Source organism: Desmodus rotundus, chromosome 11, assembly GCF_022682495.2.
Source record: "Desmodus rotundus isolate HL8 chromosome 11, HLdesRot8A.1, whole genome shotgun sequence".
Classification (NCBI taxonomy): Eukaryota; Metazoa; Chordata; class Mammalia; order Chiroptera; family Phyllostomidae; genus Desmodus; species Desmodus rotundus.
In genome coordinates, this window is record NC_071397.1 from 58,407,443 (window position 1) to 58,544,470 (window position 137,028).

General features: G+C 36.0%; 1 protein-coding gene across 1 annotated transcript; it reads left to right on the plus strand.

Moving 5' to 3' along the window:
- Positions 1-19,361: 19,361 nt before the first annotated feature.
- Positions 19,362-118,034, plus strand: LIN28B (lin-28 homolog B). Its single transcript, XM_053913570.1, has 4 exons — positions 19,362-19,470; positions 20,335-20,522; positions 70,665-70,849; positions 117,602-118,034. Exons 1-4 carry the CDS (start codon positions 19,362-19,364, stop codon positions 117,969-117,971), a joined length of 852 nt encoding a protein of 283 aa, XP_053769545.1. The 3' UTR covers positions 117,972-118,034.
- The last annotated feature ends 18,994 nt before the right edge of the window (positions 118,035-137,028 follow it).

The window sequence follows — 137,028 nt, forward strand, 5'->3', positions numbered from 1 at the left end:
AAATGACTGAGCGAATAGAGCAACAAGTGTGTATCAAATTGTGCGTGAAGCTTGAACATTCATTCCTCCATGGAAACTATTTGGATGATTCAGAAGGGCATAGCTATGGGACTGGTGATTGGCAGCTTCAACAGAACAATGCACCTGCTCATGCATCATGTCTCATGCTGAGTTTTTTGGCAAGACATCAAATTACCCAGGTGACTCAGTCCCCCTGCAGCCCAGATGTGGCACCCTGTGACTTCTGGTTTTTCCCCAAACTAAAATCACCTTTGAAAGGGAAGAGATTTCAGACTGTCAATGAGATTCATGAAAATCCAATGGGGCACCTGATGGCAACTGGGAGAACTGTGTGAGACCTCAAGGTGCCTACTTTAAAGGAAACTGAGGAGTCATTGTCCTATGTACTATGTTTCTTGTATCTTGTATCTTCTTCAATAAATGTTTCTATTTTTCATATTCCATGGCTGGATACCTTCTGGACAGACCTTGTACTTTGGTCAAAAAAGGGTGGGAGATAAATAACACACTGCATGCTATATTTTCCAAATGTCTTGTTAATTACTTGCTTGAAAAAATAATCAGGGTACATTCTCATGCACTAATTAAAAAACAAAATTTCTTTCTCACATACTGTGTGCCCAGCACTGTTATGGGCACTGGAGGCACTGAGAAGAATAAGATAGATCCTCTTCTTTCAGAGAGTAATTATCAGATATAATCTTAAGGGTAAATTATCACCATGGTCCCAGGTAGAAAGATACATTTTTAGAAAGAAATTGCTAAGAGCCATATATAAATGATAAATTCATTTGCCTTTAACTTTCTCTTGTGGCTTTTCATCTACTTTTAATCATGCCAATTTTATTCTTTAATAAGTGCTTAGTCTATCAAAGTTCATTCTCTCCCCGGCCTGGCACCTAATATAAAATAATACAGTAAGTATTACAATGCCCCATTTTTCATTTTTGTGACAGCAGCATGATGCCACGATGATAATTAGTTTGAAATCAAAAGGAAAAATGACCTCTTGATTATTTGGGATACCAACTCTAGATTATATTTTAATCTGTCTTAATTATTTTGTTTATAATACACATGACTCTAAACAGGTATTATATCAATATATCATAAGTCTTATAAAGCACCTGACATAGTTATTAAAAAAACACAAATTTCACTCTGTAAGAGCATTGATTATAAACTCCACTCGTAAATAAAAAATTACTATAATGCTTTTAAGTCAAAGCATATCATATTTCAGGTGGTGATATATAATTAATTGCTGTTTTTCATTTCTTGTGATCAATGTCTGCATCCTTTTCCATTAAATTATATATGGTACCATAACATAAAGTATGTAGCATTTTAACAAATCAATTGCAATTGATTGATACAATGGTTATAACTTAGAATTTCATGTGAAAGAATTCTCTGTACTACTCAATGAGTAATATAAGAAATACTTGACATACTTACCAATGAAAAGGCATCTTTAAAGCCAGTCACATCCTACACAGGCTCAATGGAAAGTCGGGCAATCATCTATAAATGGGACAAAGGTAGCCAATGTGGAAAGTTCTTATGGGGTCACAGTGGGATTTTGCTTCTGGTAAGTTTGGCTGCACTCATCTCACCCCCAGACCAGAAGTATTTTTTCCTAGACCATGGTTATCCCTGACAGATGAACTGGTTCCCTAATCTAATCCAGGAATTGGAAGGGAGAATAGGGTCATCATTACACATTAATGGTTTAGAGATTTGTCTTTTAGTAATAAATTATCCAGCTAACTGTCCTTCATTAGTAATGTTCAAAGTTTTCCACTTTTAATTTGTTGTTATACCATATATGACATATACGTATATTAAATAAACATATTTATTTTGAATATAACTGGCTTTTATTTTGCTGAAATATTCAATCCCTTAGTTCCACCAAATAGTCCATAGTTGATCAGGCCAGATCACCGATTACAAGGCTTTGTTTGATTTTGAAATAGGTCACACAATAGTTGTCCAGCACTATTTTGTTCTGAGTGAATAAAGAAAAACTTTGAGTGACAAGAATAAACCTCAGAGGAATTAGGAGAGAAGGCAGTGACATTTTGGGATGATACACCAAAACAAGAGTTAGGTATGCACTTATCACAGTATTTTTGGTCACACATATTTTGGCACTTTGAGAAGTAATGTATGTGTTCAATTTGAGGTTGAATATCTTACTGTTTAGGAAAGTACAACGTAGAATAAAGCTAATAGTAGGTTCCCCAAACTTCTGATACTATCTATGATGCTCACTGTATTCTGAGATACATTACTAATGATAACTTTGAATTGCGCAATTAGGAATTTACTATCTTGTGGTACCACCAGAGTGTTTGTTAGTTAAGGAGAAAACAAGCTGGTACCTTCTTACAGTTTCGCTACTGCCTCCCTCAAGGTGCACCCTGGGGACCGCCAAATGAGATTTTTCCAGGATCCCGTGCTGCGTGCGCGCTGCAGGACCAAGCGACAGGCCCAGACATTCGCAGCCTCGATGAGAACAGCCCCGTTCTGCGTTCTGCGCGAGAACGCGCCTTCAGGTCGGAGGAAGGCAGCGCGCGTCCCCGAGAGCTGGCGGGGAAAGCTCTGCTACAGCCGTGCGCGCCCACACGGCAGGAGAATGAATGGAAAGTTCAATCTCGCGCGCTCGGCGTGAGCAGCCAATGACGCGGCCGGGAGCGGCGGCAGGCAGGTGTGCGCGAGCCGCCGCCTGACGCAGGGCTCCAGTCGAGCAGCCCGGTGCCACCGCGGCTTCCCGAGGCCCCCAGCCGGCCTGGCCCGCTCCTCCCCATTCCCCGCCACCGCCAGGCAGCGGCAGCGGAGTGGCGGCCACGGCGGATTCCGCGTCCAGCAGCGGAGCGCCGCCCTCCCTCCCGGACCCCTCCGCGCCGGGACCCCTTGCGGGCTCACCATGTGCTGACCCTCCTGGCCCCGCCGCGCGCAGCCCGGGTCTCCGGCGCTCCCTCAGGAAGTGACAGACTTCAGGCCCCTCTCTCCGCCCGGTCCCCACGACTGAACGCCACACGCGTAGTCACACGCTGTCCCCCGCTTACACCCGGGTTGGCGACGCGACCATGAGGCCCCGGAGGTAAGCAGCGCTCCCCGCGGCCGAGCGAGTGCGGCCAGGTGTGCGCGCCGGTGCGGACGCAGCTCGCTCCCCCGTTCTGGCACGTGAGCGACGTCGTCGAGCGGAGCTCGGTGCCGAGGGGCAGGAAGGAAGGAGGAGGTGCGAGCGCCAGTGAGGGAGAAGGACAGGGCAAGCTAGGGAAGTGACATGTCCCGCAGCAAGTTGCCGTTCGGGAGCGGGACCCCCGCGTCCTTCCTTCACCGACCCTTATTTCATGTTGTCACTGAGATGAAAGCGGTCGATGTACTTCCGGGTTCACACCTTTCTCAACCTTGCTCTGCGCCGCTGGGTTCGCGCTCGTTGCAGGCGAGGTGTTGCTGGTTGCCCAGCTGCCCAGCGTCACTGCTGAGGTCTTCGCTGGGCTGCCTGATCGGGCTGTGAGCTGTAGCGCTGGGCGGGGAGGGGTGCAGGCGACTCCGGGCACAATGGGGAGGCACAGGGTCTCAGCGGCGGGGCTGCGTGGCCGGTGCGGGCGCCTCGCACAGGCGGTGCCGAGTCGCCAGGGGGCGTCCGCACCTGCCCTTCACATACTCCGCAAACAGAGCTGCTTTGTAGCCTGCAGGCATCGGAGATCGGTTTTTTTTTTTTCCTTCGGTATCGGTGATGTGAATTCATGAATTAAAATTAAGGATTTGTGGAGGACGGAGAAAAATGCACTTGGATTTAGGTTGCTTTTGAAAACAACCAAAGAAGAAATGATACATTTGCAGGAGCATTAACTACTGACTGGAACACTGGATGCGGGTGCATTACGAGGATTTATACTACAAAAACTTTTTTTCATTGCACGTTGGTAGACATTGAGTGTTTTCGAGTAACATCTTGCAGTATGTATATAATGTCCTCATTGCGGAAATTTCTTAAATGTAAGTAATAGTAAGTCCGCCATTTTGAATTGGTTCATGTAACACAGACTGAAATCTTAGGTTCCTGTGTTTCCTTGAGTTCCTTTTTGTTCTTTTTGTAAATTTGTTTTCGTCCATAGGTTTTTCAGGTTATCAGGTATTGTTACTGTTCCTAGAACTAAATTATCCAGTGATGATTTGTATACCTACAATTGCTAGTGCAAGGGAAAAATAAATTATACTCTTGTTTATTGTTTTTATTTCTTGGTCACAAATACTGCAGAAGTTAAAAGTACACATAACTAATATTAGAAAATGGAAAACATTTTACATTTGTAATGTAAATGTTTACAAAACATTGTTGGCAAAGTGTGACATTAACTGGTTTTTACCCTGATTAAAAAATTCTCGTGTCATTTTTGTGTAGATTATTACTGTATTTAGCCAGGTGGTAATACAAATGCATCCTTTGGTAAAGCAAATTTTTAAGTTCAACAATCACTTAAAAACATCACAATTTAATTTTATAAAGATTTCAGGCAAACTGACATTTAAAATTGAATTCTTGGAAATTTGAAAATATAAATCTGTTATGAATGACACGTTTTTCGTGTGAATCTGTTATTTGACATATTTTTTTTCTGCTATGGTTTTGTACAGTTTGATACAGGAGTCATAAATTAACAACAGAATATGTAATAATCAGTATTCAGTTTTGAATTATAATTAGAGCCTTGGCCATATGGGGCAATTCTTGCTTCCCACACTCTTTATCTCTGAATGTACGAAATAGGACAATCCAGTGTGCCTAAATTTCCTAAAGAGCTTTAGAAATTAAACTGACACAGGCCTTTTTCTAGTACTTGGAGGGAAGGTAAAGGTACTTCAAAGAATAAAATACTTTATTTGATTTTGCCATTTTATAAATAGGATCAACTAATCATTGCTTGTTAAAAAATGTCAAATGTTAATAAGAATTTAAGGATGTGAATCAATTTGTAATGCAAACTAATTATTAGAACTATTTATATGTACTTTGCTATTAATAGATCTGGAACCAAATGATTCAAAGATAAATTCTCATCCTTATTAACTTTAGTGTCGTTTTATGTGTCTGTGCCAAACTTCTTTCAGAAACAATGAAAAATTTGTTGTGAAATTAATCAGGATTTAAATAAATCCAGGTTATAGGGGGGAAAGACTGTCAACTACACTTCTTTGTAAGTAAAGGAGGTTGAATTTTAATACGGTAGTGCTCAAAGTCAGTCCAGAATGACTTAAAGTGTGTTGCACATGTCAATTCTAAAAAACCACCAGAATTTTAGTGAATATAGTGGATTTAAGGGTGTTTTCCCATTTACTCTGAAGAAAGAGAAGATTAAACAGATCTTACCTGTCATGGTTTGATAATGATTGGTATCTGATCATGTCTCTCTTTTCAGTATTTGTAACACTGCTATCATAATTTACAAACCATGATTAAGGGAAAAATAAGTTATTAAATAAAACATGCATAACAGTTGTCAGCTGTAGCATCGATGTTTCTTTAAAATAATTGAAGTGTTATTCATGAGTATCGAATTTGTGGACTGTAAATGATCTTTAAACATTTAAGCTATAGTTAAGTTGATTAAAAAAGGGGTGCAGAGATTCATAGATGAATTAGTTTAGAAGTAATAAAGGCTATTGAGTATAAAAGGGACATTACAAATTTTTGGTCAGTTAAAGATTTTTCTTATTTGGCAATTTTTAGTAAAATCTTATTTTCTTTTAAAATTTTATAGCCCAGAAGTACCCAAGTTTTTATATTTAAATGCTTGAGAACATGTACCTGATTTTCTTGCCTTTAAAGGGACATTTTCTTTACAAATAAGTACTGTTTTCTGTGACCCACAAGGTAAGGAAGAATTTCTAGCTTTCCAAGCAGAACAATGAAAATTCTTTACATTAAAAAACTAAGATAGATTTATATGAACATATCTAGGAATATGTGAAATATAAAATGACACTGATTTGAGAAACTTGCCCACTATATACATGTATACTGATTTGGATTTATCTGACAGGGACTCTGTGAAGTCGCTGACCATAGTGCTGAAGCAAGACAGCCATATTGGTCATTGCTAAATCTGACTGAAAACCACACAGAAATTGCATAGAGGTTCAAGTAACATCCTCGCTGTAAGAAATGTACACATATATTTTATATATACCTTTTAATAAAGTCTTTTTACCCAGCTTAATTGGAATCAACCAGAAATTGTAATAGAGAAATTTTACCCTTTACTGTGTAACATTGATTTTGAATAATGTCAGTATAATCAATGAGATCAATGCTAGAGGTTTTCTCTTTCTTTGAAAGCTGCCACTTGCAAAGGAAGACAAGATTATAAAACCAATTTAAGCAACTAATGAGTTCTCAAAAAATACAATTTTAGTTGATACCGCAGTAAAGTTGTGTATGAATTTGATACTTGGAATTTTTGGTTCAAGTTTATAGTCTGGCACTATCCAAACCATCATTAAAATGTGTTATCAAAATTAAACAATTTAGAAATAAGCCATGAAACAAATTCTACTTGGAAACAATAATAACATATAAGCAAGTTTATAAATACAAAAATATAAATTTTTGCATTATAATGATCTTGAGTTCTTTGGGGAAATTTTCTATTGTTTGAACCAGGACAAACACCAAGCTGTCACTGCTTATGATATTACTGTGTTTTATATTGTGTGACTTGAACACTGATATGAAATCATTATAGAAATTACTTGAAAAGGAATCTGTAATACATTCAATTTTTCAGTAAAAAGTATTGTTTGTATTATTTTAGACATAGAATTTGATGATTTTTCTAAAAATAGAATGGGTTGATATGCAGGATCATCAAATTAAGGGTCAGAGGTGACCAACCAGGACAAAGGGCATGCAGCTCATTTTCAAGCAATCAGTTTTCAGTTTTTTCATGGCTGAACAAAAGCTTAATTATATAGAAAAAAGGACATAGTGTTGTATGACCAGTTGTAATGGTGGAAAAATACGTTTTAAATTTTCTAGATACTTTCAAATCAGTATTTCTTTTACAAACAGTGGAAATGCAAGAGCCAAAATGCTACTTATATTTTTCAGATATTTCTTTTAGGTTTTTTCAGATTCTACAAAAATATTCAACTAAAATATTCTATACTGTATAGGTATAAAACAGACATACTTCTTTGTAGATTAAAAATTTTAGAAAACCTGTAAATGTTTTATCTTTTTTGCATTAATCTCTTGGTATAATCTCTGCCAGTGAAATTCCTATTGTTTTTATTTAATATTATGTTTATTATACCATTAGATCATGGGCCATGGCATAAAGATGAGCAGCCTCTAAAACATCTCTGGATGTTTTTATTACATTAAATAGAGGTATTCAGGTTTACATAAAATCTTTTGTTTTTATTACCATACCAAGAAGCTGTGATAAAGTTTTTAGCTTAAAATTGTGGAGGGCATTAAAAATATATGTGATTAGCTTTTTAAACGGGAATTTTGCCATTATTTTGATTCTTTAATTAAAAACCACTGTTTTTCTTTAATTTTATGTGACCTTAACAGTGAATCAGCTGTGGGCCTTATTATATAAAACTGTAGTTTTATACTGTAGAAAATACAAATTATTTGCATTAATAAAACCAACTGTGCTACAACTTTCACATTCAAGTTAAAGAAGTGTGTTTACAATTAAGAATTGTTCCATACTCAGTGCCTTAATCAGTCTAGACATATGTCAATTGACTTAAATTAATATTCATTGAAGTTTATTTTCTAGGATAAGTTATTTTTACTACACTTTTTTGAAGAGAATGCTAGAGCTGCCTATATCTTATGTGAAACCAGTAAAATTTCAATTTCACAGTGGTAGAGAAAGTTACCATCTCTGTGATTTAGCAGTATTAGAAGTATTAGTCTCTAATTTAAAGTTAAGTGTTTATATAGTATAAATAATTAAAAATTAATGTATTAAAATGTAATTCATAAATATTAAAAATGCAGTATTTTTGTAAATAATATAAATTTCTTTATTCTCTCAAGAAAATCTTCAAAATATTTAACCAAGTATAAAGTTACCTGTTTTAACACTTCAGTACTTATTATTTTTCATCTGTTTAAAGTTACATGTAAATATTTATCTCTAAAAATAGTTTTTAAAAAATTGAACCCATATAAACTTGAGGGTACAGGATTTCCACTTACAAGGGGGAGACCCCAAACCCACAGAATTTATTAATAAAAACTGTGTATTTATTCTTACATGTTTAAACTTCAGTCACCTTCAAAGTATTCTCCATTTGATGCAATATGCCTGTGAAGACATTTTTTCCACCACTCAAAACAGTTTCTGAGATCGTCGATTTTAATGCCTTTTAGTGCTTCTGCCATTTTTTGTTTTACCTCTTCCACATTGGCAAAATGTTTCCCTTTGAGGATTTTTTTTCAGTGCAGGGGTGTCACTCGGGGAGAGATTGGGTGAATAGGGAAGATGAGGCATGGGGGGGTCATGCTGGTTTTGGTCAAAAACTGCTAAACACTCAGTGCAGGGTGGTCAGGTGTGCTCTAAATCATCTATCATGAAATGGGCAAACACACTGAAAGACTTTTCAAAAGAAATCACTAAAGCCAAATGCATCCTCTCACAACAACGCCAGCTGGTACACTGATACAGATGGGTTCCTAGAACACTCACCTCGTGGGGGAAGCCTGTACTACAAGGGACCTGCCCTCCAGGAGATAATTCTGGGGTTTTTTGGGTCCCCCTTCATATATCTAAAGTTACAGTAGAATGTTCAGTTGAATTGCAAAATAACTCATCCCAATTTTGCCTATGTAACATTTGATTTGTCATTTGACAAATTTGCAAAAAATAATTACAGTGAAGGATTTTTTTTAGATTTATTTATTTTAGAGAGAGGGGAAGGGAGGGAGAAAGGCAGAGAAACATCAATGTGTGATTGCTTCTTGCACATCCCCCCCCTGGGGACCTGGCCTGCAACCCAGGCATGTGCCCTGACTGGGAATCAAACTGGCAACCCTTTGGTTTGCAGGCTGGCACTCAATCTACTGATACATAGTAAATATTTTTTCAGAGGACAGTGTAAGAAAACATTCAGTATTAAAAACTTCAACATTTAATATTTACTTGATGTATGTTTGTTATATTTGTTATAGTAAATCTAAATAAGTATTGCAATTTAGGTTTCAGTCTGGTGTTTGTGTAGGATGTTTGCTGTATGACTTTAAGTAGTCATTTAAAAACTTCTCCCCAACTATTTTTCTAGTAAAGAAAAGTCACATTGCTGTCTACTTCACTTTTTAAAAAGAATATATTTATTTCAATGATAGTTGAGTCATATGGTAAATAGACCATAGTTTTTTTTATAAACCATAAAGTAAATATTTTTGTAAACTATAATGTCTTATACTTACATTATTTTAGAAAATACCAATAAGAAAAAAAATTTGTTTTCTTAAGTATTTTTTAAATGTTGAGAAATTATAGAGATGAAAATAAGTAATGAAATAATTTTCCTTTTATTTTGGCAAATATTCTTAATTGCTAAATCATTTTTTGAGAACTAAAAGTAACTTGAAAAATACAATAAAGATTAAATCAATACAAATAAAATTCTTAATGGCTTAAAAAAAGTAACTTGCATATTATTAGTTTTAGAAGGGAAAACTAACATGATGTAAATTGAATTGAAATTAAATTCTGAGTAATATCGTATGGTAGCATTGTTATTACCCAATTTTCTGGACTTAATAGCTTAATTGGCAATTTTTAAAAAGTGAACGTATAATGTGTAATAATAATTGTTTTCCTTTACATTGCATTGTTACAATAGTGGATTAACACCAATATATAAGGTACTTGAGAAGACTATTGTTGTATGTTTTAATAGGAGGAAGTACGAATTCTAAGAGTATTTGTGATGGATAGTGTTTATAAGATAGGTAATTTTGTAGCAGTAAGTACATGTATTTTAGCTAAAATTCTTGAAATCACTTTGTATGCACATATTTTATATTTGCAATAGTCAAGGACTAATTTTCTATCATATTCTCTTTTTATGAAAAGATGGTTGTTAAGGAAACATTTTTTTTAAAATATTTATTTATTTATTTTAGAGAGAGAGGGAAGGAGAGACATTGATATGTTGTTCCACTTATTTATACATTCGTTGATTGATTCTTGTGTGTTCCCTGACCAGGGATCGAACCCACATCCTGATGTATCTGATGTATCAGGATGATGCTCTAACTGACTGAGCTTCCCTGCCAGGGCTGAAGAAAATTTTGTATACAAATTCATTTATGTCATAAAAGCATTCTAGAGATGGTCAAGCCAGGTTCAGAAATTCATGAAGTCATTGGTTTGTTTAAAAACTGTGTATTAAACACTAAAGAATGCCCAGATTAAAATGATGAGCTAAATATATACAGTTCCTGGCACCACACAGCATAGAGTGAAGTTGGGAAAGAGAACATCATCTTGGGCTATTACAGTCAATTACAGTACAGTATCACATGATGGAAGCATTGCTACTCAGTGTGCAACAATAAGAAAAAGAGATCAAAGTGGAGATTTAAATGATGAACAGGGGTTTTTCTAGTGAAAGATCAGAGAAGTATATTCTAGCATATCACAGTTTTCACTAGTTTTTAATATTTACCCCAAAGTATAGTATTAAATAAATATGCCTGTGTATAAAATTACAAATAGCTGTTTTTTGATTATTCATGCATTTAAGAAATAATTTTAATTCCTTATTGTTATTTCCTTTCAAATTGTCACCTGTATTAAGAATATGAACATTTATGGGAAGGGGTGGGGGGAAAAGGCAGAAAACTGTAGTTGAACAACAATAAAAAAAAATTTTTTAAAGAATATGAACATTTAATATTGTAAATATTTTATATAGCACTTACCTACCTCATTCCTGTAACAATTGTTCAGTAAACATTGAATGGATTATAATATATTTAAACTTAATTCTTTTTTTCTTTACTAACTTTAAAAGTTAGTAAAGAAAAAAATGATATTTTTTGTTTTCAAAAAATTTTATATCATAACATCAGCAAAATATATGAGTTAATGTCTGTGAAATAATTCCATCTTTTCCTTTGAAAATGGATGATAATATTAAAACTATCAATATCAAAAAAATCTATCCTGTGAGTTTGAATAGTGAAAAATCTGAACACCCTTATTCCAATTGATTGGCTCATGGTTAGAGCTCTTAAATAGCATTGTGCCATTTGATTTTCACTTTTAAATCTACCCTTTGTAATAATTTATTATTTGAATTATTTAAATTTTTTTTTAGCAAACCTTACTGGTTTTTTCCACATCTTTAGAATATGTTGGTTTGAACTTTCTTGTAAATATAAGCAGAGAAGATTAAGCATGGGCTGTCAGCTATTAGAACAGAAAAACATGAGCTAGGGTTTTGCTGAAATTATGTGTAATACTTAAATAAAGCCTAACATAAACCAAATGTGCAAAATAAAACAATATAGTCTTACTGTAAAGGAAAGCTCTATTTGATAAGCTTTAATAATGAGTTTTGGTAGCATTAGGATCTGTCATCATCTTCTGTCTTTTGGTGGTCAACACAGGATAACTGGAGGATTGAATGTACAGAGTTTCACATACCCTTTGTTCACATTCTTCCTCTAGTCTTTTCAAACGTTACTCAATGGGATTGTCATCCTTTATAAGAAGAATCTTGGGTCAACATTCATTAGAACTCTGCACTTGGAAAACCATCTGTTTAGTTTTGAGAAGAAAATTAGATTGCAACCTAAAGAATTTGTACATAATGGCTTATTTTGTGTGAGTTGATATAGTAGATATAGCATGTAAAACTTAGTTAAGGAACAAAGGTAAACTTCGGTGGTAATAGGTGACTGGATGCGTGTTCAAACAAATTATTTTTCAACCCTTAATAACTCTTACCTAAGGATAAAAATGATAATTCAGTGGCCATCAGGAGTTTCTCTTCCAATTGCTATACTTCAGTACTGGGTGACCTCTTTATTACAAGTTTTATTGTGGTGTGACATCTGCCAGCAGATCTATTAGAAAAGTCAGTGCTTACTCATGTTGTAAACAAGAACTGTATTTCCTTTTAAAAATCTGGGTTAATGCATAATAAGTACCTTTAATTAAATATACTTAATGGTTAAATGAATTACCATTAAATTTTCTTTTTTGCAAAGAGTATATGAATGTAACAGAGAGCTCTAATATCAATGGTGTAAATACCACAATTAGATTCTCATGATTTATCTTTTAAAATATATTTGAAGAGAATAGTCAAGTAAGTTCATCAAGAAGCACAATACTGTGGGTTAGGTTGATTCTTAACTGTGTTTTTAAAATAGGATGGAATTCTTGAATTACAGTGTAATAACTTTTTAAATTTAATTTCATTGTTCATGAAATCAGAATCTTTGACTACATCTTAATGGTCTTGTTTAAAAGGTTTTTTTAAATCAGTGTTTTTTAATAGGAATGAAAGGCAAGTTTATGGCAATTGGTTATCTAATTTTGCTAGGTGGGTCTTAAATTTGACTTCACAGAGTCAAAACCTAGGCATTTTATTGCTTTCTAATGATTCACTAAGCTGAAGAAGAGGTAATTAAATAGGCTATTAATGTAGTACTAACTTGAACTTTCTGGTTCTAGGTTCTTCAGAAGATGATGAGGTCATTCAACCAGGTTTCATCAGCCCCAGGTTAGTCTTTTTTTAAAATTAAATATTTTATTTATGAACGTTTGAAAAGATCACTAGAGGTGTATGAGGAAACTTGACAACCTTCAGGAAGTTATTTTGGCAAGATGGGTACCATATCCTATTGGATTCCAGATCATTCTGTCTATAAACTGATGCTCCCACCGGAATACATAGATGAAATCTTCTAATTAACTCCTTTTCCTCCTGATTTTAGCTGTATTGGGTTTTATGATTCTTTTTTCTATAACTCAGGCAAAATTGATAGTAGATATTTACATGTTTATGTAGCTGAATGAAGAGTATTTGTAGCTTGTTCATTTTTGAAACACCCATAGCAAAATAGGCACTCACAAATATAGGTTGAATTAATTTAAAAATAGAGACTTGGTGCTATTTTCAAAAATAATCTATCATAACATGAATAGCACAATGTATTAGACATTTTTTCAGAGAATTAGGGAATTTTGCTAATTTAAGGAAGCTCCATTTATTTGGATTTTCATGAACTTGTATCATGTTTGTTCATTATACTGCAAAAATGAGTCATTTGAACTTTTAACATTTTAAACCTAGACTTTTTTTGTATATGTATTTTCATTTATGTAGATGTACTATAAAACCTAGATTTTAAAAAATATTTCCTTAAGTTAGTGACATTCACTTAAAACTTACAACAGTATTTTTGGTAACAATTTTATTTGATAATGTAATAGTGAGGCTTATACTTTGATGAATTTAATACTTTGGCTCTACTCTTGACTGATACTACTATGAAAACATTTAAAAGATGTGATATGACAAGGTTTATGACCATTAAATACAAGTAAAAAGATGTTATTCTGTCATTAAGCTTATCAAATTTAGGATTGTAGGTAGCAAGATGAAAATAATAGGGATCAAAAAGTTGAATGAGGAAACTGTTGATAGGCATTGCCATTTGACAAACACTTCCCTTTTTTCTAGAGTGAGTCCTTTGACATGAAGATGATGCTCTAATGAGTATCATGAAAAAGAAGATACTGAAAAGATGCTACAATATTTTAATTTACTAACTAGTTTCTGATTACTGTTAGATTGTGGGTTTTTTCTGGGGACAAACTGGAGACAGTCCAGATACCTTTTTCTTTTCTGTTGGGAAATAATGTTAACACCAATGTGTTAAGTGACTGCAATAAAGTTTCATGTTTGTGTTTCCTTGTGATTAAAAAGGGGTTGTTCCACTTTCACCAAAAAGAAAGGTTATTTCCAGGGATTACATTTAAAGCTGAAATACTTGAGCTTCAACTGGTCCAGTCTCCTCCTTTGCAGATGAGGTTACTGTGCCCTGGAGAAGCTTAGTGGTTAATAAGGTCAGCAAGTGGGGACTAGAACTCTGGCTTCTAGTTTCTAGCTGGATGCTCTTTCTCCACAGATTTGCTTCTCACACAGGCATCTTTAAAGCCTGAAGATTTCTTTCCACTTCCCTCATCTTTTACTCCCCCACTGTTCCTTTCCTTTCCATTTTCCATCCACCTGTCCCCTTCTCCCAAATAAACCCAAATTGAAAATACTAGAATAAATACATCTGAAACAGCCCATACTCTTATTTCATTTTGATGAGATTAAGTTATTAAGATTTCTTTTGATGAGATTAAGTTATAAAGAACCAGCTATTATTGCTTTGGAGGGGAATTACATGTTTACATTATATAGTATCATTTCTATAGATTTAATATTTACTACAAAAAGATCTTCAAATTATGAAGCATACATGTTTGACTCATGCAGGTGAAAAATACTCATTTTTCAAATAAAATGAAGTTTTGTGCAATTCGGGGTGAAGTAATGTAGTGCTTGTTACAAAATGATTTTTCTAACCCATTTCTGTTTTGATTAAAGTCATTTAAGGAAGTATTTGTTGAACACAGTTCAGAAGATATTTGGGAATTATAATACAAATTTTTATTTTTCCTTTTCATTGGGGGAGTATGGCAATAAAACAGGATTTTTTGTTACTTCAGTTTTTTTAAAGAAACTTTCTACAAAATGGTGCCCCTAAAACAATGTCTTTCTTCTGATTTAATTTTTGTTGCTCTAAATACTTTGCTGAAACATAACTGATCCAAATGAAGGAAATGTTTGCAAATCTTTGTTATTTTTTAAGTATGAAAGCAATTTGGAAAATCTAAAGTATATGCTAATCAGTTCTTGTATTTTCATAATTTAATTAAACCTGGGAAATGTGTTAAGAAGGTATTTAAGGAAAAAATTTAAAGAGATTTACAAACGGTGTAAAGATTTTCAAATTGGAACAACTGAGTTAAGCCAAAGCATTTTGTTTCCAGATAAGGAAATTAAATGAGAACGGAATTTTGCTTTTTTAAAACAAAAACAAAATGCCCCCGTATTCTCCAGTGCCTTTATTATAAGACCAAGGCACCCAGCAGAGTACTCCTTTCATGAGATTCCGTATTGTAAGAATTTCAAGAAAGTTATTTGCCAAGTAGTTTGCTGAAACCGCAGTGGGAGGGATCGGGAACAGTTTGCTCGAGGTGCCGCTTTGGGGTTGGAAACCTTATTCGGCGAGGCCAAAGTGGGCTCCCTAAAATCGTCTCCAGCCGCCCCCCAGCCCACCCCCTTCCCGGAGGAGAGCTTTTTCTGACCCTCCGAAGGCGCACAGCGATGTTTTCGTGGCTGCCCTAGAGTGCCGGCGCCAGCAGTCTGAAGACCTCTCCATTTTAGGCGAGGCCTGGTGGGGGGAAGGGGGTAGTGGTCATTTTTTCCAGGTTCTCCCAATTCCTTCCCCCTTGACTTCACTTATCTTAGATTTCTAAGACTCTGACATCTCACAGATAGAGATCAAATTATAAACGGTGTGTCTGGAAATGCAGTAAAAGTAGTAGACCGCGCCAAGTGTTGTCTTCCGTAGTGGTGAAGGAAAGGGTTTTTTCCTTTGTTTGGTTTTCTGGGGTGGGAGTGGTAGGGAGGACAAATGTAAAAATCCATTAATTGGTGAGAATTCATTAGCCGCCTTAGGAATGGCTCCACTTCTAGAGAGGAGGTGGTGATGTGCTGAATAAGGGAAAGGTGACTGGAGAAGGGAGAGGAAGTGCCGGGCGGGAGGTGGAGGGAAAGGGGCGATCCGCTGGCTGGGGGTCTCGGCGACCCTGGGGCTCGGACTGCGCGTGAAATTACAGGGTTGAGAAGGCAGCGCTGGGGCTGCAGATCCCGGCCTCATTTGCCGGGAGGAGAGCCCGGGTGGAGTCGCTCACCGCAGTGGCACAGCCCCTCCTCCTCGTTTTAAGAAGAACCAAAGCATTGTTTCTGCTTTGATAGAAGTTACTCATTGGTTATAGAAGAACAAGGACGGTGGGCTCTGGCATCTCTTTTGGTTCCTTGCATTGTACTGTTGGAATTAAAAACAAAATCGGCCGAGTACGTGCACTATGCTTCTTTCCATGGAGAAACCTCAGACTGTGATAACCAGTGGGCATGTATGATCGGTTATTTCCTTGATTTTTACCCCTAGTGCGTTAACGATCTTTGTAGCTACTTGAACTCATTTTATAGATATTTTGAAAGAACTATGATAAATCAACCTACTGAAATATTTGGCTTTCACAAGTATAAAACATGCGTTTTGAGTCAAACACAGGTCTTTCTGGCACTAAAAACAAGTAGGAAATGAGAAAAAAATTAAAACCAGGAGACTTCGGGAAGGTGACAAATTGGACAGCATTCTAGGAGATTCACAGGGCCATTTTATGTAAAAGAAGCATTCTCTGAGCTTAAATTGATTATGTTCAGTTTTGTAAAAGGGTTTTAGACTCAAAAGGTGGGAATTGGAGGACAGAAAAGATGAATATATGTAAAAGACAGTGTCGTATCCCTGAAATGGTGATATTTTGCTTCTCATGTCTCCTTCCCTCACTTTTCCCCTCAATTTTCTTCCCTCCTGTTCCCTCTCTTCCCTTCTCTCTCCAGTTCTTTAACCTCCCCTCAGGTATGTAAATGCAGTTGCCTTAAATTCTTTGTGAATGAATGTTAGAGGATTTCTCAGAGTTCCCTGTTGGAAAAAGCCCTCTACACAACTTGAAAGGCTGATGTCCCCCTCAGGAAATGAATGAGTCGATAACCTCTGACACCAGTGACCAGTCCAGTGAACCTTACCTTAATTCCACTAATACTGGAGGCCCCCAATCAGGCAAGACTGAATCTCATAACCATACCATTTTATGCGGTTCAGTTATGGCATTTCACAGTTTTAATCTGTGTTACAGGTTTGAATTTCATAAAACTTAACAATAAGGATTCAGAATCCATCTACATATTGTTTCTGATTTTATTAAACTATTTTGTAATTAAAACAAACTTACAATATCATTCACTATAAATGTGTGTCATTGACAAAACTAAACTGCTGGTCTGTGGATTTTATGACAACTAGTTTTACATAAATAATAGCTTTCTCCCTCAATTTACATGAATACTTTCCTAGATTATTTTCCTGTTAACGATGTTGAGGTTTAAAGTAATTCTTTCATTTAAAATATTTTAAGAAGCCACATAACTTATTTTAGTATTTTTAATTTTGTATTATGTGAAAAGTTTAAGATGAAATGCCATTGTTAAAGTTACTTCATTATAGGTCATTGTAACCAATTGATTTCCATTAAAATAATGCCTAGTAAATGTTTTGTTAGCAAGTAATTTTTTTTGAGAGATTTGTGGTACTCTTTCAAAATCATTTTGATTTTCATAGTTTTTCTTTTCTTTCTACCATGCTTATTCCCTCCAAAGTAAATGAGAAAACTTTGCCCCCTTTCCTGAGAAACAATGAAATAGACAAAAAAATTTGTAAATTCATCAATCTTGTTTGAAGCTTCTTACCACAAACTGCTGAAAATAGCATATATTTATCTACATCCATTTATTTCAGATCTGAACCAAGTAGTATAATTTATATTTAGTTTATATATACTAAACTAAAGGGGGGGTATACATAGGGGCTGTATGTGGATATTCAAAAGCTCCTGGATTCAGGATCCCTACATTTTAGTTTGTGTGTTAGTGTTAGGGGTGTTAAGAGTTAGTGTGGACCTGTTTGGAGACACCAGAGGAGATTGCGGGTTTGGTGGGGGAGGGTCAACTCAACTCGGTAGCTGTGCCTAAGGGAAGTGGTATCTGTACAGTTTCCCAGTAAACTGCTTGTTTAAGAAAATGGGGGTGGGGTGGGGGAAAGAGTGGTGGTGCGTTTAAATGTTTCAAAAACTGGTGATTTTTTTTTAAAGGAAATAAGGCATTTCTAGTTGATCTATAATATTTAGTGTAGTATTCGATGAGGGTGGTAATATTGGTGTCTCTATCTAGTAGTCTGCAATCATTTGAACCGATCTAAAAGGTAAAGGGAAAGTGTTTTAAAACAAGGTGGGCCAGGGACAGCGGTAGGAGCCTAATCTGTTATTCAATTTTCGTTTATTCTACTCTTCTACCCACTGGTAGTTGACTTTTGAAATGTAAGGGTCCTGTCAATATTATATAAATTTTCCTTTTTTCCTCCCACTTGCCTCTCTTTCTTCACCCCTCCCCCCACCAGCGTCTGCTTTTTTCTCCCCCACCTCTTTCTCTGGCTCTGCAGCCGCCTCTGCTGGCGGCTCCTCTTCACCTCCCCTGCCCGGCGTACCCCTCCCCCTCCCTGCCTTACGTTGTCTTGCTCTTGGGGAACAATCGCCACTGATTGAGGTTCACTCTATGTTAGGCTGGCAAACTGGGCTGTTATTTAGGAAGTCATTAATCACATCTCCTCCCCCGGAAAAGAGGTGGTGGAGAAACCTGTGAAGTACAATTTCTTACCAACCTCTTCCAAAATGTCCCGAAATTATAATCCTAAACACAATTTGACTACATGAAGGTGGTAGAGATTTTTTCCAGTAGGATTTATTTTAAATTTGAAAAATTTTAGGGTAGAATCAGGTAATTGTGGGTTTTTGTCTTATTGTAGGTGTATATTATCCTTATCTAAACTTTCATGGGGATTTAATTAGGTTTAATTAGATCTTTTGTAAGTGATATATTTTCCTCTTAAAACTGAATAAATATGAAATTTGAGTCCAAAGCAGGTTTACTACTATCGAGGAGCTGAATTCTTATGGGGAAAAAGGCATAACCTCAGTTGCTTTATTTAATGGCTTTTTCCCCTAAATGAGATTATTTGGACAACCTTGTGTATGAAGCACGCGTGTGCACATATATGACTGTGCCGTTTTTCTAAACGATTCACAAGGACCCTCCATTGTGTTTAAGTAAAAGCACAAAGTCAGCATTCTGATTTATCGTAAAGAAGCGTCCCAAATTGTCTTTAAGATAACATGTTTGAGTTTTTCGTGTTCATTCATAAATTATTTTGATGTCAGCATAGATGAAATGGCGATTGGTTATCTCTTCCTCTTGCCGGCCCCTTAAGGATCCGAGGTGAAATTAGTAGCAAGAAAGCATGTAATTGACAAAGTCACGTGTGCTCAGGGAGCCAGAAACTGGAGAGAGAAGAGAAAAAAATCAAAAGAGGGAAAGCACATTAGACCATGCGAGCTAAATTTGTGATCGCACAAAATCAAGATGTTAGATTGATGCAGAAGATCACTCCGTTGCAAAGGGAAAGTTTTCATCTCACGAGTTTGGAGCAGAGAGCCCGTGGGGCAACATGGCCGAAGGTTAATTTTCTTTTCTATTGTTTTACTGTGATTTTCTCTCTTCCTTTCTCTTCCCCCTCCCCCTCTCCCACCCTTCTTTGCCGGTCCCCCCCTTCCCGGTTTTACCCCAATACTGGGCATTACCCCCACCCCCCATCGCGCAAGGGGGCTTTCGGCAACCTATTGTTACAGATCTCCAAAAATGTTTTGTACCGCCCACACTGATTCACAACTTGAAAAGCTTTCAGGGGGCTATTGTTTGAATTGTTTGAGTGTGATTAAGCGCAGTTTCAGTTAGTGAGCCCAAGAAAACTTTTATACACCTGCCCCCTCCCCCATCTCAACTTTAATCTAAAGTTAGGGGGGAGGGGAATGCACAGTGCAGATAACCCTGGGCTCTCTGCGGCGTGTGCGTTAAAGTAGTTGTAACCTTCTTCGCGATTTCTTTCCTCCTCGTGCCTGCCGGAGAGAAGAGTTTGGAGGGGAAATTGTCTTTGTAAATGGGATCAGTGTTAAATCAGCAACATGCAAGTAAAGTATCATTCTGTACTGTAATGTGCGAGTGAAAATATGAAGTTAAATGAAAAATTGCACGTGTGTACAGAACCGTGGAAGTGGATGTGATCCGTAGAACAGTGTGGCACCCCCTCCCCCCTCCCCTTTTAACCCTTTCCATTTTAAATATTTTCTGTAGAAGAAAAGAAGGACTCAACCATTTAATCGCGTTTAAGTATTTCCTTCTCTCCCGACTTCCCCACCCCCACTCCCTAGGCTCTCAAGCAGTTTTTTACCCCCTCTTTCCATGAACTGTATGGCAAATACAGACTAACTGACTTTTTTTTTTTTTTTGTCCTGTTCTACTCAGGCGGGGCAAGCAAAGGTGGTGGAGAAGAGCCTGGGAAGCTGCCGGAGCAGGCAGAGGAGGAATCCCAGGTTTTGCACGGAACTGGCCACTGTAAGTGGTTCAATGTGCGAATGGGATTTGGATTCATCTCCATGATAAACCGAGAGGGAAGCCCCTTGGATATTCCAGTCGATGTATTCGTACACCAAGTAAGCCAAACTTTCCACCCTCTTCACTTGTTTCCACGTGGAGGAGTTGATCAGTAGTTTTGTCAATGGCTGTACAATAATGTGTCTTTAGGTATATTGAAAGACAAATCTTATAGTCATGAGTTAATACAGTTTTTAGGGTATGTGGGTGGGCCCCTTCCTGGGTATTTTTCTTAAATAGAAAATTAAATCTTTGAAATTTTACTGCTTTGGTGCTGGTTGAGGTTATTAGCAAGTTCCCTCCCTTCATTCTGCAGCCAAATTGCAGTGGTATAGCTTCCGGTGTTATTGGTTACAATGTATTCTGTCGCTGACGCCTGGTGAATGAGTAGATAAATGAATGAAGAAACGGTGATCGTTTTAGTTTAAAAAAAACACAACACAACGGTTTGCTGTTAAATCTGTAGGTTCCCATGCTTTAGACATCTTTAGTCAGTAGCTTTCCCTGTTATTTCATCTCTGCCGGCCCGGTAGTCATTTGTAGATGTAAGTAAAAATAATTTGATTGTACAGTAAAATAATGTAGAACACTGTTGGCCTAGTATGGATTTGAAGAAATGCAAGAGTGGATGCTTAGTAATCAAACATTTTAGAAATGTGCGTCATGTAGGGCATACGTCCTAGAATACTGTCTCTTTAAGAGACTGAACTCAAAAAAACATGTGGCCAGAGGCGGCTGTAGCTTGTGTGTTTAAAATGTGCTAGTCTGCTACTTGGGGGTAAATTTCCACCATTGCTTATAGTGTGTTGTAATTTTTTAAGATGCTTAATACCAAACAAAATGTTATTGGTTCTCATTTTAAAAATTTTACACAGAAATAAATTAATACCTCATCCCCTTTCAATCCACTCCACTCTATTGCTTGATCTCTTTATAGTAAAAAAGATATTTAGAGTTTGCAAGTTTGATCTTTTCATCAAAGAAGTTAAAGAACTATAAATTCTCTGTAATTAACTCTGAGATAGAGGTAAAGGGATTTAAGAGTAAAGGGGTTTACTTTATCATGACATCTAAGTTTTATTAAAAAGAATTGAATGACTATCAGTACTGCAGGTTGACTGACATGGATACATACAGGAAATAGTCTGCATGAAAATTATGTACTATATTTGATACTGTGTTGCATGTTCCTGGTAATATTTACAACCTCCTTTTCCCCTAAGGAATATCATCTCCAAATTAACTGTATAAACAATAGAAACATATGAAACCATTCTGTTTTGATCTGTTGTCCTGTGGTGCTTGGTAGCTTCCTGACCTTGCTGTGTGGTGTGTGTTTTCCTTTCCTAAAGGCCTGGTCGTCATTATTGGCTGTTTATATGTGGAAGGATCAGCATAATCTGTGAATTGAAACAGTTTTTAAATATATAACTAGACATCCACAGACAGGCTACTGAATTTTATGCCTCCTACTTTATATTGCAAAATGAAGCCACATTTTCTGCTTTTTTTTTCCCCCTAGACTGGATGACTGAAATCATTGACAGATTCAATTCTGTCAGGCTCTGGCTTTCCCCCCTTTGAACCTTCCTTAGGTTGTTAAATTGTCCTTTACGATCTCATAAATTTGTTTTATAGATGAATGAAAAAAATAGCTCTTTTCTCCTTTGATCACACCTTGTTATAATTTTGTTTTCTATGTTTACCTTTAATATATTCAAATTTTAGACATCTTATTACTCAATGTTTAAAACCACAAGACACCAAATTTAAGCTGTTTAATGCTTATGTAGATCATTCCTATATCTACTAAATTCAGAAATTATATTACTGAAAAAGTTTTATAGATAGCAGTTTCTAGTGTACAATAATTGATTAAGACTTGCTTTAATCTTCTGTTACACATTATGTGTTTACTAAAGAACAATATTAAAATGACATGTGATAAAAATGCTCTTTAAATATGTGTATTTGTGTTCTTCCTAGATACATTCTTAGGAAGAAGTATGTAAAAAGTCAATAAAACTTAAATATTAGTGTTTTTGTGATGTAAAAAAAAACAAGTAGTGGTAATCTTTAACTTTAAAATTAGAAAGTGATATTTTAGGGGATTTTTTATGGTTACAGTATTTGTTTTTTTCAATATATCTGTCTTTTATTTTTAAGGAAAAAATCACTTAGGTATCAAATGCTTTATTTTTTTTGCTTCTTGATTTTGATACCTGAGTTTGTTATGTTGGGGCTCAAGTTAAATTACATATGAATTATATGAATGATTGTTTGAAAGGAGGCAGGAATCCTACTGATTTTAGCCAAGCAACTACAAGTAACAATCAGATGGTCATTAACAATGTGTATAGGTATCATGTGAGCATCCTTTTTGCTTATACAATCAGGTTGAAGCTCAGGACAATTTTATAAACACCTTTTAAATGTTCTTAATTATTTTTGGTACCATTTTTACTGTCAGCGTTTTTTAAAGCATACTAGGTTTTATGTATAATTATAAATTAGATTCCCCCATTATGTCTGTATACTCTTTTGTTATGAAAAATACACATGGCTATTTAGGAATTTTAAATGTTCTCTTGGACCAATATCTACCCATTATTTTAAATACATGACATAGGTGTTTTCTGAGTGTTCAGAAATGTATGTATCATTGGATTTTTTTAAGTATTGGGAAACATGTTTTTAATAGTATATAGTTGGGAAATAAAAATAAATTATTTTAGTTTTTTTAAAAACGTTAAAAAGTTTACACCAAGTCACCCAGAATGTACTTTTTCTTTTGAAAATATTAACTGCAAAGAACTGTACTTCAAAAACAGTTCAGCTGATAGAAATATATATGTATTTTTTTAAGTAGGTTTGTATATTGTTACATAAATCTATTTAAAATTTGTTGTCAATAATAAAATCAAACTTCTGGTTTCTCTAATGTCACCAGCTCATCAGAAAGAAACGCATGACTTAGGTGCTGTACTTTACCTATCCTTAGACTGTTTGGTAAATGCAGTGAGATTCTGCTCTTTGGAGATAGTGTGTGACCAGTGGTGGTTTAAAATAACAGTCTCATTTGACTTCCTAATGTTAACTTGTGATTTAAATGGTCTTATTTTTATGGACCATTGATGAATATATATGTATTCTGAAACATGTCAATACCAAAACATTGATAGTGTTCAATAATGAATATTTTATTTTTGCAAACGTAACAGAAATATAATTTGTGAATTTTGTCACAGTGCACAGTCTTTGAGGTGACCCTTAAAATATTTAATATTTGAAAATTTTGCTGATTAAGTTTGTCAGTAAGATAAATATGTAGGAATTTCCTACCTAAGAATTAAATGGGAAACAGATTTGTTTCAATTGCAGGAAGGGTATACATGGTTAATACAGATTTGTAAGTCTAGGTTAGGTTCCTACTAAGGTAATTTTATCAATTAGAATACAATTATTTGTAAGTGCTAATAATAATCCTATCAGTTTATTGTTATTAAGAAATTTTTTAAAATTGCACTCATAGTTAGATTGTAGCTAACATGTTTAAATGACCTGGAAAGATCTCTGGCAACTTTTTGAAATATTATAAGCTTTTAATAGGACTTAAATATTTGATGGTATTTTAGGTGAATTTCATGGTAATTAAATATGAAGTCTTTTCTGGAGAAGGACAATATTCCCCAATAACTACCTGTTGATATTTATTATCCTGTAAGGTTTTTTTTACATATATTTTGACATTTATTTACAGTCATTATCTCACCTCATAAGATAAAAGGGTCATTTGAAATTTATTTTGTTTAGGGGAGGAATAAAATCCATTCTTCCTACTGCCTTCTCTTAAGCTTATTTGCATAGTAATATTTCTTCACTTGTTGGGTTATATTTGGAATTCTTGGATTTTTAACATATAGTACTTTTTTCACAATTTATGTAAGAATTTATTTCAAAGACAGACTAGTTCATAATGATTGTAATTTAGCTGCTATTACTCAGTAGGCTTAAATATATTTTTACTAATTTGGTTTTGAATTCTTCATTTACCTTTATAGTATTGATGTTCTCTCTTTATGCTCTGTATTTCTAACTTGTAGTTTAATCTTTGTGGAGGCTACAAATGTCCATAGTACAAAGATTTTAATATATTTTGTATTCTTTTTTATTATTTTGCTTAGCAAATATCTCAAAGAGTAATGGAAATAGAAGAAATAAGAATAATTATTGTAACTGAGATCAATTTTAAGCATTTTATTGATAGTATAAGATGTGAAAATATTTGAAGATGACATATATATGAAAATTTTAAGTATTATGCATCAGTTGACATTCATAAAGTTCATATCAATGTTTTAATGTTAATTATACAATCTATGAAAACATTTAAAGATTTACTTCAGTATATTCATGTTTAAGGACTTAAAAGGAAATACTCATAGTATTTCATCACTAATTTATTAGCTATATCTACTTTTGTCATAGTTAGGCATGAAAACATTTTCACATGCACAATAGATGTGATTATTATTATTTAAACAAAGAGAAATCTTAGAAATTGAAAAATGTAATCATATAATAGTTAAGCTCACTTGTTAGTAAATTATGCATTTTAATATTTTGAAAATAGTTCTTAAACCTACCAAATTTTCATAATTTGCCCATTTGACCAATTTGGAAGAATCCTTAATGAAATATGTTAAATTTAATCATACTCACAGGCATTTAAATAAAAGTTTTATATACCTTTGTTTTATAAAAGATATTGGGTACTTTCTGTCTGGTTTTCAAATGCTGGTCTATGTCCCCTTTTTGTGTACTTCTAAAAAGATGTTGTTATTCTCATTCAATTTACAAGTGAAATGTGAATTGGGTGCAATTTAAGACAGCCTTCCTTCCTCCGTCTGCAGATTATTGATACAACTCTTAAATACTTTCCTCTTTTTTATTTTTCAGTATTCTTTTATTCTTATAAGATCATTCACAATAAATTAAGTCAATTCAGCATAACATCTTTAAGGTTAAAGGTGTATCTTTGACTCATTTCAGAGTTCTTGAGTTTCATAAGGAGTTAAAAACTTTTTTTACCTGCACTCAATGTGGTAGATTAAACAGTGTGTTCTTCATTGTAAATTTTGTTACTTTGGGGTAGCATGGAACCCTTATTGTATGAACGTGGTTGGATTCTTCTTATTAATTATGTAAAATTGAGGATAGTTTTATGTATTTTAACTAGGTAGTTCCTTTGATAGTGTGATTGATATAAAAGTTACTAGTTTAAAACATGCAGTATTGTATTTTTATTTCTGAACTAAGAAATAAAGTGATGTTTCTGATTAATTAAACTGGAAATTTAGACTTCATATGGAGTTAAATATGAAATAAATAAGTTATTTTATTCCTCATACCTTGAGACATTCTGAATGAATTTTAAGTGATTAGAAGTTCAGCTTGTTCAATATATAGTTGCTATAGGTTATAGCATTGTTAATGAGAAACATTAACAATGATTTTTATTTTTCTCTAAAATAATTTGATTATATTGTAACATCTAATATCAGAAAAGTTGATAACAATAACATATTCAAGAAAATAAATTGCAGAACAGTGGGGATACATTTAGAAATGATCTTTTCAGTGAGCTGTCGAACAATACATCATGATTAATCTTATCTTTTATCTAGTAACAAGTGGAAGATGGTCTGATGATTGCTCCCCCACTTCATCCCTCAATATCCAAGTAATTGACAATTTGGAAATGCCATCTAAAATAAGATTTATAGATAATTGATAGATTTAGTCATATTTATTTCTACAATCAGCTGTAAATAGGAGTAATCATACCTAACTTTTCAGGTTGTTGTAAAGAGTAAAGATGTTACACAAACTGCCTAGCAAGTATGTATTGGATAAATGAACTAAAATGGAAAATAGTCGTTGTCACAATAAAATCATGGTTATCTTCAATGGCCTATATTCATTGCAGAAAATTAATTGGTACCTTTTGTGTGCTCTCCTTAGAAATGAGGAAAATATGTTGTGTAGTGTTAATAGCTTAATTTCTATTTCGGTGAACTACAAAGCTTTTTATTATGATTGTATGGTATTTGATATTGTTTAATATATCAGAATATAAAATGAGGCTTAGAAATATTTCTGTTACATAGATATTTTTAATAGTTTGTTGTACCATGAGATTTTACCTGTGTGTTCAGGTGTACACGTCCAGTTTGTTTATTTTTCAGTGTAAGTTAAGGAAACATTGTTTTAAACAGACCTGCTGTGATAATTTAATGTCTATTGCTGAATTAATTATTAATTAATCCTAGTGATATAATATATAATGGCATAGGATCTGGTCAAATAGATCAGTATTCAAATCCTAGTTTATTACATGTCTGGAGGGGAAATAAGTTAATTTGTCAGTGTCTCAGTGTCCTATATATGAAGGGACAAAAATGTTTCCATCTTGTAAAGGGTTATTATGAGGATTAAATGTTATTATACACATAGAGCCTTCAACACAGAGCTTGGGAGATAGTAAGGGCACACTCATGTTTGTTGTACATAGTTCCTACAAAGCAGAAGTAGTGTGGTGGAGTGAGGGAAACAAAGATTGGAAATGAAGATCTGGGTTTGGCTCTGCCGCTTGCTTGGTTCCTTACTATTGGTTACTCACTTCCTTAGAATTTCACTGTGCTTATGGATAAAATCTTGTCAATCATATCTTTCCTCCCTATTTTTAAGGGTTAGGGTATGGATTAGTTGATGTAATATGCATGAAAATAACTGAAATTATAACAATCCCAGGTTTTAGTTTTAATTTAATTTTGGGCACTGTATGTTTATTAATACTTTACTCATGTAAAAAAGTCATTGTCAGGATTTTTAAAAGCTGGTAAATAAGCCCATGTCATTTATTTTACTTTTTGCCTTAGCTTTATTGAGATATAATTTACTTGAGATATATTCATAGATCTTAATATATATCTCAATATATATTATTAAGATATATACTGAGATATATTAGGATTAAATTCACAAAATTTAAGTATTCAATTAGGTGTGTTTGACAAATTGTGTAGCTATTACCATAATCATGATATAGAACATTAAATCATCCCAGAAAGTTCCCTTGTGCCCATTTGTAGTCATCTTTAAAGAGAAGAGGCTCAATTGGTATATTATAGTACTGGTTAACTGATCTGATTCCTTTGAACTTCATCTCGTTAGATATAGGCTGCAATCTAGTATCCTTTATCAAAAGCAATCCACATTTATTTTCACGCGTTTTGCTGGTTTCTCTTTAGTTACTTCTGCTTGGAAATTATCTTTACATGAGTAGTTTCTGTGTTTGTGAAAGTGAGATTAATTAGTGTGGGTTTCACTAATCGTCAGTCTTAATTTCATTTATCCTTATGGTACTTTCCATAGAGTATAAACTCACTGCTTACCTAAAGGGAGGATTTCAGTTTGTTGTTTGGTTGGTTTGGTTATTTATTTCCTCAGTAGAAGTCATGCTTACTGATTTTAGAGAGAAGGGAAAGTGGGGACAGACAGAGAGAGAGAGAGAGAGAAACACTGATCAGTTGCCTCCCATAGACATCCTAGTTGGAGACTGAACCTGTAGCCTAGGCATACACCCTCATCTGGAATCAAACCCAAGACCTTTCAGTTTACCAGGACGACTCTGACCATCTGAGCCACACCAGCCAGGGCAGATTTCATCTTATTGATCTTTATGTTTCTTTTGGGAAATATAATGACTTTCTGTCTTAAATGAGTTTTTATATAAACAGTCTTAGAGGTATAAATCAACAAGATGGCTTATTGTCATATAAAAGTATTACCTTTTTATTTATTCAACTCATTTTTATCGATCACATACTAAGTGTAAAATGTTATTTGATAAATTTCAAAGTTCTGTTCTCCAGTTTGCTATATATTTCTGTTTTGTTCCTTTTAGCAAACTTTTTAATAAAAATTTTCCAATTCTCATTCCTTTCATACAAGGTGTAAAAGTACATTTTCCCCATGTACTATTTCATTTCTTTTACAAAGCCTAATTATATAACCTCTACACATTTAATTTGGGGATAACTATGAACTTTAAAAATGTTAGTTTTTAAATTTTGAGCTAAATATAGTGATTTCTTATCAGTCTTAATATAGTTTTTGGATTTTGTGCACAGAAACTATCATTACCAGTGCTTAGAATCATATCATCTTATTGTGTTATTAGTAAAATACTTAATTTTACCAGCTGCTTTAACCTTTTGTTATGAGTCCACTTTTAAAAATCAACCTACTTATATGTATTACTTTTGTCAATCTTAAAGTTGGCCTCTATTTCAAAATCTTGTAAGTTTAATTTGATAATAAATTTAAGATTTTTGTTCAGTTTCATTGTGCTGTATTATATAAAGACTATGTAAAATTTAAAATTAAGTTTATTTTGGCCATGTTTGTTCATGATCATTTCTTTCCTTAAGCTTTGCAAGCAATTCCCTAGGTCATTACTGATATGTTCTCAGATATTAGAATGCCTAAATTATTTTAACAGTTTTTCATTCAAATGAATTATTTTTATCCTTAGTTCAGTATGTAATAGAAGGCTGATAACACTCACTATATGTATCTCTTAAATGCTTCATATATATATCTTCTAAAGCTTAGAATGAATTCTGCCTACTTTTTTCTGAAAGTTTGATTTTAATAATACATCATTTTCCTTATAATATGGAGACACTTGTGCTTGGAAACTAATTCCATTTTTCAACAACTCCTCTAAATAGATTAAATGATATTAGAGACACACACCTAACACTATTCAATATATTATATTTAAAAAGATAAATGAACAAATCTTTCTTAACTTTTACCAAGAAAAATAGCTTCCCTTTTTAGGATTGGTTAAACTGTGAACCAGAAATTTAATCTCATAGTATTGACCTCATTTTTTTTTTTAGCTCTCCAATTAAAATTTTTAGTTCAATACTAAATCTAAGGACAGTTGGATTTGCATGTTTGTCCCTTTCACTGTTTCTTCCCCCATGCCATTGAAGATATTTGAATGGTGAGGAATTTGCGCCCTTTGGCTCAGGTTGCAGACCCACTTGATCAAGCCAGAGAAGCTGAGGTCAGATCTATTCATTGCTTATCTTTTCCTTGGGCCACTTGTAAATCCTGCCTTTCTGCTCTGAAAAAACAAAAAAACAAAAAAAACCTCTTTATATTAGGTTCATAATAAAGCATGGAGTATAAAAAAATGGTTGGTACTTGATTCTGACTCCACATGTGTTAATTTCACTATTTTTAGAAGTTTGTCATTGTATTGCAGCTTATTTGATATGTACAATTTTATTTCAATGTGTGTTATTGCATAAGATACTGTAAAAGAATCCTGTTGGTAATGAAAATATCTCAGATTGATATTTTACTTCTTTGAGATGTAGTGATTAAGTACATTGAATTAGTTGATGTGATTCAGGTCTATAAAAAAACCACAAAGTATTTTGTTTTGATATGCTTAATTTCCAACATTTATGCTGACACTAAAAACTTGTCTGAATCAGTTACAGCACAAGTTTACGAACCGTATCAATAATGGTATAAAGAGTTTAAATATAAACCCAGGTTTAAACAAACAGAAAACACTTTGTTCTTATCGCAGCATCCTTTAAAAGTATACAGCTCCAGCTCTGGTTCAGGACCTCAGGACCACCCATCACCCTGGTCATTGGATACTATTTATTCAAGAAGCTTGTGAAGTGTCTGTGTGCCAGTGGGGGGATGGTGTGTGTATCTGTGTAGGATATCATAGTTAGGTGATTTTACCCCAACAAAAGCAACAACATTGCTCGTAAACTGAATTATGTCCCAGTAGCATTTCTAGTTCTAAAACCTAACTTCAATTAAATACTTGTTATTTTTTGTAAGTACTGGTTGCAGTTTTCACATTTTTGATGCTTTCAGAAGACTAAAGTGGGCCCCCATTAAGATTAACCTCAATCCATTACAGCTTTTGGCTTGCAGGCCCCACCCATTGGCCTTGGATAGCTAATACCGAGCTTTTGTTTCTTCCTGTGGAAAGGAAAGAAAACTGTTCTTTCTCTTTCATTGTGTAAGTCATGTGACTTCCCTTTTAGTTACAGATAGTGCTGAAGTGAATCTCAAAATGAATAAGCTATCAAAGTTTTAGGTTTATATGAAATATTTATTGAAATCTGCCTTTTAATTCATGCTTTTTATGCATTAAAATATTTGTTTTGAACCACTGTACCTTATTTTTCATCCATACTGTTGTTTTTATATGAAGCCAACAAATGTTTACTTAAATAGGTTTTTAAAATAATACTGATCTTTTTATCTACATGATGAGAGTTTCTGAGTGTACTTATTTTTCTATCAGTTATCTTTTAGCATCATTTGAGGTTTCTGAACCACAGCTTATTTCTCAGAACTCAGTATACTAAGAAAGTAGGGGTAGTGGTTGGGATGATTTTAGCAAGGAAAAATTGCTGGTAGGGAGAAAAGAAAAACGTTTTATAAAACTGCATGCAAATATAAGAAGGAATTAATTGAATATATATATTTTTTGCTTTTTGTGTCAACTCTCTATAATAAGCAGTATAGCTAGCTACTAGGGAAAAAATGCTCTCCAGCTCTTAGAATATTTACATCAGACTAATATTTTGTTATGATATTAGATACCATGAGGATAAATGATATTTAATCCTAATTTGGTGATGTAAACATAATATAATTTACTATTAAGTATTTAATCTTTAAACTTATACTTTTTGTTAGCTATTTTTCCAAATATGTGGATTCTCTTTTAATGAACAGTATAGCTGTCCCCATATAATAAGTAAAATATTTGAAACAACAGTAGTTTTAAAAGACGTATCTTCTCAATGATTTTTCTGTGTTTTTTGGAGGCACATTTTCATGCAAGGAAGTACTTTTAAAAGACTTATAAGAATAATACTACTTTCAAATTTAGTATGCATTTTTTTTAGGGGAGAGCGTCAACACAGTATGCATTTTTATTTAAAATACTGCATTTCAATAAAATGTTCCAGATGATTGGTACATAAAAAAAGCTTTGTTCCTTATATTTTCATAGTCTGACAGATCTTAAAGGGCAATGATATTTAATCCTATGATTTTGCTTGTATCAATCCAAAATGACTTGGTTAATTCAATTTGTAAATATAAAAATATTTGTTGAGATATATAGAAAAGCTACTTAAGTTTTTACTAATAACAGTGGGTTATCGACTTTTCAATAATTAGGATCTGGTAATGAAACTTGTAATGTGCTGGTCCATGATTTCATTAACATTAAAATTTATAGTGAGTGATTTATTTTACATGTGCTTTACAGTTGAACATATCACCTTCAGTTTAATGAATTAATTAAGTATTTAATTAACATTTTATTTAATGTTTATTTTGTAACTAAAATTTTGCTTTGGGAAAGGTTTAGGATACAAAACCTTTGAAATATGTGACACTCCATTTACCATTTGGATAGCAAGGTATTTAGTAATGACAATTATTGTTGAAATAATCCATGTAGTATCTTAGTGTTATTCTGAGTTTAAAATAAAAAGATTAAGAACATAAACCTAATTTTTATAAATTGGTACCAGGTGTTTTTGTGTACCACATCATTTTTCCTCTAACAAAATTTGATAATAAAACATGAAAAATTGAGAGTTTTTTCTTTTATAACTTTTCTTAATGCAAGAGATTTCTTTAATTTGTATGCATAAAAGTAGTTTTCAAAATGAATTTATATGGCTTTAAATGTCTTCACATTTAGTCAAACATACAAGCCTCATTTGTGGGAGTAACACCATTTGGGATATTGCTACTTGCTTTTGTGTGATTTATTTGTACATATATAGTTGAAGAATGGTTTGTTTTCTGGGTTTTCTTTCTCCTAAAATAAACTTCATAAAAATGGGAGATAAATTTTCAAGCCATAGAAGTAATGAAAGGGACAAGTAAATATGGACATTTGTTTCAGTATGTATTCTTTAATTTCAGGTTGGATTTTTTTTTAAGGTATCATGATATTAAAACAATTAACCAATAATGTTTGGGCAATTGTCTTATTGGGTACTGACCACACTGCTCACTATTAATCCATTAGTATGTCTGAAGATAGCTGGAATTGCCAATGAGATTCGATGTTCAACATATATTCCACTACCCAAATTTACAGAATTCAAACAATTTTTGGAAATATCTCAGAAGACAAGGGATAATGTTGTCTGTGTGAGAGCTTAATAGAATGGAGTTAATTATTCCAATTTATATTTTTTCACTTTTTAACTGTAAATTGAAAAAAATTGTCCAAGTTATTAAAACATTAAGTTGTCCCCAAATTATTCCATGCCCTAACATTATCATTTGATCTGCCACCAGGAATCATTAGGAACCCTAAGTGGTCTCTCTGTTGAGTCTCCTTCCCCCTTTCTTTCCCCCTCCCCCACTCCCATTCGGAAGGAAGCCTGAGGCCCTAGCTTCAGAGATGCAGGGAAAAAGCAATCATTCAGCAGAAAGTGTCTGTCTTCAGCAGAAGTGAGTCATCCCTTAAGAGAAGAATGTAGTTGAGAAGAGGTTAATATACATGAAGATATTAGAGTTTTTCAAATTCTTAATTGGTTTAGAATATTTTTGTAAACCTGGATATTGTTGTCATTATGAAAAAAGAAATCTATTTTGTTTAGGTGTCAGCAAAGTCAAATCCAGTCCTTCACTCTTCTCTCTTAACTTAGCTTTGGTTAAATCTTTTATACTTTTTCTAAAGGCTGTTGTCGGTGATTTTTCTAATACTGAAGAACAGTGTGTTCTGAACAAAAGTAATGGGACAGTTAGGCAGTTTTAACATTTCTAAGCAATGATTGATTTTTGTAGTACTTACCTAAATTTCCAAAGAAAGTATATATGAAATATTTTACTCTACATCATTTGTCAGTTTTATAAAGATAATCTTTTTGTGTCTAACATTTTTGCATAGAGGCTTTTTAAACTACAAACTGACTCATAAAATAGGCTAACAGTGAAAATAAAAGTTGATATTGTTGGGTCCAGAAATGTTTTAATAATTTACTTCCTTAGAGAGACCATCACAAAATAATTTTTTTTTGTTTGTTTAGTTGGTTGGTTGGTTTCAGGGTGAGTAAGAAAATGCAGATTCCCTAGAGAGATCGTCATGAAATCATTTTTGATTGGTTGGTTGGTTAGTTTCAGGATGAGTAAGAAAATGGGGCAAACACTATAAACTGAAGGGCCCAAGTTACTTCCATTGTGCTCTATTTTTGGTAGCATTTCTTCATCTTAAAGGGCAGTCTCTTCCCTTAGCTCCACATGCATTTGTCCAAGTCTCTTATATGGTTGATCCTAATTTGAAAAACTAGGACAGAATGGTCATGGAATCTTACAATTAGCTTTAAGAGGGTTTTGGAAGTCATAACTTATATCTGAAAAATAATAATGTAAATATAACATAATTCTTATGTTTTATGGAATGAACCAAAGATATTTTGAAATGTTTAATGTTATTTAAGTAAAGGGCAAATATAAAAATGTAACAAGTATATTTAAAAGAATATAAGGACGGTAAGTCTAAGTAATCTTTTGAGAGAATAGCTTTAAAAATACAGTTAGATTGTAATCACATATATTTCTTTCTATTGGTCCAGTGCCTCACCAGATCAAGAAACATTTATATTTGTTTTGTTTTAGCTGCTTACTGATACTAGGTTGTCACTATTGCCATTCCCTGGGTAGAGACCCCAGTTTGCCACCATTTGATCCTATCTCCCAATCATCCCAAGACTCTAGTATAAACTCTCTTCTACCAAGGCTTCTGTTTTGCACTTAAATTCACTTTCAGAAATCCTTGCCATCTTTCAGAATCTAGCCCCAAATTCAGGTCCTTCATTCCCTAAAGCCTTTCCTCATTATCCTAGTTAGAATTGCTTGCTTCCTTTTTATAAGCTCCCAAACTCTTTTTAAATGGATCACTTGAGTTTTATATTCTCTGCAGTATATAGGCACATGCTTTTTGTATAATTTCTACTCAAAAACATATTTAAAACAACGATACAAGTATAACACATTTGAACATTTTTTTTCTATCTGCCATTAGATTAAAAATATGGATTATAGGGAACTAGCTGGATTTATATTGTTGAAGACAGCATTTGTGAACTCTTCTTGCTCTTGTTTATAAAACCCTAGTGTTCAACTTATATTTAGTTTCTTTTCAATATTATTATTAGGTGTTCCTTATACATTGAGTTCTATGTGATGAGGTGTGTTTGTGGGCCCAGAACACTTTTAGGCTTCTCTGGGGGTTTTTTGTTGTGTGTTTTTATAGAAGAAAAGATGTTGGCTTCTGTACTATGTTTATTACCACAGTTTACTGCTAAGTCTAAAGTAAACTGCAGTTTATTAGAAGGGAAGGGCTTATCTCTCTAATTCTCTTTTAAGGACAGAGAACATTGACATGAATGTTCAATAAATGTTTTAAGTGGCAGTATCATTAAGGATATATGAGATGGTAGTAAATGTAAATAGTAGAGACTGGCGTGACATGGACCTAGGTTTGAATCCCAGCTCCACTGTTTGAATTTTGCCACATTACCTTAGATAGCAATACTAATTTTCTAAAGTTGTCAGAATTTGAGTTAATGTATTTTTAGTGTCTAACCTAGTGCGTGAAAGGGGAATAAAGGGTATCCTTACTGTCATTTTGTTTGTTTTTTAAATTTTTTAAAAATGTAGATGTGCTGCAGTTAATATAATGCCGAGAAGAATATCTGATATAACAGTGACGGGGAAGTCTTAGCAGGTAAATGGGACCCACCACACAATATGAAACTTAATGGCGAAAAAGGTAGATATATGCATCTTAGTTAATTAACAAAAGTCAAGAGCATAATAGTTCCACGAGTATAGGATGAAGGTAATCTTTCTTGATATCGGCTTGGGTGAAAAAGGTCTGAGGTTTTTGTAGTGGACACTGGTGGTTGCATACCCAGCATTCATCTCTTCCTTCCTTCTTATCAAAACCCCAGTTCTTTTCTTCGTGTTTCCACCTCTGTCTCCCTATGTCCCTGGGAAAGATGACTCTGTCTCTAACATACAGACTTCCTACCAATCGAAGCCAGTGATTGCCAGCCTTTTTCATCTCATGGCACACAAACTAATTACTGAAATTCTTCAAAACACCAAAAACATAATATTTTTTGCCGCTCTGACAAAAAATAGGTATACTTTTAATTTATTCATACTGGACAACTATTGTTATGGTGGCTGTTTTCTTTTTTTTTTAATCTGACAATCTAAAGGAAAAGAGGTCAGTGCTCCTGACTAACTAGTCAGGTATTGCGTGTTTTAAAAATTATTGTGGCACACCAGTTGAAAATTGCTGGTCAAAGCACATGGCATTATCCGTACAACTATTATAAGTTGGCTTATTGAGTCTTGAGGTAACATTTATTTACATTTTACTGTTAACAGACTCCCTGTTCTTCTACATCTGTGATTCTTACCTTCTCTTTGCCTTTGTTTTTTTTTTTCCTTGGGTAGAACTTCCAGCAATAAGCATTCCTTTTTTATATGTCCTGATTTCCAGTTGGGAGGACCTGCCTCTTACCTTTCCCATTTCAGGCTTTTTCTACTGAATTAGGTTATTTGGTGTCATTTAGTGTCATTTCTGACTCATGGCTCTTCTCTGTCCTTCATGTACAATCAATAATTAAGTATATATATAATCTCAAAATGCCACATACGTTCCTATCATCTGTATTTGAGATCTTAATGATCAGAGGAGAGTCTTGATTGGATCCTGTAGAGTCTGTACTTAGAAGAACCAGGACCTGAAATGTAGGCAATCAGATAAAAAAGCTTTAGAATTAAAGACTGGCATATGATAATAATTTGATGTTAGGGCCTTCAAGGGGTGAGCTTCTACAGGTAGATCACCTTCTAAAAGGAATCTTGTGGCAGGCAGTCTCCATCAAGACTTAGCTCCATCAGTTTATTCAACAAATAACTATTGAACACCTAATACATGAAATACAGCAATGGGCAAAACAAAATGAATGAAAATACCTGCCCTCATGTACCAACTCCCACCGCCTTCATCTCTTTTGTCTATCTTCTGTCTCCACTGTAAAAAAAAAAAAAATGGGAACATAGATTAATAATATTCAGTGTAAAATACAACATCTTTAATTTTTTAACCTCATAGTAATATTTGAACTCTCAAAATCAATCTTTGGATAATTTGAACATAAGCATAAAAGAAGGTACTTTAATTGAGGGGAATGGGAAAAAGTAAAAATAATACTTAGAAGATGATGACTCTCAGTCTCAATCCTAGAATATTCTAAAAATTATACTTTGAGGTACATATAGTACTGTTGTTAATAAAGACAAGAAGTCATTAATGAACCACAGAATTTCTGAACCTCAGCACTTTTTAGGCCAGATAATTCTTTGCTGTGAGGGGTTGTCCTCTGCTTTTTAGAATGTGTAGCAATATTCCTGATCTCTGTCCACTAGATTCCGGCAGCACACCTCCCTATTTGTGACAACCAGAGCTATCTCCCAACGTTGCTAAATGTCCCCTTCAGGGACAAATGGCCCCATGTGAGAACCTTTAATGACTCTGGTAAGTGCTCTACCAAATATGTCATACTTTATGGTTATTATTTATAATTTTTGTTTAGACAGAGTATAGTCTAAAATGATTTTAGAGGGCCTGAACATTTGGGATAAGAAATTACCAATTAGTTCATATTTTAAGTAACAGTATGAACTGAAAGCTAAATATGAAACATCTTAACATTTTTATTTTTAGAATCTTATGTATTGTGTTATTCAGATTGTAAGTATAATACATGTTGCTTATAGGAAATTTAGACAAAGAAGACTGTAAAGACAGTAATAAAAAGTTGCCCATTACCCACCCTCCCAGAGATAACCACTGCTTACCTTTTAGAATGTTTTCTTCTTTTTATAACTTAAAAACAAAAGCTGTTTTTGAGTCATTTAATTTTTATGCTATTTGCCTAGATGTTTTTCACAAATGGGGAAAATAACTTTCAATTCACTTTCAAATTATTGCCAATTATGAATTAAAAGAGTTTTAAATTAATTGAATTATAATAGGAGAAGTAGCATTTTAGAAATTAATTTCAAAGTTGAGGAAAGAAAGTATAGAGAAACACATATATATGCACTTGAGTGACAGACTTTAAATAATGTTTGTTGAGGTGTACATTTTTTTGAAATAAGAGTAAACCTAACATTCTATGTTATTTCATATTTTAATCTCAATTTCACAAGTGTGACTATGTGACACATATTTAAAATTTAAATCCTTGGGGAAATTTTGTCATCTAGGAAACTTGGAAGAAACATAAATATACATGTTTTTATTTTCACATGCAAATACAAAAAGAATTGCTATATGTATTTTGTATAAAAATTTAGAAGGTCATTAAATCTTTAACTAGCTCTTCAGTCTTATAGGCAAATTAATATTTTTTTCTTTTAGCTGATATGGAATTCAGTTCTAACTATATAGAGGTGACGTTCACTTCTAAAATACATTATTTAAAATTCTGTGATACAGTTGTCTTAAAATCAAATGCCATGGAATATTAAAATTTGTGAGTTTATACAAGTTTTGATGAATATGTATACATAACTGAAGCATATTAAGTAGCTTGTCAGTGTCATTTACAATTAACAGAAGGTGAATTTTATTTCTTTGAGAAAGGAAGACCTTTGGCCACAGAGCAGAGGAAAAGCGTTCTGGGCAGGGAAATGATGCAGGTATTAAAAGGCAGAAATATTTGTTTGCATTTGAAAATTTTATGGGACATTAGGAGTTTCCAGGAGCCCCTTTCAACTTTAAATTCCCAAGTTGTTTTCAGAGTTACACAAATATATATAATCCTTTTTATGTCGAGCTCTTATCCTGATCTTAATTTAAGTGACATATATACTTCAGGTTCTGTCTTGCATTATAGATATTAAAAGTCTATATTAAAGGAACAATTTTCATTTAATAAGAAGAGAAACAACATTTACACTCTCTTTAAATGCCCCTATCTCAACAGTGATTAATTCATTACCTGCTCACCTAATGTTTATTAGTTGTCACCCAAGTATTTTCTGTATTCGCTGAGATTCTCCCTGCACTCAAACCCAATTAACCTTTTCATACCATGTTCACTTATACTGCTGGCCATCCTACTCACTTACTCAACACTACGAGTAGGGACAGCTCATCTCTAATCTGCTACTAATTTTATTCCTACCATACATTGAAAAGTATGCCTATTGCTATCATTTTCTGCTATATATTTCATGCTATAAGTTTTCTCTTGTCTCCTGGTTGTTTGGCCAATTCTTAATATAATACTAACAAGAACTGAGAAACCACAATAGATTCTAGAACATCTTATTTAACTAGCAAAAATGTAGCATCACAAAGGTTGCAGGACATATCCTTCAACACTATAAAGTCACCTTAGCCTTTGTTTCCTTTGTGCAGTTATTTTCCATCTTTTCTAAAACACTGCTATTTTAAAGTTTTTACTCATTTTTCTCCTCTTACCACTTTATGTGTTTTTTTCCTCCTCTTTCTCAGCTTCCACCCCTACTCCCTCTTCCTGGTGTAAAGAGTTTCTGTAGGAAATTGATAATGGATGTCTTTCTGCTTCAAAGTCTTTAACACATGGAGCTGGCTGCTAAGAGAAATTGACCAGGTTCCTGTGATCTTGTCAGTTTCTCTGATTAATCAATTTTCCTTTACTGGAGAAGCTGCTTTTAACAAAAGAAAACTAGCTTGAAATTTCAATCATTTACCCATTGCTGCCAAGCTTATATCTGTTCTTCAGTTGCTATCACTTCACCTTTTTATGACAAACTTTTAATTCTTTGCTTTCATTTACCTCATTTTGTACCAGAGAGTGAAGAGCCAATTTAATAAATTTATAGCTCCTCAATAATACCAGCTAATTCTAATACTTGTGCAATTTAATTTATAAAGCTGCTTCCTATTCAAAAGGCAAGGACTGCAAATCAAAATGAGTGCATTTCTTTCCTCATTCTTGTTAACTTTTCTATAAAAACCAAGGCAAGGCAATTACAAAGCACTTAGGAGGAAATCATGCTATCATAGAAACTAATACAATGAGATCCAGAAAGACTAGGGAGAGTTACTATATTGCTTTTTTAAAAATACGGATATATCTTTAAACATGTCATATACTATTATGCTTAGATACAAAGTAAGAATTTGTCTTTAGGTTATGGACAAGTTTGAGTAGTCAGGTTAGTCCATAATAAGGGTATAAGATTTGATGAGAAAATTTACAAAATGGCCACAATGTGTTGGAATATCCCTTAGGCATTATTACATAAAAGTGTTTGCACATTGGGATATTATATGTAGACAGGATTATCATAGGAAGGAGTTAATTTGATGACCTTAGGCTCAGTAGTGAGATTGAATGATGGCTAATGCTCCTAAGTATGTTTTGCTAACTCTAAGTATGTTAGTGCTACTCTGGTATATTAGTAAGTGTTCCTTGAGAGGAAAAAAGTCCCTTTTTAATAAGTTTGAGAAATTTGTGGTTATACAAAACTCAGTGTGTTTCTTCATTTAGTATATGACTTCTCATTGCTATACTATACTCTAGTGTGCTATCGGTCTCCATGACAGGAATATAGGATGTAGTCTTTTCCATAAAGTACTGGCTCATGGGACATAGTTCCATGGTAGCAACAAGCACTGAGAAGTTCTTACCTAATGTCCAGTGATCTGTGTATTAATCAATTTTAACTTCTTAACTCTTTAGCTCATAGTTTATGATTAAATTAAAGGTCTTTAATTTCTTTAACTTTAATTCAAACCATATTCTAAACATTTTTAGTAATATATTTTTATTTTATAAAGCCAGAGACACAAATAATCTTCAAGACATACAGAAAGGCTGGGAGCAGGGTTGTTCATCATATAAAATACCCTAACGGATGAACTAAAATCATGTGAGTATTTAGAAATGTCAACCATGCACATGGGCACCTTAAAAGGAGAGTGAAGACAACTCAAGATTGGTAAATGGTGGTGGTGGTGGTGATATAGTATAGGGAAGCTGAAATTTGCCCATGGTAGTTTCTGTGTCAGGTAAAAAAAAAAAAAGGATAAGTGATACACATTTGTCTTTTCACTAGGTGGCTTGTAGCACCTAGCCGACTTTTTCCTTTCCTTCCCTTCCCTTCCCTGCCCTGCCCTGCCCTTCCCCCTTCCTCCTTCCCCTTTTTCCCTTCCCCCCTTCCCCCTTTCCTCCCTTTCCTCTCCTCCCCCCTTTCCCCTCCCTCCTCCACTCTTTTCTCTCCTCCCCCTTCCCCCTTCCTTCTTCCTCCTTCCTCCTTCCCTCTCCTCCTCTCCCTTCTCATCTCTCCTTCCCTTTCTGTAGGGAATTTTGCTTGAAGGCAGCTACCCTAGTTACTCAGCAGGACAATATGAGCCTGGCAAATTATGGTGTCCTGGAGCATTGATTCCAGGCATTTTTTTTAATTTGTAAAATTTCTGATTTGTTGCAGGCCAAATAGATTTGTACAAATGCTTTCCTCAGTTTATATACTTGTCATGGTCCAGTAATGACTAGCCAACTGACCGGCACTGGCCCTCAGACCAACCAGCACTATTACTAGAGAAAGTATCACCACCTCTCGGGTGCTCCAAACTTGGAAATGTCTCATCACTTACAACTGTCTAGAATTCTTCCTACTGAGAACTAAACTTTTATTCTACAAGGAGAGAAAAATCATTTAAAGACATACAATCTATATCACATTATAATTCTGCTAATTTGTGGATCAGTAAACATTAAAAAAAAAAACTGGGATGATTTGGTAAATGCTTAATAACTGGCTTTCCAAAAGCAAGTGTGTTATAAATTTCACTTTTATAAAGAATGTAGATCATAATTGATAAATAATAATACATATACAATACTCTTATAAATCCCATGTAGCAAATTGATTCCCACAGATTGTATTTGTTGATTTTTTTCTGAATTCTTTAGTCTGTAGCTAGCCCGTGCTTATAATTAATGAACAAGTATAGTTCTTATGTAAATGTTAAATGATTCTTTAAATACTAAAGAGTACCGCAAAAGTAAAACAAGAAAGGCAAAGATACATGTCAGAACTTTATTGTGAGTGACTTCTGTGCTGAATTGGATAATAGATTTTGAATTCTGTAGGACTGTTTCCTCAATTTTTGTGCTATTTACAATGTAGCACCTATAGACAAGGATGCACTATTAAGTTTACCTACGTTATTAACACTTTAACCATCACTTCCCTGAGTGTTTAAGTAATCAACAAAGGAATAAATAAAGCCTTATAGCACTTGCCAATTTCCTTGGGGTAAATTCTTGCACCAGGGCCAGTTTCTTCAAGTGATCAGTGTTGTAGAGGTGAATGTGGATTTTGGGAGAAATAGACTGTGACACACCATCATGTAGTAATTCCACTGTGTAGATTCAACAGCTGTAGCCTCAAGAACATAGGTAATAGTGAAATGTAGTAAAATAATTACGAAGTAATGACTTGACTTATTTTTCTCCCATTTTTCATGTACTTTATTTCTTTGTATCATTTTATAATTTAATTTTTAATAGCTATGTTTAACAACTACCTAATGGATTATAATTATAAATCTAGAAGTCATCATATTTAGATATTAGTAGAAGTGAGGTAGAGAGCATCATAAAAAAAAGAAAATGTAGAGTGGGAAGGATCCAGGAACAGAATTTTGGAAAATACCCATAAATAAAAGAGATTCATGATACATCCACAGCTGTCTTGTAGCACTTTAAAGATACAAATATTTGGATCCACAGGAGCTTATCTTTTTAATGGGATTATGGAGCAAATGTATATGTGCTTGTACATATAAGTAAATGCATGAATATGATATGAACAGTAAAAATACTGAAACTAAAAATAGCTTGGTTTTAGGTATAGAGGCTTTTTAGATGTGTTTTGGACAAGATTAAAATAAATAAAAATATTATATAAGTATATGAGGTCTGTCCAAAAGGTATCCAGCCATGTAATATGAAAAATAGAGACACTTATTGAAGAGGATGCAAGATACAAGAAACATTGTTCATAGGACAATGATGCTTCAGTCCCCTTCAAAGCAGGCACCTTGAGACCTTATACAGTTCTCCCAATCTCCATCAGCTGCCCTGTTGTATTTTCCTGAATCTCATTGATCACCTGAAATCTTTTCCTTTTCAAAGGTGATTTTAGTTTGGGGAAAAGCCGGAAGTCACTGGACGCCAGATCTGGGCTGTAGCAGGACTGAGTCACCTGGGTGATTTGATGTTTTGCCAAAAAACTGCAGGAGACGTGATGCATGAGCAGGCATCTTGTCATGATAAAGCTGCCAATCACCAGTTGCCCATAGTTGCTGCCTTCTGAATCATCTGAATAGTTTCCAGGGATGAATGTTCAAGCTTAACAGAAAATTTGATGCAGATGGGTTGCTGTATTTGCTCAATCATTTTGAATGTATCAGCCACACACACACACACTGTCACTCAGTGTCATCTACCACCCCCACTGACTAGTACAGTGAAGTCGTCATTGTTCATGCATGTGCATTCCAGTCCACTCTCCTTGGCTGCCAGGTTACATAGACGTGTGCAAAATGTTCTTGTTATATTAACAATGGCTGGGCTTTTTCCAGACAGACCTTGTATATACTATATATAGTGTGTGTATATATAAAATACATGTATAAATAAATAAATGCCCTCAGGAACACACCTGAATCAAACAAAATTGGATTAACTAACGTGTGACCATGGGGCACAGGGCACATCATGTGGAACCTTCCACATGTCTCAGTGAGAGGGTGTTAAGAAGGCTTTATAGGATTTAGGTTTATGGTAGATGATGTAAGAGGGAGATCAAGGAAGCAGAGGTTTGCCCTGGATTGGATCCTGTCAAAAGCAGGAATAATTCTGTGATTCGGTGCCTTCACAACTCTTGTTTAGAAGGCAGAAAGAACATAGTAGTGCCAAACTGAAATTGGTAAGGAAGCAGACATATTAGCCAGAAAAGGGGAGTGTGTGATTATTTTTTGGTTTGGACAGTGTTCTTGTTTTTGTTTGTTAAGATAAAATCACGTAGTGGGACTTGTCTGATGTTGGTATTCTCTGAATTGTTTATATTCAAAATAAAATGCTATGTTATGAACACTCTGGCATAGCTCTGTGAGTGCCAAGTCTAAATAATTGTGATAAGCTAGACCCCAGCTGCAGTGGCCACCTTTGTCTTCCTCTGTCTCTAACACTGATAGGGAAGAGATTCGGCAAACATGGCAGAAACAAATGTTGAGTGTCCTTAGGAAGTGCTCTAGTATGTCCGTAGTTGGAATACAGTCATAGGAGTATTTAAAGGAGGTGAAAACCTAAGTAGAGACCAGATGGTGAATGGTTTTAAATGATCAACTTTGAATATAGCTCAGGTACAGTTGGGGGTTTTTGTTATTTTTTACAATTGATTTGACAGAGAGAGAGAAACATCAGTTTGTTGTTCCGCTTATTTATGTATTGATTGGTTGCTTCTTGATTAGATATGTCCTGACCAGAGATCAAACCTGCAACCTTGGTGTATCGGAATGACCAAACTGAGCTACCCAGCCAGGGCCTCAGGTAGATTCTTGAACCAGGTTATGATATGGTAAATTAGTGCTTGTGGACAATACAACTACCTTTTAAAATTACTAAAATATAAAACTGATTTTAATGAACATTACCTTGCCTATAACTCAAAATAACTATTTTTTCTTAATGTATTTGTCCATATACTTTTTTACATTATTACTTTATATTCTGAACTTCAAAAAAATTTGCTTAATGTGTACCATACACTTTGTTCTGTGTTTTTACCTTGTTTTACCTTGTTTGATAGTTGTCTGTGAGAAAATCAATTTTCTCAGAAAGGAAAAAGCACTAAAGGCAGTAATATAAAAGAAATGGGAAATTTGGGGGAGGAAGAATTTACAAGTTTCTATTAGTGATAAGATGGTGTAAAGGGCATGGCTGGGTAGCTCAGTTAGTGAGTATGTCATCCTGATACACCACATTGTGGGTTTGACCTCTCGTCAGGACCCATCTGAGAACCAACCAATGAATGTGTAAGTAAGTGGAGCAACAAGTCAATGTTTCTCTCTCTCTTTCATAATCAGTAAATAAAAATTTATTTTAAAAAGATGATGTAAAGGAAGAGAAGAATTAAAATCTAAGTCCTTGACAGTGATAAAATTGAACTATATCTACATAGTTTATCAGTTGGACAATATTATAATACATTATTAACAAAAGTATGTAACACCCACCACCAATATTTTTACAGGGTATTCTAAAAGTTGTAATATATACCTGATAAAGTGATAATATGTTTTCAGGTTGAAAGCTTTGCTATTTAATGACAATGGTAGAAAATAATGATGAGAGTAGAATTTACTAGGGGTAAAAAGCTTATATTCATATTGAAATCAGAATTTATAATCTGCATTTGGCTGAGTTCACAACTCACAAAAATTATTCTGAGAGCATTAGTGAAGGCTGACACTTCCAGGTTTAAGATGCCTACTGTCCCATTAGTGTTGGTGGTATTCATCGGAAGAAGCACTAGCCTTTCATCCTTAATTTATTCCCCTGTGCCTTTTTGGTAAGTTTCTCTTCCTTAGATGACTTTTTAAAATTCTGTCTTATTTATACATGGTAATAATGTGAGAAAACTCTTCCATTATTAGAGAACATTTATTGTTGAAAGATTATTTTAAAACTTTGTATATTATAAGTGCTTTTGGTCTCTACCTAATTTGTTTTAATTATATATAGAATAGTTTTAGATATTATATGTAATGCAAATCATTTCATAGTATAAACAAATATTAAAATTAACATGCCTAATTAGTGGCATAATTTTAAGTATTAAATGTTACAAAATTCCATAGGGAAAAATCTAGAAATGGTTCAAGTTCATTGCAATAGAATTTAAAATACCATATAATTGAAGTCCTGAGTCTATATTTCATTCATAAAGCATAAAGTTCAACTAAAAAGAGATGTAAAATTTATTAATATTTTATCATTTCATTTAGATTTTTCAGTGTTAAACAGGGAGCATATTTAACAATGAACATACCCCTAAATAATTCAGGATTAGATTATTTACTTCATCTAACTTTTTACTCTTCGTATAGTAGTTTAATTTATTGGTTAAATATAGACAATAGTAATGAACTTATTATTTGTGATTTAAATTTTTTGACCTTTACTATTTATATTTAACTGTCATTTTTATCCCCAGATGCCAGCTATGTCATGTTAGAATAGCACATATAAAAAATTAATTTCTTCTTGCCAATGCATTTCCTCTTAGAATTCAACACCATTAGTCATTCACTAATGTTGACACTTAAAGTCAATTTTATATGTAGATAACCTATTGTTTATAAAAGTAAAGATGGCTGTTCAATGACCAAAATTTTTTATTTCAGATATATTTTAATTTCATAAAGTACAGTCTTCTTTACACATTGAAGTCTTGTACATGTAAGCAAAGTGAGTAAATTGTGTAGAAAATCAGTGTGTATGTATCTGCAAAACAGAGTAAACCAGAATTTTTAATAATGTGTATAAACATGGATCTTTTATTTATTTACTATATTTTTATTACTAATTGAATTTAAATAGCTTATAGAAACTTCTTAGGAATTTGAAAGGTAAAATTCAAAGAAAATTATTTATAACACATACCCAAGGGGTTAATATCCTTTCAGTGTAAAGAAGTCTTGTGAATTAGTAAGAAAAAAGCAAACATCCTTGTCGAAAAGGGGCAAAGGGCAGGAACATAGAAATTCACAAAAGTGTAAATATAGAAATAAAAGAAATGTAAGTTTAAAACAGCACTTAAGAGATGAAAGTTTGGCAAAGTTACTGTACCATTTTAATGATACCTAATGCTGTTGAAGTTGCAGAGAAATGGGCAGTCTCATATAGGTACCTTTGTCCGAGATATATTCTGATACAGGTTTCTACAGTATAATTTGGCAATGCATATCAAAGCCTGTAAATAAGATAAATGTACACAAACATTTTTGTCATAGCATTTTTATTTTATCTTTTTATTGTTGTTCAAGTATAGTTGTCTCCATTTTCCCCCAACCACCTCTCCACCCCCACCCTCCCATCCCCCACCTCCCACCCTTGATCCTGTCCCCCTTTGACCTTGTCCATGTATCCTTTATACATGTTCCTTAATGGCCCTTCCCCTATTTCCCCCCATTATTCCCTCCCTACTTCCCTCTGGTTACTGTCATAATTTTGCTGTCATAATGAGTTATGTTATAATTTTGCTTGCTTGTTTGTTTTGTTGATTAACTCCACTTATAGGTGAGATCATTTTTATAACAACAAAGAAATGTCATCATTAGGTTATTAGATAAATTATGTACATCCATGTAATATAATACTATGTAGCCAATTTTTAAAATGATATTTTCAAACAGATTATTAAACTATATTCAGAAGTGACCTTAATATCCTTAGAAGTACATCAGAAAGCACTGGAGAGGGGGTGGCTGAGCAAAACTCCATTCTGCTTCAACCAGAGCAGCTTTATCTCTATATAGGTCCTCACTTAGTTGTCAGTAGTTTCTTGGAAAGTGTGACTTAAAGTGAATGATGTGTAATAAAGCCAATTTTACCATAATTGCTATAAACAAGAATTAAATTTCTCTGGCATATTTCTGATCACGAAAACATCACCAACTTATAAATAAGGCCCAAAACACTTCAAAAAATACATTGAAATAAATGTGAGCTGTACATACATTTTAAAAAGATTAATAAAAACAAGTAAGATGATTATTTTCCAACCCACTTATTTCAGTTCAGCGTCATGGGTGGCTAGAGCCAATCCTGGCAGCTCAGGGCCAAAGGTGGGACCCAGTCCTGGACAGGACGCCCTTCCTTCACAGAGCCACTCACCCACATCCACACTCACTCAGACTGGGGCAATGTAGACACGCCGGTTCACCTCGTATGCACATCTTTGGGATGTGGGAGGAAACCAGAATACCTAGAGAAAACCCACGCAGACATGGGGTGAATGTGCAAACATTCCATACAGACAGTGGCCCCAGCCAGGAATCAATTTTTTGTTTCTTCACACTGATGTTATAATGGAATGACCTTATTCAAGGACCTGCTGTATTTGTGTTTTATACAGAAGTTTCAAATAAGAGTTTGCCTGGAAAAAGGGTGGGAGACAGATACATTTGGCGGCTCAAAACATGTCCTTAAAGAGTGGTCAGTACAATGGAAAGATATTTGTGTTACCATGCTAAATGAAAAATATGGAGTATAAAATTTTGGTAGATCTCAGTAGTAGGATCTTCATGTTTAAGTTGATTTTTTAAAAGTTCTATATACATCTCTCTATATGCAAATGAAAAAATGAAAGTTTATGGAGAGTGGTAACAAAAATTGTAAAAAAATGGTAACAGGAGTGTGATGGAATTTCAGGCGATTTTTACCCTCTTTTTTTTTAAATGTGTTTTTATAAAATAAACAGGTACTATTTGTGATAAGGGAAAAAGCAATAGCAATCACTTATAGATACTTTAAAAAGGTTATGACATTTACATGCAGAGTGCCCTTTTAATGTTGGTGTGGTCTAAGCATAGAATTTACTGTATGCCAGTTGACATACTCACTCATCTAATTCTTATAACAACCCTACATAGTTAGTGTTACAGTGGACCCTTGAACAACACAGGTTTGAACTGTGTGGGTACATTTTTTTCAAAAAATACTGAAATGTATTTTCCTTAGGATTTTATTAACATTTTCTTTAGCTTACTTTACCATAAGAATGCACTATATAATTCATACAACATACAAAATATGTGTTAATCAAATATTTGTGGTAAGGCTTTTGGTCAACAGTAGGCAATTAAGTTTTGGGGAGTTAAAAGTTATATGTGGATTTTTGACTGCAGGGAGTTGGTCCTCCTAGCCCCCAGTTTCTTCAACGGTAAACTGTATTATATACAAAGAGTTTAAATAACATGGCCAAGGTCACATGGCTGATTAAAACTATCTTGATACATTGCTTCTTGTTTTTAAAAAATTCCATCTCCTTGAACCCCAATTCATATTACTAATTCTCTTAAATATCAGAAATAGTTACAAATGGTAGATGTGAAAACATACAAGTGGTTGACATGTTTGTATATGTTTTATGTTTTGTTTGTATTTTTGGTTTTTTATTTGATCCTGCTAGGTAGACGTTTTTGACATGCTGCTACTATTGCTTCACTCAGTGCCACTGTCATATGCAGATAAGAAAGAAGAGAATCTTCCTGCCCATTCTTATTAAAACGTTGCAGAAAACTTGGCCCTGTGCTACCATGTTAGTTTTTAAGCAAGGTGAGCACCACACTTACCTGTATATGCATGGTGTCTACATGTCATGCCTCTGGAACAAGTGTAAATCATTTGTCCTGGGAACATGTACAATCATGGTTTCTTTATTCTTGAATATGGCATTTATTTTGATATTGTTTCCTGATCCAGACTTCCCATTGTCAGCAAGATTTGTGCTCAACTTACGGCAGTAGCAGATTGTGTTGAGATGCTCCCATATTCTCTTATCTGTTACTGTGGGCCTTCTCAGAGCTAGGTGAAAAGGCTAGGAGAGGTATGAGTGCATTTAGTACCTTTTTTATTGTATGTGCCTTTTTTTATTGTTGTTCAATTACAGTTGTCCCAATTTTTTCCCCATTGCTCTCCCCTATCCTGCCCACCCTGTCCCACAGTCAATTCCCCAATTGTCCAAGTTCATGCGTCCTTTTATATGTTCCCTGACTAGACCTTTCCTCTTCTTTCCCCCAGTTGCCCCCGTCCCCCTCGCCTCTGGCACTGTCGTGTTCCTTGTTTTCATACCTCTGGCTCTATTTTGCTCTTTTGTTTGTTTTTTCAACAGAAGATAGTTTATTTCCAAAATACTGTTTAGAATTGATGACTGTCAGAAAAAAATTGTCAGGACTCTAAGGAAAAGGTACATGTGTAAGAAAAAGAAAGAATTATTAACAAGGGTAATAAAGAGTACTCAGTGAATGGATGGAGAAGTCAGGAGGAAAATAAGTGTTGGCGAACTGTGCTAATGAAAATATCACAGACATTGAAACAGCACTACTGAAAGATGATGAGCTAATTAAGAAAATATTACAATATCACCATGAATAAAATTAGCCCTTTCCAAGTTTTTTCTTGATATTAAAAATCCATATCCCTAGCTGAAAGTCATTTTCCTTAGCAAGTATTTAAATATTAGAGAAAGGGAGAAGAGATAAAATATATAGCACAGTCGTAAGTTAATAAATCTTGATTACTACTACATCTTTTTCTTTTCTGTTTGGTTATTTGGAACAATTTATAATAATGTAAAAATTGTAATGTGGCATAGCTGGGACATTGCCTTATATACACCCAGTGAAAGAATTAGAGCAGAGTTGTATAACTTTTTTTCACGCCTGGAAAGATCCCCTGGGGCTTTGTGACCCTTCTGTGATCATTGGAGCAGGCTGGGCACTTAAAGAAATCCTCTGATTTTTTTAGAAGGAGTGTTTTTTTCATTTCTTTTCCCAACATAGCACCAGCCATAAAGATTTTCTTCCATGTCACATAATATCCTGCTGTCTGGTACATAGATTTGAAGATGAAGATGGTCAGGTAGTCATGCAGTTTATATTAAAAACATTTCAAAATAGTATGTTATCTCATAGTTACTACCTATGTTAATTCCTTTACCTTAGTAGGACTGAGTAGGATAGAAATACGATGATCTGCTTTTAAACCTTCTTTGCAGAGTACCTCTGAGATCTTTATGTCGTAACTCTAAGACTGCACTGTCCAAAATGGCAGTCATTGGCCCATGTGGTAATTTAAATTTAAATTAATTAAAGATTCGGTTCTTCGGTTGTATTTCTAGGGGTCAGTAGACACCTGTGGCCAGTTAGCAGCTACCATCTTAGCACAAATACAGAACATTTCTGTCACTCCTCACATTCCTTTGGTAAACACTCCTGTAGAGGATGTATCTTTTGAGGAGCTCATTGATACGGTCTTATCCATGGCTTTCAAAATGTAAGTTTATTGAAGAGAAACCATCGTGTTTTTCAAATTGTACAGATGTTGTATTTTGACAGTATTTTATGAGGACAGATTTGCCTGTTAGCTTTTTGAGGAAAGTTGCATGCAGGTTCATTCAATAAATAGAGATTTACTGTGTTAAACTGTAAAATACTATAAAGTTGGGCTTGTGGAAAACAGTACTTAAAAAAGAACATTAACTTAGAAGACAGGAAACTTGATCTCGTCCCAACTTTGCCATTAACTAGTGATAAGACTTTGAACATTTACTTTTCCAAAGTTAATTTGGAATTCAGTTTCTTCATCTCTAAATTGTAGGTTTAAAATGAAAAATTTTTAGACATTTCTTATTATAATAGTCAATTGGGGAACTTTTGTCCCTTTAGATACAACTTTTGTAAAAGCCGTAGTTTGGAGTGGAAGAGGTAATCCAAAGAGAAAGAGAAGGTATTGATGAAGCTGATAAGAAAACCCTGCCTTTATTCACAGTTATTTTAACACAGATCAGTTAGCTGTACAAACCACTGACCCACTGCCCAGGAATATGAGACAGACTCTGTTCGTCTAAAGTTGTAGCACCTTATCATAAATATTGCTTTCATCATGTTCAATCCTTCTGCATAAAAACCTTCATTAGCATTGGAGTCAGGAAGATCTGGAATAGATAGCATTTCCTCAGATCACTAGTTGTGTAACCTTGATTAAGTTACATGGCCTATCTTGCTGCAGTTTCCTGTTGAGAGGATGAAGTGAAGTGATATCGTTTCCTGGAGCTTGTAGCTACTTGAGAAAGACACATTATTATAATAATAGGTAGGGCCAACTGTGGTAGAGGTATATCAGGTATTACAAAAACAGAAAGGAAGGCTTCTTAACTGAGTCTAGCCAAGGCAGAGAGGCAGTAGTGGTATTCTGGGCAGGGTGACTAGCATACGCAGACACTGGCATGCAAGGTATGTAGCTAAAGCATAGAGAAGGAGTGGAAGAGTACAGTAAGAGTTAAGGATGGGAATATTAGGAGAGACTAGGAAGTATGTACTATGAAGTTTAAACTTCATGCTGAACACTGTGGGAACACATTGAAAACTGAACAGATCTGTACCTCAGTATGTACACTCTAACAGCAATGTAGAGAATGGATTAAAAGCAGAGACCAGTAGGAAGCTGTTGTTCCAGTTTAACTGAGAAATGATGAAGGTTCGTATTAGGAAGATGGAAGAAAGGAAGCAGATTCTACACGTTAAGGAAGTAAAATCAGTATTAATTGAACTTGATGACTAGTTGACGTGGGGTTGAGGGAGAAGAAGGTTTCTGTCTCACACATCAGGATGATGACTTTTCACTGGGTAAGGAGCACATTTAGAAGTGCCTCGTGAGTTAATAGTGTGATGTGTAAGAGGGTGTACTTTGAAGCCAGGCTGCACTGCATGGTTTAAAACCCTGGCTTTGCTGTTTACTAGCTTTGTCACCCTGGACATGTTACTTAGTCTTTTCATGCCTTGATTTCCTTCATTAGTTCAATTTACACATGAGTTAATATATATAAAATGCTTAGAATATTTCCTGGCAAGTAAGTACTATATGTGTTAATTATTAGTATAGATATGAGTTATGTTTTAGATGTCATCAGGGAGAGTCATGTTAGATGAGGCTGGAGCATCCATAGTAGAAAAGTCTGTGCTGCAATACTATAATGGAAGTTATTATACAAGTAGTAGTTGAAACTAAGGGAATACAGCAAATACCCCAGGGAAAGCAGCGATAGTGAGAAGGCCAAGCCAGAACACTAGGGAAGAATGTTAATTTAAAAGTCAAGGAAGATGAACTTATGGGTGACCAGAGGCATAAGGAAGTGACCGGAGGCATATGGAAGAAAATTAGGCCCTAGGGTTCCAGACACCAAGGGCACTGAGGGAGTGGTTAATGTCAAATGCTGTAAAGCTGACAAATATGATAAAGACTGACTAGTCCACTGGATCTGCAAGTAAAGGGTCACGGGGTGACCTTAGTGAGAACATTTCTTTAGAGTTTAGACAGAGGTCACTTTACCAAGGACCGAGGAATAAATGGTTAAAGAGGCAGTGGAGATGGTGAGTTTAGGTCTCTTCCTGTCTCTGATTTTGTTTTTTTTTAGTTTAATTTTATCAAATTACCAGTAATAGTTAAAAAATCAATTAGTTCTATAAGGCTTAGAAAGGAAAAGGGAAAATTAACCCTGTGGTCCTTTCCTCCCCATAATACGTTTTGTTCTGTTTTTTTTTTTTTTTTTTTTATGCAGGAAACCAAATTAAAATTATCTAGCTGTTTCTTCTGCTATTTGCTGATGTGTTTTATATGGCTATTTCTTTTTCTCCCCAGATGTTAGCTACAGACTTGCTACAGCAGAAGATAAAGACTTAGTTCTTTACCCCTTCACTCATTATTCAAAAAAAAAATTAGCACATTTTGATTGACTAAATCAAATCACAGTACACAGTGATTGCTTTTCTTTTTTTTAAAAAAACAGCTTTTAGAGTTAATTGCTTTTTGAAAGACATGTGACATATTCTAGTGTCAATGCTTTTTTTTTCCTTTTTAAAAAAGATGTTATTTATATTTAGAGAGAGGGGAGTGGCGGGGGGGAGGAAGAGAGTAAGAGAAACATCTATGTGAGAGAGAAACTTCGACTGGTTGCTCTAGTACGTGTGCCAGCCAGGGACTAACCCGCAACTCAGGCATGTGCCCTGTCTGGGAATCAAACTGGTGACCTTTCCCTTTGCTGACAATGACCAAGCAACTGGACCACATTGGTCAGGGCTAGAGTTAGTTTTTTTTTTCTTCTTAATTTTCTAGCTTTGTATCATTAATATGTCTCAAATCTTCGACAAAACTGGAAACTTAGTACCTTCAAACATCTCACATCATCTGCCAGTTTTTTTCTCCCTTGGACTCTTGCTCCAATCTAAACTCTATTCTAGCCGTGGCCAGTGTGGCATAGTACTGCGAACTGAAAAGTTTTGAAGGTTTGATTCCTGGTCAGGGCACACGCCTGGGTTATGGATTCGGTTTCCAGTTGGTGAAAGTGCAACCAATTGCTGTTTCTCTTTTGCACTGATGTTTCTCTCCTCTCTTTCTCCCTCCTTTCCCATTTCTCTATAATCAGTAAAAGAAAAAATAAATAAACTATTCTCTATGGGCCTGCTGAGTGTTTTTTGTCCAGTGCTTTCCTTTACTCACATCTTGGGAATTTCCTTTGCCTCTTTATTATTTCTGGATCTCAGGTCTTCATCTTTCTTGGTTTTTCTCCCCTGTTTTGATGGAATACATCCTTAAATTGCTTTCTAAGAAGGAATACTAAGGAGGTGAAGTTTTCAAGACTATATACCTAGTAGTTTGGCTGGGTATAGAATTCATGTGGCAATAACTTATCCCCCAGAATTTTGACAATATTTATCTTCTAGTGTCTATAGTTGTTGAGAAGTCAGGTACCATTTTGCTTCTTTCCTTTTTATAAGACCCCACCTTTGTTTTTCGTTCTTCTAAGAAACTCTTAGATCCCTCCCCTGACCCTCCAAGCCCAACCTGGGTTGTGATGTGTGCAGGGTTTTTAATTGCTTTTTTTAATGACTTGAATCCTTTTAATGGGGAAACACATTTTTTTTTGTACTTGAAACTATCCTCAATAAAGTCCTTTCCTCTTCCTTCCTTAGTTCTTTCTTTTTGCTATTCCTTTAGGTAGATGGTGTATTTTATTTTAAGCTTTTCACTCATTATTTTTTTCTTTGTGCTCTTTTTGGAATATCTAATCAGTTTTACAATGTGTCTGTTGAGTTTTTAGTTTCTCTAATAATGTATACAATGTCCAAGAGATCTTTTTTTGTTTTCAGGAGTATCCCAAATTTGTTTTATAAGTACAATGTAATCTTCTCTGTTTGAGGATGTTAATTATAAATTTTTAAGATATCTGTTCCCAACATTGCCTTGTTTCCAACAGATTTTTGTTTGTTTGTTTGTTTACTTGTTTTGCTTTCTTTTACATTGAAATATCTGGTCATTCTTGGCTGTCCATTCTTAAGAATGACAAGGACATTTTGTTTTGTTTTTTAAGATTTTATTTATTTACTTTTTAGAGAGAGGGGAAGGAAAGGAAAAAGAGAGGGAGAGAAACATTAGTGTGAGGTTGCCCCTCACGTGCCCCCAACTGGGGACCTTGCCTGCAACCCAGGCATGTGCCCTGACTGGGAATCAAACCGGCAACACTTTGGTTTGCAGGCCTGCACTCAATCCACTGAGCTACACCAGCTGGGGCAGACATTTTGTTATGTGACAGTTTTACACATGCTTTGACAACAAAAATCCATGATGACATGGATTGCCATCCAGTATAATTTTCTTTCCTCCTACTCGCCACCTTATAATGCCAAAATTTTAGGTTTTTGTTATGGCCACAACTCACTTCTAGATTCCCATTTTGGTACAACTCAGGACAGCATAGATTATGTTTTGCTAACAAGCAACCTCACATTTTTGGTGGCTACACAGTGACAGTCCTGTCCCTCTCACACTACATGTACAGTGTGGTCTGCAGTCCAACAGAGGCTCCATCGTGAAACATTCTTCCATGGTTGTTGAAAGGAGAATAAGGCAGATTGTACAGTGGGTCTTAAAGCTTCTATTCCAAAATATCCAAGCCACTTCCACGCAAGTCACGTGGGCATGCCTAATTAAAAGGCAACAGTGAAGTGCAGCTTGCCGTTTGCCCTGAAGAAGAGGGTAACCAGAATGTGTGTAATAGCCATAACGGCTACCGCAATGGCATTCCACTTACGCATGTTCTATGATTTCTTTATACTTTTGTTCTCTTAATGGATTTTACAACATACGTGTCTTCTAAGAGCGAGATATCTAAGCTCCCTCCCAGCTTCAATTTCTGTGGTTATATGATTTGAAAACTGCCACCCACTCTTGATAATTTGTTGAAAATTTCTGTGTTCAGTAAATGTAGTGAAAATAAAGACATTAATATTCCATAAAATACAGGAGCTATTAACCTCAATAGCAGTTTCTTTAGAAAAGAAAAGACACAAATTCAGAAGCTTGAAAGAATTGTAGGACATTTTTGATTCTATGTTGAATTACTGACAATATTTAACAATTGCTAGATCCCTTGAATTATAAATGTCCAATTTTGAGGTCTTAAATGACTAGATTCCTCAGCTGACTTAAGTATTCTTTTCGTGGTTGAAAATAAACATGTATATTTTATTTTATTTTTTACATTTTTTAATTGTTGTTCAAGTACAGTTGTCTCCATTTCACCCCCACTACTCTCCCCCCCAGCCATCCCCACCTCCCACCCTCGATCCTACCCCCCTTTGGTTTTGTCCATGTGTCCTTTATACATGTTCCTGAAAACCCTTCCCCCTTTATCCCCTCCCACCTCCCCTCTGGTTACTGTCAAGTTTGTTATTAATTTCATTGTCTCTGGTTATATTTTGCTTGCTCATTTGTTTTGTTGATTAGGTTCCACTTATAGGTGAGATCATATGGTGAAAATAAACATGTATGTTTTAAAATGTCTTTTTAATCATGTTATTCTATGCTGTCATTTAAAAATATGTCAAGACCTTTCTGTCAGAATAAGTTTTATTTCTATTTTATTTTAGTTCAAGGTTTTATATTCAAACTTTGTTTTAATTTTGTCATTGACATCACATAAGTTTAGTAACATTGTAACACTACACTGCTAAATTAGTAAGCTTTTCCTCTGCCAATGTGTTTTTCCCTCATATTTAATTTAGTGGGTTATTTTAAATTATATAATTTTGTTTACAAACCATTAAATTTTGTTTTGCCATTCACTAAGTTGGTCACTTTACACTAAAAATAAATTAACAGCCTTATTTTCATTCTGTATTTGAAAATGACACTGTCTTTTGACAGCAACCATATGAACATTTTGCTGAATTTCATTATTTGAAGCTCATATATGTTGGACAATTTTTATTTTCCACAATGAATACCTCAACATCAAGTAATGTCATAATACATGCTTGCCTTTGAATAATGATCTCATTGAAAGTTTTGGGCACTATTTGCATAGTGGATACAGTGGGAGAATTTGTTATTGTTAGTATAATGTAACTTGTTCTATCTTCAGGCTAATAACGACACATTTTCTTTTATGCTCTGCTTTCAATAAAGAAATAGAAAACTTTTTCTAGTTTTTAAAGGTACTTATTTTCATTTCACACACACTGATATTCAGGTAAGAAGAACTCTCAAGTTATGATAACAAAGCATGTTATATGTTCACTTGTTAATTAACAATTACATTATGTGTCTAAATCTTGCCATTTTTGTGTATATCACATGTGCTCTAGTAGTTAACTACACTCTTTTTAAAAATTGTTATTTATTTTTTAGAGAGAGGGGAAAGGAGAAAGAGAGGGAGAAAAACATCAATGTGAAAGAGAAACTTTGATTGGTTGCCTTTAGTATGCACCCCCATCCAGGGACTTGAACCCATAACTTACACATGTGCCCTGACCGGGAATCAAACCAGTGACCTTTCATTTTTCAGGACAACACCCAACCAACTGAGCCACACCAGTCAGGGTGTAACTGCACTCCTTTGACTTTTTTGTGAGTGGCCATGAACAAGCCAGAAATTTTAATGAAAGCAATACAGAGCTGTATGTAGTATTACAAATCAAAAGCACAAGTTTTAATACATGCACTGAAAGATACTAATACAAGCTATTGTGAAATCCGCAAACACAAAAATATGTGCAACCCTAGTGGTATCAAGTAATATGTTAGGGATTCCACTGATGTAAGTTAGAGTGTAATTTAACTGCTTTGTGTTACAGATTTTAAGATGTGTTAAAAATATATTTAAAAATAGAAATTCAAATCAATTATTGTAGATCACTGAAACATTTCTCTGAACTTCAGAGTTTGAAAAATAGCACAGCTTAAAAATCATTCTTTGAAAGGGCTTCAGATGGGAGTGAGGAGGGGAGGCTGTGCAAAGCTGAGGTTTTGTTTGTTTGTTGGTATAGAGCCAAAAAGATAAGTGTGGAATTTTTGTCCTTACTTGTGCAGCTTGAGAAGTTTCTGCTTTTTTCTCTCAGCTTTAAAGGGAAAGTAGACACACTTCTCATTGATTCATCTTTCCTATTACCTACCCCCATCAATGATCATTACAACATGGATGAATATCATACTGTTCTCGAAGTCAAATCAGCTTCACATGTAGGGCAGAAACTGCATTGTAGGAAAGGATCAAGTGTAACTCCTCTCAGAAAATGTGCTGCAAAGGAGAACAAGATCTCTGTATCTTTGTTCTCTTTAGTTTCTTGATTTATGCTGCCACGTGTTCTCTCAATCATCTTCCTGCTGCTATTCAAATTCAGGCATCAGCCCAGCAGCTGAGAGTGGACAGTCTGAAAACAGTTCTACAAATTCACTCCAAAGTGCTTATATTCAGTCATTCTCGGTTTCATCCATGTCAGTGTACATTACTTCTTTTTTAAAATGTTTTTCAATTACAGTTGGCACGAAATATTTTAGTTACAGGTGTACGACAATAATGATTAGACATTTATATACCTTATGAACTGAATATCTCATCAGACATCATACATTATTTTTTTAAATTGCCAATTTGTACTACTTAATCCCTTTCACCTTTTCACCCATTCTCCCAAACCCCCTCCCATCTGGCAACCATCAGTTTTTTCTTCGTATCTATGAGTTTGTTTCTGTTTTGTTTGTTCTTTTATTTTGATCTTCACATTCCACATATAAGTGAAATTTTATGGTATTTATCTTTCTCTGATACACGTCACTGCATAATACCCTCTAGGTCCACCCATGTTGTAGCAAATGGCAAGATTTCATTACTTTCTTATGGCTGAGTAATAAATAGTCCATTGTAGTACTTCCTAGTCACACATCTCTATCTCTCCCCCTCTTCCCTGTCCCCCATTCACCTTCTCTGCTTTTTGAATTATATAGGTAACATGATATCAGATGGTAAGTCACTAGAATATGATTTTCTAAACTTTGCTGCTAAGTCCAATATAGTGCCATGTACACACTGGTCTTACTAAGTATTTTAGAAATATAATAATGATAACAATTTTAATACCAAATTATTACTTTTTAAAAAATTCAAATTTAAGCATACCAAGATATGTCTCACCCAGGAAGTATCTCCGTGTCAAAGATATATTTTCCAATATCTTAAAATGAAAAAATGTAAAACAAAGAATTATACCCAACATCTAAACTATAGAATTAATGTTTTCCTATACATGTTTTCTCATATAACTCTACATCTGTTACCCCTCTGTAGACCCACTAATTTATCTTTTTGATGCATGTCAGAAGTTGTGGACATCAGTACAGTCTCCCCTAAATCTTTCAGCATGAATATCAGTAACTTGAGTTTAGTATCTTTTTTAAGTAAAATCAATACACAATGAAATGCACAAATTATTAAAAGTGTGTATTCAAGAATTTTCACAAATGTCTACACTTTTTAACCTGAACTCCTCACGACATAGAACATTATCACCACTTCAGAAAGATCCCTCACGTCCCTCACCAGTCAGTCCACACAGGCACTCACCCTTAGCAACAACTACTCTAGTTTTTTCTTGTCCTAGGTTAGTTTTGTCTGATCTAAAAATTCAAGTAAACGGAATCACACAGTATGTGCTCAATTTTGTATAAAGCCACTTTCACATAATATCATTGGGTCTCTTGCTCAGCTTGCTGCATGTCTTGTGAGTGAGGCGCTGATCTCCTCTGTTCCACACTGTTTTGGAACATTGTCTTTCCTTTCAGAGTAAAAGGCAGGCATGCCTACTCTTACTTCACTGTCTTTCCTATTTGTTTTCATAATCATGTCTTTTGATGTGAAGATGTTAATTTTGATGAAGTTTGATTATGTTACTGCTTCTTGTGTCCTCAGAAACCTTTGCCTCTGCTCAAGTCTCAAAGCTATTTTACTATATTTTCCACTAAAAGCTTTATGGTTTTCTTTTTTTGACTAGGTCTGTAATCCATGTCAAATTAATTTCTGTTCTTGGGATGGGATAGGGATTGAAGTTCATTTTTGAAGAGGGGTATCAAATAATTTCAGTACCATTTTATTGAAAAGACATTTTTTCTTTCATTGGCTTGCTTTGGCACCTTTGTCAGAGGTCAGATGACTGTATAAACATGAGTTTATTTCTGGGCTCTGTTCTATTACTTTGATGTATTCATTGATTTATTCATCAGGATTTTTCTTGATTACAGTAGCTGTATACTAAATTTCGTAGTGAGATAGTATAAGTTCTAGAGCTTAATTATTCCTTTACAGTATCGTTTTGTATACTACAGATCCTTTTAATTCTATATAAATTCTGGAATCAACTTTTCATTTTGTACAAAAACATGATGGAATTGTGGTTGGGAGTTTGTTGAATTTAAAAATCAAACTGGGGAGAATTCATACCTTAATATTATACCAACCAATCTATGAACATGGTATATATTACCCTATATATTTAACTCTTTAAATTCCTCTCAACAGTTTTTTGTAGTTTTCACTGTAGAGCTCTTTTATTGAATAACTTTTCATATAAGTGATGTTTTTAAATTTTTACATGAAACTGAATTCACGTACAGTTCTCATGGTTGCGTTGAAGTTTCTTTAAGGTATTCTATCTACATAACTACTCATGTTATCTATAGAAGCAGATGTACTTCCCTTTCAATATTTCGGCTTCTCAGCGCCCTCTCCTCCTTTTTTCCTGTGGCTAGAATCTTTAGCACATTGTTGAATAGGGATGATGAGACTGAGCATTCTTGCCTTATTTCCAACCTGAGGAGTGTTCAGTATTTCATCAAGTTTGATTTAGCTTTAGGTTTTTCATAGATGACATTTAGTGGACTGAGAGTGTTTACTTCTATTTCTAGTTTGCTGAACGTTTTAGTTGAATTTTACTTTATTTTATTTTCAGTTATTTTATGTCTCATCTTATGGCAGTTTTGGTCTTATTTTTCAAAGGATTGTCCGTTTCTTCTAAGTTGTCAGGGTTTTTTTGCGATCATATATTCATAGTCCTTTATTATCCTTTTAATATCTGTAGGATTGGTAGTAATGGGCCCTATTTGATCCCTGATTTTGATAACCTGTGGTTTTAAAAAAAAATTTGTTATTCTATTATATTTGTCCCAATTTTTCCCCTTTGCCCCCCTCCACGTATCCCACCTCCCTCCTTAACCCCCCAACTTCTGGGTTTTTTTCTTTTGTTTGACTACCTAGGAGTTTATCAATTTTGTTGAAAGCACTGACTTTTGGCTTTCTTAGTTTTCTCTCCCTCCCTCCCTCTCTCTCTTTCTGTCTCTCTCTTTTTCTCTCTCTTATTTGTTGATTTATGCTCTTATTTGTTTCTTCCATTCACTAACTTCAGGTCTGTTTCTCTTTTCTTTTTTCTAGCTTCATATAGTATTGATATATGACCTCTCTGTTTTTATTAATATAACTATTTATTTAAACATGCAAATTTTCCTTTATGGATGGTTTTAGCTACATATAACAAATTTTGATATGCTCTATTTTTCATCATCAATCAAATATTTTTTTAAAAAATTCCCTGTGATTTCTTCTTTATCGGGTTAATCAAAGTACATCTTTTAATTATAAATATTTGTAATAATTTACCTATTTATCTTACTAGTATTAGTTTCTATTTTAATTCTGTTTTGATAAGAGAGCATATTATGTGAAATCTTCTGAAGGACTGTGGTACGTTTGGCCACATTGAAATGTTATTACAGCACCATTCAGATGTTAAGTTATATTTTATAAGTAAGATCTACTTTAAATATCTTTCAGTTTGATGAAACATGAATATCTCAGAAGCTTTGATTTGATAGGGATTTAGTTTTTTAAAATTTAGCCATTATCTATTAAGTGTTTTTTATTTTCATAAAGAGGCAGTAAAATAAGATGTCCTATCAAAAGGGATTGATTTCTTTTTTTTTTTTAAAGATTTTATTTATGTACTTTTAGAGAGAGGAAGGGAGAGAGAAAGAGAGGGAGAGAAACATCAATGTGTGGTTGCCTCTCACACACCCCATACTGGGGACATGGCCTGCAACCCAGGAATGTGATCTGACTGGGAACCAAACCGGTGACACTTTGATTCACAGGCCTGCACTCAATCCATTGAGCTACACCAGCCAGGGCCAAGGGATTGATTTCTTAAAAGTCAATGTATCAGCTAAAAATTTTTACAGAAAAAACATTTAAAAATTTAAGGGATAAAAGATGAGCATGAATTGAGTCAGAAGGTCTACTAGAGGCCTGTATCTTGAATATTATAAAGTTTAATATTATGATTATGGTGTTGAGGGACAATTGATATATCCTGGAGAACATTATACTCGGCATCATGGTCTACAAAGGCTTTTCGGTGAGAAAGATCTGGCTTTGAGTCCTGGCTCTACTATTCATCAGGTATGACCTTGGGTCTCTGTGTGTTCTGGTCTAACAGAAAGCAACAACTACTGTTTTCCTTGATCTCCACCACCCTGATTCTCCCCTTCTGCCTCAAATTTATATTGAGCACCCTGCTATGTTTCAAAGATGAATTTAGGCATGTGGATATATATAAAATTAAGATATTTTCTTTTCAGGAAGTTTGTAGCCTTATAGGAAATACATGTTATAATGCAATATGATAAGTGTTATAATGGTCCTACATGCCATGTATAATGGGAACTCTGGAAAAGGAATACCTTTATTAGCGCTAGAATGTCATGAAAGGCTTTGAAGACGAGATAATGTCTAAACTGAAACTCAGTAATGGCAGGCAGGGGTAGAGATAAGTGTAGTGAAAGCAGCCATCACCGTGCCTGTTGATGAATAGGTTCCTGATACCTGCTTGTTTTCTCCTACCGGTCCCACACTTACGTCAACAGGGAGAGGAGCAGATTCGGTACTTATAAAAAATAGTATTAACTATTTATCAACTTGCTATGCAGTGTGCTAAACACTGTTCTTGGCATTTTACATCAATTATTTGGAATCTAACAGTTACTATACTTTGATATTTTTTTAATTCCTAGAAGGTATTATTGCCAGTTGATAAGAGTTAAGGGCTTTTTGAACATGTCTGTCTTCATTCAGTTTAAGGTTTTAAGTAGTAGGATCAGGATTCAAACATAGGATTCAAATCCAGCTTTAAACTTTGTGGAGAGAATGCCTTTTAAAAATGCCATTCTAGTACTTTTGCCAATTTTAGTGTGTTCTTCCCAATTTTGAAGTACAGGACAGATGGAGGGACTTCTGTAAAGGGTCTCTTTAATTTCAAGGAAAAAAACTTCAAGATAGGTAAGAAAAATCTCATTGGTTTTGACCCTCTTCATATGGAATTTAATGATTTGACAGGGGTTAAACTGGATTATAGCTATTTAAGTAAAACCTCATAAACATTGACTTCTACAATGCTAGCACATTTTTTAGCTTCTGTTTTCTTAAAGTATTTGAGTTAAGAACTAAAATGTTGCCTTTCTTCAGTAAGTTGGGAAATGTTAAAAATGTATAAAGGGAAATCCCCTTACACTTTAGCATTGATAAAAAAAATCAATGCTACTCATTTATTTCCATCTAGGTCCACATAGACAGGGTGAAGTCACAGAATTTTTTTAAAAGTCTTATAACAAGGATGAAGTGTTGAGTTCTATAACAAAAAGAGAGTGACTTATTCAACAGTAAGCAATTTTCCATTAATTGTACAGCCAAGGCTAGATCCCAGATCTCCTGAGTACAGTCATAGTTCTACTGTGTGTGTGCCTCAGGCTTAATGATTCCTTGAGTGTGTCAGTATGTAGGTCAAAAGCATATATTTCTGTCCTGACTGGTGTGGCTCAGTTGGTTGAGCATCATCCCACAAAGCAAAAGGTCACCAGTTTGATTCTTGGTCAGGTCACATGCCTGGGTTGTGGTTTTGGTCCCCACCCAGCGGTCAGGTTGCAACCCATCCTTGTTTCTCTCCCTCTCTCTCTCCCTCCCTTGCCCTTTCTCTCTAAAAATAAGTAAATAAAATCTTTTTTAAAAGAGCATATAGTCATTAAGAGTGTTAACCATTTCTCATGCCTGTTGTGTGAATCTCTACCACTGCATATTGCAGTGGTAGAGATAATAATTAACTCCCCTTCATTAATTGTAGATTTGTCACTGATACCTTAGAAAAAATTAGTCTTTGCCTCATTAAAAACATTAAAAAGAAATGAAATATATTTGAATCTTTATTAAGTTTTTTCAGCTTCTCAGCCTATTAAAATTATGTTATTCTAGAAATATGTTTTTTCTACATTGTCACCCAGCTTTCTGGGACTGAAATTCTAATGCAATTTACTTTTTAATTACATTTTCAGTATACTTCCTACTAATAGAGAGAAACATTTAAATTTATTGTTGTTACAATTAGAGAAAGTCAACTATCAAGATATTAATTAACTTGTTCAAGAAGTGGTAGTAAAAAAGAAAAAAGCCAAATTTTGAGTGTTGAAGTTGTCTTCCTGCTGACTGTGCTATGTGATACTTTCTGTGATGAAGCTCTTGGAGTAGTCTTACAAAGATGATTGTGTTACTTTGACCCACCTATTCGTTTTATCAATAAATTGTTACATGGGGTGTTAGGGCGTTGGTGATGGGCTATGGAAGAATTCACAAAGGGAAGAAAATGCAGACAGCAAAGTTTTATTTTACTTTGCCAAGAGGAAAAAAGACTGGGTGGGGAGATGTGCACCAGCCCTGGGGGGGCTTTGAGCTTTTATGAGGTGATGGGGGGGTTGGTCGTAGAGCAGGATGTTTCAGTTGGTCTTGTATAGGCTGCAGCTTGTCTCGATGTTATCTTTGGGTGCAGGGTCCTGTTGCTGTGGTCTGCTCTGTCCTGTTTCATAAGTCACTGTGGTCTGGTATGTCCTGTTTCATAAGTAGGTTCCTGGAGCCTCTGAGCCTTCAGGGCGCTTCCAGTAATTCTCCAGTCCTGAGGATAAAGACTCATAAAACAATTAGGGTCAGTCATGCTTTATGGGGTTTGGCTAGCTCTGGCAAAGAGGGCCTGAAAAGAGGCCTTTTGTCCTATTAAGGGGCAAGTATAATTTACAGCAAGTGATATGTATGACTCCTAAAGTGTTTTACAAAACCAATTCCTCCTTTCATTTTTTTTAGTGTAGTTTTAACAATCTTGCTAAGACAATGACAGCATCTTGTAACAAGTGTGCCCACATACATTCCTTTCCACACAGGCACACATTATTGCCAAAGAAACTATATTTTTAAAACACAGATTTAATCTTGCTACTTCTGAAAGTGTCGCAGGCAGGTGGGCACAGGTAACAAGGTTCTTAGTGATCTCAGACAAAGAATTGAACTGAACACACAGAGAGTTTATAGGAGAAAGAGAGCAGATTTATTAAGCAATAGCACTCCACATGGGAGTGGGCCAACTCCAAGCAGAGATTGATCCTCAGTGGCCGAAGGGATTCTGTTGGTATAGGGTGGATATTTCCTGGCTAGTTTTGGTGGGCTTTTATTGTGTGCATGTGCAAGTAGCTATATTACTTTTAGGCTACTGCACATGCAGTCTCCCATGATTTTCCTTGATTGGACACCAGGGCGGGGTGTCCCACAATGCTAATTTATTATAATGCTGTTACAATGAAGCAGGGGTCTTGTAGCATCTTCTGCACAGGTGCGGTCATGATTCACTGTGATTCAGTGCTTTTCCAGAAGCGGAACAACCAGTCTTAGAACAGTCCTGTGGCGGTGTCCTTGGTCTTAGCCCTGAGGCACCTCAGGAGTTTCCTCCTTCTCGAGGAACTGGTCTTAGAACACCATTTCTGTTTTGTACTGGTGTCTATTGTCTTAGTCCTGGGACTCCTCAGGAGTTTACTCCCTTGTGACTGTTCCCTGCCTCAACAGCAAAAAAAGTATCATTAGGTCTTTATTTTAGACAGAATAAAACTATGATGTCAATCAACTTGATTTTAGACAGAATAAAGTTAAGGTGCCAATCAACAATTTCCATCATCTGGCTCTAACTTACATTTTCCAGCCTCAGTTTTGGTTGCCCCTTCACAGTAATACACTTAACTAAACTACTTGCTATACCCATAGCTGCACAAACATGTGGTTAAACTATTAGCTCAGTGTGTATTACTACTTTCAGTCTGCATTAAAGTCTTGTCCCGCCTTCATGCACGCAAAAATACACCTCGTGTGAAATACACCTCGTGTGAAAGCCCCCACACTACTGCCTTCTGCCCGGGCTAGGCCTCTCCTTGGTGTTCCCTTTAGCTCGGGGAAGTTTTCTTACAGTATTCACTTAATAATTTGTCTTCATGTTCTTTTCTGTATTCTCTCTTCCAGGAATGCTAGTTAAAGTTGGATATTTGTTCTTTTGTATTCATCCTCTACTTCTTATCTTTTCTGTCTTATCTAACATATATTACATTGGTTGGGTGGAGGATCTGTTTATCTATGTCCTGAGAGATTTTCTAAACTTTTGCTTTCAACCCACTTAATTTTAACAATCACTTTTAACTTTCTAAGGGTTTTTTTTAAATTCTTTGGTGGTTTTTGTTCTTATTTTTATTGATGTCATATTGTCTCAACCGTCTCTGAAGATACTAATTGGATGGTATATAAAATTTCTTTTGTTTCCTCGTTTATCTTGGCCTTTCTTCATTATGCTGCATGTTTTGTGAATCTTAGTTGACCCTTCAGATGTATGAATGAGGGGTAAGAATGAGGGATAGGAATGATTTAAGATTGAATGGGTAGGGAGCCAGCTCTTGGGCCAGCAGCCCCCTAATTGTTAGAATGAATAGGGGTTTGTGTGTCGGATCCAGTATTTCACCAGTTGCCCAGTTATTTCCTTCAGTCTCTTAGAGAAGTGCTCCACATTATTTGCCTTAGACCATGAATGGTCTCACCTACAACCTAAAGAAAGGTATTGTAGGTTTTTGAGACAGGAAAGTAACTGGTAAGATTAACTCAGAGAGAATATGCAGGTGTGGAAGACACTAGAATAGGGAGGAGACTTGAAATGTTGATGAAGAAACTATCACACTTACCCAAGTAGGAGAGAGTTATAACTTGAAGTAGGACATTAATAACCCAATGAACTAGTTGGGATGGATGAAAGAAATTATGAAGATAATAGAATGTACAAGGTTCAATAGATGGTTTGTATAAAACTAAGGATTGGAACCATTGTGACCAAAAATGGAGATACATTTAATAAAAATTCTCAAGTCAAGGAGAGAAGTCTATTTTTGTGAAGAAATATAAGCCCTAGCCAAGTAGCTCAGTTAGAGCATGGTCCCAATACAGTAAGATTGTGGGTTGGATCCCCAGTCAGGCACATACAAGAATCAACCAATGAATGTATAAATAAGGGAACAACAAATTGATATTTCTCTCTCGCTTTCCCTTCCTTTCTCTTGTCTAAAATCCATCAGTAAAAATATTTTAAAGAAATATAATGAGCTAATTCCTCCCCATCTTTCAACAAATCTTTCCCACATATGTAGCAGCAATTTTTGGTATAATAGAATATTCTGTGTGAATCATCTTTTTCTTGCAATGCCATATATCTTCATTCATAAAACATGCAGCATAATGAATAGTTAGGAATATTATTTATTTTTGTGTGAAGTATTATACATCTAAATTGCCTTATGTAGTAATTTGGGGAAGGATGAGTATATGATAGAATTTTAAAAGTATTCTTTCAGAATATCACAAAGAATATACAGAATTTAGTGGTCCATAAGCAATGGAAATGTATAGGGTCCGGAGGAGTAAGGCCTGCTTGAGTGTGGTTAGTAGGTTAATAATATGTGTGTAATAATGTATAGTTTTAATTTGAACATTTCACCTAAAATGTCATATGGTGTGCTTGAGTGTGGTATTGTTATGTTATAGGATTACATGCTTATTTTTCTGTAATAAAAAATGTGCATTATTTGTGCTGGACCCTGTGCTTTAGATTTGGAGGATCCTATCTAAATTATCAGTTATAAGTTTACTTATAAATGATACCTATCAAAAATTATAATAATGGAAAATGAAATCAAATTAAGTTGGTGATAATGCCGCTGGACACTAGTAATGAGGAGGAAATAAGTAAGTGATGGAGTTTTTACTGCAGAAATGAAACATATGAACATATGATAACTCTAAGTAAACCTGTCCATTCTCTTAATTGCAGTAGTTGACCTATGCTCCACTGCATCTGATTTGCTAATCTGCACTTTCTTGAGCTGGGAGTGAGAGAGGGAATGAAAACAAAGGCACTCCTTACAATTAGTGAGGAGAAAGCTTAGGGGGGGAAATGGAGGATTTGGAAATGTTAAAAAAAAAAGCCTTAAAACAATAATTGTTCTTATTTTAAAGCATGTAGGCAGTTGTTTGTGTTTTCTTCTGATTTCCTCATAGCATCAGATAGCAGAAATGGTACTGCCAGTTGCAGACTTCCACATGAAGGATTTCGCAGTGTCAGATGACCTGCACTAAACAGGTTAAAAACCTTGTTTTCATGTATCATATTACTCTCACAATAAATAGTATCCTTTTGCATTGAATTTTGAAGTGTTGTTTTTATTTGTTCCAAGTAATTATTTGGTTATATGTAATTATTTAACTGCCTTTTGAACCATGGACTTGGGAGGGATAAAGATTTTCTGGTTCAGTATTTCTTTAAATACACCAGTCATCTGTGCTTATAAAGAAAGGACTCTGGCATCAATTATGTTGGGAATTTGCTAGGTTAAACACAGTTAAATAAGATTTTTATTTCAGTGGTGGGGGAGGGTAGGGCATCTCAGAAACCTTAATATGACAACTAAGAGAAAACTACATTGTATAGCATTTCACAAACTTACAAGGGGGTGACCCCCCCCAAAAAAACCCAGAATTATCTTCTGGAGGGCAGGTACCTTGTGATACAGGCTTCCCCTGCTAGGTGAGTGTTCTGGGAACCCATCCATATCAGTGCACCAACTGGTGTTGTTGTGAGAGGCTGTGTTCAGCTTCAGTGAATTTTTTTTGAAGACTCTTTCAGTGTTTGCCAATTTCATGACAGGTAATTTACCAGCAAAACTGCCCACACTGCACTGAGTGTTCAGCAGTTTTTGACCAAAAACGACATGAACCCATGCCCCACACTCCCTATTCATCAGATCTCTCCCTGAGTGACTTTTTTTTTTTGTTTCCCCGGATGAAAACAGTCCTCAAAGGGAAAGAAACATTTTGGCAATGTGGAAGAGATGAAACCAAAAGTGGCAGAAGCACTGAAAGGCATCAAAATCAACGAGTTCAAAAACTGTTGAGTAGTGGAAAAAATTTCTCATTAGGTGTATTGCATCAAATGGAGAGTACTTTGAAGCTGGCTTAAGTTTAAACACGTAAGAATAAATACACAATTTTTTATAAATAAATTCCAGGTTTCTTTGGTCCCTCTTCATGTTTGCCTACAAAATGCTTTCTTCGTGGAGTCTTTTTTGGAACCACTGTTCCTCAGAACACATGTGGGGAAATTCAAGTCCCTTAAATTGACAGATAAGTAGAAAAGAGATTAAATGACTCATTCAAAGCTGCATACCCATTCACTTAAAGAACTGGACTTGAACCAAGTTTTTCTACCATATTTCATTTTGCTCCCTTTGTCCCCGAATTCAAAAAAGTCTTTTAACACTACATGATATTCCAAATTATATCTGTAAAATATACACAAGGGGCTTGGGGAAATAAACTAATGATTTTTAATTATTTTTAGTATATTTTGAATTGGCACATTTACTTTGACAAAAAGAGTAAGATCCAAAGAGGCAGCTCATATTTGTAACCAAGGTTACACTTTGGTAATCAGGAAACTTTTTTTGCAAAAATCAACCATCTTTCATAGAGAGCAGAAGGAAAGCTAGTACGAGGAGTGGTGAGGGGATGGAGGGATTGAGCCAAAAGAGAAAAGGACTCATGGACATGGACAACAGTATGGTATTGATTGCTGGGGGGAGGAGGGTATAAGAGGACTAAATGGTAATGAAAAAAAGAATACAAGAAAGATTAAATTAAAGAAGTAAAAAGAAAACATATGCATACCCCCAAATCAGCTATCTTTCAAGTTATAAAAATCTATTTCCTTTCAAATTATAAAAAGCTCACACAGTACAATCATGCTTATTATCAAAAACCTTTCCACTATCTCAGAAAATGACTGTTTGATTTGTAGTCTGTTCTTCCAGACCCCATCTCTGTATAAACAAACTTGCAACTTTTAAAAACTTCTTGACATAAACGACATTATGGTAAACACACTCTTCTTTAACCTTACTTTTAAAATCAATGATGTTAACGTTTATCTTCCCAGATCTACATGTAGATCTTCTTTTAATAGCTTGATAATGTTAAACTCTATAGCTCTACTATAATTTATTCAGTTTACCAATGATGGACATTAGAGTAGTTATAATATTTTTTACAAGACGGTTCTGTGGGAAATTTTGATACAGATGGTTTTTTTTTTAACCTTTGTGTATATCTGTAAGAGAGTCATTGAAGTGGAATTGCTGTGTCAAAGAATATGAACATTTAAATTTTTGTAAGCCATGCCAAATTGTCTTTAAAAAATACTATTAGTTTACAATGACAGCATTGTAACAGGAAACTTTAAAATGGTATAACCTTCACTGAACTTAAACAAAAAAAGACCTTATACTTAGTAATGGATAACAAAGAATATCTTGTATGTTAATCTTAAAATGATAGAGTTCATTTATAAAGCATTGTTAATCATGGTCTCTCTCTCTCTCTCCCTCTCTCCCTCTCTCCCCTGCTCTTTACAGAGCAAATTATTCATGGAAGGATTTAGAAGCCTAAAAGAAGGAGAACCAGTGGAATTCACATTTAAAAAATCTTCCAAAGGCCTTGAATCAATACGGGTAACAGGACCTGGTGGGAGTCCCTGTTTAGGAAGTGAAAGAAGACCCAAAGGGAAGACACTACAAAAAAGAAAACCAAAGGGAGATAGGTAGGTAATCATGTTAATTTTTTAGTTTATGAGTTTATTGTATTTGGGAAAGACTTTTGAAAATTTATACTATTATGTTATCAGACCTTATGTAGTCTAGCAAAATTAAAATGCTGCCACCCTGTAGCTGAAAAGAATTTATCAGCAATATAGGCTATCTGGCAATTTGAACCATCGGCAGAAACACTGAACTGAGCGCTCAGCATTGAGCACTGAATAGTCAGTGTCCTACCAGCATTTTCATTAGACTGTTGTGAGACCACAGGTAAGGTTGGAGTTTTCAACAGACAGCAATCCCCACACCTCACCTGATTTTTCAAATGAAAATACACTGTTTTTAATAGATAACTCATATAGAAAATTCAAATAATATAAATAAACTAAAGAGGTATAAACAAACTAAAGAAGTTAGGAAAAAACCCACTTGAAATCCTAACTAGAGGTGGGAATCATAATTTTTATGCAATTTTTTGAAACTTGCATTTCTTTTTTACTTAACAATATATCATGGAACATTCCATGTCAATTATTAGCACCTGCATAGATTCCCATAGTGGGAATGCTCTAAACTTAATTTAAACATGGTTATGTTTAAATTAACCATGGATAATTTAAACATAACCATGGTTATGGATAGTTAGACTATTTCTGGTCTTTTGAATTTATCAATAACACCATAGTGAATCTTTATCTGTACATTTTTGGAAAACTGTCTGGTTATATCCTCAGGCCCAAAACCTTATAATGAAAAATCTTGATAAAAAATGATGCACTTTAAAAGTTTTGATATCTGCTTCCAAACTTCTCTCCAGAAATGTTTAAGGCCAATACACAATCCCTCATGAAGTGAGCCTGTTCATTGAATAATGTCACCACTTTAATCTTTCCAATTACATAGGTTAAGAGGTGCCACTCAGGTTTTCTTTTCATCCTTTGATTGGGTTGGAAATTAAATATATTTTTATGTTAATTTTATTTTTAATTTTTTCTTCTTTGAATTGTATGTTTCTTATCCTTTGCTCATTTTCTATTGAGAAGTTCATTTGCTATTACTGATTTTCAAATTCTGTTTATATATTTACCATGTTAACAACCTTTTGTCTCAAATAGATAAGACATTTTTTAAACTCATGAAATATACTTTAGCTTTAATTATAGTGGCTTTTAAAAGCAGTATTGAACTGGCCCTGGCTGAGTAGATCAGTTGGTTAGAGCGTCATCCTGAAAGCTAAGGTTGGGGGGCTCGATTCTCAGTCAGGGCACATACAAGAATCAACCAATGAATGTATAAATAATTGTATTAACCAATGTCACCCTAATAAATTTGAATAAAACATAGAAAAGGAAGAGTAAGGGAGTCAATAGAGTAGCCTTTCTTTTAAAAAGGGAGACTTCAGTCCTTTGTTTAACTTTTCCATAAAAACAAATGAAGAAGTGGAATAAATCAGTGTCTCTCTCTCTCTCCCCCCCCACCACTTCCTCTCAATCTAAAATCAATAAATTTAAAAATGGTATTGAACTTTTGAATTTTTATACAGATGAGTCTGTCACTTCTGACTTGATAGTTATCTGCCTTTCTAAACTACCAACTTAAAAATATATCCATCTATATGTTCTTATATCATTTTTATTAACTGAATGTTTTACCTTTAACTGTCTCTTCTCTTTGTATGTAATTTGTTTTTAAAAAGAGGACTATAAGGACCTAGCTTCTCTTTTCTCTCCATATTGCTAACTAGTTATCCATATAGCATTTATTGCCTAGTCAATATTTTCCCACTGGTTTGAAAAGCCATCAGTAAGAGAATAAATTCAATTTTGATCTCCTTTTTTAGGAACTCATTTTGTGTAAAAGAAAGACCACAAAAATGTGTGCAAGTAAAATGATACCCTTAACTGTTAAAGTGATTTTCTGCCCACAGAGAGAGAGATAGTATATACATGTATGCATATAATTAAAGCAAAGTAAAATAAAATCAAACAAAAGAAATAAAAATGAAAAAAACTATTTTCCAAGAATTTGAGATCAAATATTTAACAATATGCTTCCATCTCAAAAACTATGTACTGGATTGGAATGAGAGAGCATAATGGACGCTAAGAGTAGAGAAGCAGGATAGCAGTACATGTCTTTATGTACCTTGAAACTCCTTCCCTCAGACCAACTCAAATGTCTGCTCTATAAAATCATTGCTATATAATGTCAACCATTTTAAGACTTTGACTTGGGGAAAACAGGGAAGATTTGAATTTGAAAAGTGACAGGATCTGATTTCCCTTCTTAAAATATCATTCTGGCAGCTCTGATGACAACACGAAGTAAGGAACAACTAATGAGGAGTCCCAATAGTACAGGAAAGAAATGATGGTGGTTCAGATTGGGATGGTAGCAGTACAAGTGGTGAGCAAAAATCCTGATTGTTTTAAAGACAGAGACAACAGAATTTTCTGATGGATCAGGTGTGGACTGGACTGTGAGGAAAGTGGTATTCAGGACGACTTCAAGGTTTGTTTAACCTGAGCAGCCAGAAGATGGAGGGACCATTTACCAAGAAGGAGAAGACTAGGGAAAGAGCAACAAATCAGAAGTATGGTTTCAGACATGCTCAGTTGGAGATACATAATAGACATCCAAGTGGAGATGCAGATTAGGCAGAAAGATGTATGAATGTGGAGTTCCAGGGCTGGAGATAAAAATTTGGCTGTAGTCAGCAAAAAGATGACATTTACAACTATAAGACTGAATGAGACCACCATCAGAGTGAAGAGAAGAGTACTAAGCCCGAGGGCATTCCAGCATTTAGGGATCAGGAGCAGTGGGAGGAATAGCAGAAGCCACTAAGTAAAAGGAAAATAGAATGAAGGGAGAGTTGTTCTCAGAAGTCAAGGAAAGAAACGCATCAAGGAGAAAATATCAGGTATGATAAATGGTGCTGATAGTGAAATGATTAAATAAGATGACCACCAAGACTTGACCATTTTAGCAACATGGGAAGTCATTAGTGAATTTGACAAGATCAGATTCAGAGGACTGGTGGGAATGAATGTCTAAGTGGGTTGTTTTCAATAGAAAGGCAAGGAGAAGTGGAGAGAGCCAGTACAGACAATTTTTTGAGACATTTTCCTATAAATTGGAGAATAAAAATGAAGCAGTAGCTGAGAGGAAGAAATACAGTGTGTTTATGTGTCTGTAGTGGTCTAGGAGAAGAGGAAAGACTGCACGTGCAAGAGAGTGTGGGACAATTGATGGAGTGATTTCCCTCAGTGGAAACAAGGATTGGGATTTAAAGCACACGAGTACAGATGGTTTATTCTTTAAAAGTGGAGGTAAGCCCTGACCAGTGTAGCTCAGGTGTTTGGGTGTAGTCCTGCAAAGCAAAAGGTCTCCAGTTCCATTCCTGGTAAGTGCACACGCCAAGGTTGCGGGTTCTGTCCCTGGTCAGTGTGCACACAAGAGGCAACTGATGTTTCTCTTCCTCCCTTCTCCTCTCTCGTAAAAAAATGTGCAGGTAAGGCACGGCATACAGGTTAATATGAAGATAGAATAAAGTGAAATTTCTTACCTTTTTATCCTGTTTTAGTGAAATTTGAAGCAAGGTCATCAATTGAGAATGATGATAGAAGAGGAGGTTTAGAGATTTAAAAAGAAAGAAGGATGTATGAAATCGGAAAATAAAAGAGTGAACAAACACATTGTGGAAAAAAGGTAGAATTCCAGGCTACACCAAAACCCACTTAAGGTTACAGACATAAAATTAATGTAAAATCAGTGACTATAACTCTATTTTTTTCTCTCCAGCCATTGTTGACCTTGTAGGTGCAGTTGTGAAATAGGCAGAAAGATGAATTTAATGAGAGTTGGGGGTCTCTCCTAGTTGAGAATGGCAAAGGGAGGGAAGCAAAGGCACTGAGGATATATGCAAAAGGGAAATTTTAATGATGGGTCATAGAATATAAACTGGGTAAGAAGTAAGGACATTGAGAAAGTGGCAGGTTGTATAGGTTACAGATAGGGTCAAAGAATTTTTGCAGTTGGGCTACTGGAAGGAATGATCTGAGAAGGTAGAAGGTGTTGGTGGTCAGAGAGTAAATAACTGCTTCATCTGCTTACATTTATTGTGTCTTACCGTGATTCAAGCTTTGACACATTGGTATCTAACGCATTCCAACTTTCTATCGTTTGGGATGCCCATAATTTCTGTCACTAGAATTAGCAATTGTGGTTTTCCATGTTCCACTTATTTTTGTAAAATGATAGAGAAACACTGTAGTAAAATAGTCAAATATGTGTGGAGGCTCCTGTATAGAAACCGAAACAATGAGAAAACAGGGTATGAAAATGTGAACTGATGTCTGGAACAGTAACAAGGCAAAAAGAGGGAGACTTGAGAGACCTTTGATAGAGATCTTGATATCTTCTATAGTAATTAAGCATATCTACTTCATGAGATAGTTTTAGCAATGAGAGTAAAATTATGCCTTGATCCAGATTTTTATGTTTATTAGCATAATTATATACAGTACCTTAAAAAATCTTAAAACATTCTGTATTTTTTACTTATTTCCTATTGCCTTTTCTTCTTGATTAGAAATTTTATTACATTTTAAAGAACCAGCTCTTAGTTTAATTCTGTTATACTGTTTTCCCTAATACTTTCCATGATTATTCTTATTTCTTTTCATTTTACTTTTTATCATGAAAATTTTCAGAATATAGAAAGTAGAAAAGTGGTACAGCCAACACCCATTTATACCCACTACATATATATCAATAATTACAAACATTTTTGTGGAAACTTTTTAAACTTTTAAAATATATACAGATGCGATAGTAGTGTAATATCATGCCTTAACTTTGCTATCAAACAATACCAACTTTTTAAAAAAGATTATTTAAAATTTTATTTATTTTTAAAGGAAGGGAACAGAGAGAGAAAGACAGGGAGAGAAACATCAATGTGTGGTTGCTTCATGCACGCCACCTACTGGGGACCTGGCCTGCAGCACAGGCATGTACCCTGACTGGGAATTGAACAGGTGACCCTTTGCTTCGCAGGCTGGCACTCAGCCCACTGAGCCACACCAGCCAGGGCAGACGATTTTCTTTGATTTGGATATGTACCCAGGAGTGGAAGTGATGGATCATCTGATAGTTTTCTTTTTAATTTTTGGAAGAATCCCCCTACTGTTTTCCATAGGGACCACACAGTTTATATTCCTATCAACAGTGGAAATGGCGAATGCAGAGAAATGGGAGGGGAAGGATGACAAGATAAACTCTCCAAGTCCTTAAAAGGCTGTTCAACAAAAACTGTGATAAATACAGAAAATGCAAGACAAGTAAAACTATGGAGCATCAGTGACAAGAGGCTGTGTCATAGATGTGGTCTCTCTTCCCATCTCCCCGTAGTGTGCAAAGGTTCCCTTTTTTCCACATCCTCACCTACACTTGCTCTCTCATCTTTGATAGTTGCCATCCTAACAGTTGTGAGGTGGTATCTCATTGTAGTTTTGATTTTCATTTCCTGATGATTAGTACTGTTGAGCTCCTTTTCATGTCCCTGTATGTCTTCTTTGGAAAAATGTTCTCTGCCTATTTTTAAATCAGATTATTTATTTTTTGTTATTGGTTTGTATGATTTCCTTATATACAGGATCTTGCAGAAGTAATACCTACTTGAGTATGGTTGGCAGGGTAATGCTATGGGTGTAATAATTTATTGTTTTAATTTGAACATATCACCTAAAATGTCATATGGTATGCTTGAGTGTGATGTTATGTTACAGAACTACATGCTTGTGATACTGCCATAAAAGAGTTTGTAATTAAAAAAGAGGTGTTATTTGTGCCAGACCCTGTATATATTGGGTACTAACCTCTTATCAGATATATGATTTCAAATCAATTTGTTAATGGTTTACTTTGCTGTGCCAGAAGCTTTTTAGTTTGATATATTTCACTTGGGTTTTTTTGTTTGTTTGTTTCGGTGTCTTTGCTTTTGTGGTCAAATAAAAAAAATCAATGCCAAAGCTATGTCAAGGAGTTTACTCCTTATGTAAAGCTGTGTCTTGGAGTTTTATGGTTTTGGGTCTTACATTTAAGTCTTTAATCCATTTTGAGTTGGTATTTGTGTATGGTGTAAGATAGTTGTTCAATTTCATTCTTTTGCTTCTGGCTGTCTAGTTTTCCAGCATATTTATTGAAGAGACCATCCTTTCTCTATTGTATATATTTTTGCTCCTTTGTTATAAATTAATTGACCATATGTGTGTGAGCTCTCTGTTCCACTGATCTGTGTGTCTGTTTTTATGCCAATACCATACTGTTTTAATTACTGTTGTTCTGTTATACAGTTTGAAATCAGGAAGCATGGTGCCTCCAGCTTCGCTTTCTTCAAATTGTTTTGGATACTTGAAGTCTTGCAGTTCCATAAAAAATTTAGGATACTATTTTTGTGAAAAATGCCATTGGAATTTTGATAGTAATTGCATTGAATCTGTAGATCACTTTTGCGGTATGGACATTTTAACAATATTAATTATTCCAATCCATGAGCATGAAATATCTTTCCATTTATTTGTGTTTTCTTCAACCCTGTTCATCAGTGTCTCAGTGTATCAGTTTTTCACCTTTTTTTTTAAACAGTTGCTTTTTCAGTTTCTTCTGTTTTTTTTAATAGATTTTATTTATTTATTTTTAGAGAGGGGAAGGGAGGGAGAAAGAGAAGGAAACATCAGTGTGAGGTCACCTCTCACGCACCCTCTTCTGGGAACCTGGCCCGCAACCCAGGCATGTGCCCTAGACTGGGAATCAAACCCCAGATCCTTTGGTTCCCAGGCCGGCAGTCAGTCCACTGAGCCACACCAGCCAGGGCTCAGTTTCTCACCCTTTTTTGTTAAATTTATTCCTAGGTATTGTATTGTTTTTAATGCATTTGTAAATGGGATTTTCTTAATTTCTCTTTCTGTTGATTTCTGTTCATGTATAGAAACCAACTGATTTTTGAGTATTAATTTTTGTATCCTCCAAATTTACTGAATTTATTTATTAGTTCTAACAGTTTTGGTTGAGTCTTTGGAGGTTTCTGTGCATAATATCATGTCATCTGCAAATAGAGACAATTTTACTTCTTCCTTTCCAGTTTAGATATCTTTTATTTCTTTTTCCTGCATAACAATCCTAGCTAGGATTTCTAGTACTATGTTGAATAAAAGTGATGAGAGTGGGCCTCTTTGTCTTGTTTCTGATCTCAGAGGAAAAGCTAAAATCTCTTGTGTGAAGTGAGCCATAGGCTTGTCATATATGACTCTCAGATTGAGGTGCATGCCCTCTGTACCCATTTTACTGAGAATTCTTATCATAAATGGATGTTAATTGTCAAAAGCATTTTCTGCATCTGTTGAGATGATTATATGATTTTTATCCTTCATTTTGTTAATGTGGTATATATCACATTAATTGATTTACAGAAAATCAGTTGATGTTGAACCATCCTTGCATCCCTGGAATAAATCACACTTGATCATGGTGTATGATCCTTTTATTGTATTGTTGAATTTGGTTTGCTAATATTTTGTTGAGGATTTTGCATTCCAGTTCATCAGGGATATTGACCTTTAATTTTTTTCTTGTTATGTCCTTGCTGGTTTTGCTGTCAGGGTAACATTGGCCTCATAAAGTGAATATGGAAATGTTGCCTCCTCTCCTATTTTTTTGGAAGACTTTGAGAGGATTGGTATTAATTCAAAGTTTTGGTAGAACTCACCAATGAAACCATGCGGTGCTGGACTTTGTTGAGATGTTTTTGATTGCTGATTCAATTTTACTAGTAATTGGTGTGCTCAGATTTTCTATTTCTTCATGATAGGTTGATAGGTTGTATGTTTTTAGGAACTTACCAATTTATTTTAGCTTGTCCAATTTGTTGGTATAATTCTTCATAGTAGTTGTTATAATTCTTTGTATTTCTATTGTGTCAGTGTCCTTTCTGTGTAATTTCCTTATTGTATAATGTTTCATTTCTAATTTTATTTATTCAAGTCCTTTATTTTTTTCTTAGTAAGTCTATTGAAAAGTTTGTCTATTTTGTTTATCTTTTCACAGTACTAGTTTTTAGTTTCTTTGGTCTTTTCTATTGTCTTTTTAGTCCATTTCACCTCTTTCACTCTGATCTTTGTTATTTCTTACCTTCTGGTAACTTTGGGCTTAGTATGTAGCCTTTTGAAAATGGCTTTCTTCACTCAGCATAATGGCTTTGAAATTAATCAAAGCTGTTGAGTGTATTAGTAATTTATTCCTTTTTAATTGCTTAGTAGTATTCCATTATTTGGATATAACACTGTTTATCCATTTATCTGTTCAAGGGCAGGCATTTGGGCATTTACAGCTTGGCAATTATAAATTGCCACAAACATTTGGGTACCATTTTTCGTGTAACATAAGTCTTCATTCATCTCAGAGTAGGATTGATGGATAATATGGTCATAGGTATATATTTCACTTTATGAGAAGCTGCCAGCATTTTTTCCAGAGTGATTATACTGTTTTGAAGTCCCACCAACAATATGAGATTTCTAACTGCTATACATTATTGACAGCATTGGCATTAACAATATTTTTTTTATTTTAACTATTCTAATAGGTAGATATCTTATCATGGCTTTAATTTTTATTTCCCTAATAGCTATCAATCTTGAGCTTCTTACTATGTTTTTGTGTCATCTTTTTACTTTCTTTGGTGAAATGTCTGTTCATACCTTTTGCCCATTACTGGACTGTTTGTTTTCTTATTGTTGCATTTTGAGAACTCTATATATAATTGCAGGTAAAAGTCCGTTGTCAGATATATGATTTGCAATTTTTTTTAATGTGTGGCTTGTCTTTGCAATCTCTGAAGCATCTCTCACAGAAGAGAAGCTTTAAATTTTGATAGACATTTATCAATATTTTATATTTATGTGATACTTTGTTTAAGAAATCTTTGCTTAACCCTAGATCACAGATTTTTCTCCCCATGTTTTCTTCATGTAGTTTTATAATTTTGCATTTTACCCTTACATCTACAATGTAGTTAGAGTTTGCTTTTGTATATAAGGTGTGAAGTTTTAGGTTGAAGTTCATTTTATTTTGGTCTGTGAATGATGTGAATTGTTCAAATGCTATCTGTTGAAAAGAATATCTTTTCTCTTGAAATGTTTTTAAATGAGAAAGTTTAATCTGATTTCTGATATTTTAAGTTCAAAAATTAAATCTTTTAAGTTTTTGTATGTGTAACTAAAACATTTTACATATTCAAAATTTGGTTTTGTTACTCAAGAACTTGTTCAATTCTACTATACATGCAATTCTAATACATATATAATAGAACACATTTTGTGAAGATTTATGTCCTTGTGGCAAGAAATATAAAATAATCTTAAAGACTCTACCTTAATTTTGTGTAAACTGTTTACAAAGGTAAGTGGGATTATTTTTAACCCTGTCTCAAAATGGTACTGAATTTAGTGTTCAGTTACCAGTGTCCAGTTACTCAATAGCAAGTGTTATCTTGTTTTATTTTAAATCTTCAGCATTTCGTCCTGACCAGTGTGGTTCAGTTGGTTGGGCATCATTCCACAAAGTGGAAGGTCGCCAGTTGGATTCCCAGTTAGGGCACATGCCTAGGTTGCAGGTTCCTCCCAGGTTGGGTGTGCAGGAGAGACGACTGATCAGCAACCCAGTCAGTGTTTCTCTTTCACATTGATGTTTCTCTCCCTTTCTTTCTCCCTCTCTTCCCCTCTCTCTAAAAAAACAAATAAATATTTAAAAAATTAAATCCTCCACATTTAAAATATTTTCTTAAAATTTCAAAGGAGCCCTGACTGTTGTGGCTCAGTGGTGGGCATCATACCACAAACTAAAACGTAGCTGGTTGGATTCCTGGTCTGAGCACATGCCTGGGTGGTATGTCAGGTCCCTGGTTTGGGGCAAGCAAGAGGCAACTAATTGATGTTTTTCTCTCTCTTTCTCCCTCCCTTCCCCTCTCTGTAAAAATAAATAAAATCTTTAAATTTTTTTTTTAAATGAGCCTGGCCTGTGTGGCTCAGTGGATTGGTCATCGTCCTGCAAACAGAAAAGTTGTAGTTCGATTCCTGGTCAGGGCACATGCCTGCTTGGTGTGTTTGATTCCCAGTTGGGGCACATGCAGGAGGCGACCGATTGATGTTTCTCTCTCACATAGATGTTACTCTCCCTTTCTATCCCTCCCTTCCCCTCTTCCTAGAATCAATTTTTTTTAAATTTAAAACAAATTTCAAATGAACTAATTTTAGATTATTTTTGTTGTTTAGTTTTTTCTTATGTTCATTATCAAAGAGTAAAGAGATTGAGTGACACCTATAAAGCTCTCTTTATAGTAAAAGATGTTAATAAAAAGATTTTGAACTTTTTTCCTCAAAAACTGGCCTACACTTATATATTTATCTTTTAATAAACCACAATTTACTATGAGGAAAAAGAAGTACTTTTTTAACAGAAGGAAATTGTAGGGGAAGATAGTAGAATGATTATTTGTTTGCCACTGTTGATTTTTAGTATTTATATAAAAACAATTACATAACATAATTAAGTATTTTACATAAGATTTTAGTTTATATTAACAAATATGTGTGTTTATAATAAAGCAGTGTACTAAAACAAATCATTTGGAAATCTTTCTATGTAGGTTAAATTATTTTAATTCTTAATAATTAAGGAATAAAAATACATGCAGTTTTTTAAATCATTTGACATACATGCATAAATGTTAGTTGTATGTATTTAGTATATACATATAGCTTCATATTTAAAATTGTTTATGGTTTCTTTCTTTACCTCCTTTTTTATTCTAATTTTTTTCTTGGGTAGTGACTATCTTCTTTGTTCTCTCTAACCTTCCACATCTTTTGACCCAGCTACACAGTCCAAGTGCTATTCATAATAATGGAAGTTTACTTTCAACAATGTTGAGTTGAGATTTTTTAAAAAATAATTTAGAAAATGATACCATTGTTCTGCTTTCATTCCATTTCAGTCAGTATTTTATTTGCATCACGGCATTAGCACATGAGTAAGCTTTTGGATTTTCTACATGGGTTGATGTTTTAATGTATTTTGTTTAGGAAAAAGGGTAATTGTTACATAGTTCAGTATTAATGCTTTGGGCTTGGAAGTCCAGGAAATTCCTTCCATTTGATCATATTAGAAAGTCTTGTTCATTTATCATTTTTAGATGCTCTTCATTTAGACTTAAAATTGATTTAGAAATTTGACATTCCTTTTAGTCCAATATTAAAATGATATGAAAATGGTACACTATGATATACTTAACAGTTTATGGTCGGAAAGACCAAGGTGAACATGAACAGAAGCTTATTATGTGTATCTAATTTATTCTCAGTTCAGAAGTGCTAACTTGACCTTTTTTTAAATAGAAGTAAAGATGTGTGATAGTCAAGTTATTTTTACAGGACAATGATTTGTGGTTAATAGTACTTTAATTTGAAAAAAGGTTTGGAAGCCACAAGATATTGTTCTTTATTAAAGTACTATATATTTTCATTTGTTTAGTTTAAAATATTTATTGAATGCCCTCATTTACCTAAGTAAGCTCAAAACTTCTGGTTACCCTCCTCTATCCCCTCCCCCACCCGCCTCTACAGCAGTATAACCTTTTCCATTCATTATCTCTGTGGTATAATTTGAAGTTTTTCAGATTCTTTATTGTTAGGAATTCTAGTTACTTTATATGTGTATGTGTGTATAAAATCTACATAGAGATTTTATATTTCCTTAAAATAATAAGTCAATACTTAGGTTTATGATATGATTATATTAAGGGTATCTATTTCATATTAAAACTTCTTTCAGTTATGTTATTTTCATATTTATTATATGCTAAAACCTGCTACAAAAAGAAAAAGAAAAATGCTCTTTAAGTGGTAGACATGTTTGAAAATGTAAATCAACAAATTCCAATAAATAACTGTTTTACCCTGATTCTTGTGTGATTAGATTTAAGAATTTGCTGTTTAGTAGGTTCCTATTGTGGAAGAGAAATCTCTCAGGCATGAATTGATAGTCCAGATCCTTTGAGGTCTGTCTATTCTGACCTATGACCCCTATTCTTACAAGGTCAACATCTGAGGGCAGGAGATTAAGGCAGTTTAAAGACCGGAATGGTAAATGGAATGGAAAAATTAGCCAGCACATTTTGGGTGCAAAACATCAAAGTCATCAAATAGTTTGCTTATTTTAAACCTGGCTTATGGGTATAACAAACTAATTTTACTGTGTTTGTTGGAATCAGAAAAATTTAGTAACCATAATTCATTTCGAGAACCTATATAATAACAAATTTTAACTGTGTAATACAAATTAAGTTCATAAAGTTTAACTTCAAACTATCCAGAAATGCAAAAATAATTTGTCATTGTATCCTGTTTGGATCCTTAATTTAAATTTAAATTAGGAAAACATTTACCATAGCTTTTACTAAGAAATAATTTAATTTATCAGCAATGTTAAATAACAATATATGCACTTATATCAGCTGATAATTTCAGGTGACTAAGGATTTAGTTGTAGTTCTCTGCTGTTGACCTTTAAGAAAAATCTATTTTTAAAAGTTAGAGGTAGAAAATAGAAGAAAGTAAATCGAGTGGGCAGGGACATTTTGTTCTTTTTTTTACATTGTCTTTCTGAAACTTTGCTCTTTTAATTTTACTTCTTCTAAAAATTTTCCTTATGCCTTTAATTATATGCTTTTTGTTGTAATTTCACCATATAGACCAGTAGGTATCCCTTCTTAGTTCCTATTTTTGATCCCTTGTAAGAAATTCCCTCCCCAGCACCCTTTATTTTACATTTGTTTGTATCCTGGACAGCTGTGAATTTGCATCTTCTGCTTCCTACTAATGACTGGCAAAGGCTGGAGTTGAATAACTGAACTGTTGCATCCAAGTTTCCAACCGTCCATACAGTAACTAAGGAAATTAGTAAAACCAATAGAATTCCCAAGTCTTCTTAATTCTTCTGCGTTTTTTAAATCTACTTCAACTTTACTTTATTATAGATTTAACTTTAGGGTGGTTTTCCAAGTCCTTTCTTCTTGTGATTATTTGTCCAGAGACCTCTTAATGAGGCAATTATAGTTGTTTCCTTCATTCACATTATCTTAGCAGATGCTCTCCCTGCTGTGACCTCTGTTCATACTCAGCAGACAATGTGCCATTCTCACCACCCTTTGCAAGACACTGTGTGGGGCTGAGCTTCATTCAGCGCTGCATAGGTCTCCCAAGGTGCCTGATGGGAATGGTCAGAAGCTGAGTGGCAAATAATCAAAATTTTAGGTTGATTTTCTGATTGCTGTCTTATTTTGAGCATAATAAATAGTAAAATACTGCCTGCAGAAAAAAATACACATGTTCCAGAAAAAACTCTAACAATATTTCAAGTAGAAATTCTATGTTTAAAAATAACTTTCTATAGCTTTCTTCCTTTAGACTCTGGTCTTGGTGAAAATGAGATCAAATATTTATTGGATGGTTTTCATACAAGGGATTATGAGAATTGGATAATATTTAGAAATTTTGAGTTGCTTTCAAGAAAGGAAATTAATTTAGCCTTTGATATTAAGTATGTATATTTTTAATGAATATATGACATTGTTTGGCATATCACTTTTAAACTCAAAAAGCAAATTCTTATGTTTATATCCATTGTGATGTCCAATCTGTTCCTGTATGAATAGAATAAGGGCTGATCAAAATGAAGACTAGTCAACAGAAAATTTCCATATTTATACTGCTAAATCCTTCCACTAAAATATGAGTCTTATGCCCCAAGCCCAATTAATAATCCAGAGAATCATAAAGTTGTTAGCTTCCAGCTAGCCTTTTTTATTCTCCATTAATTAAAAAGTACAAGTTAGTTCTGTCCTGATGAATCTGAAGAGCCTATGTAGAAGATCTTATAAATTTACACTGAAATTTTAATTTTTTGAAATTTGGTTAAAATAAACAGATTAAGAGCTAGAACTTGAACTATTCTCATAAAAAGATTTTTTCTTTTTGTTGGTATAAATAGGATTGCCATACTTACATTGTAATTTATAATATATGTAATCATATATAAATTACAATCTGTTTGCACTTACCAGTAAGAAGTAGTAATTTAAAAGTAGACTTTGTTTTTGTATAATCAGATTCATAATCAGTAAGTTTCCCTGTAAAGTAATATTGAAAATACACATTTTCAATTAACAAAGGGCTGTTTTTAAAGTATAGGTCCTTTGGATATAATCAGAGAACAGATTTTAAATTTAGAAAACATTTTTTAAAGGGAAAAATACTCTTGTGATCATCTTTAAAGAAAAGCTAGAGCAAGTCAAGCAAGAATTCAGGAATTTTGGTCTCTAAAAGTTTGCTTTAAGTTTTGTCTTATCTATTGCAGATCATTTTAAATACAGAGATTAATAAGGAACAAAGTCAAATGTTTCCCTTCTTTTTGAGAGGAAGAGTTATTATATGTGGTTCAGTGGCTATAGAGAAAACGTTCAGAATCTCTAGAAATGCTAAAATGTACTTAAGCCTTTCCATGAAGGCTAGAAATAGTAGCTATGACTTTTATAATTATTTTTAAATTTCTTAGCTTTTCAGGAATCTTATACTAAGGACAACTGGATTTCATAGCTGTCCTCATTAATTGGGAAAGCAAGATATGATCATAGTTAGACATCTTAATTGCCTTGTGCTAAATTTAGACCAAGGGCTCTTTATGCTTAGCCTGCCTCCTCCCAGCCATTCTACATGGTTACAAATAAAACCAATCCTACCTTCTTAGTAACCATTCTACACTTTCACAAATAAAAGCCAGGGGGAGGGTAGCAATTTTTTTTTTTACAGGATCATTGTGTGGAACTGCTAAGTCATTTCCTGCTTTTTTCTACCTTGCTGACTCCAGACTCTGTTTTCTGATTTAAGTATTTGCTCTTAATGCCTTCAGTTTTAGTACCCCATTTAGAGAGTCCCCTCTTGGGTTTATTATTGATAGTACTGGAGGTACTACCAATGCAATAAGAAAAGAAAAGAAAATATCTAAGGATTGGAAAAAAAGAAACAAAATGCTTTATTATTCATAGCAATATGATTTTATATCATTGTTATCTACAGGTAAATTATTAGAATTTGGAATAAAAGAATTTAACAAGATTGCTGATTAGAGGCTTAATACACAAAAATTGAGCTAAGGACCACTAAATATCAGGAATGTAAGGACAATCATATAGCACAGGATCAAATTAAAAACTGTAATTTCAAAGGAAGGTTTACTTTACATTTGGAACATAAATCATAATATGCTGTACCTAGGAATAAATCTAACAAACTATAAAAGAGTTTTATGAATAGATAAGTATATCTGTCAATACTTATATTGATAGATATAAAAGCAGACCTGAATAAATGGAGAAAGATATTTCGTCAATGAATGCCCAGACTCAATATTTAAAGAAGGTAATTCCCCATATATTAATCTACAAATTCAGTGTAATTCTATTCAGAATTCTCATAAAGTTAATTCTGAGATTGATTTGGACGTTCATAGGGCCAATAATCACACAGTTTTGTAGATGAAAACCAAAGTGTGGGGGCTCTTATAGCCCGATATCAGTATTATGCAACTATGTAAGTATATGTAATTAAATGAGGTGATTAAGATTGTGTAATTAAAGATAGTAAAAAGTATAATTAAGATTGTAAATGATCCTGGAAATATTTCTATCCATAGAGAAAAGGTAAAAATGGAATCTCTACCTCATACCATATTTAAAGACCTGAAAGTATAAAGCAAAACTTTACGACTCTATTAGAAGGACATCATTGTGACCTTAAGTCTGGAAAAGATTTTTTTTTTTTAAAGAAGATACAAAAAGCACAACCAAAAGGGATATGATTAAATTGACTACTTTAGCATTTAAAACTTCAGTCAAGAAGGTAGACCTACTCTAAGTATTATGAATATTGGGTATTTAGATCTTACACAAATGTGGGAACTACTGGGGAAGGGAAGAGTCAGTGGATTAGAAAAGTAGTCACTAACCAGTCAGTCTTCAGAAGCTCTGGACTAGACAGACAATTCAGAGCTTGCAGGGAATTCTAAAAAGCCAATCCCATCTGGATATTGCAGGGGACCAGGGGAGAAGGGGAGCCCCTGAGGAGGTCTGTGGAAACTGCTGCCTCCCTGTAGCCACAGCCTCCATGGGTGTGCATACAGGGGCTAGTGGCACAGTCCCTGCTGGTCAGCAGGGTAGTAGCTGGGCACAGAGCTCCAGAGAGAAAGAACAAGCGCTGGGACTGCTGGGCAAATCTGTGTCTTGTTACTGTGTCTGACCACAGAGACTCTCCAAGAATAATGGCTTCTGCTTCATTTTTGCCTTCCAAATCATGTACAGGTTTGTCTTTTGACTCACTAACCCAAAGTCATTCAGAGAAAAGGATTCTAAGAAGCAGAGTTACCAGCCATGACCAATGTAACATAAAACAGTCCATCACTAATAATATAAACAAAGTAAGAAAATAAGATACAGAGTGGGAAGAGATATTTGCAATGCATGTAGTTGATAAAGAATTAATACCCAAAATATATAAAGGACTACAAATCAAAAAGAAGTAAAAACCCAATAGAAAAGCTAGCAAATATGGAACAATTTATAAAAGAGAAAAATAAATATTCAATAAACCAAAAGATGCACAGCATTACTAATTTAGATGAGATACCATTTCACTCCCATTGAATTAGCAGAAATTTCAAAGTCAGACCATTACCAAGTGTTGTGAAGAATGTCACACAATTGTGATGGAATTCTTAATTGATACAAAACTTTAGTGAACAATCTGGCAATAACTGGTAGAATCAGAATGTTCATATCCTTTGATTCCACTTCTAGGTGGATTTCCCAGAGCAGTGTTTTTTGAACTATGGGTTGGCACACACTAGTGGCTTTTAATACTGATTGGTGTGTTATGACCAGTATTGTTGCTTTTTTAAAGAAGCAAAATACAATAAAAATCATCAGTTGATCAAATGTAACGAGTAACTATTTTTTCATAAACTTTTGGATTGTGCTGTATCTGTGCATGTGAGTGCTAAATCATGATAAAAAATGTTTTCTCAGCATGGCTCAGAGTCACATGTACACAAAGACAACTGTGTAAAAAATGGTTATTGCAGCATTGTTTGTAATAGCAAAAAAATGGAAACAACCTCAGTGTCTATTAATGAGGGAATGATTATGGAGGAAAAATGAACAGGTTATTATAGTTATCAATCTAGATAATTTTAAAAAATATTGTATTTATTTATTTTTAGAGAGGGGAAAGGAGGGAGAAAGAAAGGGAGAGAAACATCAGTGTGTGGTTGCCTCTCATGCACATCTTAGTGGGGACCTGGCCCACAACCCAGGCATGTGCCCTGACTGGGTGGGAATCAAACTGGTGACCCTTTGGTTTGCAGGCTGATGCTCAGTCCACTGAGCCACACCAGCCAGGGCTCAATGTAGATAATTTTTAAAGCCCTCTGTAATATTGAGTAATAAAGTAATTTACAAATGATCTATGCAATATTATTCCATCTTTATGAATTTTTAAAAACCATCAAGAAATAATTATGAGTTGTCTGTGGATGCTTACATGTGTAGTAAAAATAAAAAGACATGATAAACTATGAAATTATCATATTGCTTACTCTGGAGAGACAGAACAGAACATTGGAGGAGTATATGGGCAATTTTTTCAAGTTAGCTGTGTCCTTCAATGAGATATTTACATAGATTCCATACCTTTCTTACGATGTTTATTCTTAGATGTAATAACTTTTGATGCTATAGGGAATGACTTTTTATCTTTTTGTTTTAACTGGTTATTGATATCACAGAGAAAAGCCATGGGCTTGGGGGATAATTTTTGTCTCTTCTCCAATAGTAAGACCTATTACTTCATTTTCATTTCTTATGCATTGGACTTGAATTTTCTAAACAATATTAAATAATGCTGGTGACAGCAAGCATCTCATCTTCATATTTAATGAAAATATCCTAAATATTTCCAATTTAATGTATTTGCTATTTTTTTCAGTATATAGTAATCATGTTTAATTCTTTCCTTTCTCTATACTTTTGCTCAGTTTTATTGTGGATGGCTGCTGGATTTTATCGAAAGTCTTTTCAGCACCTGTTAAAATAACTATGTGCTTTTCTACTTCTGTTTATTGATAAAATGAATTATAGCCATAGATTTTCTGAGGTTGAACTACTCTTGTATTTTGTGGGGAAACTCTTAGTCATGATATGTTCATGATATATTCAGGTTTATGTTTACTGGTCATGTATGAACTTGGACTTCTTTATGTTTTACTCATGTTTTATTATTAAGATTATTTTAGCTTCATGTACTAAGGGGTTTTCTGCCTCTGTGTTGTAAAATAATTTAAAGTAGGTGAGAATTAAAGTGGTGGTCTCCGAAGTGGAAGGTCTACTCCAGGGGGTAGATAATAGATTCATTTACCTCATACATGGGGGGAAATTACAATTTGTGTCTTTGTTTTACATACTTTATGTTTTTTGTTTAATAATGTATAATAGTATGTATCTAATTTATAAATACCGACAAATAAACATATTGGGATGGGTGTTCATAAATATTTTACTAATAAGTGTGCATGACCAGTATATGCTCACAGCTTTAAAAGGTGATAGAACTGTTATAGAACATCTAAGCCCTTTCTTTGTCTTTTGTAGTTAAAAAAATTACATTTCTAGAGCATTCGCTCATCTATTAGTTTTTTTTACTTCCGTTTCAGTCAAATTTGATATATTTTGCTGGGAAATTTACTTCCTTAGATTTTCTAATTTGTAGCAATAAGATTTCCTTAATTGTTTCGCCTCTTTCATATACAGTTAGGTTTTAGTAATGTCTAGCATTTTACATTTTTATTTTCTATCTATCTTTCTATTTAGGCTTCTCATTGATTTATTTTTTCAAATAATTAGTTCTTATCTACATTTCCTGGTATTTTTGTTGATTTCCTACTTCTTTACTTTCAGATCTTACCTGTATAAAGTCTTCTACTTTTATTAATTTTGTTATATTTTGTCAGTTTTCTAAAGTTGAATACTTAGCTTATTATCAGTCTTTATTTTTATAAATAATGATTTCAGATCATAGATATTCCTTTAAGAAAGGCTTAACCTTATTAAACAGGTTTTGGTATGAATTGCTAATTATTTTCATTATTCCTAGATAATTTAAAATTTTAATTTTCAGTTTGCCTCAAAGGTTACTTAATTGTTTCTTATCCGATTGGAAATATAGTGGTCACTAATCTTTCAGGTGTAAGTAATATAAGCCAATTCATAGTGTCTTAAGGCCGTTTATTCTGAAGTGTGGTCACTAGACCAGCTTCACCTGGGATCTTTTTAGAAATAAAAATTCTTAGGCTTCAGCCAGACTTACCCCTGGGTGTGGATCCCAGCAGTCTGTTCTTTTTTTCTCTTTTTTTCTTTCTTAAACAGTCTACAGGTAATTCTGATGCACTGTGAAGTGTGAGAACCACTGGCTTTAGGGAAAAAAGAAAATTTATTGATACACATAATATATAACTCCAGGAATTAGAATAGTTTCAGATACTTCTGGATTTGAGTGCTCAATTCAAGTGCCAAGAAGGCTAGAATTGCTAGCAGTTGTAACAAAAATCTAGAAGTGATTTTACTGATCTAACATATAATGTGACACTGATTCCATTGACCTGAATCATTTGCCCACCCACCGCTTTAGCCGAGGAGTGAGGCAAGCCCCATCCAAACCCCAATGATTAAAAGTAGGAGAAGGAGGACTGTCCCAAAAGAAAATCAAGGTGCTATTATGAAAAGAGATACTGAATGAAGTAAGCAGTGACAACTGATGTTCATAAAACAGTGCTGTTCACAATAGCCAGTCTGCAAACTGTTTCCGTTTTCCAACAACACAAGGAGCTTGTGTGATAAGGTAAATCAACATGCTACTTCCTTTGTCCAGAAAGTCTTGTTACAAAACAATGTCACTGCTTCGAAATACTCATTCTTTCATGTGTTTACACATTTTCTTTTGTTATTTGTTACATGTTTTTAAATTTCTGTTTTTCCTTGTGTTAGTTGACTATTAATGCTCCTAAGTTTGTCTTTAAAGTTTCATACCTTTTCTCTCAGCATGTCCTCCTCTGTCTTGCTTTTTGTTGTACAATTGTTGTAAGAATATTGAGTTATTGGGTTTGACTCTGTTATTACTATTTTTTTAATTCAGTTTTAAAATTTGAAGTCATGTTTTTAGTTCCAGAGAGCCTTTTTTCCTATTCTAAACTGAATAGTTTGTTAAAATGCTCTTCAGAAAATTTCAGTGGGAGCCATACTTTTTAAGTGCGTCTTTCTTTCTTACATTGTCACTTTAAGTTAGTTTTTTTTTCTTTCTTCAAAATCTCCCAATTGTGGGTTTTCTTCCCTTAACGAGAGTATAGAGCTGCCTTTTAGCATTTCTGAAGCAGAGGCAAATCCCTGAGTTCTGGAGGCTATAGTTGCTGCCCTTCTGATCTGGCAGTAAACAAACTATCAAACCATGACCCTTCTGCTGGGGGAGATAGGAGGATGAAGGATGGATGGCTGAGGAAAGAACCTCTCTGTATCTTTCTCTGTTCACTGAAGAATATATTCCATTTACCAAAGGAAAAAGAAAGAGACAAGACTTAGAAATTAAGCTCAATAAGAAATATGCGGAACCTAAATACAGAAAATTAAAACTATACATTATTAACATGGAATAAAAGTTTAATAAATATAAACACATGTAAAGTCTATCCTTGGGTGTAGTGTGTCTCTTCTTTTAGTTTTATAATCTTTTTTTCCTAAATAGGGTTGATCTTATATAAATTTGTAACCAATCACTTTACTAACGTCTATTGATTTAATAAATTTTCAGTGCATTTATGGTTTTTAAGTTATAAAATATTTTTACCTTCAAATAACAATTTTGCCTCATCCATAGTAATTTTTTGCATACCCAATTTTGTTGCTGTTTTATTTGGCAAGTTCTTTCATTGTGTTTCTGTGTTACCCATCTGGTGATCAGATAAATATTGATCTATATTTTTCTGGTTCATTTCTTTAAACTCTGAAGTCCATCTAAAATTTAATTTGTAACTTAATATAATATGAAACTTTATTCTGAATTTCTCCATACTCAGCATCTCTTGTTTGAACTCTTTCCATTGATTTGTGAAGCCTCTTTTCTTATATAATGATTTCTTCTCTATGATTGCTTCTAGTATTCATGTTCCAGGCCTCTATAATTTTGCATTGTTTGCCCTGCCTCTTCTTCTACCAAGAGTTTCAATTTCTGTATATTTGTAATATAGTACCAACAAAGCAAATCTCCTTTTATTACTATTGTAAATTATTTTTGTAGCTATTTTCATTTATTTTTCTGGATGAACTTTAAAATCACTTTTTGAAATCTGTCATTATCAAGAGAATTCCATTGGTATTTTTAAAAGAATACAGGTTATTCCTGAAATTCCTGTGGCACAGGAATTCCCATTTTACAGTTGACTAATCTAATCATAGCTATAAACTGAAGTCGTTTCCCTATCTTGGCTACCATGAATTAATGCTGCAGTTAATACAGGGCTACATCTATCTTTATGAATAACTGTTTTCAAAATTTTCGGGTAGATACCCAGGAGAAGGATTGCTGGGTCACATGGTAGCTCTAGTCTTAATTTTTAGAGGAAACGTCACACTGTTTTCTATAGTGACTGTACCAATTTACATTCCCACCAGTAGTGTATGAGGATTCCTTTTTCTCAATATCCTCTCCAACACTTGTTTGTTTTGGGTTGTTGTTTTCCTCATTGACAATAGCCATTCTGACAGGTATGAGGTGCTATCTCATTGTGGTTTTTATTTGCATTTCCCTAATAGTTAGTGAAGTTGAGCATCCTTTCATGTATCTGTTGGCCACTTGTATGTCTTCTTGGGAAAAGGGTCTGCTGAGGTCCTCTGCCCATGTCGAAAGACCTTTTTTAAAGTTTCAAAGGTAGGCTGTATAATAAAGCAGGAGGCCATGAGACCTACTGAGTTCTTTTGATGTGTATAGTCAGTCCATGAGGACAGGGTCTGATTTTCCTCATTCATTATTGTATATATAGCTCCATGCACCCAGTATGGTATATTTTAAGTCCTCAGTAAAGATTTCTTGAATGAAGTAGCTGTGACCTTGGGCAATTAACTGTCTGTGCCCTTCAGTTACCTCATCTGTAAAATCATTCATTCCGTCAACTTTTGTTTCATACCTCCTGTGTGCCAGGCACTGTTGTAGGCACTGAGCATGTAGCCAAAATGGGATATGTAAGGGTTTTGTTGTTCTGGAGCAAACATTTTAATGTCAGGCAAAGAAACTAAAATACAAACGAATGCATAATGTAAAGTCAGGTGGTGGTAACTGCTGTGAAGAAAAATACAACAGGGCAAGGAGCCAGGGGGTCATAGTAGGGCAGTTTTAGGTCAGATGGTCAGGGTATACCTGAGGAGATGACATCTGGGCAGAGGCCTGAATGAAGAGATGGAACGAGCCTTGTGCAGCTCTTGGGGGAGTGATTTCTATTCAGGAGGCAAGTGCTACGCAAAGACTCTGAGGCAGGAATGAATTTAGCCTGTTTGAGGGGCTCCAGGCTGGTCAGTGTGCCAAGAGTGTCTGAGGGAAGAGGTGTGTTGTGAAGGCTGAGAAATTGGCAGGGCCCTCTTTATAGAGCACCGTGCAGGTGATAATTATTTATGAAGTGTGATATCATTCCTAGTGAAATGGATAGCACATGAAGGGTTTTGAGGAAAGGAGTGGCATGAGCAATTTTTTGTTTCACAAAAGTCACTCTGGCTGCTGTGTGGAAAATAGACCTTGGTGAGGAAGAATAGAAGCAGAAAGACCAGTTTGGAGGCTGTTACAATAATGTAGGTAGATGAGAGGTGATGCTGGCCTGGACGGGGACATGGACGAGGAAAGAAGTTGTCAGATTCTGGACGTGATTTGACTATGATGACAAGAACTGCTGATAGACTGGCTATGGAGTGTGAGGAAAAGAGGAATTAGGAGGACTAATTTCTGGTGTGAGCAGTTGGGTGAAGGGTGATGCATTTCAGTGAGATGAGAGCAGTCAGAGATGGAGAATCAAGAGTACTGTGTTGGATATATTAATTTCGAGTTGCCTGTAGAGCAGAGATGTAAGATACATAGTTCAAGGTAGAGGTGGGGGCCGGTAACATACTGACAGGACTGAATGCCATGGGGATAGAGAGAGCCCTTTGAGGACTGAGAAAAATTTAGAAGTGGAGGTCACAAGGTACAGTTAAGGAAAGAGTGGGCAGAAAAGAAAAGTGAAGAGAGTTGTTCCTCACTAGCTATGTCTCAAAGAGAGGAAGTTCTTGACGAGAGTGGTGAGCTGTGTTGATAGGCTGATGAGAAGCAGCCATCCAGTTTGGCAGGACGGAGGTCACACAGGGGTGTGTCTAGTGCTTACACGTGAGAGAGTTAGTCAACAGCTACTTTCTTATTTAGCAGAAAAATCACATTAATACTCATTTTTATATTCACGCTAGGTAGTCTTTTGTTCTTAATTTGGAAAAAAAGGAGAGATTGAAATCGAAGTATTATCATTTAAAAGGTCACTCACTGGATTAGATGATTTTTCCAGATCCTCCATTCTTCAGATGTTTGATGTTAATATTTAAAGTTTCTGAAATCATATATGTAATATACATAACAATTCATTTTAAAATAGCAGCTGTACTTTATATGGTCATAATAACTAGACAGCACATAGTCCTACTTTTTAAAAAGAAGTCCTTTCTCATGGTCTATTTTCACCCTTCCAAAGTCGACCACTGTTCTTAGTTTCTTATTTATATTGTAGAGATTTTAAAATGTACATGCACTTAATTGTAAATTTTTATTCTTTTTTCCATGAAGGACAGCACAATATAACATACTCTTTTGCCCTTCTTTTACTGTTTATTTTTTAAATAAACTTTACTTAGAGAGACAGTACATGAGCATTATATAAAACATTAAAATACACACAAGCCAAAACAAGAAAAGAGTATGCTTATCAGAGTACCAACATGAAAACTTTAGTATATAGTTTTCTGGATCTTTTTTCTATCCCAGTGTGTGTGGAATGTGTGGGGGGTGTTTGTGTGCTTTTCTTTAATCGTTTAACTTTTACTTCTCAATTACATTCAATACTATTTTGTATTAGTCGAGGGCAGTTGTGTTAGTTCTGCCCTAACCAAAAACTGGAGCCTGGTCCCCTAGGTGACTGAAGATGCGTAATTAATTTTCTTTCACATCAATCCCCCCCACCCCCGCTCCTGTTTCTCAGGTGAACACTATTTACCTGCCTCTACTATCTCTTCCACTCTCTTAAGTCAGTATTTCTCCAGATGTGGTCCACCACCCACCCACACGACAAGCAGCTAGGGTGCTTGTTAAAATGCAGATTCTCGGACTCCTCCTCAGACCGAATCTGACTCTCTGGGGTGCAGCTCCAGAACCTGCAACTAGTTCACCAGGTGATCTGACAGCTTTTATAACCTGCTGATTTTTTAGTCAGTAATCTCCTTTCTATTATTATGTGTTTTTATCTTATCTCAAACCCATACTACATTCAGATTTCCCCCAAATAATCCAAAATGTTTTCCACAGCTGGTTTGCTCAACTCAGTATCCAAAAGTGGTCAATTGTCAATTTCTCCCTCCAGGTATGTCCATTTTTCTGTGTATATGTATGGATGAATTGAACTATTTCTCATTACTCAGCATCTTTCTCTGTCCCTAAGAATACAGAGTGTAGCAAAAGCAGGTTTATAGTTGTTTGAAAGGAAAATAATACAATAAATAATAAATAAAAATACAAGAATAAACTCTGTTTTGCGTACTCACAGCTATAAACCTACTTTGACCCTGCCCTATATATTTTGGTTCAAAGTGTATTTTCTCTGTATTATTAATAGAACCAGCTTTCTTTTGGTTAATGTTTGTGTGATGTCTTAGGGCTGCTGCAACCAAATACCACAGACCGGGTGGCTTAAACAACAATTTATTTTCTCAGAGTTGTGGAAGCTAAAAGTCCAAGATTGAGGTGTCAGCAGGTTTGGTTTCTCCTCTGGCCTCTCCTCTTGGCTTGCAGACTGTGCCTTCTTGCTCTGCCCTCACATGGCCTTTTCTCCATCCTCTTCTAAGGACACCAGTCATACTGAATTAGGATCCCACCCTTATGACTCATTTAACCTTAATTACTTCTTTAAAGGCACTATCTTGAAATAAATTAGTGAGTAGGGCTACAGCGTATGAAGGGGGTGTGGGCACGAGTCAGTGGCTGCTGGCCCGTATCAGACTATTCACCTATTAGACCACGATCATTTATTTGCCCTCAGGGCAGTCATGCCTTTAATATTTGCTTATAGCTCACGGCTTCTTGCTGCAATTTTGCCTCTAGATTTATTTGTGGGGGCCATTTCCCTTATTTTCTGAAAGCCATGAAATATATAAAAAATGTGTTTTTTTTCCAAGTGTTCTGTACATAGTTGTCATATTGCTGGAAGCAGAAGTTCTTAACATTCTCTTCATCTGTTTTTGATCCTATTGCTTTTTAAGTCATCCATTGAGCTTTTGGTTTCAATTACTTATTTTTTCTATTTCTAGGTATTCTGTATATTTTTTCAATTTGCTTGGTGATATCTTAGAGTCTTTTGCTCCTGGCCATATTTTCAGTTCCTTCTTATTTATTTAACTTAATGGTTCTTAACCAAGGTGGTGCCATTACACAGGTGTTTGGAAATTTGTGGGGAAAATTTTGGTCCTTCATTTTCCATACAAATGATGGCATCTAGTGGGTGGAGTTTAGGGGTACTGCTAAAAGTCTTATAAGGCAGGGGACAACTCCCCACAGAATTATCTGTCCTAAAATGGCATAGTGCCGAAGCTGTATAATTTTATTGTAATGTATTTGTAAGGTTTTTCTTACATTGTATTTTTTTCAAGGAATGTGTCCTTATCTAATTTGTGGAAGGTTTTTGACAAAGATATTCATAATACTCTTTTACATTCTTTCAATGTCTGTAAGATATGTAGCAATATCCCCTCTTTTATTGCTGATATTGGTCATTTCTTTCTCCTGGATTTTTTTTTTTTTACATTCAATATTACTTTTATTAGTTTCAAGTGTACAGCTTAGTGGTTAGATGATCGGACTTTACAATGTGTTTCCCCTTGATATTTTCAGTACCCACCTAGCCTAGTACCTGGTTATTATAATATTAGTGATTATACTCCCTATGCTGTCAAAAAGCTGAAAATGGAACTGCCTTATGACCCAGTGATTCCACTTCTGGGTATATATTTAAGGAAACACAAAACACTAATTCAAAAAATATAAGCACCACTTTGTTCATTGCAGCATTATTTACAATAGCAAGCTACGGAAACAACCCATCAATAGAAAAGTGGATTAAAAAGTGGTGTACATATATGCAATGGAATATTACTCTGCTATAAAATACAATGAATTCTCACTATTTGTAATAGCATGGATGGATCTTGAAGCAGGGGTGTCTAACCGTTTGACATCTCTGGGCCACACTGGAAGGAAAAGAGTTGTCTTGAGCCACACATTAAATACACAAACACTAACAAAAACTGATGAGCAAAAAAAAGGTTTTAAGTAAATTTATGATTTTGTGTTGGGCCTCACTCATAGCCATCCTGGGCTGCATGCAGCCCGCAGGCAATGGGTTGGACCGCCCTGAAGGGTGTTAAGCTAAGTGAAGTAAATCAAAGAAAGACAAATACCATTTGATCTTACACAGAGAATCTAAAAAACAAAGTAAACAGACTCATAGATACAGAGAACAGACTGATAGTTCCCAGAGAGGAGGGGTGTTGGGGGACTGGTGAATAAAGTGAAGGAATTAAGAAGTGCAAATTGGTAGTAACAGAATAGTCACATGGATGTGAAGTACAGAATAGGGAACATAGTCTTTCTCCTGTCTTATTTCTTGATCAGTTTTACTGAGAGTTTATTAATTTCAACAATGTTTTCAAACCAGTTTTTGGCTTTGTTGACTTTCTCAATTGTTTGTTTTCTATGTCTTTGATATCTACTCTTAATTATTTAATTCAGATAACTTACTTTGGGTTTGTTTTACTCTTTTTCTAGCTTCTTAAGGTAAAAACTTAGACAACTGATTTTTTAAACCTTTTGTTTCTAATATAAACATTTAAAGCTTTAAGTTTCTCCTGAGTACTTCTCTTGATGCATCCCATAAATTTTTAACATATTTTGTTTTCATTTTTATTACTCTTGTGATTTCTTTGATCTAAGTGTTATTTTAAAGTGTATTGTGCGATTTCTAAAATATTTTAGGTTTTCTGTATGTCTTATGTATTTCTAAACTTGATTCCACTGTAATCAGAAAACATATACTACATACTTTCAACTTTTTGAAATTTCTTTAGACTTATTTTATGTTCGCAGGTATGTTCTATCCTGGACAATGTTCTATGTTCACTTGAGAAGAATAAATATTTGGAGATACTGAGTATATTGTTCTTTTGGGTTGGCCACAAAGTATGTTTACATTTTTCTGTAAAAGACACTTTTAATTTTCACCAATAACCTTATTGATTTGTATATTTTGAGTATGTCAGCTTTTTCCTGTGTGGTGTAACATTGATTTCAATTAATGTCTTTATTTGATCGCTATCAACTTTAACTGGTTTGGAGCATTGTCCAGTGAGAAAACTCCAGCACAAAACTTGACAAACAACTTTTGACACATTTGAGCAGTCATAGTACCTTCTCCATACACTGCACAAATCTGTGGCACTTCAGTTGTGTTTTTAACTTTCTTAAAATAATAAAGCTTAATATGCCAAAAATTATTGTTTCTTTTCTTCCATCTTCAATATTATAAGGGCTACGCAAAAATTCACTAATTTTGATAAGTTTATTTTTTATTTTTATTTTTTTAAAGATTTTATTTATTTATTTTTGGAGAGAGGGGAAGGGAAGGAGGAGTGGGAGAGAAACATCAATGTGTGGTTGCCTCTCACATGCCCCCCCACCAGGGACCTGGCCCACAACCCAGGCATGTGCCCTGACTGGGAATCGAACCGGCAACCCTTTGGTTCACAGGCCTGCACTCAGTCCACTGAGCTACACCAGCCAGAGCTGATAAATTTTGTTTTTTAAATGCAGGCTGATATGACAGCTGTCACACACAATCTAACAAAATTGTTTTGAAGGAAGTTACAGACACCTAAGCATAACTAGAGTAATCTAATGGAAAAAACCAAACAAACTTTTTGGCCAACCCAATGTAATGTCTATTATATAATTGTGATTAATAGTGTGGCTCGTATTTTTTATACTGTGTGTCTGTGTGTACTTGTCTTATCAATTACTGAGAAAAGAATGCTAAACTCCAACCATGATTGTGGATCTCTCTATTTTTTCTTTGAGTTCTGACAGTATTTGCTTTCTTGCCTTTTGAAACTCAATTAATAGCAGGTTCATTCATTCATACTTGTATTTGGGAATATTATGTTCTCTGATGGATTGACCCTCTGTGTTTCTGAAATTTCCCACATCTTTTGTAATATATTTCATTTTGAAGTATCTTTTGTCTGATACTAATATAGCTACACCAAGTTTTTTATAATTATTGTCTCCATGGTTTATTTTTTTATTTCCTTTTAATTTCAACATCTCTATGACTACATTTAAAGTGTGTCTCATATAGTCAAGATACAATTAGGTTTTAATTTTTAAATGAAACCTGAGAATCCCTGCCCTTTAATTGGAGCATTGAGACTATTTGCATTTCATTATTGTTATAGTTAGACACAGGTCTTCCATTTTGCTAATTGTTTTCTGTTTTTCTCAGTTGTTTTTGTGTTTGTATGTTTCTCTTTTCTTCATTTTCTGATTTCTTTTTGGTTAATATTATTTCATAACAGTATTATTCTATATTATTCAAATATTACTCAATATTCTATAAAATATAAGAATCTTACAGAAGTATAATTAGTATAATGTCATTCACTCCTAATGTTATCCTGTGTGCTATTGTGCTATATATTTACTATACTTTAACTTATACATCCATCATTCATTGTTATTTTGCTTTAAATTAGTATTTACCTCAGAACTAAGAATAGAAAACAGTGTTTTATGTGTATGTATACATCTCATTTCTTGTTCTCTTCATTCCCTTGTGTACATCTAAATTCCATGTAGTGACATTTCCCTTTAACCTAAAGAACCTTTTTTCTTCAACATTTATTTTTGTGAAAGGGTGCTGTTCATAAATTCTTTCAGCAAGTTTTTTGTTTGTTTTTAGTACTTTGAAGGTGTTCTGTTGTCACCTGACCTTCATTATTTCTGAGAAGACATTAAGTGTCATTCATTTTTTTGTTTCATAGTAGGACATGTGTTTTTTCCCCCTTGCTTATTTATTTGGGCTTTTAGTATTTTATTTATGATGTGTCATGGCATGATTTTCTTTGATTTTATCATGTTTGGGGTTCTTTAGGCTTTTTCAATCTGTTGATACAGGATCCATCCCATAAACCTTAGATAATTTTTGGCCTTTATTTCAAGCATTTTTCTGTACCATTCTCTCTCCTTCTGAGACTCCAACTGCATATACATTACACTATTTGATGCTGTCCCACATGTCATAGAGGCTCTGTTCATATTTTTCAGTCTTTTTTTAAAGGTCCTATATTTTTGTAATCTGTCCTTAAATTTACTGCCTGTTTTCTCTGTGGTTTCTAATATACTGTTACCCAATCAATAACTCTTCATTTTAGATATTATAACTTTTTGGTTGTAGAATTTTTAGATTATTTGTTTTTTATTGTTTATATTTTTTCAGTGAAGATTCTCAACTGTTCATTCATTGTGTTCTTCTTTATGTTGTTGAACTTTTTTATTGTTGCTGTCTTGAGTCCTTTTCTTATATTTCAAACATTTTGGGTCTCTTCAATTTTTTTTCTATTGATTGCTTTTTTCCCTTGAATATGGGTTGGTTTTTCCTGCTTTTTTACATATCTACTAATATTTTTTAAGTGTATGCAGAATGTGTGGCTGATAGGTTGTAGTTAGTCTGGCTTTGTATCTTCTTTAGAAGATGTTGAGTCTTGTTCTGACTGGCAGTTGACCAACTGGGACATTTTTATTCTGCCAGCCTTGTTTTAGTTTAGTGTAGTTCTATTTTGGTTTTCTTGGTTAGTCCTGGGGTGTGACCCCTCTAGGGTATGGTTCTTCCTTACTCATAAAGTATGAGCTTACTGAGATTTCAACCGAATGCCCAAGGTGCTGGATCTGGAATCCATCGTGGTCTCCTCTCCACTCCGGCTGATACCTCTCAGCACAGTGTGCCCTTGGGTACTTGTTTACTTCTTCACCAAACAAGTCTCTTTTCTGTTTTCTACTCTCACTCTGTGTATAAGTGTGGATGATTCTCTTTTGCACAGATCTCTTCTCTCCAGTAGGCTGTCCCACAAATTGCCTCATGAACCCTGAACTCAAATCTGTACCTCTTTGGCTCTCTGACACCACCCTACTGTGCTTGGGTTCCAACTTCTTGACCCTTAGTCCCTAAAGTCTACTCAGGCAAAAAGTCAGGTCAAACGTGCTGCTTACTTTAAACATCCCCCTATAAATCATTACAGCTTTCCACTACCTATTGTTCCATTCAGTGTCTGTAAACAGTTAACTCATAGATGTTTTCCAGTTCTATGGTTGTTTACTGAAGAAGAGGAAGTCTAATAACAGTAAGTCTGTCATGGTCAGAAGTCTACTGAACCTATGTATTCTTAATTTTCTTGGTAACACAGAGATAAAGAATCTATATTGTAAAAAATTACATGTAGAAATCATTTACTTGGGGATTGCAAATTATTTTTCAGCCTTACTGTGATAGTTTCCAGAAGCACTTCCTTTTTAATCTCTTGTATTTTTTTTTTGTTTTTCAATCCATCATATATTCCCCATCAGCTATTAAAGGATGGTGGTTTCCAAGGTCTTTTTGTGTGCCTCACACTGGATTTATGTCTCGGTGTGCGGTGGGGTTAAAAGGTGAGTGGTATGTTTCCTGTTGGACTTCGTCACTAGTGTCTACCATATTGGATACTGCACTTTTGGAATAGGTCTAGCTCATTTGAAGAGTATTACATGTTTTTATTTTTTAATATTGTTTTTAAATTTGTCTTGACATGTTATATTCCTTCAATTAAGGAGGTGATTTTCCTTTCACTTGTTGTATATAGGTACATTCATACTGATTATTCCTTTATTTTCCAGTACTTGGTATGAAATGGCCTCTGTGAAATCCAAATGTATTTATCATAAACAAGTACAAGCACTGACAATTTCATTATGTCTTCTAGTGTGCTTTCATTACTGCATTTTTAATTGAAATGTGTATTTCCCCTGCCCCCGCTGTGTATTATAGTTAAGATTATGTGTATGTGTAATATGTGCACACAGATTAGCAGAAGTAGGTTTACAGCTGTTCATATGGAAAAAGGCATGCAGGTTATGAATAGTACAATAGCTTTATTAACTCAAAGAAATGTCACCAAGGCAAAAAAGCCCTATTTTTGCCCACTGCTGCATGTATGTATGTGTGTGTATATACATATCTGTATATATAAAATTTCTTTCAGAATAAGAATAGGGGCATTACAAAAATACTTATTGTGAAAAGTAGGCATTGGCCTGATAATGTTAAGAACCATGGCTTTAAACATATCAGCATTTCCTTTTTCTATAGTCTATATCTGATCAATCCAGTACCTGAGGTCTTTGGGTCTGACTCTATTGGCTGTAGTTTATGGTACCCTGTTTTCTTATGTCTTTTATGATTTTTTTAACCACTTGTATTTTTTGAATTTTTATCTGTTGGGAGTCTTTGACTCCTGGCTTGCTTGAAAGGTGCATTTTTTCCTAGGGACTTTTATGTGTGTGGGTGTGTTTGTTTTCTCATGTACCTGGAAGCACTTGTACCCAGTGGGAGTCATTAATAATAACTTCTCAGCTCATGTCACATCCGCACCTGAGCTGCACCACGCCATGCATGGTCTGGGTTGTGGTTGTAAGTTCTAAGGGGAGATTTGTTGTATTTTCTTTCCGTGTCGGGGATAGAAAATTTTTCATTCCATCCCTTTCTTCAGGCAAGTTTGTTTTGTTTTGTTTTGTCTTGTCTTGTTTTGTTTTGTTTTCATTTACCTTTACATTTTGAGTGCAGTTTGTGAGGAGGGTTTCTAGCTCTACCGGGCAGGGTATGTTATTAGACTCCCAACTCCAGACAAGTTCTAGGCTTTGTTTCCTCCATCGTCCCTTTTACAACATCAAAGCTTAAAGGCATTACTGAGCCTTATCTTACAGACATCTATAGATACCTCCAGGGTAGAGGTTGTTTCAGTGCCCTACTTTTACCACCTGAGTTTTCAACTTTCATTTTATTTTTCATTTCTAAGTATTCCTTGCGTGCTTTCCTGATGAAAAGATGCATTTTTAAAAAGATGTTTTTAAAATATTTTCTCCAGGATTTTTCATTGTTCTTCAGTAGTATGATGAGTATTTTCATATGTTCCTCTCACAAGGATACAACTCATTGATTTTTTTTTGTATGACTGATTTTTTTTAAAGGTTTTCATTTTTGCTAATATGAGTATTTAGAGTATTTGGTCACTTTCTTCAGCCTATAATAGCAAAATATTTTTATTTCTAGACATTGACTAGGATGATCAATTCAACGAGCTTGTTCATTTCTTTGCTACTTACCTCCTTTCAGTCAGTGCCTTTAGCATTTGTCCACCTATTGAACTATATCAGGTGAAAGTACTGTTACATTGTCTTTTAGCAAAAATTTCTTCTAAAAGAAAAAAAAAAGGACTTCCAGCCAAGATGGAAGTGTAGGTAGACACACTGTGCCTCCTTGCACAAGCAAAAGAAAGACAACAACATGTTTAAAAACAACCAGAACTGACAGAAAATTGAACTGTATAGAAGGCCAACAATCAATGAGTGAAAGAAGAAACATTCATCCAGACTGGTAGGAGGGGCGGAGACGGGCAGCTGGGCAGAGAGGACTCGCGGCAAGGCAGCAGCTGGAGGACCAGGGTGGGCAAGGCAGCAGCTGGTGGAGCAGGCAGTCCCACAGTCGAGTGTAGATAACCGGGAGGAACAACTGGGGAGCCAGACAGGCCATGCAACCCAGGGCTCCAGCATGGGGAAATAAAGCCTCAAACGTCTGACTGAAAACACCCTTGGGGGTTGGAGCAGCAGTGGGAGAAACTCCCAGCCTCACAGCAGAGTGCGTTGGAGAGTCCCAAAGGGTCCTAGAATGTACACAAACCCACCCACCTGGGAATCAGCACCAGAAGGGCACAATTTTCTTGTGGGTAGCAGGGGAAGTGACTGAAAACTGGTAGAGAGTGGAGCAAGTGGCACTGTTCTCTCTCGGACCCTCCCCCACATATAGCGTCACAGTGCAGCCACGTGAGTTGCCCCACCCTGGTAAACACCTAAGGCTCCACCCCTTATTACGGTGCACTGAGACCAAAAACAAAATGGCCCAAATGAAAGAACAGATCAAAGCTCCAGAAAAAATACACCTAAGCCATGAAGAGATAGACAACCTGTCAGGTACACAGTTCAAAACACTGATAATGGGGAAGCTCACAGAATTCATTGAATATGGTCACAAATTAGAGGAAAAAGTGAAGGCTATGAAAACTGAAATAAAGGAAAATGTACAGGGAACCAACAGTGATGGGAAGGAAACCAGGACTCAAATCAATGGTTTGGAGCAAAAGGAAGAAAGAAACATTCAACCAGAACAGAATGAAGAAACAAGAATTCAAAAAAATGAGGAGAGGCTTAGGAACCTCCAGGACATTTTTAAACATTCCAATATCTGAATCATAGGGGTGCTGGAAGGAGAAGAGGAAGAACAAGAAATTGAAAAGTTATTTGAAAAAATAATGAAGGAGAACTTCCCCAATCTGGCAAAGGAAATAGACTTCTAGGAAGTCCAGGAAGCTCAGAGAGTCCCAAAGAATTGGACCCCAGGAGGAACACACCATGAGACATCATAATTACATTAGCCAAGATTAAAGATAAGGAGAGAATCTTAAAAGCAGCAAGAGAAAAGGAGACAATTACCTACAAAGGAGTTCCCATAAGACTATGAGTTGATTTCTCAAAAGAAACCTTGCAAGCAAGAAGGTGCTGGAAAGTATTCCAAGAAATGAAAGGCAAGGACCTGCCTCCGAGATTACTCTATCCAGCAAAGCTATCATTTAGAATGGAAGGGCAGGTAAAGTGCTTCCCAGGTAAGGTCAAGTTAAAGGAGTTCATCATCACCCAGCCCTTATTATATGAAATATTAAAGGGACTCATCTAAGAAAAAGAAGAGCAAAAATATGAACAGTAAAATGACAGCAAACTCACAGCTATTATCAACTGAACCTAAAAACAAAAACGAACTGAGCAAACAACTAGAACAGGAGCAGAACCACAGAAATGGAGATTACATGGAGGGTTATCAGCAGGGGACTGGGAGGGGGAGAGAGAAAGGGAAAGGTTCAGAGAATAAGTAGCATAAATGGTAGGTAGAAAATAGACAGGGGGAAGGTAAGAATAGTATAGGAAATGTAGAATCCAAAGAACTTAACATATACAACCCATGGACATGAAATAAAGGGGGGAGAATGTGGATGGGAGGGGGTGTGCAGGGTGGAGGGTAATAAAGGGGGGGAAATGGGACAACTGTAATAGCATAACCAATAAAATATATTTTTTTAAAATTCTAAAAAATATTATATGATGCCATCCTCCCCAACTGGATAACAAATTTCCTTCTTGTCTTAGAAATACATTGTTCACTCTTTCATTCTTGAGTTTAAGAAAAATACACAGGTATCTCAGATATTATCTTATGGAAAGACTCATGATCTGAGTTATAGCTTATCCAATTAATTTCACCATCATGGTTAAGAGTCTGAGGTGCTGTTGTCTGTCTTTATATTTGTGTTCTTATTCTTCTAACAGTTGTGAAACATCTTCTAGCAATTTTCTTCTATTTGCCATTAAGGACAGAAAATGAAAATTCTGAATTCTCAACTGTGTTCAATGCAAGATTAAAAAGAAAAAAGACTACAAAGAAATGCTGTCTCCTGAAGTCTTTCATATCTTCTGGGAAAATCAGACAATATTTGGGGCAATGCAGTATGGAAACTGATGTTGAAATAGTATTACCCAAACAAGTTTTCCTCTTTTCACCATACCTGCGAGAATATTTTTCAAGATTTGTTAGAAAAAAAATAGAATTATTCAGTGACTTTGTTTCTTTTGTCTTACTGAGAGAGTAAACCAAATTCTTCATGTAAATTTCTACCAGTCAAAAATCAAAGGGTGACTAAAGGAGATGGAAACTCTCATGGTTGAAATACTCAAGGAATTGGCTTTAAGACAAGCCAATTTGGGCTTGTACAATATGCACACGTAAATTTGTTGATGTGTAGAACCCAGTCCTAATGGGTAACATGAAGAGTATTTGGACGTGTGTAAACAATCCTGTCTCTGTCCAGGGACCTATCTGCTCTTCTCATACCTCCACCTTCAGTTTTTACCTCCATCCTTGGTTGACAGCTGTCTCTTTTTATATAAGTGGCCGTGTGTTCACACGTTACAATGTTCAAATGGGGAACAAGACTTCCTTAAGGGAGCAGTGATCAGAGAAAAGGTCTGCCGGATGCCTTAGCAGTGTGACCATCAAGCTTTATTCATATAAAAGGCTGGATGACATGAAGGACAACTGCAGGCAGTAAGGAAGAGGGGAGAAGTAGCCCCGAGGCCAAGAGCACCTTACATGACTTCACCTTAAGCTTTAATTTTCAAAATCAGACCTGCAGAGAGGAGGTAATATCACAGTTTATGGAGGTTATCTGAACACGGTAGCTATTTTCCGTATTCAGTTATCACCTACCTACCTACATGGCGAACAGTTTAAGAACTGCTGGTTCTTGGTAAAGGGCAGTACAGAGTGAGTCACAGAAAGACCAGTTGGGCTGGTGGGGAGTGCACAGAGGTCATTTGCTTCTCATCTGTACCTCATCATTTTCCTCCGCAGCAGCTGGGGCTGGAACAGATCAAAGTTATTGATCATTAGAGCCTTTGCTTGGTGATGTCAGCACTTTAGTTTTAACTCCTTATGACTCCTGAGTAAGTATAGAGAAGGTTTGGCACAATCTCCTTTTGCCTCTTGCACATGAATTAATCCTGAGGGTCTATTTTAGATAGATCCCACAAAACAGTGTACCCTAGGACAGCAGGGCCCTTAGAAATTTTTTATGCTATTTATATAAACTTTGTTTAGATGGAAAGTGTACACATAGTTCTCACTAATTCAGTAATATAGCAACGATTCAGTAGTAATGTTAATTTAGTATTACAACAATAAGGATGTTTTTTGACACTCGATGTTCATAGAAACTCTTACTACCAACATTATTACTTTCATCAAAGATAACTCAGTCATGGTAACCTCCTTCAAAGCTTTGAATTACTCATTTGACTAAATAATAATAATAAGTCTCTTGGCTAAAACTAAGGTAGCGTCTTTTAATCTGCCCCCTTTTGCCTCCAGCTTGCAAACAGTCGGTTTGCACACCTGGAACTGCTATCTAACCTTCTTCTGCACAGGTCCTCCGACATGCCACTGAAATTGATTCTTGACCTGTGTACAAGTTCTTCGAAATTTCTCATTTTGTCTCTGCTTTCTGCGTTCTAACAGGAATACGTGTGATAAAATGTGAACTGGTCACATTTTTACTTTGCAGTTATTATCTGTATACCTAAGGGTTTTTTTAATATCTAAGTAGTTTTATTTATTATGTATTTAAATTCTTTCATATACTGTTTGGATATTTACATTCACTTCTCCAGATAACAAACTATTGCTTCACATATAAAGTAATCATGACAAAATTCCTGTTTTAAAATTTCTTGTGCTCCTGGCCAAATGTTTATTAGTAGTAAAAAAAAATTTCAATGTGCCATCAAGAAAAAGGTACCACCTTACAATGACTTGTGAAATCATGCTAACCATAAAAATAAGGCTGTTTTACAGAACCTAAGAAAAATCATATGATGAGCAAGAAAAATCCCCATAGAAGTTGACACAAAAGCAGTCGTGGAATTGTGTCTGGTCAGGCCAGCCCAGTGCGTATTTTCGGCGGATGTCACACCCCCGGCACTAGGGAATGTGAAGTGGTCTGGTGAAAAGCAAGCGGCCTGGAGGTTTTATGTTTTCAGCATCGCCACTGTCATAGATAATTGAACCAATGTTTTCAGATTGCATATTATGATCTGATTCTTCCGTTTACGCGAACATCTAGTTTTGATCATGTCAAGATACGGTAAATATTAAATGCCTTTCCTTTCCTTTCCTTCATATTTGATACCAGCACTAATCTTCTAAAAATACACTATACCTGAAGGTCGGTGTGACCAATTATGGTAGATAAACTGACCTAGGTTTCAGCAAGAATTGAAACCTGCAGTTTGGATAGTTACAACACTGCCACTTCAAAAATGCACGTGGCGTTTATTCAGTGCTCATTGTCCTGACCTGCACATCCCTCCCGGGTTGTGTTGGGACCATTGCCTGCTGCCTGTGAGACAGGTTGTTTCCCAATGCACTTTTTGCTCCCGAGAAATTGGAAAGCATTAAGTTATCTGTGTTAGTACATTTTTCTTCTTGTTTTTTCTACTTTTCCATTAGCCAGAACAGATTACCTGTCTGGGATGTTTTTTGTCACTTAAACGTGAGATAACATTTCTATTTAAAAATTGACCCAGAATTCATTAATAAGCTATGGTACAAAGTGGCAAAGTCTCAGCAAAGGTTTTTGTTCCATGAGAATTGCCACAAACTCTACCAACTACTTTTAAACATGATGGAATGAAATACAAAATGTCTGGCTTACAGTTGTACCTGATGGGAGTGTCCTTACATGAAAAAGACTCCCTTTGCCCCCATTTCTCCAACGATTTCTCATCCCTTTCATGTCCTCTCCTTAAACTGCTGTGTGTTCCATCCCTATTTCTCTTGGTACCCTGCATGGCCACCCATCACATATCTGTCCCCCGCATTTTCCATCTTACCTTGTTTTTATGAGATGATGAAAGGGTTGTGAATAGAGCTATTACTGTATTTTATCTGATTTTCAAGATACTCTGCTGCATTTTTAGCTGGCATTACAATATAGATGAGTGTATGGCATTAATCAGAAAGTGTCCAAGAACCAATAAACAAACATAAGACAATCCAAAAAGCAGTCAGGAGACATTGTCAAACAAGGTAAAATATGCAACTATGTATCTTACCATTCAACTAATGATTCACATACATTTCCTTAGGATCTAGTACAAAATTGTACATATAGTAGATATTAAGTGCCTGTATTTTTCTGTTTTTCATTTGAATTTATGAAAATTATTGTATCAATAAAGTAGTTGAATCCACTAACAGATAAAGTACTGAGATAATTTCTCATCATGGAACCACATAATTAATGAGGTTAGAACAGTAGTTGGTAAGTTAAAAAAACACACTCTTTGAACTCTATACAGATCCCAGATAACTGTAGTAAATGATCTGAAAACTGAAGTTCGGAGGAGACAGACTATTCATTTCCACTGCCAGAAGTTCCCGAGTTTGAATGCACATTAGTTCCATGCCAGAACAGACTGACCCTTGCTTACTATGAGTAGAACTAGGCGATACAGAACCATCCAAACATCTATCATTACCATACACTAGAAGGAACAGAACGGCAATTACAGTGCCTAAATTTTGCTTTTTAAATATAACATTGCAAACTTACCCTTAAGGTTGTAGACCACCTATTACGGACTTGCTTATGCTCTAAGTACAGATGACAGTGAGAAGTGGTTGCTTGTCAGTGGCACTCTTCCAGACAATATGTGATTTTAGTATTGGAGCTTTTAAAAATCCCATGGCTAGTAGATTTTATTAAAAGCGGAGATGTTATTATTGTATCTACATACATAAGAAAGTAATTTTCTACTTCAAAGCCAACAGAATTTGGCTATTAGGAGAAATGTTTAAATGAGTATATCCATACTAAACAAGTGTAAATGCTTTTGAAAACTATTTTAGATGGAGGCAGCAGAAGGTGGAGAATTAAAAGAGTTGTTATGGGAAATCAATAAAGGTTAATTGGTAATGATGGTTGAAGTTTAGAGAAAGCATCAATAGATTAAAGAGCTATAAATTATCACCCATTCTGATGACATGGGCGACTACACATTGAGCCCATCCTTGATTGATGAACTAAGAATTGAATAATGACCTCAGAAAAATCAGTTCCGAAGCCAATCTCAGTAGATTTGCAGTGTTTTCCTTCCAGAAATAAGCAAGGATTGGTGATGGTAAAAGGTTGTGGGCTTTTTTGCTACCACAGTCAGAAATTTTAGGGAGTCATTTTTAGTTCCCAGTAAGGAAATGAAACATACATACATACCTTTCCTCTTTCCTTTCTTTCTGCCTTCCTTCCTCCTTTCCTTCCTGACTCGTTCCCTCCCTCCCTTCTTCCTTTCTTTTCCTTGTCCTTTTTGAGGCATCAATGACCTATTGAAACAGTATTTTGGGAGATGTATTCTGGTTTGAACCACATTCTTCATGGCTGAGATTATAGAGTAATCCCTTGGTAAGGTTGTTGGTGCAGAACCTGGGTTTGTACACAGCTGTGGTTTTTAAGGGGCTTCACACTTTAGTCTCTTGGGAAGCTTTGTTTGAGCAAAAAAGAGAAAGGTCACAGATACGGACAACAGTGTGGTGATTGTGGGAGGAGGGGTGGGGGAGGTGGAAGAGGGCATAAGGGGGATATATGGTAATGGAAAAAAATACAATAAAAAATAAACTATTTTTTTAAAAAGTACTGATGCCTAGAGCTCTGCCTTAGAGATTCTGATTTAATTGGTCTGGAGTAAGACCCAGGCACTGGTATTTTTTAAAAGCTTTAAGATGATTCTAGAACTATTTGGTATACAGGTTCACTGTCAGATGACTAACAGTAATAATGAACATCAAATTAAAAAATGGAAGTGAAGATTTATAATTGTTCTTTTTTCTTTTTAATTATATGAATAATATATAGATTTTTATTACTTAAAAAAGAAACCACTAAAATTTATGAAGTAAAAATGAAATTCCCCTTTACCTTACTAGATAACTCTATTCTCTTCATCAGATGTAACCACCATTAATTTACTGTTTATCTTTCCAGTGGTTTTTCTGTGCATTTAAAAATGCATACAGTTACTTATATATAGTGTTTTTGCAACAAATAAGATGATATTACATCTATGTATTATTCTATGGTTTGTTTTTTTCGCTTTTTGGGAGATTTTTCGAAGTCAATACAAATAGATCCACCTCATTTTTAAAATACTCTTTTACTTCACTCCTTTTAATTCCTGCAGTGTTTCTTGGTATGAATGTACTTTAATCTCTTTTTCATTTCCACGTATTTACAACTCAGTGGTAAACAATATGGACTCTGGTCCTGGCTGGTGTAGCTCAGTGGATTTAGCGCGGGCGTGTGAACCAAAGGGTCACAAGTTCGATTCCCAGTCAGGGCACACACCTGGGTTGCAGGCCAGGTCCCCAGTAGGGGGTGTGTGAGAGGCAACCACACACTAAGACAATATAAATAAATTTTATAAATTTTTATAAAATTTATTTATATTTAATTTTTTATAAATTTTAAATAAAATCTTTTTAAAAAAAAGAATATGGATTCTATAGCCAGACTACTGTGGTTGATTATAAGCATTTATTATTGTTATTAGTATTATTATCATTTAATTTTTCTATTTTTTGCCAATGTGGACAACACTATGGTTAATACCTTAGTACCAAAATCATTGTGCTTACTAGTGAATATTCCCATAGGGCCGATCGCTGGAGGTAGAGTTGCTAGGTCAGATGGTATGTGTATAAATATTTTGAAATATGTCAAATTGCCCTCCAAGAGAAGCAGTCTCAATATGCATTTGCTCCAATAATAGAAAATCCAAATGCAATATTTATTTCAAGGCCTAAGAAGACCATCCACACACAGTGTGACTACACGGGCTAACTAAAGCGTCGAGCTGCTTTGTTTTGTCTGGGATTTCATTGAGTCAGTTTGATAGCTTCGACTGTAGCGTGTCAACCTAGTGATCTGATTTACAGTCATAAACAGATGACTAAGGGGAATGGAAAATAACTTACTGAATTTTTAGACAAAAAATTCTGACACAGAAAGTACAAGAGGGGTAGAAATAAAACTGGGCAGTGATAGTGAAAAGTCTGGACCGGACTAGTTTCAACCCTTAATCTCACAGAGAGGAGCTCACTTCCTACAGCACGGTAATGGAGCAGAAACCCAGATCTGAAGAAAGATCTACTTCAAATCTGTGTGTGTGTGTGTGTGTGTGTGTGTTGGTGTTTTCAATTCAGGACCCTATATATTTTTAGATTTACATATAGTAAATTTACATCGATGTTGTTAGGCGTAATGTTTTTACATAATTCAAATACAAGTGAAATTTATTATTTTCAATTAAAATGTCCTATGTAAACTGAGTCTCAGTATTTTCATTCGTACAAGTAGATATTGTAATACTTTATAGTATTGGGGGGAGGACTAAGTATATAACACATTCAAAGCCTTTTGCACAGTGTCTGGAACATAGTAAGCACTCAATAAATTGAGCCTGTTATCATTTCTGTTATTGTCATTTTAATTCTGTTAACATGATGTTCAGCCCTGTTGTGTATAGATCATTTTATTTTTAGCATAAAGTAATTGAGGGGGATATGGACTTCTGTATTTCAAAAGATACAAATAAATTGTTTTTGTGTTATGTATTTGTTCCATAAGAACCTTTTTAAAAAGAACATAGAATCACCACTAATATTTTTGAAAACTGATTGCTTTTACCACTGTACTTAGGAAGAATATATAAAAGTTTACTTAAGTGTTTTATTGTTTAATTGGCTTATGGTCTTAGGAGCTTGGATATAAGAAGGAGGAAATTAAAAGAAACATAAATTCAACATAAAGAATAGGTTGCTTTGATAGAGGTCAGAAAACATGTGCACTGTCTTGAAAGGCATTTCCAGCTCTGTGGTTCATCAGAGTTTTCTAACTCTCCTCTTGATATGTTGGAGCGGATCGTGTAGTGTGAGCAAACTATATCAACTATAAATTTAGGTTGTTTGGGAGATACCAGAACACGATGGGGCATTCATCTGGAAGGTTGGTCTTAGAATCGGTCTCTCTTGCCCACAGGAAATACAGAGTGGGCAGATTGCTTATAGAAGAAGCTGAACTCTGGATCTTTCCTTTTCCTGATCTTTCTCAGGTTCTCTGATGGCATTTCTGCCCATCCACCTCCCACCACCACCAGACGTGGATCCAACACTCCCCTTGTTTGGTTGATTGACACACAATTGAATTAGATAACGAGTGTTCAGACATACTAGAATCAAAAACTATAGACTTGATGAAAGTTATTAGTATTATTAGTTCTGGATTTTTAGTTGGACTGTATCAAGATTAAAATGATAAATAATCTCCTCCAAATCAGTTATCTGTTGCCCAGAGTAGTTTCTGAATTTCTTTCCAATCTGGCTTTTCTTTAGCCCCTCTGGCCTCCCACTGGGAAACTGCATTGATTTTTTTTTTCCTCTCACTTCTCTTTCCCAGAGATTTTTATGTACTCCTTTCCAATATTCACTCCTTCCCACCCCGTATCTTTCTATTTTTGTCCACTCCATGCTGTCTTCCTGATAGTGTGTTACTTACTGTTCTTTTAATATATCTTTTCTCTTGAAAAGCTTATATATCATTGTATTATTCTTAATGCCTCCACCAAACCCCCAAAAATACAAATTTAAGTTTCCAAATTCTTATTAACCTAATACTTTACAAATACTTAGATGCACCTAAGTTACATTTGTATCCACTACATTTTTAAACAAGCAAATCTGGCTCTCTATCTGTGGTATTACCTCTCTGCCCAATTTTTAAAAATCACTTTTGGGATCCATGGGTAATACATAGTTGATGAATTGTTTCATTTAAGCTATTGGGGTATTTAAAAATCAGTGTCTCTATATGTCTATATAATCTAGTGGTCTTTAGTTGAGCTCAGTTCTCTTGTTGCTGATATAATTTACTTATGTGGTGTTCTAGACTCCCAAAAGATAAGGTTTCCAAGGACTTTAGCAGATCTGAATGCTGATTTCCTAATCAGAGTTTCCATTTTTACTATGAAATCCTGAAAACTTTGGATATATTTTGATTAACCTATTAATTAATGTATATGTTTGGGCTTAGTTTATAAAACTCATAATTACTTATTTCATAATGTAATTAAATATTCCTAAAGATGTAAATCTAAAAGATTTGGTTTTATTTTACAATTTTAGGTGCTAATATAACAATTGTTGGTTTTCTTCTTTCATTTAAAAATTTTGATATTCTTTTCAAAAAGTCAGTCCAATATGATTATTTCCCATCTTCAACATCAGGATGTGTTGTAATATATGTAGAATGTGCTATGTTAGCTCTTTAGAATTAAAATATAAAGTAATTCTGTGAAGAATTTTGTAACCTTCTAAGATAATTTGAACATTTTGTTTATATTTTTATCTTTATGTTTAATATATGAGAAAATATCCTTTGTGCCACTGGTTCATCATTTTGTAAAATACTTAACATTAGTTGGGTTATCAAAATACATACAGAGTATGGTTTGTTTGTATATAGTCTTTTGCTTGTCAGTCTGTGCCCTTATACAGCGATGGGCAAAAGTGTGTTTACAGTTGTAATACAAGTAAATGATACAATAAATAACAACACAAGAATAAACTATTTTGCATATGTATACATGCTTTCGCCCACCCCGGTATTTTTTAAGCCTGCAGCTGTACACGTACACACATGCCATTTTTGTGTTCACATACAGTGTAATTCATTCAAATTAACAAAAGAACCCTATTTGGAGAGGTGTGGAGCGTGAGCCTGGGAGACTAGGGCCATGTACAGTGTATGTGCAGCGTGTAGTCTGGTGGCCTTTGTGAGCTGGAAGGTAACTGAACATTTCCATTTTGATGTCAGTCCTTTGGGAAGGAAGGCGTTTCATGATGGTTTGTGGTCTGCACTCTTGGTAAGAGTGATTGACATTGAATGATTAAATAGAAGAGGATAAATACCACTCTTCCCCTTTAAAGGCTGAGCATATGTACACTGAATGCAAATCTTTTCAGAGTGGAAGGCAGTCTGGCCTAACTAATGATAGCACATATCTGAAAAGATGGGGGTTGGGGGTGAATTAACTATCCAAGTCAAAATGCAAGGAAACCAAAATTATATAGTATCCTTAAAAATAACTTTTAAAACCCAATGTTATGGTAAATGCACATATAGAATATGATGGAAGACCCCATTTGTGAAAGTGGAATCCTGACATCAGGCCCTTGGTAAATGAGTGGGCAAAATGGTTCCCTAAATTGGATAACACGTGCGCACCACAGTGGCTGGCGAAATTGATGTGTCCGCGGGAGAGCCTGCTCTATTACTGCAGCCTTTAACCCATTTTCCCTTTCTTTGAAAATGAGCCCCTAAGTGGATGTTATCCTCAAGAAAGTGAATTTAATTCAAAGGAGATATTTTATAGATGGGCAAATTTAAGAATTCACTTACCTGTTATAGAAGAGAACTACATGGGAAAACATTATTATAAGTAATATATTAGTTTTGAAGATGGTATTTTTGAAAGATGCCCTTTTTTAAGTGTGCTATTTTGGAGACCTGAATTTCCAGCATTAGTGATTTTTATTCTTTAGTTTTGCCTTATCTTTTAAAACACATAGCTGAAACAATAGTGAATCTTCACTGCAGTATTAATTACAAAGTTTTATTTATTATATTAAAGCATGTAGTTACACAGTAAATAATTTAACTAGAAAAAGTACTGTCTTGGTTTTTCTCTTTAATGTTTGATAATATGGTATATTTTCCCCTAGGTAAATACTTGTTAATATTGCACAGAATAAAAGCTCATCTTGTGAATTCATTATTCTAGAATCTACTAGGTACCACTGATAACTGGAGAGGCAGGCTGTAGTTATCCTAGTTTTTGCCAAGTAAAAATTTCACTCTTTATAACTTATCCCAGAAAATAAAATACTAAGTGTCCTGCATATACTGCTCAATAGATTAGTATTAGCTCCCTACTTTGTCTTTGAAATATATGGCAATGTAAGTTATTAAGCTTGCTATTCTCACACAAATCTAATTATAATTATTTTGTTGTCATAATAGTCTTAAGCTGACTCTCACAGTTACCACTTATTTTCCTTAAAACTTTGTGACCTGTTGTTTGTGCTTCATAATGAGAAGTATGGCATCATCAGTGTATTTGAAAATAAATTTAAAATAGAAAGTCCTTAAGACATTTCATTTAGATACAAATCAATAAGCAAATTCTATACTCAAAAGTAGATTAAAAACATTTGTAATTATAAAATTTTATTTTCTCCACTTTATGCTGTTTTGTTTTTAATATAAGATTTTAGAAGAAAATCTGACTAAAATTGAGTGTGTATCTTCCAAATAATTTAACTTGTTCATCTTCTAGAAGCGAAGTCAAATTTTCAAACACCTGGTACAAAGCCACGCCCCCAGTGTGCACTTACATACTAACTAAGGAGGGATTTATCTCAATTTAGAATGATTGCCCCAGGAGAAAACAAGTTCTTACAGAAGGTAAAGAAAGTCAATTCTTTCCATCACTGAACTATTCCAGCCTTTTAAAATCCAGCCTAAGTAGTTAGAAGCTTTCTTTTATAGCATTCTTCTGGTTCAGATACTTACTTTATTGCTCCAGAATTACTTGGTAATTTGCCAGATATCATTCACCGTAGACATCTGATTTTCATATATATCAAATTTCACTGCATTACTAAATTTGTAAAAAAGGAAAAAATTCTTCCAGTCGACTGGTTTCCATAGTCAATATAATTAATACCCAAAGAAATGTAAAACTGATAACATTTAATTTGCTCTGTAACTTTCCCAATTGCTGAGCGCATTGCCGTATTCTGTCAATAGTTGTACTTTTTAACTCTCCTTTAAAGCTGGCTGGGGTTTTTGTTGTGGTTGTTGAGCATTGGCTGCCCTCTAGTGGGCTAAACTGTTCTGTTACAATAACCTGTCAGGTCTTTAAAAGAGGTCATTTATGGAAGCGATTCAATAGCTTTCATGTGTTACACTGACTAGTGTGTTGGGTGCAACTTGCTTCGTAACTTTGCCGGAGCGTTTTGGTGATGATGGCCTTTGAAGCAGCTGGCATGGTAGATGTCATTACGTACTTATTAAGAAGGTACATTAAAATAAGGTGATCTCATTGACAGTGTGTGTCTTTCGGTATCTTTTTACATACATAAAATAACAACATTTGACACTCCCCACTTCTGAGGTGTTTTCGTTATTCTTGTTGCAGATGCTACAACTGTGGTGGCCTTGATCATCATGCTAAGGAATGTAGTCTACCTCCTCAGCCAAAGAAGTGCCATTACTGTCAGAGCATCACGCACATGGTGGCAAACTGCCCGCATAAAACTGTCGTGCAGCCGCCCGTCAGTTCTCAGGGAAGACAGGAAGCGGATTCGCAGCCATGCACGTCGGCTCTCCCACGGGAGGTGGTGGGAGGGCACGGCTGTGCATCACCCCCATTTCCTCAGGAGGCTAGGTCCGAGGTCTCAGAACGGCCCGGCAGGTCACCTCAAGAAGCTTCCTCCATGAAGTCGTCTGCAGCACCCGAAGAACAAAGCAAAAAGGGGCCTTCTGTTCAAAAAAGGAAAAAAACATAACCCTTCTTCTTCATGTATTGTTTTCTTTCCCCGGTTGGGAAGTCTACCTCATGCCAATACAGGGGAACAGTATTTCACAGACAGCAACTGACCTGGGGTTTTTAACTACTGTTGAGGAACTGTGAATTTTTTTAAACAGACAAATCACTCTAAGCAAATTCCATTTGAGCAGGGTGTCATGTTTTATGTAATTCAGAGAATGAGATACTATGTAGACCTATATGTGCATGTGTGAGAGGGAGAGAGCCTGAGTCCGGTGTGTGTGTAGAAGGATTTATATAGGGATGTAGACACATATATAAAGAGAGCTTGTCTTTATATATGTGTGTATAGAAATATAAGCACGCACCCTCCCTCCCAGAATTTGACATCCCCAAGAACTAACACTTGTGTGAAGCATTTTAGATGGTTTCAGAAACAGCCCCTGGAGTTTTTCTTGAATAACCACTCCCTTTACATTACACAAGAATAAAAACATGACTGTTACCTTTTGTGTGAACCAAAGGACACTTCAGATCTCAGAGCTGCCAATCACATGGTACTAAAGGTTTTTAAATAATTAGTTCCCCCAAGTTTGGGATTGCCTTTTTCTTGTTATCTATCAAGTGCCCCTGCCCCCTTTGAAGGCAGTTCCTTAACTCCATCTGCCTCTGACTGCCATGAGCTTTTTTGAGTCCAGGAAGCATAACTCCAGAAAAGACAATGAATGTGTAACTTCTGTGCCGATATTTCAATGTTTTTAATTCATATATTTTTATTGTAAATTAGATGCCTATTAAGAGAAAGGAAGGGGAGAGGGCAATGTAAAAATGTAGTGACTTGATTGTTTCCAGTGGTATTTTGTGACCAGCTCGTAATTTTTTACATGTTGTGAGGTTTTCTAGGGGATTGTGGCAACAGCAGCTTCCCTTGACTAAATCAGTCCTTTTAACCATCACTTTGAGCAAGGGCTCTCCTTGTTTACTACTGAAGACCTTGGAGGAAAACTCCAATTGTTTGGTATATATTTTGGTGGCTATTTTTATTCCCTCTGGAGAGTTATCCAACTTGTTTCCAAAACAAACAAAACATCAGAGATATGAATAAAATGCCAGGGTTAGGGGTAAACTAAGTGGATGGTCAGAATTGCCCAATATGTATGATCTTGAATATATAGGTGAGTGTTTGGTGAGAGGCACTAGAGTGATGACCCTGAGGCAGAGGTACCAGAACCTCTCCTCCCAGAGAACTGGAAGGATTTTATACAATAAAATTGATCTCGCGTGAGTTCTTTCGTTACTCGTGCTGAGGTAACCTATATGGTGAATCCAGGATGAACAGGCAGTGACGGGGATAAAGACGCGTCTCAGGCTGGTCCTCAGTTATGTTAATAAACTGGTTAGGGAACAGTCATAGTATTGGCTCCTTTTAGGTTTCAGTCATGAAAATTCATTTTGGTATCGTCCTGGTTATAGATGTTATGGGTATATTTCTGAAACATCTCCAAGAAGGTACCAATTCCTTGTAATGCTTAATATTGACAAATACAGTTTTGGTGTAAGCTCAGATAATCAAAAAAAAAAAAAGAAAGAGAAGAAAATAGCACGGCTCAGATGAGACCTATTCTAGTGAACAGTCTCAGCCCCTCCCCGACTTGTCCTGCTGTAGGAGATGAGCACAGCTGCGGCTGCGGCGGCAGGCCGGGCAGAAGGACACGTGCCTGGGCTGGGCCACCAGTCCTTTACAGCTCAGCTGGAATTCCACTGCAGAGTTTGTGAGCCTCTCCACGGCATGATGCAGTGCTTACCTTTGACGATATTGAATGTGATGTAGCTGTAGAGAAGTCCTTCCTCGCCTTATGTGAGGACTGTAAGCATATTTAAATTATGTAGACAAATCAAAGTGGCATTGCTTAAATTTTAGCAGGTATAATAAGCAGGTTAACAGTAAAAATGCAAAACATAACAAGTCACTTTGAAAATTCAAACCAAAGTTCCTTAACCTTATAGAAATAAGTTATGGACTTGAGAATTGGACATTCCCTGTTTCCATGTTTAAAAGTTCAGAGCCGAGATCATTTCTTTTTTTAAGGACATTTTATAACTGTGGACCTATGGGTGCAATTTAAAATCATTTTAAGCATCTAACCAGACTGAACTAAGACCACATACCAAACCTATCTTATGACTAAAAAGTTGGGGTTTATTTTTTATATAAGAATATTATCACTATTACATAATATACTCAGGACAAAGAACTTTGCTCAGGGAACATACCATATGATGATGATGATGTTTCTTTACAGAATAGTCTACAGTCCTGCTTACTCAAAACAAACCAAATAACTGACCTTTGTGTAAGTATTATATGCTGATGTTAGTGAACTACCTCTGTTTGACATAGATCAGAATTTCTGAATTTCAGATAACAATTCTCCTATTTTTATTTCATGTGAAAAGTACTCTAAAGCAGAATTCCTGAACTCCTCGTATATGTGAATATCACTGATGTGAGCACAGTGTCCACTTACATGGGTGAAATATAACTCTGTTTACAACAAAAGGCTACCTCGTAGTTGATGCATAGCACACCTTTATGCTGCTCCAGCCTTGCAGTGGCTGATAATTCTCTGGTACAGAACCTTTTATAGTGTAGATAGCAATTCACAGCTGCATGTTTTTGACTCGTGAATAATGAAGCATCTCATTTAGTTAACAAAGTATCCAAGCATTTCCTTAAACCTATCATGTACTTAGTTGAAAGAATTATGGGCACTCTTACACTTAAGCAAAGCAGAACACAGAGGTCAAGGCAAGAAGGGGTAGCAGGAGGAGAGGTGAGTGCATGAGCTTATTCATGCTGGGCAAACAGTATAAAAGATGCCAATCTCCCTCATGTGTTTCTGTGCTGCCCTGAAGCCAAGCATATTGAAACATTATTGCCCTAGGCACAAAACTTACTAGCACTGGCTTGCCAAGGAGTGGACGTAGAGTGGATGTGCAATGCCATTTCTAGATACTAGGGGGAAAGGTCTGTGTGAAGCATCAGTTTACAGGGGTTACCCATGGGTTGGACAGGAGGTCTGTGAGTTACTTGCCCCTTGACCTCACCCCCATGTCAACACAAATGTAATTCCTAAGAAAGATGCTCTACTGGTCTCAGCCCTGTGAGCTATTCGTTTGCTACATGGCAGATTATAGCGGAAACATTTTTATACTTGCATTTCTAGTCTTTACTAGAAGACTTTGGAGGTATTTTTACAATTGAAAGATATAGAAAGATTTTTACCTGCTTATGACTTGGAAGTTTGGCATGCAATGTGGGGGAAAGGATCGGGAAACATCATGTTAGCATCAATCCCCCTACAAAACAGGATGTTTTTATTGCCGATTTTTTTAATACTCTTGCACCAATGTGGCCCCAAGTTACTGCTAGTTGTATTTAGTTTGTGAATAGAAGTCCATAAGTGTTAATAGACATTGTAACATTTATACAAGACATGGGAAATCTCATTAAGTCTTAAAGTTAATTTAAATTAATTTATCTGTTCTCTAAGAAATGTTTATCATAAAATATATATTGTGTATCTCCCCTTTGGTTATAAAATTTGGGAAAGTGTGTACAAGTGCAGCTGCACTGACTTTAATTTTCTAGATACCTTAATGAGATTTATTTGTTTTAGGGAAGAACAACTTGTTAAAAGCATCAAAGTCTGTCTTACATAGCTGTCATCAGCCTCTTTAAGATGTGGTGGTTGTGTGATCTGTGTCATAGTTCAGTTAGAGTGAGAAGTTGACCTATAAATCATTTTTAAATTTTATATGCGGAACTAAGCTGCAAAGCTATGGCAAAGTACTGTACTGTGAGAAACTATTATCATATTTAATACATCTGTGGCTTAACACTTGTGAGAGTTACCAGCTTGAAAATGATGGTGTTGACTACCTCTTGAATTACATCTATCAACCACTGGCACCAACCACCAAGCTGGCTTTAATAAGTATGTGTTGTGGTTTTTGTTTTTTGGTTTTTGGGTTTTTTGGTATTCACAACCCTAATCATACTAGAGACCAAAGTGAACACTGATTTCTATATGTCTTTAATACAGTTTTATCTAGTGTTTTTAAATTACCCTGTGTAGTATTTAGATTGCCTCATTGTCCAATGTAACTCATGTTGTTTACTAGTGGAAATAAACAAAACACTTGAACTGTATGTTTTTACAGGACAAAAAAGGACACGTGCGAATGGCGCATCATTCGTGTGTGGTCATTCTGACGGGCTCACGTACTGTTTGCCTTTCTGCAGACCACGGGGTTTATATTCTCATTTTATGCCTAATGTCTTACTCTGTCGATGCCTAGTGTCTTACTCTGTCAACTATGGATATTTTGAGGTCTAAAAAAAATTATGTGATTAAAAATAAAGCATATAACGTTGGCATTTATGATGAGTTTTGGAGTTCTTTTGTGATTTGTATGATTGCTCAACTGAGTGAATGGGTAAAAGGCCATTCAGGCAGTATTCATGGGTCTGAGCATAAATTAAGCAGTTTTAGCATGTCTTCAGGTAGACGTCCTTATAAACATGGGCCTTCCTTACGACAGCAGAGACGGCGAATGAATGCATGAAGAAGGAAAGGCAGGTTCTGCCATCAGCAGGACTTGTCCGGGTTTGGCCGCGACAGCGTGGATTGTGGGAGCTTGTCAATCAAAATGCGCACTTCCTGTGTTCAGGAAAAGTCACCTGAAACCAGGATGTTCAGGACCTGTTGGAGGAACCATTTTACAACTTCTCTACAGTTTATTCTTATAAATTTACAAGTAGTTGAAAAGAACAATCAAAGCCAGGTTACACCAGTCCCAATGCCTAAAGTGTGAGTGTGGTTTGTCAAACGGCGTGCGCGGCGTCGCCCCACTGCAGAGATGCGCAACAGCTGAGTTCTGCAAACCGACGGTCCGCCGCGAACTCTGCATTTCAGCTCTGCTCAGCCCCTGGATGATTCGCTGTGTGGGTGCTTGGGGGTGTCTGCTGGGAGTCCTACATTTTTGTTAATTGTGGTAGAAATGTAATTTGCCATCTTAGCCATTTTAAGTTCACACTCCGTAGTGTTCTGCGTGCTCACGTTGTTGTGACTCTGACCCCTCAGGGTGCGAAGGGCCTCCACCGTGACTACATGAGGGCGTGATTGCACGAGCACTCCAGCCACGTTTATTTTATTTTTTTAATAATTATTATTTAGAAGAGTAGCTGTTGTAAAAGTAACCTTGTACTTTACTGTAGAGAATAGGGAGAATCTTAAAAAATAAATAAAATTCATACATAATCCCATTCCCTAGAAATAATATTTTTTATTAGTTTCAATTATGGAAAAACTTTTTTAAAACACAAACTCATCACCTAGAAATATCCATTAACATTTTTGTTAATTTTTTCTGGACTTTTTTCACTAAAGTAAACAAATTTTTAAAATAAAGTTAGGTTATATATGTTTTGAAACTACACTTTTCCTCTCATGTTTTGTCACCACTAGAAATTGTTCAAAACAGCGTTTTTGATAAATGCACTAGTGGTTTGAGGAAGTGAGATTCAAGAAAAATGGGCTTGACTCAGACGGGTGAAGAAAGCGACTTGGAGGCGGGAGAAACAGCATAAGCAAAAGGTCAGAGCTGAGAATAAGCAGGGCACGATTCAGTCAGCAAAGAGATGGATTTGGTGAGACAAAGTATAAAAAACGTTTTGAATGCATTGGAGGGCGAGGCGAGGCAGCCGGGAACTGGAGGGGCTACCGACTTTGAAAGACGGTGGAAGCACAATCGAGGATCACATTTTCTGCCCGCATTTTCCCTGAGGGCACTTGCCAGTTCCCGGAGGTGCCTCGGGTGATAGGACCCGAGGAAGTGGAAGCTTGCTGAGTGAGCAAAGGAAAACAAATTCAGAGCTGCTGGGGAGACAAAACTGAAGGGGAAACCCACAGGAGAGCGCACAGAGAATGAGCCCCCCAAGTCGTCATACAGACTTCTTTCAAGTCATGGACGCGTAAGACTCGGCAGAAAGCAACTGAGAGCAGTGCCCTGCGGCAAGAGAGGTGCCTGGGGCTTAAAACGTAAAGAGGTGCTCACGTCCAGGACGGGCCCTCGCTCTGGGCCCCTTCCTGGTCTCACCCTCCTCTGCCCTCTGGCTCCGAGGCTAAAGGAGTTAACAGTCTCCTCAGCCACCTGTGCTGGACAGATAGAGGTGGGATTTGAGAGAAAGTTAGATGGGCCTTGGTAAACACCTGGGCATTCTGTCTGGGTCCCAGAAAAGCTAAATCTAGGAATAAGTGTCTGCCCTGAGGGTGCAGGACACACACCAGGAAAGGGTCAGAATTAAAATAGACGTGCTCTGGATGGGCCAAGGTAACCAGAAGGTACAGTACCTACCTACAAAAATTTAACAACTCTCCTTAGAAGGAGACTACATTACCCAAAGCCTCTACGAATTTTCATCTACAATGCCCAGCAGCCAATCGAATAACATGAAACATATTAATAAACAGAACCAATTAACTGTAAACAAAGGCAAACTACAAACATATACACACAGGTGATTCAGATATTGCAATTATTATATAAGGATGTTGAAAATACCTGGCAAGTAGAGAAGATATAGAAGTCAGTAACTTTAGGACCAAAAATTGTAATAACTAGAAGTAAGTTTTCAACAGATAGCAGGTTAACTGTGGAGAGAATGGGAGGGAGGAGGCCAGCAGAAAAGTAACAGAACAGAAGCTCAATAAACAAGGAAGGAAGACAGGGCAATAAAAAGTATCCAGAATTATGGACAGAAGATTTTAAATGGAGCAAAATGGGTGGAACAAAGTTGCAGAGGCCTAGGAAACAGCAACGTGGCCTATATTACTTGTTCGAAATGGGAGTGTACGGGAGCCTGCACGAGATCGATGCAGCAACTAGAAAGAGTAAGAGTTCAGAAATTTTCAAGATGAAAAATACCAAATGCTATTTTGTTTACTATTTTATTTCGTTATGGGAAAAAATTCATAAAATAACAAAAATAATGTGCTATAATGTGGAAAAACTACAGGTGTTGACGAAATTACTACAATTATTATAAAGTTGCTTCCTCCACCAAGTTATTGTGATCTTCTTATAGTCTTGCTTCCCACCCTGTTTGCTAAAATGGTAGCCCTGTGGGACTTCTGCTCTTTGCTTCTCCTCCTGAAGGCGGTTCCTCTCCCAGCACCTCACTGTGGGTTTGAATCCTACTGACTCTGACAATAAAACAGACGGGCAATCAGACAAAAGAGATTGATCCTAATGCCAGGGAAAAGCAGCCCTTTGGGTCTGAACATTAATAGTGTCTTTGTATGACCTTATCACTTACTTTTTAAGGATACAAAGCATGCATTTGAAAACAGAGAAGATAGAACCATTAGAGACAGAAGGTTCTGGAAGGTGGTTTAAGACTGAAACGACCTGCTTTCATAAAAGAACATGGGGAAAGGACTTCTTGCCACTTCTTTGGGTTGCTTTCTAAATGGCATTTATGGGGCGGGGAAAGAAGGATACTTAATTTGGATATTTTAACAGAACCCTTTAGACCATCACTGAATAGGATGATTGAAATTTTTTTATAAATGCTGAGAAATAACAGCATGTTTTACCGGTGAACCCACATGCTGGTTTACAGAAACTTCACCATGTTTGTCCTCTCCAGAGAGCTACACTGGGGGAAAAAAGTTACAGTATTTAAATGATAGGTGAATTCGACAGCTAAAATATACATAGTCCAATATGCTTTTGCAACAATGAAGGTTTCTTTTCTTCCTCCTAATAAAGAACAAATATGAGTCCCATTCAGGATCACAGGAAGCCCCAGATTCCTGTACACAGAGCACTGGGTCTGCACCAGTCCGCTGGGCCTTGGGCGTCAGCATTCGTAAGAGCCTCATATGAAGCCTGGGGCTTGCCAGGTTACTCCATCGCAACATTGCTTATGTGACAATTTATCATTTTGTGATGGATCCTGCTCCTGTTTTCTCATTATTTTCATGAAATTGGTTTTTTCTCTCACAAACTCTTTCTATAAGGTTCTCTTGTCTGCTTTGCTCTCTAGAAACATTTGAAATGACAAAAGACACTTTTACTGTTACTCAAATATAATTTGTCATCCTCAGTTTAGAAATCGGCCCCCTACCTCCCACACCCTGTCTCTCACACACACCCTCTTTCCCAAGTGGCTGTAGTTTCTCTGGAAATGGTAAATGTTTCTGAGGCTGCCTATCTGGCATGTTACTCAACACAATTTCCACTTTAAAAAAGTGTCTTGTCTTTAAGATCCATGTATGTACTTTGTTTCTAAAATTAATCAAAGTTTCTTGAAGATGTGAGCTGTTTCCTGAAGGTCAAGGGCCTCGATTTCTGTTTAATTTCTGAGCTGCTCAGTATCGGTAGCTACCTGTCTGCTCTGGGTTTAAAAATTCTTTGAAGAATTTTTATACCGACTCCAACCTTGGGGTAATTACACCCCAGATGACATGGTTTGTTCTGCATTTTATTGAGAAAACTGGACTCATCCCTTGTATTATAGCAGCAACAATGCCATAACATCAGAGTGTAAGGAAATCAAACCATATTTACATTTGACATTCTTATTACGTTTCCATGTTTTTCTTTAGAAGTGTGGCCTCACTACTGGCAGGTCAGATGTTTCGAGTTTATCGATCACCTCTTTCATTTAGATTGTCAGATCACCTATTCAAGCCACTATAGTTATTTCCACATTGGCTCTTCAAATTCTCGTATTGCTTCATAAAATTAATTCTGTACAAATATTTTCATTAACTGGTCCACATACTACTTTAGCTAGTTCTGTGTTAAACTTGCTTCTGCCACGCACCCAAAGTAATCTGTTTAAAACAATAATAATAAAATCTAACTATGCCCATAATGAACTTTCTCATGGTAGAAGATTTGGAGAATACCAAGGAGGGGCAGAAGTGTTCTAGAGGCGCGCAAGTGTTTGCTTGTTTCTTAGGTTTGGATTTTCCTTTGGCTGTTGTTCCTGCACAGCATTAATGAGGAGACATACCAGAGTGCCAGGGAAAATTTACCAGAACAAAATGTTTGGAAGGACCCTTGGAATGGCATCGGTCCAATATTCTATTGTCATCTAGGATCACACCAGATGGTCCCAGAGTGTTATTCCCCAAACCTGCTGGAGAAGATTCGACAAGTTCCATCAGAACCCGTCACAATGTCTGAATGTACCAATATCAGCCCCAACACCACCCCAAAACAAAAATACATCAGCAATAAAAAGAACCGTGAGCCAAGATTATTTAAGAAATCCCATACGTAAGTGTCGTATTCACCCACAGTACTTCTTTTAAATTAAAAATTTTGTCTTAATGGAGCACTGCCCCAAATAAAACTGTCTCTAGGACACAGGTGGCAAACACAAAGTCTGCGGGCCGAAGCCGGCCCTCCACCTTGTTTGATCCAGCCTGGTACCTTGTTTCTACCTGGCAGCAGCCCTGAGCTCCTTACCCCTAGTTAAGGACTAGTTACATGTATACAGTCCTAAATTACATTCGGCCCTTTGAAGGCAACTGCAAGGCCGATGTGGCCCCAGGTGAAAATGAATTTGACACCCCTGCTCTTGGGTGTCTATAAAAGATAACCTAAATAACAAACGCAACCCATATCGCCTGCCCTAATGCAGTGCACCGCACAGTGGGTCTTCAGAAGTGTAGACATTCCTCTTGGTGAAGATGAAAATCTGACTGTAGTTCAATAATTCTGTTATTAAAACGCAATAGATGCATTTCAGCTACCGCACGCTGTCACCAGAGGGCACTCTTCACTTGCTCTCGGAAACAAATACTTGACGTCGCCTCAGCTGCCATTTGGATTTCTGACCATTGAACATGTTTGATAAACTTAACTAGGAAAAATATGTAATCCTAAGAAGTGCCTTCACGGGCTCTTATGCAGAACACAGAGGCTGTACTGTACATGTGGAGTTCGTGGCGCTGAAGGAGATACAGATATTAGTAACTTGGCTAGGACAAAGTATTTTATGAGTTTTTCTAGGTCTTGTAATAAGAAACTTCAAAACTGTAAACACCCATATTGCACTCAATACTTATTTGCATTACTGTCCCATAAATTTCTCATCCAGTTTTCAAGCTATAAGAAATTTAAGTCTTCTAAAATTTTCATTTGAGATTTTATTACGCAAAACCCTGAGGTTGTGCCTCTCACGTAGACATCTTCGCAGGCCTGTCCATGTTCCCCTTGTCTGAGAGGAAACCGTGTCCTGGGAAAGTGCTCACACTCTCATGCCCAGGGGCTCGGGGGTTGAGATGTGAATCGCGTACCCACATGGAAGAACAAATTAGTTACAAGTTCCCAGGGAAATTCCAGGTATAACATAGTAAAGAGCTGTTTCTTTTATCTTAAGCTTCCATTTATGTGTCGCTGGTTGATACAATTACAACTTTGACTTTTACAGTGATTTCTAGTTTTACAGGGGCTTTGAAATTTGGTTCTCACCAAACTCTCTCAAGGAAAAGGTGGAAGGTATCAACATTCCCATACAAAGGAAGAACAACTGGGCTCAGGGAGATAACACCAACTGCACAGGTCACATAACCTTTTTGGAGCTAAGAAGGGTACCTTCGAATTCTGATTCTAATTATCCTCTTCTCCCTAACCCTGGAACAAGCTTGCAAAGCTTCTTTCTGACTCTGTTATTTAAGAAGCACAGGGAGCCAGAGAGAGACTAAGGCTGGGGTGTCAAACTCATTTTCTAAGTAATTTCAACTCCTTAACTCTTAAGGAGTAGTTACACTTATACAGTCCTAAAATTATTTTGGCCCTTTGAAGGCAGCCATGAGGCTGATGTGGCCCGTAGGTGAAAATGAGTTTGACACCCCTGGATTAAGGGGAGTTGATTGAAATCACACACCAACGGCGGTCAAAAGGTACAGACTTCCACTTATAAAGTAAGCTGTGGGATCCGAGGTACGGTGTGGTGGCTGTAGTTAATGATACTGTATTGCGTATGAGTATTTGAAAGTTACTAAGAGAGGAGATCTTAAAAGTTCTCATCACAAGAAAAAAATTGTAAACATGCGTGGTGATAAATGTTAACTAGACTTGTGGTCATTTCTCAATATATACATATATCAGATCATTATGTTGTATAGTTGAAAGTAATATAATGTTATAGGTCAATTACATATGAATAAAAATAAATGTTCCAAAAATAAATGATACATGCAGGAAAAAATCACATGCCCACAAGACTACCTACACTTGCTTTATCCTGAACGTTCCCATTTCCGCCCCCCACTATTCTCTCTTCAAACCCCACTCTGTCACTCCCCGGCTGCTCTATGTTTCCTCCAGCAGAAGCAAGCCCAGGCAAGCATCCGCCCGCAAAGGCTGTGCCAGCGCCACGCTGTTGGTACCCAAATCTCCCGGGATGCTGCACAAGGGACAGTTTCTGACCTTCCTCTAGATCGGAGAACCTCAAATTTAACGCACTTGAATCACCTGGGGAGCTTTTAAGACTCCAGAAGCCCCAGTGAATTACTGACGCCACCGTGCTGCCAGGGTGGAGAATCACTGTTACAGGTGAGTTCAGTTCCTGAAGCGAGATTTTAACTAGTTCCCTAAGTGACTCTTATAAAACACAGGTGGCAGACACAAGGCCTGTGGGCAGAATCCGGCCCTCCACCTTATTTTGTCCGCCCCGGCACCTTGTTTCTACCTAGTGGCAGTGCCGAGCTCTCACTTAACTGTTAAGGAGTAGTTACATGTACACAGTCCTGAAACTACATTCGGCCCTTTGAAGGCAGCCACGAGGCTGAACGGCCCCTGGTGAAGATGCGTTTGACACCCCTCTAAATGTTTGAGAACTACTTGCCTCGAGCCAAAAAACAAAATAACAAAAAAAAACAAAATCAAAAAGAAAACAAACAAGTTCCTTTTAAGTGAAAGACTCTGAGTGAGAATACTTGGGTTCCGGTTCATCCTGAGTTTGATTTCCCAGCCGGTCTCCTCGTCTGCTGATGAGGGAGTGTGGCCCTCTCTCTAATGGCAGTGAGGACATTCTCTGGGGACTGAGAAATCCAGCGTCCAGGCCTTACCCAAGATGTGCTGACTCAAACCCTGGGGCGAGGCCCGGCCAGCTGGGTTGGAGGGGTCCTCTGGTGAATCTCCCGATTGCCCCTCAAATCCATGACCTTCTCAACTAGTTAAAATTGACATACTCCATCTGCTCCGAAATTTGCTTCTCCAAAATCTCAATCAACACCATTTTGGAGGGACCAGAGGGGGGTTTTAGCAAGCTGACTGCTTTGAGGAGAACTTCTGAGAAACACTTATTGAATTGGAATGCTCAGGGATAAAAGCACCTGGTACAGTTCTGTATTGATGATAATGGTAACCGGGCTCAAACCAACGCAGCGTTTGAGAAGGACGGCACAGGGATGGGACTGTCCTGGACAGGAGAGACAGCCAGAGGGGCCTGCGGCCTCCTTTCCAGCCTAGTGCTTTCTGGGGCCACTCACTAAAGTCAGGGTTGGCTCCTTCTCTGCCCCAGTCCAGCATAAGAAGAAAGCAGGGCCTGTGAGGCACCTTCAGCCACGTCTGCTGTAAGCACAAGGGGTCAGTAGCAGTCCCCTGCCCTGCCTCTACCTGAGGTCCTGGCACTGACCCTCCTGGTCCTTTACAAAGACTGTGGTTGCCAAGGTGCCAGAGCCTTAAGGGTTTGACTTGGCAACCTAAGGAAAAAGAAAAGGAAGATGAGAACTAGTATTTACTGAGCGCCTACTATGTGTTGGAAAGGTTCTCATGTACACATGGGGTCACAGTGGCTTTCAAAGTTTCAACAACTTGCTGAAGATCACATGGTCAGAGACAGCGTTCAGAACAGCATCTGTCTAACCTCAACGCCAAGTCCAAGGAGAAAAATTCGGCTTCCTTTTTGGGTCGGTGATGTAGGGCTGCTTTGAGCTAGGAGGGTAGTGGATGTGGACAACATAGATAAGAAATCTGTTTGGAGCGACACGTAACTCGGCCCCCACATTTTCACATGAACAGATAGATTGTTTTAAAGGGCACTATCAGATTTTATTTTATAAAAAAATGCCTCTCTATATAAGTACATGTACAAAAAATACAGTATTATGTTATTATTCTTACTCATAATACGTATCAGTACTAATAACAAGAGTTCAAAGAGATCAGATGAGAACAACAAAAATAACAGAAGGCATCGTGAGAAAGGTTGGCTAGGTCCCCAAGATAACAGAAGCTATTTTAGCAGAAATGAATTCAGAGCAGATGAATATCTGGTAGTTCTGTCTTGTGCGCAGTAAGTCGGCCCCTTGGAGGGGTGGGCCTGCGGTTTGCTCCCTGTCTGAGCCTCTTCAAAGGGATCGTGTGGTTTCACCTCAGCCAGGCCCTGCACAAATGGCTTCATTATATGTAACCACCAACAAACACGAGCAGGTCAGTGTCTTCATCATTAGCAAAAAAATATCATTCTCCCCTCAAGGCTGCTTTCCTCCAAAGCCGGCTTCCAATGTAAGAACCATGGTGCAGTGGTGGGGCGCCCACTTACTGTGGGGGGAGGTAGTTCGGCTCCGCCAGGCCGCACTAGCTCTGCTGGCCTGTCCTCATAGGAGCCGGTGTGGAGGACCCCGAGTCACAGTTCCTGGTGCTCCCTTCTCCAGGGAGCAGCCCTGCCACGGCAAGTGCCATGGTGTAACAAGCAGCTGTGACCGGCAAAGAGGGGTAGAAAAACAGAAAGGCTTAGCTGGAAACTGGAAGGAGGCGAAGTCCCTCTTGACAGAATGAAGCAGGAGGCTGGCAGATCTTGAAGGGCAGTGGAGATGTCTTTGCCCCTGGTAAATAGTGTCTAATGCCCTGGGCCCAGGGATGCAGCAAGCGGAGAAGGCTGGTGCAAACGATGTCAGAGCTGTGAAAAGGGCCCCAAAGTGGAATGGGGAAAAGGCCTAAGAGTAGACTAAGAGCATGGTTGGAAAGAAATAGGTTTCTGAGTTGTAAGACGGAACAAGGAAAGTGCCCAGACCGAGCATGCTGTTGGGTCCTGGTCACTCACCTGCCAACCGTGTGACCTTGGACCAGTCACTCATCCTCTCTGCACTTCCCTCCCAAAACGGGGATGCCAATGCCTATCCCGCTACCTTCAAGCACTGTGGAATGTTCAGACTTTCAGTGGGTAAGCGAGAGGGCTCTGGCAATTCAACAACGATCTGAAGGGACTTTAGACTTAGGTGACATGGCTTATTGAGTAAAGGAATTAATTCCTTTTCTAGCCGTGTAAGATGCTTCTTCCATTCAGGTCTAGTCTTGGGGCTGATTGGGGCAAGTAGCTGCAAGTAAGAGCCGAGGGATGGGCTCTCAATTTCCCATTCCAATACGCAGACCAGATGATGCAAGAATTGCGGGTTCAAGAATAGAAAGATTGGCTCCTCCTGCCCACCGCAGAATAGGCCCAGGGGAGATTTCCTGCTCACTTCATGTGACTTCTTGTGCTGTCGAACCTTAGGAAACTAGGAAGGATGCTCAAAGCAGGTGGAATACAAAGCAGAAATCTGTGTATCCCCACAGTGAAACTCTGAAAGCTTCTCAGTTCCGTTTCCAGCCAACACTGTCTACACTGCCTCATGACACCCTCTTTTCATAGCCAAAGGCCGCCAAGATGGCAGACCTCCGGAATTAAGTGGAACTGACCCAAGAGCCCCGCCTCTGCAGGTCGGCTGAGATAACCTAAACCAGATGACTCCCAAAACCTCTGGGGAGAACCGAACCAACCCTAGCCTTTAGGTGTGGAGCTAGAGCAAACAACTACAGCAGGTCCTCAATAACATTGTTTTCTTCAACGTTATTTCATTGTAACCCTGATGAGGTGCCATAGGACCTTAATTCTTGTTTATATCAATTAGCTTAGGGGAGAACTGGTCTCATTATATGCTGTTTCTCTTAAAGTCACAGAATCTATCGACAGCATTGAGGTCTTACTATACATGTAAGAGGAATGAAAAATGCACATATTTTCTAAGAAACTTATTTAATTAAATGGCAATATATGAAGACATTTTAAACCATAGGGCTCTATTTAGACAAAATGTGAATTTATTATAAAGTAAGTGTTCTCAATGTAAAAGGCACCTGAAAACGGAGTTCCCTGTACATAATGTGACTACATAAAACATTCATAAAATCCTCATGTACTTTAAAACTGGGCTGCAATTGTAACAGAAGAACCTGTAAATAGTACTTAGAAGCAGGTATCTTAAGTGACACTCACCATTTGTCATCCTATGCGAGGCATTTGGGTTCTGCGACAATCAAAGCAGAGCTACCTTCAGTGAGGAGATATGTTGTCCCAGGAGCGGAACTGAAGCCATGATTATGCCGCAACCTCAAGCTCCCTACACAGTGTCCTATCCTGTCAAACCCTTGGGAATCCGCATTGAGTAGGTGGGAATTCCTAGTCAGTCTAGTTGAAGAAAATTAAAAAGCAAGTTGGGAAACTAGGGTTGGAAAGAGGGAAGGGAAGGGAAACCAAGGAATGGCAAGGTCAGAGGTTTCTATAGAGCAGCCTTAGAAATGACCAAGGAAACGATGGAAAAAAAATAATAACAGTGACTTCTTGAAGCTGCACGCTAGGGTCTGCAGGGAGGAGGGCAGCAGGAGCCCGAAGGTCGGAACTGACCTGCACACCCAAGTTCACGGCTGGGGCCACCACACACCAGCATAAAAGTCTTCTCTGGAGGGTCATTACCTGGGTGCATCAGGAACAGGGCAGAGTGCGTAGGTTACACCAACTTTCCCCAAAGACTTTTCCAGTATTCAAGTGACTCTTTGGGGGACCAAGATAGGGCCTGGGACACAAGAATCAGAAGCTGCAAGTTATAAAACCAGAAAAAGCTTCAGACGTGTGGCTGGCGAACTGTATGAGAAGGTGACGTCTACTAGTGTACACACTGCTGGCAGCAAAGCACAGATGCGTCCAATTGCAACAGGGTGCAGCCAAGGCGGGGTGGGGAGGGCAATAGGGATTTATAATGGGGCCCAGAACTCGGTGTCCAGGAAATAGTAGAAAAATATATAGAGGATGTCCCCACCCCGACAAGTCTGAACTGGGGGATGGGACACATGGAGCAGGGCCATTGAGAGCTGTTTTGCATAGCAACGGTTTTGTAGCTAACCTCTAGAATAGTCATTTAACATATCTATAACCTTTAACTGGTTTCATAGATACGTTAAATAGCTGTGGCCATGCCTTAAGCCAAGGGGATGGGAGTGATTTCAACCCATGATGTAACTGGGAGGCAACCCCCCTGGTTACAGAGCCTGTATTAAGAGCTTGGAGAAGATTGGCTCCACATCATGGGGCCATGGCTGCCCGGACTTACCATGGCAGCCCAGAAAAGCTGGAAAAATACAAGAATGCTGGCAGCTGTGGCCACTTGTGGGAGGAGTTGGAAATGGTGCAGCAGAGGAAGACTGGCACTGGGATTTAAACCCAAACGTGGTAGCCACGTGGGGTCTTTTTGGGACCACGTGGCTTGGGCAGAGAACCACGGACTTCTGAGACACGGTACCCCGGACTTGGCAGAGGGGAAAGGAAGGACTGTGTTTGTGGGTATTCTAAAGGACTTTGGGATCTCAATGAGACATTAAGTCATTATTCTTAAGTTCGGATAACTCTTTAAATAAATAATCCCATTCCTTTTCACCAATCTGTGGCATTGAGAGATATCTTTCCCTGGTGGTGGGCAAAGCGAACTTAGTACGGGGTGGGGCACCCCTGGAGCCAAGGGTGGGTCCACCCGGTAATAGTATATCATTCGCCCCCACCCCGCTCAGGTCTGTTCTGTAACACAATGACTAAAGAGGAACTGAACCATAGGAAGGTATGGAAAAGATCCCAGAACGCAGGGGATGGTAACTACAAAATAATTATATAGCACCCATTACTACTAATTTAAGACATATAAATATCGTTGAGAATCTACCTAGTGTCTCTGCTTTTATTTTATAAATATTTATGAGGGCTTTCAAAATATTATAAATGATACATACATTCTGGTATAAATGTCACACTCCAGAAGCATACAACAGACCTGATGTTAAATCTGAACATAGACTTTGGGTTATATATAGAATAATTTTTGCAGACCACTTTCTGAACTGTGGTCACGCAGCAAAATGAATACGGAAAAACACAGAAAGCATCTTATTGGTGGCTTTGGCAGCAAACATGTTTTTTGTCTGTGTATTCATGCCTTATACAAAGATACACTTGTTCATTTGTGTAAATGAATTTCATGTCATTGAGAGGAGATCTTACACTTAGAACTCATTTCCGTTTTCTTATCTGTTTCTCTGCTACCAAGTCTCCGTGGGAGGGCCGCTCGGTGGCAACGGCTCCTTTTCTCTGAATGCCATTGTCTTCCTTAGAGGTCTGTGCTGAAAAATGGTTTCATGTTTCCCATTCCGGCTGAGGGCCTCCTTCGGTATTCCTAATCTCGAGACCACAGCCGTCCTGTCAAGGACACTGATGCCCGTGCACACACGTTCTGTAAGCACAGCAGACGACTTCGTATCGCCTAGTTAGAGCGGTGTGCCTTTAAAAATGTGTGTCCCAGCACTGCAGAGAATCACCTCCAGCCACATCCAGGCTGGTCATCAGAGGTGACTCTCTGCTGTCTGAGCTTAGCAAAGCAAGACAAACCTGAGCAGGGGTCAGTAAGGAAATCCCAAGGTTCTGTGCGTCCACAGAACGTGAAAAACGTGGCCTCAGCCGAGTCTAAAATCACTTCCGACTTAGGGAAGGGGATGTAATATCTAACTACTGCACAGAGCTATTTTGTAATTATTCTTAAGCACGTGTGAACTAAAGGGTCTGCATGACCTTATTCCAACAGAAAAGGAACGCAGTGTTAACGCCAGCCCCTTATAGTAATACACGTGGCCTCAGCCACAGAAAGAGACAGTTCAACGCCACATCTTTGCGATCTTCAAGCCAAGGCTGTCATTCGCCCTTGCTGCATTTCTCCAGAATGAATTTCTATCGCAGCCCACGGAGGAGCCTTTCCACTGGGACATTAATAAGCCAATATCTGATAACGGTGTTAGGAGCTGGATTCCCAGTCTGTGGAAATTTTCTCAGTGAGTGACCTAGCATGTAAACTCAACTCAAGTGGAATTACTAAAACAATTAGCTTTAATAAAAGGAGGGCTGTGGGAAAATGAGGTGACTCTAGAGTCGCTTATTTACCTTCTCTCACAGAAATCACCTCTTGGCAAGAGATGCTTCTTTTGGCTCAGCTCACCTGAAAATATTTTCATTTGGAGCTTTTCTGAGCTGTTTAACATAAGAGAGGCCTGACCTGAAGTTGGTCCTAGTGGCTGAAACAGAACAAACCTTGGTGGGGAATGACGTGGCATCGCCGGCCTGTGGGCTTCACCCAACTCAGTGCCACAGTCACACCGACCAGACTGACAGATGGTTCAAACCGACTCTTCCCCTCCCACCAGCCAACGCCAGTATTGCCTGAAACACGATTCTGGTGGCAAGGAGAGTGGAATCAAGGCCCTCACGGCGCTGTCCAGGCTGTGCGCCCACCCCCCCCCCCGGGGTTCACCCCACCGCTCACACGAGTTTAGGAGCGCCCTAAGTCTATGGCTGGAGGACAATCTGAAACCTCCAAATCCCGATCAAAGAACGAGGCTGCTCTGTCAGTCACCCTGCCCTGTGCCACCCACTCAGCCGCCTGCCTCACTCTTCTATCCTCCCCGCCCCAAGGAGAGTGTTTTCCTCACCAGGACACGTGGGGCCAAAGGGCACCCAACCCAGCTGAGTCTGACTGAAGGCCGACACCAAGTCTAGAACCGCTTCCATCTGTCATCTTCCCAGCTTTTATGTTTCAGACCAATTTTTAAATAGATAATAGAAGGGTAATGCAAAAAAAGTCTGATGAGTTTTGTTCATTATCAAGCTATCCACACGATGCCCCAACAAGCCAGGT

Coding starts and splice junctions, on each gene's coding strand:
- LIN28B (XM_053913570.1), top strand. CDS start 19,362: ATGCGAGCTAAATTTGTGATCGCACAAAATCAAGATGTTAGATTGATG. Junction 19,471..20,334: donor GAGTTTGGAGCAGAGAGCCC/GTGGGGCAACAT, acceptor TGTTCTACTCAG/GCGGGGCAAGCAAAGGTGGT. Junction 20,523..70,664: donor TCGATGTATTCGTACACCAA/GTAAGCCAAACT, acceptor TGCTCTTTACAG/AGCAAATTATTCATGGAAGG.